Raw genomic sequence first — 129,231 nt, 5'->3', positions numbered from 1 at the left:
ACTATTAATAATTTCCTTTGGTATAGTGGTAACATCGACAGTGAAGGTGAGGATCCAGATAATGCAAAAATGCCAGTCTATTCTGGGTCATGTCACTTTTCTATAAAGAAAGGCATCAAATAAGGATGATCGTGAACTCTATGAAAGACCCAATTAATGTTGCAGAGGGAAATTCTGCATCAAAGAAAGGTAGGCCATTTGCAATCCAGTTTCTTCTGACGCTGGGAGTTTATGATTCCATGACAGAATGAAATGGTTTCTTCGCTTGGATTTTCATTGCCACAGGAATCCCCCTTTGGGGCTCTGAGGGCAGCAGAAAGCAGCTACATGACTATGGGAAGGAATTTCAGCACAAAGACCGATTTCATCCTGTTGGGATTTTCAGAGCATGCAGAACTGCAGGTTTTTCTCTTTGTGTTGTTCCTGGGGATATATTTTATGACTCTGGCTTGGAACCTGGGCCTCATTGTCCTGATCAGGATGGAGTCGCACCTCCACTCCCCTATGTATTTCTTCCTTTGTAACCTGTCCTTTGTTGATATATTATACACTTCTTCTGTAGCCCCTAAGATGCTCTGTGACTTCTTCAAGGAGCAGAAAACCATCTCCTTTGTGGGTTGTGCTTCCCAGTTTTTTGTCTTTGTTGGGATGGGAGGCACTGAATGCTGCCTCCTGGCAGCCATGGCATATGACCGGTATGCTGCCATCTCCAACCCTCTGCTCTACACAGCCCTCATGTCACCTAACACTTGTGTGGGGATGGCCATTACAGCATACACTGGAGGATTCCTCACTGGGTTGGTCCAAACTAGTTCCATATTTCAGCTTAATTTCTGTGGGTCACGAATCATGAACCACTTTTTCTGTGACCTTCCACCTCTGCTGGTCTTGTCTTGTTCCAGTACCTTCCTTAGCCAGGTAGTAAACTTTCTGGTTGTGTGTGCAGTTGGTGGGACATCAGCCCTTGTTGTCCTGGTTTCCTATGGCTATATCATTGCTGCTGTTATGAACATCCATTCAATCCAAGGGCGGACGAAGGCTTTCAACACCTGCGCCTCTCATATAACCACAGTGATTCTCTTCTATGGCTCTGGTCTCTTCTCATATCTCCATTCCAGTACTGGATACTCACGGGACCAAGATAAGGTGGTGTCTGTCTTCTACGGAGTTGTGATTCCCATGCTGAATCCTATCATATATAGTTTGCGAAACAAAGAGATCAAAGTTGCATTGAAAGAACTTAAGAGAGGAAGAAGCAAATGTCTTTTATGGGTCTTATAGTTCCTTGAGTTAAAAAAAATCTTAAAATTTTTCTACATGTATATGTATATTGAAATAATAATGGCTCACAGAATTTGAACTATAAATTAAAGAAGCTATTTCAAATAAGACCCCTAACCTACATTCCTACTGTATAATTAGGCTCAACAAAAGTTTGTTTTCTTGCCTATACTTTTCTTGCCATGGGCCTATAGGGTTTAATCTTGGTCATCTGCAACAGAAAATAAATATGCTTTTTTTTTTAATGACATTCTTTAGCTTTATGGCATCAGATTGTGGGTTCAGGATATCATGCCTTAGAGCCAAGGAGGACATGGCCCAAGGGCCACAAACATTCCATAGAGACTGCTTTATAATATAACAATACTCATATCAATCCATTCACCACTTGGGACAAATTTTAAGTTTCCCTTGCTATGATTCCTACTAATTCAAGGGTTGATGCTGATGAGAAAGGCTGAATCTGGATTAAAAACCTGAGAACCCTAAGTGAGTTGGGTTCAGCAATGATTACTCAGAGCCAGGAGAGCCATAGAGTACCTGTAAGCATGTGGGAGAAGAGCCAAGGATCACACCTCTGGAATCATCAAGTCTCCTGGGGCCAGAAATAGAAACCAAACCCAGAAGATTCAAAGTTGTAAAGTCACAGTGAGAAAAGAGCAAAAATAAGAGCAAGTGAGAAGACCTAGAGGATAGAGTGCCATGAGGTTAATTTCCATGGCTGAGCCTCCTGGTGACTGGATGTGACCACCTGGTTGAAGGCATAGGGTCAAAAATGGGGCATTTCCCTTAGAAGCTTTGATTCCATATCTGTTTTCTCCACCAGTTCTCACTCTTAGCCTTGTAATGTATTTGACTCATTTAATCTCCTCCTGACCTCCAATTGACTTTCACTTTATATGCTAGACTTGGATTCTGTCTGCTGTATCCCTGGAATTTGAGCTCAGCCTGTCCCATGATTCTGACATCCTTGCATCCATCTTCATGCACTATCTTAGAAGGGCCCACGATCTGAGAAAGGTCATGAACTGAGGTAGGATAACCAAGCTGCAAGAGTTTGCAGCAGAACTGAATGTGAATTTTAAATAGTCTGATTCTATTTTATAGGGTGGTTCTTGAACATTTCTGAACTTCTGCTTCTTTAATGTGTATATAAATCCTGGTGAGTTATGACAGCCATTCCTAAGTCACATCAACTTTAGCTATAAACTAACTATTCTGCCTCAATTTTTTTTTTCCAATTCATACTGTTATTTGATTTGTGCTCTGAACACTTGGATAAGAATTACTCCAATATGTTCCTGTGCCATCCTCTATTTAACCTATCAACACCTATGAAATTTTATTATTTTTTCTTGTGTAGTTTTCTGTCTTCTCAGTAAGTTGTTAACATCCTTCTCTAAACTGCTTTCTATTCCTTCCCCAAAACATAGGACATGACTGAAGCAAACTATATGCTTAATAAATATTTGTTTAATCAATGAATCAAAAAATCCAAATTCATTTGACAAATGATTTAGAGATTTTTATACAGCCACTGTGCCCAGTGATTTAAAAAAAAAAAGTACTTTAATTCTTTAACACCTGCACACCTTCATTATTAAAAAATTAAAACATTATAGATAAGAAAATTTCTCTTTTGACCATAACCCTCAATTTCAATCTGGATTCCCAAGAGGTAACAACTATTTATATTGCTATGTATTTTTTAAAATATATTTTATTGATTTTTTTTCAGAGAGGAGAAGAGAGGGATAGAGAGCTAGAAACGTCGATGAGAGAGAAACATCGACCAGCTGCCTCTTGCACACCTCCTACCGGGGATGTGCCCGCAACCAGTATACATGCCCTTGACCAGAATCGAACCTGAGACCTTTCAGTCCGCAGACCGACGCTCTACCACTGAGCCAAACCAGTTTCAGCTATATTGCTATGTAATTTGACATACTTTTTGCATATAAATATTTACTTATGTTTCAATTGAAAATATTTAATACTACTTTATGTGGCCCTATGTGTATTTACATAATGGTATTGTAATGAATGTTCATTCTAAACCTTATTTTAAAACAATTAATACTATTTCTTGGAGCTCTTTTTTAAAATTTTACCTGAGGATATTTTTTCATTGTTTTTAGAGAGAGTGAAAGGGAGAAGGAGAAACATACAGAGAGAGAAACATCAATGTGAGAGAGATACAATGATTGGTTGCCTCCGGGAGCCAGCAACTAAAGTACGTGCCCTTCATCGGAATCAAACCTGGGACCCTTCAGTCTGTAGGCCTATGCTCTATCCACTGAGACAAACTCTTGGAGCTCTTTTTATGCTATGCATAGAAATATACCTCAGTCTTTTAAATTGTTTCATAGAGAGGTCTCCTGCTGGCTAACTGGGCTCAAATAAAAAAAGTAAAAATGAGCTTAGCTGCCATATTTGCACAAGGGCTTCTTACTCAAACTGAGGCTTGCACTGAAACTGCCTCCCACTGCATTAAACTGCCAGCCTGCATTGTACTTCTGCCAGCTGTGCCAATCCTTAAAGAGGTTCCTGGAATCCTATTTCAACCAATAGGATTCAGGCTTTTCCCATCCAATCAGAGCTGTGCAGCTCTGACCAATAAGAGCGACTCTATTCTGATCAATCAGGACAGTGCTTTTGGACCAATCAAATTGAGATTTAGAGCCCTCATTTGCATGAGGATGGACCAATCAGGGACCAGGGGCAGGGACTTCTGCCCAAATAAGCCAGCCCCACTCTGGCTTAGGGAGCATACTTTCTATGGAAGACTTAAGGCTGCATTTCCGCGGCAAGAGTTGAAACACCAAAGCGGTCTTGCTGGAACAGAGCAACCTGCAGTCCATCCTCCAATGGACGATGGAGGAGTGGAGCAGAGTAGAGTGGAGCTGAGCAGAGCTGCCTAGCCTGAAAGGGGCCTGGCCTCAGGGCTGCCTGGCTCCAGAGCTCTTCAACAGCCATGCTGTTTTCACAACCATGATGCAGTACTGTTGAGCGGTTTGCACTGAATAAAGTTTACTTCTTCATCACACCCCAAATTGGGGATTCCTTTTGATGTTGAATTGGCACCAATGACCATTGGTTGTCAGAGCTTTATTTAAAACGCATTATTCAAAAATTTATTTCTCAGTGGAACACTTTTATAAATGGGTTTATTCTCAAATGACTAACAAGGAAGAAAAAAAAATGTTAAAAGAAGAACTGAATAATACTCTTGAAAGGTGACAAAAGTAAGTAGGATCCATCTCAGTTTACAGCAGATACATCTACATTTAGATGAAATAAATCATCAGCTGTGCTGTAGGCGCTGATGAAGAAACACAGAGTGAATGGCAGCGTGTGAAGATATTGGGGACAAGGAGGGAGATGGTGTATTAAAGTCTACTCCTAGACCAAGCCAGATAAGAAGAGGGTTTAGCACAGAACATTGTATCAGCTTCCACCATGAACTGTTTATTACTGGAGGATTTTGCTCTCAACTGCTTTCTTATTAACAATTCTTCTTCCATTGACCTTGTGAATTGTATCATTGAACACGGAAACATGAAATCTTTCTACAATGGCTGCTGAGAAGTTTTGAATAAAATTTGTGTCCCATCTGTAAAAGTCATACCAGCATGTGCTTTTATTCTCATTCCTGGCTAGAGTCTGCATCACTACTTTTTTCTTTACACTGTTCTTTGAATCTGTTATCTTGTTTTGTTTTGTTTTAATGTATCTTTGCAAGCTGCTTGCTCTAACATTTTGGAGTAAAGTAGATTGTACAAATGACCAAGAGTTTGCTTTAGCCACCATATTGGTGTATTAGGAAGGGAATTTGTCATGGATTTTAGTCACCAGTGTCTCTAATCTCTGCCCAGATCACACCCATCTCCCTAACCTGGAGTCATCCTAGACTTCTTTCCAGCTGTTCTCCCAATTCCCTCTCACCTCCCCCTCCCCTCAGAAAACGTTCTGATTAATGGTCCATCGACCCTAGTCTATGTTCTCTTAGTGCCTTGGACTTCACTTTTCATGTAATGCATCATTGTTCAATGTCTCCTTCCCATTAGACTGTGGTCTCCTTGACAAACCAAGTGGTGCCTGACATGTGGTATTTGCATGGTAAATTTATATGAGAACATTAACCATATGACTATACCTCAGAAAGTTTTTAGAGCCGTCAGTGACCTCCTAGTGACTAGTCTATTCCACTCCCTCCTCTTTCCAAAAGAATAGAAACTCTGAGTGGTGAAATAATTTGTTAGTGACTCACAGCTGGTTAATCTTTTCAGCAATCTTTTCATTTGTTACACAACAGCTGGCTGTTGGTTGCCTGTCAACACATTATCCAAAAGGAGGTGAAAAGTCCCATAAGGCAGAAGTCCGCATGGTCTGAAAACCCTAGCTTGCAGCTCTGACTTCCTGTTCGCAGGGGATTCATGCTGCTTTAGGTCTGTCTCATGACATATGACTAGGGAAGATTTCCTTCTTCACATCATAATTACAAGGCCTCGGCTGGAAGAAACTGTAGAAAACACACATGAATTGGTGATTCTTGAGCTGTGTTCCAGGCGACCCAGGAATCTATGTAGGCCTCCTGCAGGAGGTAAGCTGAGACAGCTACTCTGCTATGTGTTTTATATCTTGGTTTCTAATGCAAGCTTGCATTTGTAAATAAACCCCCCACTGCTAAAATTTGGCTTATGACCTCCAAATTTAATAAAATCCTTTTATTTTTGTGAACGAGGAAATGAAAGTCTAGAGAAAAGAAGCAGTTTGTCAGAAAATGACGAGGCCAGGACTCAAAGCCAGGCCTCCTGACTCAGAGGAGGGAAGTGTCCAAAGTCACCTGCAGGCTAGTTAGTGGCAGAATGAGGAATAGAACCCAAGTTTTCAGAATTCTAGTCCTGTGCTACTTTTACTGTCCTGTGCAGCCCTCATTTCCCAAGGCAGAAACGAAAATCTAGTTTCAAGAGAGGAACCAGGAGGAGAGGGACAGCAAAGACTACTCATGACCTGGGAAACCCCAGAACCAAGGTACCTGGTTCTTATTAGCGAAGCTCAGATTGAGCTCTCTGAAAACGAGCATTTTTTTTTTTTAAGGGAGGCCTAAAGATCAATAAAATATATTTTATTTAAGTTCAGATTTAGCTCTCTGAAAACGAGCATTTTTTTAAGGGAGGCCTAAAAATCAATAAAATATATTTTATTTAAGTTCAGATTGAGCTCTCTGAAAACTAGCATTTTTTTTTAAGGGAGGCCTAAAAATCAATAAAATATATTTTATTTAAGTTCAGATTTAGCTCTCTGATAACTAGCATTTTTTTAAGGGAGGCCTAAAAATCAATAAAATATATTTTAAAAAATGAAAAAAAATAAAAAAATAATTTTTATTTTTTTCATTTTAAAAAATATATTTTATTCATTTTTTACAGAGAGGAAGAGAGACAAATAGAGAGTTAGAAATATCAATGAGAGAGAATCATCGGTCAGCTGCCTCCTGCACGCCCCCCCACCGGGAATGTGCCCACAACCAAGGTACATGCCCCTGACCAGAATCGAACCCAGGACCCTCCAGTCCGCAGGCCGACGCTCTATCCACTGAGCCAAACCAGTTTTGGCTGATAACAGTATTTTTTAAGTAAACCCCTCCTTTCTTCTTTTTGTATTATGCTAGTTGTCTTGTCTATTCTTTTCTTACTTTTCTTAGTCCTACCCCTGGCTGTCAGCATGATGAATCGAATTCTGATTGGATTGGGAAGCACTTTGCAGACAGACAGTGACAAGGCAGTTTAGCTCCGTGAGAGCTCCTCCTTCCTTGTGACCTCTGTCCTACCCTCCAGTCAGGCCCTGCCTGCACCCTGTGTGGGAGGATTAGCTGCAGATACTTGGCAGGGATGGAGACCAAGGTGTGTCTGGAATGGGTATGGGTTCGGTCCCGCAGGGCCAGAGTCATAAATACCAAATCAGAAAGAAAGCAAAAGCTCTTGGCACATAGAAGCTCTCCCTCAGGGCTCTTATAAGTAAGTCATTTATTATTTATTATGTAAGACACTGGGCTGACACTGTCTCAGATTTACCCAGGATACAATTATAGAAAATAGAATTATTTTACAATATGAAGTACAAAGAGCACAAGCTAGACCCACAGTATTTGTTCAAAAATATCGAAGTAAATTCCTATAATGTTGTTTTGGCTTCACAATTCATTCCCAAGCAGTCATGGCCTGATTTTTCAGGGATGTGTTTGAGAAAGACTGTCAGCTTTGTCTGCTCTATTTAATAGTAACAAGTATTGATTGGGCATCTGCTATGTACCAGATACTGCACTAGACTCTGGTAATGCAAAGATGAACCAAAAAACACAAACTCTTCCCATAAAGAGGTTACAGTTTACTAGAGGGGAAAATCAAACAAAAGGTCCATTAAAATAAATAGTTAAAAATGCAAGGGATGCTAAGAAGTGTATAAAAGGGACATTCATATTAATTAATGCTCTCCATCAATTAATGTTTCATGGGGAGGTACACTCACAGAGCAAGAAATGTAAGGAAGAAAAGGAGATAATGCAGGGAGGGAGACCAAACACATCTAAAGGGGTAGATTACTGAGATGACAACAGCTTAAGGAAAGATACAGATAGTTGTCTAGTCATACAAATGCCTTCAGACAGACCACAAGAAATCTTTGGTTCTCAAAGCAGTCCATTGTAGGGAGAAAGGAAAAGCAAATACTTTCCAGACCCCTCATGTCTCTCATCTTTAAGGCATCAGCATTCATTGGCATGTGGAATTAAGTCCTCTGTACTTTTGGAGGAAGTTATCTAGCTCCTCTGACAAACTGCTGGCCCAGGCCCAGGGCTTCATCTGAGCTCAGAAGTGAGGAAGCAGCCAGTCTCCCTGTGTTCAGAACTACTTAGGGTCTCTAGATACAATATGAGATGCCCAGTTGAATTTAAAATTTTGATAACCACTGACTATTTTTCTTAGTATAAGTGTGTCCCAAATATTGCATGGGACATACTTATACTAAAAATTATTTGTTGTAACAAAGCTCATAGATACAGACAGCAATTGGGTGGTTATCCGAGGGAAGGAGATTGGGGGAGGGAGGAGAGATAGTAAATGGTAAAGGGAGTCAACTATATAGTGACAGAAGATGATTTGACCTTGGGTGGTGGGCACACAATGCAATATACAGAGAAAAGCCAAGCTCCTGAGATGTTCCAACATGCCGTTGCCATATTCCCATCCTGTAAGGACTGAACCACAGAGTCAGTCTAGAGATGGCAGCAACAAGCCCAGCAAAGCTGAAAGCTGATACACATTGATTTCCTACCTAGGTCATATAGAGTTTACTTGCATGATTTCATGATTTCAGTCAATCCTCTTAACACCTTCATCTATAACATAGAGGTAGATGCTGTTGTTTGTGTTTCACAGTTGAGAACCTGAACGCTTAGGTAAGAGACTCCAGAACTTGCCCAGAGTCATATATGGAGCCAGGATGTTGCCTGTATTTCAATTCTGAAACTTCTGTTTCACATCCATGTTTATCAGTCTCATAGCTGAGATATTTTGAGTGAATATACAAAGCAGAGAAAAACCAAATAGACCCATAACCCAGCTCATGCTCTTAATTTCATACTTAGATCACAAAAAATAGTAGATACAATAGGAATATTTCAGTGGAGGGTTCAAGGCTCCCAATTACACATAATTCTGGAAGAATCACCTCACCTATCTCATTTGTTTTTGTTTTAATCCTCACCTGAGGACATTTTCCCATTGATTTTTAGAGAGAATGGAAGAGAGAGGGAAAGACAGAGAGAATATTGATGTAAAAGAACCACATCGATTGGTTGCCTCCTGCATGAGCCCAACCAGGGGCTTGCACCAGGGAGAAGCCTGCAATCAAGGTATGTATCCTTGACTGAAATCGAACCCAGGACCCTTTAGTCCATAGGCCGACACTCTATCCACTGAGCCAAACGGCTAGGGTTAACTTGCTGGTTTTTTACTTTAACCTACTTATGATTATTTTAGGTAGAAAGGAAAATGGTGGTAATTTTTACTTTGTAATGTGGAATTAAGACCTTTGTACTTTTGGAGGAAGTTATCTAGATAAGTAAATCCTTGCTCAAAGTCCATCTGAAGATCTTGTTGTAAAAGAGTGAAAAACTGAATGTTAGATTGGGTTTATGTTACCCAATAATGAAACAAATATAGATATACACAATCTGTCAGGAGTTAGCCCACAAAGGTCAGATGCCTCTCAGTTACTTCTGCTCAAGTCATTCCCAAAAAGGAAGTTTCATGAAAGGAAAGACATGGGGAAATCCCACTTCGTTTCTAGTCCTGTTATGTATGAGGCCCCCTTGTCAAGCTGTTTTCAGCTGAAGCAGAATACAAGAGGCATTCTTCATACTGGGCTGATGTCATTAGGAAACCTGGCGCAGAGGGGAGGATCTTGGCCCTAACTGCTCAGTCTCTGGGACTCAGCTTGGAGAGTAGATGAAAAGGGAGGGATGGCTGTGAAGGCTTTTTCAGTCAACCAGACTTTTAAAAGAGCATTACGTTTGACACTGGGTGATGGGCACTCAATGCAATATACAGATGATATATCATAGAATTGTATGCTCAAAACATATATACTCTTATAACCAATGTCATCCAAAAAAATTTAATTTAAAGATAAAAAAAGAGAAAATAAAAAAATAAAACTTGAACCCTGTGGGGTTGGGGAGAGAGACTAAGTCTTTGCCAAATCAGATTTCCTTCTTTAGTACCGTGGAAGTACTATCACCTCAAATAACAAACTTGTATCCTCTGAGCCTAAATACGGAAATGGTGAAGAGAAAAGCAAAAAGGGAAGAGTTGAAGAAAAGAGAAAGAATTAGGACAATTGGGACGGAAAAGTGTTAGTAGAGAAAAAAAATCAAATGGCTGAAGGCTGCCAAATTATGAACTAGCTTTTAAGAGAATATGCCGAATTTCACATGGGCCTTCTGTTTTTGTCCACAAGATTAATTGGAGTCAAGAAACCACTATGTTCTTTTTCATGTGGTCAGGACACAAACAATCTGGTTGGCAGAACAGTTTTTGAAGGGAAGAAGTAACAAAACAACTCTATCAGGTTAGGAATAAACAGTTCAGGAAAAAAAAATATATTGTCACTTAGTTGACTGATATCTCCTAGGTTTTTCTAGAACCAAGTTAATTCCAGAGTCTATAAAAGTCATGGTTCTGTGATTCATTTAACAATTGTTTTAATGTAAGTTTTCATGCTGGTTTTCCAGATTTATGCTAAAAATAAGAAAGGAAACGGTCCCTGAAAACACAACCAGACTTCCCCGCACCCCCCCACCCCACCCCATTTCAAACCACAGTGAAAATGCGGAAGTAGGAAACACCTGGACCAGCTCCAAGCCCACACAGAAGTGAACCTCAGGCCTGAATTATGGCTTGGCTCTGCAAAAGATGATGCCAGACAGTTGCACATGCTCAAACTGAGAAAGAAAGCAGACACGAGACTTCCCTCTTGCCTCTTTTTTGGGGAAGTGAAATTATTTTTCTGTAACACAGTTGGATAGCTTATGAAAAAAAGTTAGCTATTTATTTTAGAGATCAAAATTCAGTTTTCAGACAGGGGCCCTTGAGGGTAGCCATCTGGAGAGTTTATGCGATTGCATAAGCACTTCAGTATAAGAAAAAAGTAGAGGAAATTTCTGGTGAGCAGAGTAAAGCAAGAAAGAAGTGGGGGTAACACTCAGGTCAAACTCTTTGTGCTGTTTCCTCACCCTTGACCACTGTGAGCAGCAATGCCTGCTGCTGGCCTGCAAATTTAAGTTGAACTGAAATTCCCATCATTTGCACTTCTCATTTTATTGTTTCCCAGGGAACATAAAAGAGAACTTCCTTAAGCACAGCAATCACAGAGTCATAGGCTTTGGGTCATTTTAGATATATGGAAATTTCAGAAATAATTTCTTCTTCTTTTCTAAATGTATACTTGTCAGACATTTTCTTGAGTACAAAAGTAATGATTACTCAGTACCCATCCCTGTGTTTGGTACTTAGTAGATTTCTAAGAAAAGTTTGTCAAATTATTAAAGACATGCTCATTGTTGAAAAATCAAAAATCACAAAGAGGAAAAAGTTTAAATAATTCATACAATTATAAACCAAAATTAACTTTAGGCTTATAAAGAATAAAAAGCATTTATTTGAGGCAAAAGGAGCTGCAGCCTGGGAGCCACAGATTCAAGTAAAAATCTAAATTGTGTTCCACTGAGACAAAGGAGAGGCTACACTTTCTACAGTGAAAATTTCCACTCATTTGTCAATTAGATTATTTTATGTAAATGAGGTAGCTAAATCTTAAAGTTCTGATTGGTCTAAATCAGTGGTCAACAAACTCATTAGTCAACAGAGCCAAATATCAACAGAACAATGATTGAAATTTCTTTTGAGAGCCAATTTATTTATTTATTTATTAAAAAAAAAAAAATATATATATATATATATATATATATATATATATATATATTATTGATTTTTCCACAGAGAGGAAGGAAGAGGGATAGAAAGCTAGAAACGTCGTCGATGAGAGAGAAACATCAACCAGCTGACTCCTGCACACCCATTACTGGGGATGTGCCCGCAACCAAGGTACATGCCCTTGACTGGAATCGAACCTGGGACCCTTCAGTCTGCAGACCGATGCTCTATCCAATGAGCCAAACCAGTTTCTGCTGAGAGCCAATTTTTTTAAATTTAAATTTCTTCTAATGCCACTTCTTCAAAATAGACTCACCCAGGCCATGGTATTTTGTGAAAGAGCCACACTCGAGGGGCCAAAGAGCTGCATGTGGCTCGAGAGCCGCTGTTTGCCGACGATGGATTTAGATCATGCAGTTTTGATTGGCTGGTATAGGTGCAAGTAACTTGAACAGTTCTGATTGGACCCAGCATGTTTCAGTGATAGATGAAATCAGGGCTTCCTTGCAGTGGTTGACTCAGATGGTATAAAGGGGGCGTGGAGGGCCTAGTGTGGGAAGCCAAAGGTCCAGTCTTAGGTTCTTCCTGCTATACAGAGTACATGAGGAACCCCTGCCAGTAAGCAGCCACTAGATTCTAGTATTCATAAGATTGAGGTCCTCAGTTGAACATGGGGATTCCTCAGCAGATAAACTTCTTGGTAGGTCACATCAAATGATTCTTTTATCTCAAGGTCCACAAAACTTTACCAACCAGATACAACTACTGTCAACAGGTATATATTTATACACAGCTGAGGTCATGTTGAATGTATACCATTTTTTAAAATCAACATTATGGCATAAGAATTTCTCATGTTATTAAAATTGTTTGAATATTTAACTATGATGGCTATAATATATTATGTCATATGGATGCAATATAATTTCACTCCTATTGGCTCTTTTAGCTATTTTCAATTTTTGCTATGATAAAAATGAAGAAGAAAGCTCTCCAAAAAAATGACAATGACTGGGTGTGCTAGAATGTGGGAACACCTGAATATAGAATTATTGATATTCACCTTTCTTATATTCTCATTGCAGAAGATTTATTAACAGGATTTATTAAAGGGATAATAAAGAGTACAACATTGTTAGCATGTCTTCAAAACTGTATGAGAGAGTTTTCTGATTATGATGAATTAACCCTGAAACAGTTTGAAGAAAAGTGTGTGGATATTTTAAACAGACTTATTGGAAGTACCAAAGGGCATTTAATTCTACTTTTTCTAATTCTTGGATTATTCTACTGAACTATACATTTATAACTGATTTGGAAATTGACCAGGACGTCCTGTGCATAGCTTCTCTAGCCAAGTACATACTGAGCACTAGTTGATAAATTAATCCTTCTTGGGTGTAGATGAATTCCCTGAAGTGTGATAACTGAGGTATGAATAGGCCCAGAATGGCTATTTCTAGATTTACAGAACACAATATAATTATTATCTTAATAACAACTAGTGAAGGTCACCCCATGAAACTAGGCAATTGCCCTCAAGATTTCTGAAAACCCATGACACTCTGAGAGAATTCAGTTCCTTGAAACTGCCTTTCCAGGATGCACACAGGTGATAGTATAATGATACTTAACAAATCGAAGCATAACTTTTTCAACCTCAGCACTGCATCTCCTTCATGGTTTGATTTGGGGAGACATTAGAGTGCATTGGGGATCCCATTAACTCCAATGGATTCTCTGACTACCATTAAACATCCTAAAATGCACCCTAATTGTCCCAAAGAATTGACAGATCTGGGCTTTAAATAATCCTTGCATGAGATCAATGAGCCTAAACACACTATTATAAATTATGGGTTCTAATGCCCTAACATTAGTATATTAAAGAAAATTTGTGAAATTGTGAATTGTTGCTTTAAAAATTGAGTAATGGAGACTTATATTCTTTTATGGGCACCTGTACTGATTATATGGACTTAACAATGGAATGAGCTGAAACCAGTTTGGCTCAATGGATAGAGAGTCAGCATGGGGACTGAAAGTTCCCAGGTTCGATTCCGGTCAAGGGCATGTACCTTGGTTGCGGGCATATCCCCAGTAGGGGATGTGCAGGAGGCAGCAGATTGATGACTCTCTCTCATTGATGTTTCTAACTCTCTATCTCTCTTCCTTCCTCTCTGTACAAAATCAATAAAAATATATTTAAAAAAAGAATAGAATGAGAGGTATAACAGCAGCTACCAAATTATTACTAGCTAAACACACACACACACACACACGGTGTATAAGTGTGTATATACATACTGTATATTCTTTGGCCACTGTCTGCTATTTCTAAATCAAAATCTAGATTATAGTGTGGATTTTCTCCTTGTTTAAACATTTCTATCTGAAAAGAAACAACAGTACAGAGTAGGCCTTCTCACCTTCAATCTGAATGCTGAGGACAATGCAGACTGAGGTTTCCAGTGTGAAGCAAGTGGAATTTCCTTCAGATCCCTTCAACTCTGCCTTAGATAATGCCACTTCCAAAGCCGGGACTATTAGGGCTTATCACAATGAAATTCCACAGGATTTGTGTCCAATATTTTCACTCCTTTTTTCTGTGGGAACAACCTTCAACCTCAGGTAAATTGGATACCCAGGCTTTGGCCATGACCTACCTCTAGGCTAGGTATGGAGAAGTTGATGTCTTAGCAAGAATGATATTGTCATTTACCTCTGCATTTGCAGTTTGAAGAAACTAATATTGGAGTTCCAGCAAAGAGCAGACAGAAAAAATTTGAAACACTAAGAGAATGAATCGAAAGCAAAAATCTTTTACAGAAGGAAAACTCATGTAGAGGAAACAGGTGTGTGGTTGCACTTCTGAGTACCCCCTACTACTATAGTGTAACCACCTGGGGAGTCCTGGGGGACAGTTAAGGTAGTTAATTGTTAAGGTTATATGGTACACCATAACGTTTTAAAAGTCCTGATGGACCACAGTATTCCAATCGACTCATTTCCCCATTTTGCAATTACAGTAGCCTAAAGCGGAACTGCTGGCTTTAGGAGAACTACTGATTTTTTTTTTTTTTTTTTGGTAGTTTCAACATTTGCTCTTTCACATTGGTTCTACTTGCACCACACTTGCTGGATGCTGCTTAGAGCTGGCTTGCTGCTGAGGCTGTCTGAACCATGACCAGCTTCAGGGGTGCCATCCTCCTCTGGACAGTGGCAGCATGGGCTAAGATGGACAAGCCTCAAGGAGAGGCAGATGAGGCTGGATTTCAAAAATGCAAGAAGGCCTTAAATCTACCTATTCTGGAAGTCTTACCTGGAGGCGGCTGGGATAATTTACGGAATGTGGACTTGGGACGGGTGTTGGACTTGACTTACACCGACTGCAGGACCACGGAGGACGGCGAGTACATCATCCCTGATGAAATCTTCACCATTCCCCAGAAACAGAGCAACCTGGAGATGAACTCAGAAATCTTGGAGTCCTGGGTGAATTACCAGAGCAGCACCTCCTTCTCCATCAACACGGAGCTCTCCCTTTTTTCCAAAGTCAACGGCAAGTTCTCCGCAGAGTTCCAGAGGATGAAGACTCTTCAGGTGAAGGACCAAGCTGTAACCACCCACGTCCAGGTAAGAAACCTGATCTACACAGTCAAAATCAACCCAGTTTCAGAACTAAACTTGGCGTTTAAGAAATTGCTCCTGGACATCTCTGACCGTCTGGAGAACAACCAGACACGAATGGCCACCTACTTGGCAGAGCTCCTGGTCCTCAACTTTGGCACCCATGTCATCACCAGTGTGGATGCTGGGGCTGCTCTCATTCAGGAAGACCACATCAGATCCTCCTTCCTCCAGGACAGCCAGAGCAGCCGTAGTGCTGTGACTGCCTCTGCCGGAGCTGTCTTCCGAAACATTGTGAACTTCAAATTTGAGGAGAACTATACCTCACAGAATGCCTTCATCAAAGGCTACCTCTCAAACCGCACCCACTCCAGGGTGCAGAGCATTGGAGGGGTTCCATTTTATCCAGGCATCACCCTCCAGACCTGGCAGCAGGGCATCACCAACCACCTGGTGGCCATAGACCGTGCTGGCCTGCCTCTGAATTTCTTCATCAACCCTGACATGCTGCCTGACTTGCCAGGGCCGTTGGTGAAGAAGTTGTCTAAGACGGTGGAATCTGCTGTGAAGCGCTACTACACGTTCAACACCTATCCTGGATGCACAGATATCAACTCACCCAACTTCAATTTTCACGCCAACACTGATGATGGCTCTTGTGAAGGGAAAATGACCAACTTCTCCTTTGGTGGGGTTTATCAGGAATGCACTCAGCTGTCAGGACATAGGGCTGTCCAAGTCTGCCAACACTTGGAGCAGAAGAATCCACTCACTGGTAACTTTTCCTGCCCCTCTGGCTACTCCCCAATCCACCTGCTGACCCAGATCTATGAGGAGGGCTACAATGACATGGAGTGTGTCCGGAAGTGCACCCTCTGGGTCTTCTGCAAGACGGTGTGTGAAGATGTGTTCCGAGTGGCAAAGGCTGAATTTAGGGCTTTTTGGTGTGTGGCCAGTGGTGAAGTGCCAGAAAACTCAGGACTACTTTTTGGGGGCCTCTTCAGTGCTAAGAGCATTAACCCTCTGACAAATGCACAGTCATGCCCAGCTGGCTATTTTCCACTAAGACTCTTTGAAAGCCTCAAGGTATGTGCCTCTCAGGACTATGAGTTGGGATATAGGTTTTCGGTCCCCTTTGGTGGGTTCTTCAGCTGTGCAGTTGGGAACCCCTTGGTGGATTCTGCCATATCCAGAGACTTAGGGGCACCTGCTCTGAAAAAATGTCCTGGGGGCTTTAGCCAACATCTAGCCCTCATCAGCGATGGGTGCCAAGTATCCTACTGTGTCAAGTCTGGGATCTTTACGGGAGGGTCTCTGCCCCCTGCCAGGCTCCCACCTTATACCCGGCCACCCCTTATGAGTCAGGCTGCCACGAACACTGTCGTAGTGACTAATATTGAGACTTCAAGCTCCTGGATTAAAGACCCCCAGACCAACCAGTGGAGGTTGGGAGAGCCATTAGAGCTTCGCAGGGCCATGAAGGTCATCCATGGGAATGGTAGTGGTCTGTCGGGGGGAGCAGCTGCTGGGGTTACAGTGGGGGTCACCACCGTCTTGGCAGTTATTGCCTTGGTGATCTATCGCATTCGGAAATATAAGAAGAAGGGATACCAGGCAATTGAGGACGAGAGGCAGAGTTTGGCTCCTGGTACTGCAGGGACGGAAGACATTCCAGACCAAGAGCAGGAGCAGTGTCCAGCCTAAATCTCCCCTGAGAAAATGCTTCATTTGAAGGCAGAGCTTCAAGCATGTGTCTCTCATTCCTTCTCTCTACATTTCTGCCTTTCTAACTACTGAAGTGGCAAGTGCAACCAAAAGCAGGTATACCTTTGGTCTCTGGGCAAGGAAATTAATAGAGTTACTTGGGCGAGTTTGGGGTGAGGACTGGGGAGGAATTGTGACTTTCTAAGCACAAGTCATTCTGGGGATTAAAACATGAAATGGGTATCTTTTCTCTATGTTCACCATTAATTATTTTCATCTGAATGCATACATGTAAAAAGTCGGGTATAAGGTGGGAGAATGTTGACATTTGAGTTTGGAAATGATGTATTTAATCTGAGGTTGACTGTGGTTTCCAATTCAAGAGCTATAAGAATTTTTATCTTGAGAAAGAAAGAAAAAAAAATAATTTCTGCCTTTAAGTGTTACCCTCCAGCCATTTTGTTTTAAAGATATGTCTGGATCTCATGTTCCCAGAGGCTGACAGAGCCTCTAGAGGACATAGGAGTCCTGTTTGGCCACGGCTTTTTAGCTTTGAGGGCTCTGCATTTGAGGGCTGTGTCATCTCCTCTGGGCCATCTCATCATCATCTGAACAGACACATGTTGCTTATACCAAACCTATGTTTTCCAACTTCCACAAAATTTAATGCTTACTTAGACTAGACCACCTTTGGACTTTGGACTAGTTCATAAAGTCCTCAGAAAATATTTTAATTTTTAACTTCTATTAGGATGTCAAAGGAGAAGGAATAATACGTAGAAAAGGAGTAAAAGAAGAAAGGATAAAAACTGGAAAAGGATCTGGTACTCAGGGGAAATTGAAACTCTTACCCACAACCCACTACCTCGCTTCTTTCTCTCAGCTTCTCATAAACAGGGCAAAGAAAAGAGCATAGATTTTGGGTGGTTTAAGTATTGCAGTTTCCTGGTCTATATTACCAAAGTACAACCCCTTCCTCTTTCATGAATGGCTCTTGTCTTTCCTGACTCCTATCACATGCACTCCCTGCCTCACACACCACATTCCAACATGAAGTTTGCATTTTTCTGGGGATGGGAGACAAGGAATACAGCCAAAAGGCAAAGTAAGTCCACAGCTAAGTTTTTCATTTTCCTGAAAACCAACACAGACTAGACACTGCATATGTGCCCTGCCTTTATCTTACCAGAAGCAAGGAGGCCAGCATGATCAAATCCATGCTATTAAATGAAGTGAAAAGGGCATTCAACAACATTAGTGACGTATTTCCTTCAGTTCCAGGCTGACCTCCTGGAGGCACCCAACAGGATGCATGCCTGTTACCTGGCACTTGAGGCTTCACCCAGTTTTAGTACCAATCTCACCTAACTACAATGATCAGGGAGACTCTATCAGTGTTCCTCCACAACATTTTAAAAAAGTTATACACTTCTCACCAAATCAAATGTCATTAGTGAGTGATCTTCTGTGGAGGATAGTTTGTCCGCCCCGGTTCACATTCACAATTAGGAGCTTGGGTTTACCACTGGTTCTTCTTCGGAGCGGCTTGGAGCATCCCAGCCTGTGAGGCCACAAGAGGGAGGATCATCCCTCAACCGCTGCTGTGATGAAGAGAAGTGACAGAAGTGGAGCCAAGCCAGGGGCACCAATGTCTACAACCCCTTCACTTGACCTCGTTTCTTAAGCATTAAAATGTTCCTCTAAACTTCTGAGTGTTTTGTGGGTTCGTTTCAGCCAAACTAACCACTTTTTCTGCACATACTGCTGTTCCCAGGAATTCTTTGAACATGACTGAGTCAGAGAGACAAAGCAGAACTGTGGCTTCCAGACTTTCAGTGCACTAACTGCCCATGCGAGTGAAAACCTTGGCTAACTTATTTAACTTTACTTTCCCTCCATCACCATTTATACCCTCTATACCCTTTCCCACCTCCTCCGTGCAATCATCGTACTGTTGTCATGTCCATGAGTTCTCTCTTTACAAATTTATATTTCAACTAACAAAATTGCACATAAATAAGCATTGAAATATGCACTTAAGAAGCACTCTGATTGTTCACCCAGAGGAAATCGGAACTCGGTAATTCTCAGTGCTTTTACCAAGTCAGCGCCCAGAGGGAAGGGTTCCCAGGCCTGCTTTCCTGCTGGTGAGCCTAGGCTGGAATCTGTGGGAAGGCCAATCCAGATTTCAAGAAAACCACACTTTGTGAACTCTCATAAATGAAGACAAAGGTGGTTTGGGGGAACAAAGGTGGCTTTACTATTGCATTTTATTTCTGTGTACTTGTTAATATCGGGATGATTAATGCTAAACATTTATTTGAAAAACAACAGCTTATGAACTATTGAAACATACACTCTGGTGTGGTCAGGTAAGGGGAACTGTAAGAAGTGAACATTTATAGTTGTTAAAAAAGTCTTTCCCTCAGGTTCATTTACTTATTTCCCGTCACGTGGTCTGTTTTCTTTAAAGGAACAAGAAGTCAAACCAGGTCCCTTGGGCAAATGTGTGGTTGGAAAAGATGTGAAACAAATAGAGAAAAGGGACTCCCCCCCCCCCCCCACTCCACCCAGTGGGAGGGCTTGTGTTTATTTACAGGCTCAGGGAATTACCCCAAATGCCTCACGGATAGGCACCTGCTCTATAGAAAGGAGAAGGTTGACAATCTGTGGTTGGTTGTTCCTTTGCCATTTATTGTTCTGCATGTACAGCTCATGAGCACCAGGTGGCGATGTCCTCTCACAGAGCAACACCAACAACTTCAAAACACAGCAGTTACAAACATTTACATTAGGACAGTCACCTGCCCTCTCCCAGAAACCCACCCCCACTCAATGCCAGTGTCCACAGACAAAGAAAGGGGACAGGACCCTTTCTTGTACCACAATGGGGCCTTCCCCCAGTCTTCTCATGCACACAACAGTGCAATACCAGGATGAGTACTTTTGACCAAGTCTAAAAACCACAGAGGAAAGGAATGAAAACATAAAGGCACACACAACAACATATGCACAATTAATCTTTATGGGATGAGCATCTGACAGGGTTTGTCATCCCTGGAGACCCAGGGAGGGAGGAACTGAGCTGCTGGTGCTAAGACGATGAAAGGAAAGGCATGGAAGTCCCTGCCTTGTCCAGGGAGTTTAGCAGGCCTTCTGGTGGGGACACACCTGTTCAAAGTGCTGGATGCCCAGGGCCTCTGCTGGCAGGGTCCTCACTGAACCCCAAACTGTACCTTTTCAAGCCAGCTCCAGAGAAAGGGCAATGGAATGCTTCCCACCTTGGCACAGTGTTAGAAAGGAAATGCAAGATTCCCTCTGCCCAGAATGTCCCACAAGAAGATGAGAATGAGGTAGCCCCAACTGAGCATCCTCAGAGAGGAAGAGAAATGGGGCACAGATAATCAACGCCCCAGGGGAAAGGCTTGAAGGTCTGAAGACTTACTCTCAAAGTGGCATTTCCCCTGGTATACATCCTGCCTTGTATGCTCTCTGGGGCCCCTTCCCCACCCACACTTTCTTCTGCCTGGTGCAGGAAATCAGTTTCTCCCCATTGCCCATTGCCAGTTGTCAAAGCATGTCTTCTTTCTTCCCCTTCTCCTACTGCACAACTGTGCTTCTATCCACTGACCCTCCGTCTGATTCCTCATCACTGTGGGTGATGAGCCAAGAAGACACTTGACAAGGGTGACGGCAGAGATGGCAGTGGCCCATGGTAAAGCTCTCTATGCCCTCTCCTCTATGGGAGTCTGGTGAGGGCGTGTGTGTGGGGGGTGACATTCAACACTGCAGGGATGTCTTTTCCATTGAGTTTGGGTGTTTCCTTTCCAACAGCGGCAGGAAATGACTCTGTGGTGCAGTGAACTCAGGACCAACCACCCAGTTTGCTGGTGAGATAAATGACGGCTGACTTATGGGAGATACCAGAACCAAAATGGCAGACACAATTCTCCCATCAGAACCCCTCCTGTTACAGCCTATGACTGTCCAGAAGCCAGTGGGAAAATGAGGAAAGGCTCAGCACCAGCGTTTCCCTGGGAACTGGGTGATACTTAGGTAAATCCACTGGTCACAGCTACAGGCCTAACAGCAGCAGCTCTGAAGAGGACTCTTGGGAAAGCTTTGTTTCTGGTTCTAATTTCAGTACCATTTTTTAAAGGTTCTTTTGTTTCAAATTTTCTAGCATCAAAAACCTCCCAAATATTATGAAATATATATGCATATATATACATCAAACCCCCAAAACATGAGGTATATTAATTCAAATTAGTATCCAGAGGAACTTCCCCCAAACACATAGTTCAAAGAACCCACTTTCAAAGGGGAAATTGGGTTTCCCTATTTGATTCCATCTTCTCTACTCCCTGACCCCCAATTCATTTCATAATGGGAGCGAGCCAAAGGCAAGAAGAATGTTGGGGAGGAGATAGATAGGGTCTTGAGACACAACCCATACACAGGTTGGACTAGACCATAAGATGGTGCTAACCCTGTTACGAATGAGCTGAAGAGGCTCTCTCCATGTTCTAAGTCAATCTGCAATAGGTGAGAGAAATGGGATGGCCCAGCACCACAACTGGGCTCTAATTAACAAATTTGCATGGACAGAGATTGAAGCCCTCAGAGAAACCAGGCTGGATGGAGATTGGCTCAGATCCAGTCTTGAAAGAGACTGAAAAGGGGGTCAGTCCAGCCCTCATCTTACACATCTTTTCAAACACAGTTCTACTTAATCAGAATACAAGTTTACTATGTGATGGATTGGCAAAGGGTGAGAGAAGTGGAGGGGCCATGGCTGGGCTTTCTGATCCCCATCAGAATTGGGGTTTGACATCTTGCAAAACAGACTGTGAGAACATGATGTGTGTGTGCGTGCGCGCGCTCGCGCACACACACACACACACACACACACACACACATACATGCATATAGACACACATATGCACATACACAGATGGCACAGAGCCCAGCACAGGCTCTACTCACAGTGACTTGATGAAACTCATGGAATATTTGAGCTGAGTTTGGAAGAAGACTATGGACTCCTCTCCCTGAGGACAGTTCAGATGCTAAATGGGATGCAGGCTCTGTTCTGATCAGTGAGTGGCTGGAAACACCTTGGGATGCCATCCAGAGAGGAATCCCAGAGCCCATCCATCTGCATGAGAGAGAAGCAGATGCCTCTTTGGACTGGTCAATGGTGTGAGGAGGAAGGAGGGCCCAGAGAAGCCAAAGACTCTTATGAGAACTGAGGCCTTTGTCTCTTTGACCCTCTTGGCAAGAAACACTTCCTCACTCTACACTGAGGCATTGATTTCTGATGTCACAGCATTTTAGCGGTTCACCTCTTTGCCCCCCAAACTTGCACAGTGAGATCTCCTCGCCTCCAGCAGAGGAGAGAAAAGCAGAAACTCCACTTTTGGAAGTGGAAGCAGCAAGAAGCCAGCTGAGGCAATGACCCTCAGGCTTCACGAGGCCAGGATATGGAGTGCCATGCACTGTCCACACCCTAAGTGTGCTGACCAGGGGGTGAGGGGCGGTGTTCTTAACTACCCAGCACCAAAAACTCCATGGGAATAGACTGGGGATGGCCCTCATCTCATGTCCCTTTTGTAATTGATGAGGTTTATGAATGACATCCTCTTATTCAATCTGGCTCCCCCCTGTGGCTGGGAGGAATGGGGAATGGAGAGAGGACAAGAGGGGAGATGAGGGAATCAGAAGGGCACTGCTTCAACTTCTACCTTGACTCTCCTTACTTCCTACCCTGTGGTCCCCACAGCCCTTCTCCCCCAAAGCCCTTCCAGTTCAGTCCTTCTCCTGGGCAGTGCTGTCCTCAGAAATGCCCTGGGCAGCCAGTTCAGCCAACACATTATCCAGGTAATTGGCATCTGGGTAGCCATGGCCAGTGAGATTAGAGCCAAACTCTGTCTTGTGGTGGACCTCATTCCAGATGACGGTGTCTGACTCGCCCGTTGTACTGGAGGTACCAATGGCAAAAATGAGGCGGCGATCCCAGGCCACCAGCAGCAACTTCAGAACCTACAAGAGAAAAGGCAGGAAATCAAAGTCAGACAATTAGTATCAATCAAAGGCTATCATTTGAATGGTAGAGAGACCTGTGAAGGTCCCCACCCCTTCCTGCATCGTGACGCCCTAAGTCACATGTGTCAAACACAAGGCCTGCGGGCCAAATCCGTCCCGCCAGGCCTTGCAATGTGGCCCGCACCGCACTGTCATCACTGCACTCCGCTGCGTTTCCATCACAATGACAATTTATGACTGTTCAGTAAACCATTTGGCCCGCGATTTAGGCTGGATTTTAGATTTTGGCCCCTTCTCTGATTGAGTTCGACACCCCTACCCTAAGTGAAGGGAAGATTTGGATGTGGACTCAGGAACATGCAGGTAAGTCTTGGCTCTGTCACTGCCTAACTGTGTGATCTTGGACAAGTTAGATCACCTCTCTGAAATTTAATTTCCTTATTTATAGAACGGCAATGGTATGAGCTGCCTCTAAAGGCTGTAATTTAGCAGGTGCTGCATGAAAAGTAGCTTAATAACTGCCTGAAACACACTATTCAACAAATATTAGCTACCAATATTACAGCTGCATTTTAAAAGTTAGGACCTAGGGGTTCAAGGCACTTCTTTTATATATATAATTTATATTATTAATTTAATTAATTATTAATTTAATATATTATTAATTTCAGAGAGGAAGGGAGAGGGAGAGAGAAATAGAAACATCAATGATGAGAGAGTATCATTGATTGGCTGTGTCCTGCAGGCCCCTTACTGGGTATCGAACCTGCAAACTGAGCATGTGCCCTTGACTGGAATCTAACCTGGGACTTTCCAGCTTGCAGTCCAATTCTCTATTCACTGAGACAAACCAGCTAGGGCTCAAGACACTTCTGATCTGAGACCTTCTGAAACTGTGCCTACCATCCCTACTCCACCCCCACCTCCAACTTTTGCTTGGGTCCCTAACATTGATGTAAATAACCTGACACCCCCACATGGATGTGGTATTCTGATGTTCTGGGATATTTCTGCAATGACAAGGTTGAAGTGCTTTGACCTCTTCAAGGCTAATTCATATTTATTTGCTCATCTGGTCCTCACACCCACACTTTGAGTGAGGTTTGGCTGCTGCTTAATTATCTCTATTTTACAGGTAAGGCCCAGAGAGGTGTTAGGGCTTGCAGAATGTTCTAATTCAGCTAATTATATATATATATATATATATATATATATATATATATATATATATATATATATATATATATATCTTTGTTAAGCAAGACAAATAAATGCCTAACACTGTGCCCAGCATGAAGAAGGCACCTGATAAAAATCCATTGGGTTAAAAACTGAACGACCATAGACATGGTGTGGGCTGAAGGTGGGGAATCGTAGTAATAATAGTAGTAGACATGAACACTATGAGCCACTGTTCCCTGCCTCAGAGCACTGCTTCTCGAGCTTTAATGTGCTCTCAGATCACCTGGGATCTTGTTAAAATGAAGCAGGTTCTATGGTTCTGAATTTCAATCAAGCTTTTCAGATGTTGACACTGGTGTTGGACCTAGGACCAGCTGTTAAGCAGCAAAGTCCTAAGGGAAGGATTCTAAAATAGGTTAATTATTGCCACCCCCACCATCCTACAAAAAAATTTCTAATCATATCCATCCTTACCTATGGTTGACTCAACTATGATCTTGTGACCATGTGCATCTGGAGCTAAGAGAGACACACTTGGGTCCCTAACATAGAAATAAATAACCTGATACTCAGGCTCTTACTTTTCTCCCTTTCTCGCTGTCTGGAAGGTAACAGTGTCTCGGAAAACCACGGGCACTGTAGCTCTTTCCAGGATTTGGATGTTCTGGTCCCTGAAAGTAAAGAAAGAAAACAAAGAGCATTTAAAAAAATCAGTTTTTATATACACATATACATTTACATATATAAATATATATTCATACATACACACACACACACACACACACACACACACACATGCACATGAGGACATGAGGCCTGGTGCATGAAATTCATGCACAGGGGTGTGTGTGTCCCTCAGCCCAGCCTGCACCCTCTCCAATCTGGGACATCCCTCTCACAATCCAAGACTGTTGGCTTCCAACCGCTTGCTTGCCTGCTTGCCTGCCTGATAGCCCCTAACTGCTTCTGTCTGCCAGCCTGATTATCCCCTAACCACTCTGCTAGCCCGATTGACGCCTAAGTGCTCCCATGCTGGCTCAATTGCCCCTAAGTGCCCTCCCCTGCTGGTCTGGTCATTACTAACTGCCCTCCCCTGCCAGCCTGGTCACCCCTAACTGTCCTCCCCTGCAGGCCTGGCTGCCCTAAACTTCCCTCCCCTACAGGCCTGTGTCCCCCCAAACTGTACTCCCTTGAAGGCCCGGTCACTACTAACTGTCCTCCCATGCTAGCCTGATGGCCACCAATTGTCCTCCCTTGCAGGCCTGGTCCCTTCCCTGCTGGCCTGATTGCCCACAAATGCCCTTCCCTGCGGCCATCTTGTGTCCACATGGGGCAGCCATCTTGGACCATGTGGGAGCGGCCATCTTGTGTGTTGGAGAGACTGTCAATTTGCATATTACTCTTTTATTAGATAGGATAATTTCAGAGAGAGGTAGGGAAAGGGAGAGATAGAAACATCAATGAAGAGAGAGAAAAACTGATCAGCTGCCTCCTGCATGCCCCCTACTGGAAATTGAGTCTGAAAGCTGGGCAAGTGCCCCAATCAAGAACCAAACCATTACTTCCTGGTCAAGGCTCACCACTGATGCATACCAGCCAGGTAACAAAGGGCATTTTTCAACGTATTTCTGATAAGGAGATGTAGGATGGGACTAATGGAAATAATGAAGACAATAATAGTCTTAGGGTCTGGACAGAGAATAGACCCCAAAGGCAGCAGGAGTGAAGCCCTGGGCTTGGACTCAAGCTGCAGCCTCCCAGCTATGTCAGCTGGAGCCTTCACTTGGGGCGTTGGTTTCCCAGCCATTAAACAATACAGATGTAGAATCTCATCTTGTGTGATTGTTATGAATGTTAAGTGAGTGTGGCATCTGCTTGCATATGAAGAGCTCAGTGCATGTTTAGCATCATATCTATTCTGACTGGTTTTACAAAAGAGAAATACAGCCCTCACAGGAGAAATGACTTCCATAGTGTTAGTGGCTTTGCCAAAACTCAAGCCCAGGATCTCTAAGGCACACTCTGGACTTTTTACCTCCAAACCGCTCAGAACAATACAGGTGCCTCTCATTTTGAGCTGCACAGTCAACATGATCTGAATGATTTTTGTGCATTTTCTCTTTTGTCCTCATGGTTGTTTTGTTGTTGTTGTTGTTGTTGTTGTTGTTGTTGTGTGTGTGTGTGTGTGTGTTTTGGTTTGTTTTCTTGTTTAATACTATGGATTGGGAAATTCATGACTAAACATCTAACAGTATTTCAACTGTTATCACCCTGTCCCATGAAGCAGTCTCAGGCCACTGGTTGGAAAAGAAATTAAAGCAGAATGTAGTTAGAAACCAGGATGTCCAGTCAGGGTCCATAGGCCGCTTTGAGAAATTCATCAAAAGTGAGAGATTTTTGCCAAGTAACATACTTTTTCCATTATATACAAATGTTTGTGTATTGTTTCTGATTATCTCAGACCCCTTCAGAACCTGTTAAATCTGTTTTAACATCTCGTCCAGATATAATATAATATAAAACCAATATAATCCTATATAATAAAAAGCTAATATGCAAATTATCCCCTCAACTGGGAGTTTGACCAGGGGGTGGGGCTGGCCAGCTCACCGCCCATGGCCTCAACTCCTGTGGCCCTGTTCCCCATCCTTACTTCCACCCCCACCATTGGGGAAGGCCAACTGCACATGGGCCCTCCCCCTGGCTGGCCCCACCCCTGATTGCACCTCCCCAGCCCAATCGGGGATGGGGCCGGGCAACTTCCTGCAGCCCCTCCCCCTGGCCACCCGGATTGAAGCAGGCCGAACCCTTCCAATATAATATTAATAATTCCATGCTTGTTCTGGTACTGGCTCCCCACACAGATGATCGGTGAATGTGTCCTGGTGAATGAATGAGTGTGTAATGTCATTTTCTTTTTTGATGCACAAGGATGATTCCAAAATGATTTTTTAAAATTCTGGATTTTAAAATGTTTTTAATGGCTTGGTTCAACCTATGACTTTGCAAATCAAATGGCATTGTAAGTGTGTGGGGTCTCAGAAAGAGCTATCGTGTCTTCTTGGAGATGCAGGACTGCACAGTCCTGAATTTCATATTCACATGAAATCACTCCACATTTGCCACATCCCCAAGGCCACGCCTCTTTCTGAGCCAGTTTGCCTTACTAAAGATCCAGTTCCCTGCAGGGCTCTGCCCACTGCTCTCCTGCCTGGGACAGGCCCGAACTGCAAAGGCACAGACGCTTGCTGGCGCTGACCCAGCAAGGCGAGTGCTCCGGGTGCATTGCTAAGCAAAGCAGTCACGACTGGGCTTGAGTTTCTCCCCCAGGGAACTGTTCTCTGCAGTGAAGGCCGATCTGAAGGTCTCTACTCTTCACGAAAGCGCAAGCCTCCCAGGGCTGAGAAAGGGCAATGAAATCATGACCTTAACCAGGGATGCCCCAAATGAAACACTTCCTCATGACCCTTCAACACCCCCACCTTTTCTCCTCTGGGACTCTATGGTTGCTTCCTACTAAAATTTCTGTTCTCCATTTCGTCATGTCTTTCAGAGCCTACTAGCAGTTGCCCTACTCCAGAAAGTCTCCTCCGACCCTCCCAGTGAGCCAGACATAGGCCCTCCTCCTTACCCAGACAAGTGGGATACTCCAATAATAAGGATACTCCCATAACGGTGGTGACCAGAGATTGGGCACCACAGTGCTGTGCCCAGCACCACAATATGCACATATAATGATAGCTACCATCCTCAGAAAACCCCTGCATAATACGTTCTTGGCTGCACAGATAAAGAAACTGAGCCAGGAAGGTCATGTGGCTGTCTGAGGTCCCCAGCTGGTGAAGATCAGAAGGAATTGGAAGCCACCCACAGCTTTTACCGATGGAGCATTTCCTCTTTGCTCTGGAGCTTGGTGATGTACAGTTAATTTCCCCCCAACTGGTTGGTAGGTCCCTTGAAGAAGTACTATGTTTTTCATTCAATTCTTTTACAGGCTATCACATCCCCTTGTTTTGTTTCTCCCACATCAAGTCTCACTATTTGAAAGAACCTTGTTTATTTATCTGTTTACTTTATTATCCTTCTCCCACTAGGATGGGGACTTCAGGGGAGCAAGAATGGTGTCCCTTTTGCTCACCATTGTTTCTCTTCCATCTAGTTCTAGAACATGCCTGTCTCATAACCCACACTCAAATGTTTGTTAAATGAAAGAAAAAACGGAAAAGGCAAGGAAGAGAGGGAAGGGGAGGGTGGACTAATAAATATTTACTAACAAAATGAATCCAGTAAGCACCCTGGAGCATTTAGAAAAAGCTTCGATGTGTGACAAAGGAATGCGTCTGTATTGACTGCCAGGAAAATTGTTCAATTTGTTCCTTGGGACCGTCTTTCAAAGAATCAAAAGAGGAAATAAATGCCCACAAAAATCAGAGCCAAGGAATAGCTATCAAATTACAAATGCTAATACCATTTGACAAGGAAATTCCACTTCTAGAAAATTATTCTACAGACATACTCACATGCGTACAAGGTTATTCATTACAGCGTTATTTGTTGTAGCAAAAGATTGGACACAATCCATATGCCCATCAAATGGAGACTGTTGAATATGAATTACGGTAGCTTTATACAATGGATTATCACGCAGAGCTGAGAAAGAATGAGGAAGCTCTCTCTATGCGGACAAGGGAAGATATACAGTCTACATTGTTCATTGAAAAATGCAGGGTGCAGAACAATATGTCTAATATGTCACGCTTTGTGTAAAAATGGGAGGAGTGGATGCAGTCTGCTGCATTTGAACAAAGAATACGGGAAGGAGAGAAAAGGAAGTAAGCACAATGGTGGAGAGTGGGGGAGGGGAGATGGGGGATGAGAGTGGAAAGAAGACTATTCAGGGTATAATAATATTAGTCAGTTTGGGCTGCTCTAACAAAATACCACACACTGGGTGGCTTTAAAACAACAGAAATTCATTTCTCATAGTCCTGGAGGCTGGAAAGTCCAAGATCAAGGTGCCTGCAGACTCGGTGTCTGGTGAGGCTTGACCACATAACTTGTTTGGTTCACAAATTCATGGCTGGAGAAGAACTTGTTGAACTGTACCTTGAATCTCATCTCTATCTGATTTAGGTGCTATTTAGATGAGACTTTGGATTTAGACTTTAAAGTTGATGCTTGAGTGAGTTAAGACTTTTGAGTTTGTCGGGATAGAATAAATGCATTCAAGAAGGACACGCGTTTGGGAAGGGCAGGGGTGGAATGCTTGTAGACTGAAAGTTTGTGTCCCCCCAAAACTGATATGTTAAAACCTATTCCCCAACAAGATGTTATTAGGAGGTGGGGGTTTTTGGTAGCTGATTAGGTTAGGAAGGTGGAACCTTCGTGAATGGGATTAGTGCTTTATAAGAGAGACCCCAGGAAGCTCCCTCTCCCCTTCCACTGTATGAGGTCACAGCAAGAAGACGGCTGTTTATGAACCAGGAAGCAGGCCCTCAGCAGACATTGAATCTGCTTGCGTGCTGACCTTGGACTTCCTAGCCTCAGAAATAAATTTATGCTGTTTAAAAGCCATCTAGCCTGTGGTATTTTGTTACTGCAGCCTGAATGGACTAAGACAAACATTTACTTACAAACATTTAAAATGATAACAGCTGATGGCTGAGGATGGGCTCACCTGAATGCCAGGGGGGATGCTGTAGATGATCCGGATGGTTTTACAGTCTGGGTGGCCAGGCAACGAGTGGGGGATGAGGTGGTACTCCATCTTCCCTGGAGGCTGGGTGCCTGTTTTCACCCCATAAATGGTCTTACAGGTTGGACACTGCAAACTGCCATCCTGAAGAGACAAGGCCAGTTCAACCAGACTGGAAAACAGTTTTGGTAATGACCTCCCCACCCAACCCCAAAAGGTACCATAGAAAAAGGGCCTGGGGAACAAAATACACCCAAATGAGTAACAGACCTTAGTTGTCCTACCCCCACTTGGCTACCAAGGCTATTTTTGCTTTCTCTAAAGTAGCAGGAGACAAATTCCACCATTAGCCCCATTCCCCATTCTATGGACATGTAAGGGAGACCCTATCCTTAAGAGAGAGACCAGGCTTTGCACTGCACCTTAGGGCTCTGTTGGGGGTTTTGTGTGTGTGTGTGTGTGTGTGTGTGTGTGTGTGAAAGGAGTCTGGCTGCTGTGATATAAGGGGTCACTGTTTCACAGCAGGGACTGGTAAGGTGTCATCTGAGGGAAAGAGAACCCGGACAGTAAATTCTATTTCCAAATTCCCAAGAAGAAATGGAATGAGAAGAAGGAAGGAGCGAGTGCACAGGGAGTGTGTGTAAAAAATGCTGCTGCACAGCTGGGACTGAAGCTCTCCAGGACACCTGCATCTCGTTGGGAAGGCAGGAATCCTCTGTGGAACTATTTAGGGATATTTCCATTCAAGCCCTACTCATTTAAAGGCACAGCTTGTATTCATGGCAATTACTCCATGTGATCAAGGAACAGGAACCCAAGGCTTGGGGTTAGGAAGGGTCTCACTCTCTGCCCTGGCCTTAATCTGCTTCATGACCTTGTGTAAAAACAACAACAACAACAACAACAACAACAACACACCCAATACTCAAAGAGAATAAAGAATAGTGTCTAAAGAAACATTTTTAAATTAATGCAAAGAGGTACTAGATTAAATCTTGAATATAGTCATCAAAAGGAAAGTATATTAAGAAATCCCTTTAAGCCTGAAACAACCTCTAAAAATGCAAAATCCCAAAGAAACCTTTTACTTTAGGATCAGAAAAGTGTGCAAGGGTTCCAGATATGCATCACCCATCAGTGACTGAACACATACTTCCTAAGACATTGAGAAAGGTCCCTAGCACTTTGAAAAATCAATCATACGGTCACATAAAGATGAAGAGAAAAATTATAGCCATAGTTAACACAAAGGAGGAATCAATTTGAATCATACTAGTAATAACACCCCATAAACTAGGCATTGTTTTATCTCCATCTTCCAGTTGGAAAATGAAATTTCAGAGTTGAAAATCTTGCCCCAGGTCATTCAGCTACTAAGCCAGGGTTCAATCTTGGGTCAGCTGTCTCTCTTGGCTCTACTCTTTCCCATAGCAAGAGAAGCACACAGCTGTCCCCTGAAAGCCAGACATTTTTTTGGATGAGTTAAGAGGTTAGAGGAGATCTGGAAATTCTCAGATCTGAAGCAATCCAAGCTGGGTCTGGAGAAACAAATAGAGTTTGAATTCATGGAGATGGGGGTTCAAGGTTATTCCAGGTATAGGAAAGAACACTAGAAAAGGCAAGGACTTAGAAAAAGCTGGGACATTGTAAAGAGAGAGTTATCATCCAAGGATATTCCCAGATTCTCAGAAACTAGCTCTAATGGGGGGACTACCACACCACCTTCATTAATGGATAAGACGGTCATCGAAGCCTCCCTGCCTCCAGCATCCAGGCTGACCTTGGCAGCAGTCCATAATGCCTTTGAAGGGGCAATCAAGGGTGTTTGAAAATGTCCAAAGAAAGTGAATTATAAATGGAAATCACTAGTCTTAGAGAAGGAAGGATGATTGGGAAACCCATTAATGCCAGTATGAATGAGCACTTATCATGGGCCCAGTGCTGTGATGAGAACTCCCTTCTCCTTCATTGATAGGGCTTATTTCACCTAGCAATGGACCATGACAATGGACTATTCCCCACAAAAACCTCAGGGACAGAAGTCTATACCTCTCAGACTACCACACCTAGCGTAGATATTGGGGGGTTGAGTAGCATAGCCCACAGGGAAGGAAAATACAGGTGTTTTGTTTTTTAAAAAATTTACTTTAATTGATTTCAGAGGGGAAGCAGGGGGAGAGAGAGAGAGAGAGAGAGAGAGAGAGAGAGAGAGAGAGAGAGAGAAACATCAAAGATGAGAGAGAATCATTGAATGGCTGCCTCCTTCATGCCTCAGAATGGAGATTAAGCCCGAAACCTGGGCATATGTCTTGATCAGGAATCAAACTGTGACCTCCTGGTTCATAGGTCGACTCATAACCACTAAGCCACGCAAGCCAGGCTAAAGACAGGTTTTGCAACACTATAATTTTGTGGAGGACAGATCCTACTGAGAACAGACAAGATGACCATTCCTGATGCCCTGGGATGCCTTAAGACTCCTTACATCACCTGGAGCACAACTCCAAGAGAGCCTTCATGTTCTTGCTCCTCCAGGGCCCAGTGTGGAGATGGCAGTAGCCCCACAGGCTGGCACTCACCTTGTTGCCATTGTTGTACATGGCAACCAGGCAGTAGATGTGGTAGATGTGGCCGCATCTGGACAGCTTTCCCACCAGGTCAGGCTTGACTGTTGGCTGCGGGCCCTTGTAGCCTGAGGGAGCTGTGAGGCGCTCCATACAGATGGTGCAGTCCTGGGGGTGGGGGTAGGGGTGGGACAGAGCAGACAGGCCGTCAAGCCTCTCCCAGCCTTGGAAGTTGGAGCATCCCCTTGTTGGTTCCTGAATGATCAGGTGAGCTGTTACTGGTCCTCTTCTAGAAAGCCCACAAACTAGGGTATAGGGGCCTTTGGGAATCTAAATATAGTTTTGTCTTGCTTTACACAACAGAAGAATTCCCGAAATAATTCCTGATGTCAGAACATGTTAACTTGGAGCTGGCCAAAAAAAATTACAACCTCCTTGTGAGCTGGGACGATACACTGTCCTTCCATAGCTTGTGAAGGAAATGAATGTCTGCTGACAGGCCCATTGATAAGCTTTCTTTAAGCTGAAATTGGGTAAAGGAATTATAATTCTAGTGTACTAGAGGGAATGCTATTTAAAGAAATCTATAACAGGGTTTTTCATCCTTGGCACTATTGACATAGGGGCTGGGTAATCCTTTGCTGCAGGACTGTCCTGGGTATTGGAGGGTGTTTAACAGCATCCCTGGCCTCTAGCATCCCCTCTGCCCACCCCCAAAGTTATGCAAAACCACCTCTGGCTGAGAACCACTGACCTTCATCCAGCCCATTTTAAAGTCAATTCTAACTACTCATCATTCTGCTTTTCTCAAATTCAGACTGTTGTGTTATTATAGTTTAGAATCAATCAGATCTTTGCTGGATGGGGAGATGAGAGCGATTGCACTGCAGCTCGGAGCCCAGGTGGGAGTGCATCTGACCTGTTCTGGACCTGTCAGGACTCAGAAAGCAGCTTTTGCCGTGTGGTGCAAAAACTCTGGAGGAAGAATTGCTGGTGGGTGATGGAGAAGGTGAGCCCTGCCCTGCCTCCCCTGCACTCACCTCATCTGGCGGGTGCCGGACCTTCTGCAGATACTTCTTCAGCACTTCTTCTGGGGTTTTACCTGTGGGGACAGGATGGTCAGTGTGCCACTGAGACTGAGACGAGGAATCAAATAGCCTCACCAAGCTGGACATACCAGAGGAGAACCTTATCAGCCAGGCTTACAGCAGGAGAGGAAAAAAAATTCATTCTGCAACAGGATTTAAGAATTTGAAAGGGAATCAGGGGGCAGATGAGGCAGAGAGGTGGCCTGAGGAGGTAGGAAGTGGTCCCACTTGCCTTTACCTTCTGTATCACTTCCCTGGCATCCCCCCGCCTGTTGGCAACAAACCCACTTTTTAGTGAGAAAGACTGAGTGCGTTTCTCTTCCATATAATTAAGGAGCCTGGACCTGCCCAAACAATGTGAAGAGAGCAGAAATAAAAGATCTCTGTGTACTGTTACAGGCTTTAAAAATTTAGGTAGAATGTACCAAACACTGTCTCATTCTTCATTGTGGCATCAAAGTGATATTATTTTCATGGGAAACCAGGAGCTTGTGACCACAGCTTCAGAACGGTCTTCCCTGGCTGTTGACAGTGCCGTCGCTGCCAGCAGATGTAGCCCCGCAGCAGGGAAAGGCTGATGCTCTGAGAAGGACCCTGCCAGGTGCAATGATTGTGGAATTTCTTTGGGGACTTCAACCCTGGGAGACAGCCTAGCCTGAAGGCAGGGAATGACATGATCTGACTTCACAAGCAGGCAGAGAAGGAAAAAGGGTCAGTGCCTTCTTAGGCGACTCTCTTAACTCTCTAAGTTTCCGTTTCTCACTTATAAAACGGGGAGGAGCAATAGCATCTACTCGAAGAGCGGTTTTGACAATTAAATGAGCTAATGGACGTACAGCCCTTTTAGCACATTGCCAGCTAAGGATCCAATATGTGCTATTAATAATAACAGGAAGAGTGGGAAAGTGCAAATTCCTGTCATTTCCTATCATATTATGAGCAAGGCAATCAAGTTTATTTAAGCAGAGAAAGTCTGATAGACTAGAAAAGTAGGACAAGGGTTTGAGGAAGTGGACCGGGCAACAGCCCAAAGCTCAATGCCGGCCCTTCCTTCCCACTGTCCTGCTTAGTAATATGTTTGTAAGGTGGAGCCTTAAGGGTGACAGTCAACACATAGAGCCACCAATACCAGTCACCAGAAAGACCAGTCACAGGGCTGAGGCAGGGTCCTTTGGTACCTCGGCAGGCACAGGTATTGATCCCTTAGTTGTGGGATTGTGGGCAGATGGGAAGGAGCTCCTGAATGGGGGTTCAAGTGGCCAGAACATCTGGGGGCTTGAGAGGGACACAAAACCGTGGCCACTTGCCAACTGTCATGGATGCATTCCAGGACATCCTTGTTGGATACTAGTGGTGACTGGTTTCACTCCAAGTAAAGGGGAAAGAAAACAGAGGTTCTTTGAGGTCATGACTTGCAAATGACAGAGTTGGGACTTGAATTTAGTCTATTTTAGTTCTAATTCCAAGGTGGTCTTTCTCTCTAGTATATTTCTTTTGTGTCACACTTCATATTTTTATGTTTCTATAATTTTGCACTGTATTGCTATATTTCTTAAGAAGTCTCCATCTGACCCATACACACTCCACTGTAGTAAAATCACCAGAATAGGTATGAGTTAGGCCTGCTTAGCCTATGCAGAAATTAAGACACAGAGTGGGTAAGCCATGGGGATGGAGGCAGAACTAGGGCCAGAAGCCATAAGTTAAGGAGGCTGATACCTTTCTTGGCTTGTTTTTTGGTGGTCTTGCGGCTTGTATTGGAAACCCCTGGGATGGATTTTATTTCGCTCTTGCTGACGGGGGGTGGGTGGAGGACCAGCTTTGGTGGCCTGGTGAGACACACAGGCAGCCCCGCTGCACTCATGAGGATCCCAGTGATGCCTGGAAGGGCAGAGCAGGAGTCAGGAAGGACTGGAGAGTTAGCTTCCCAACACCCCCTCAACTCCTCCCCCCCCCCCCCCCCCCATAAATCTCCTCTCCTCCTCTCTGCAGAATTCTCATAATTCAGGGATTCTCTACTTACCCTCCACCTTTCCCAGAAACAGATTCACTCACTCCACTTCAACAACATGCTTTCCTTTTAGCAACCAATCTCCCCAAGTTCTTCCTACTCATCCAACCCAACTCCTAAAATTCCCATTTGTTTAAATCAACATCCAAATGATCTCTCTCTCTCTTTTAATTTTATTATTATTATTATTATTATTATTATTATTATTATTATTACAAATGCTCACTACCTATTTCATCACTCATTTTTCTACCTTCAACAAGACTAGCCCAAGGTTTCTCTTACCTGCCAAGGCAGGATTGACAGGACTGGACCCATTTAGGTTCTTCACTGGGACGGTGGGGACCCTGTGGAAGGAAAGAGCAGATGCGTTATGATTTTAACAAGTGGGACAAAATGAGTCAGTGGTGAGACCTCAAAATTTCCCCCAGTGAAGTGCTTCCCTTTCTCACAGAAACTAATTGTCCCTACTAAAGATGCAGCAAGTTCTTAGCGTGACCAGTGGGGAGAGGTCCTTGTCCCAGCTTATTGCTAGTGGGGGTGGATTTCTTGCAATATTCTGAGAAAGAATTTTCTGAGACTCGCACATGAGGATGAGCTATTGTAGAAAGTTTTATTTCCCTGGAGTTTCCAAGGTCCCGTTTCCTTCAGTCCAGCAATAGAAGAAATGTAGCTGGGGCTTCAGCAGAGCTAAAATTAAAGCCAGTGTTCAGGGTTTCCTTACCTTGTGGGAGCCAAGTTCAAACTAGCTTGGTTTAGGTTTCCCTCTTAGTCCATTGTGTGTGGGACCTGCATGGCCAGGGGCCATACAGGTAAATGCAAGGAAGCCAAGACCCAAGCGTTAAGAGCAACAAGCGAGAGAATCCCTTTCTTTTAGACGCAGTGGTTCTCAACCTTTCTAATGCTGCGACCCTTTAATACAGTTCCTCATGTTGTGGTGACCCCCCCAACCATAAAATTATTTTCGTTGCTACTTCATATCTGTAATTTTGCTACTGTTATGAATTGTAATGTAAATATCTGTGTTTTCCGAGAGATTAAGCCAACTTGATAAAGATCACACAGCAGGTGACCCTGCTAGCAGTTCTCAACCTGTGGGTCAACCTTAAGCTATAGAGCTTAAGACCATGGGAAAACACAGTTATTTACATTATGATTCATAACAGTAGCAAAATTGCAGTTATAAAGTAGCAACAAAAATAATTTTATGGTTGAGGGTCACCACAACATGAGGAATGTATTAAAGCACATGTGTCAAACACAAGGCCCGCGGGCCAAATCCGTCCCGCCAGGCCTTGCAATGTGGCCCGCACCGCGCTGTCATCACTGCACTCCGCTGCGTTTCCATCACAATGACAGTTTATGACTGTTCAGTAAACCATTCGGCCCTCGATTTAGGCTGGATTTTAGATTTTGGCCCCTTCTCTGATTGAGTTCGACACCCCTATATTAAAGGGTCGAGGCATTAGAAAGGTTGAGAACCACTGGTTTAGGGCATTATGTATTCCAAAATTTTCTGGAGCTTGCATTGGCTCCACCCATTCTGGCCAATCCATGGTTCCCCAGTTTTGACTTCTCTAGTCACCCCAACTTTACTGTGTGTACGTCTATCTCCTCTTTGTTGGAACCCTTCCCCCAGATATCTTCAGGGAATGGACCAGTGATTCTCTGGGGAGTGCAAAGTTGCAGCTTCCTAGTGAAGCTGCCCATATGACCATGCCTATAATATCTGGCCTTCCCTTTGCTCTTTTTTTTTAATCATTAATAACTAGCTAATTACAAGGGCATCATAGCCAGAGGCATGATATCTTAAAACTAAGTCAGACCATGTCACTCTCCACTCAGAACCTTAAAACTCAGAATGGCTCTCCTCTGTTAATTCAAAGTCTTAGCAAGGCCTAATAGCCCTGAATGTTCTGTCCATGCTCTTCACCCCAATCCTCCTCTCTCTCTGCTCTTCCTCCTATAACTTGCCTCTTTGCCTGTTCCTCTTACATGACTGGCACTTCTGGCCTCAGAGCTTTTGCATGAGCTGTTCCCTCTGCCTAAAATGTTTTTCCACCAGGTACATTCCTGGTCCCTCCTAGAACTCCTTCACTCTTAGCTCATATCTTGCCTTCTCAATGAGGTCCTTGAGACCATCTTATTTGGTACTGCTATCAGCTCATCTATCTTACCCTGGGACCCCCAAACCCTCGTATACTGCTACGTTTTTAATTCCCCCCCCGCATGGAACTCATGATCTTTTAAAATAAGTTGCTTCTTATTATCTTCCCTTCTAGAATCTAAGCTCTCCAAGGGCAAATTTCTTTGTCCATTTTGTTCAAAAGCCTGACACTTGTAAGCATTCCATGAACATTTACTGAAGGAATAAAAGTATAAAGAAACAAGTCCAAACCTTGGTGGACATCAGAACCACCTAAGAAGCTTTGAAAGAGCCAGAGCCTCAAGCCTGCACTGGGGCAAAAGAACTTGCATTTTGACACGCTTCTGCGGAGAGGATGCAGATGCCGCCAATCCTCAGTCTGACGTTTGGAAACCATTGCTCAACAGCTGTTACTTCTCCCACTCCCTGAGAAATATAAATATCAGGCAAAACCTCCTCCTCTCTCTGTTCCTCTCCCAGCAACTCAAGCCAAGCTGGAGAGGAGACGGCACAGCTGCATGGGAAAGACGAGGTCTCCCGGCGCCAACTAGAAAAATAGGGGACATGTGGGGCTCAGTCTTGCACCATCTTTCCCCACCCCTCCTTCACCACCCAGGCTTCCACAGCTGGGCTTGGAGGAAGATGTGGGCTGGGAGAGGCCAATGCACTGGGTCACAGATGACTCCAGGAGCCAGGCAGCCTGAGAAGCTGGCAGTTCTGCTATGGGGGTAGGGTGCTGGGAAAACAGGAGGAGGGAAAGAGAGCATGTTGATTCGTTTACTTACATTGTTTATTATTTGTTTATTTGATCATTCATATTGAGCCAGGGACACGGCAGTGAACAAGACAGCCCGTGGTGAGCCTTTATCCTTGTGTTATAATTGCTAACACGCACAGAGCCTGCCTTGTACCCGACGCGTCTCATTGCTCACAATATGTAAGTCACCCAATCCCTCCAGCAACCTACGCAAGAGGTGTTATTGTCATCAACCCTACTTTCATAGGCAGGGAAGCTGAGGCACAGAGCGGTGAAACCAACTTGATAAAGATCGCACAGCTAAGGATCTGAATGCAGGAAATCTGGCTCGAAAGCCCACTGTTTCAGCCGCCTATGTCTAAATCATCTGGTCACCTGATACTGCAGACAGAGTACGTGAAGCTCAGAGAGTGAAGGAATACACACACATCTAAGAGGCGGCAGAGCTCAGAGGGACCTCAAGGTTGGGCATTGGATCTGTCTGAGCCCCACATGCCCAGGGGGGCTTCCCCGGTGATGCTGAGTCTTCCAGGGCCCTTGTTCCTGCCCAGGGACCATGACATGTGCACAGCGTTGTGAGAAGGATGTGCAAACAACAGATGTGGGAGTATTTGTGTCTCAGCAGGCCACTAAGGGATACTTTTCCCCAGAAACTGACCCTACGATAAATCAAACCAGATGAGGGGGAGGGGAATTAAAAACAAGGGAATGTAGGCCAGGAAAAGAGCATGGTCTTCTAGATTCTGGACCCTGTGACCTGCTCTTCGGGGACAGGCATGATACGGTGGACTGGGAGCCAGGAAAACTGGGTTCAAATCTCAATCCTGCAAGTAACACCTCATACAGTCCAGTAAGTTTTCTGAGCCTCAGCATCCTTATCTATAGACCTGTAAAGATCTGGGGTTAGAAGACGCTGAGGAGATTTTTCTGACAATTTCCCACCTCAGTACTCAAGAACTCAGTCCTCCACCCACAGCTGAGTCGCTTCCTCACAGGGGCTGCGGAGGCTGGGAGTGGAGGTCTGGCCTCCTGTGCCTGTCCTGCTCCCCACCAGGGGGCAGCACCCCACCCAGCCCCGCACCTGCCTGACTCCTTCACCACTCCAAGGCCCCCACTCCCACTGATAAGTAGTTGTGATCTGGGTGACAAAAGCTACCTTTGTTCCCACAAACTGGACTGGCAGGTTTCCACACCCAATCTGCTTAACCAGGAAATATTCCAACCTGCACAGCAACCCCCAAGGCAGCCCAAGAACTCTGGGTAGAGGCAAGGTTTGGAGAGAGGAAGGGTCTGCACCTGAGGCCTGGGACTCCTGTGAACACTGTGGGAGAGGTGGGTATCCCTGCTATGCCAGGAAAGGGGCAGCATGGCAGAAGGGTTTGTCACTGGATTCTGGTGGCACTGGGACTTGGGGAAGAAGGGGGTATTTGTTTATGAAATACAGAAGGGTATATAGGAAGGAGCCCCTCTCCCAGCCAAGGGGCCTGGAAGTCGCCTTCCAACCCAGCTGAGCAGTGACATGTGTTTTTGGGAAGGCCACCACAGCCTTTCTGCTCTTGCTGGCTGGGGCCCCTGTGAAGATGGAGGATCTGGAGCAAATTCTTTGTAAATAGCCAAGCCCTATGTGAATTTGGGTGATTATTACATTTTTGTTTCCCAACTGTAAGAGGAAGTTGGGCTTGATACAGTCTTCTTTTGTTGTAATAGTCCAATTTTCTCAGGTTCTTGAGGGCATCAAGTGTAAAATGTCAAGTTGAGTGTTGGGCGGTACTTAGGATTGCCCAGTTAGCAAAAACTCACCATCCCTTCCCCACTGTTATTGGTTAAAATGAGAACCACGGAGACTGGCTCATAGAGTCCACACTGGTCACACCCTGTTGGAGCTCCAGCTCCATATGCTTGAATCTTCCTTCTGGAAATGAGCAGCCCCATGGCAGGCATGCTTTCGCGTCTTCCGGGCAACTCAGCTCAGCCAAAGCTGTCTGCCTATCCACTTGTGGACCAATCTGAAGCCAATTCCTCTGCCCCCTATTCAGTTTGGTTGATCCCAGTTATGGAGGGTGCAAGTTTTAATTTATGTCCCTAAAATATAAAACTAGGAAAAGAGAAGAGCTGGTAAGGTGGCAGGGGAGGGGAATTGAAGACAGAAGAACAGCTCTGCAGATGCCCTGGTGAGAGCCAGTGTTTCTCTTGGAGTCATGAGCCAACCCAGGAATCCTCAGGCAGAACAATGGTCTTGTCTCTCCAGCAACCATGGCCTCACTGGAGATAGAGAAGCCTTAATTCTGGAGCAGAGGGCCAGAGGGGCGACTCTCGCCTTCCCCATGCACAGCCCTCCCCTCTTCCCTTTAGAAGCCCCCTGCTTGTGTCTCTGAATAATTCACAGGGTCTTTTGTTCCCCCCAAACCCTTCTCTCCATCCCACCTCTCCCACCCTCCCTGGTCTTCTTTTTTTCCGTGGGAAAGTTTCTTGAAGAGGTCATGGGCAGCGAAGGGTGCAGGGAGGGGCCACTGGACGACAGAAGGTCGATGGCAATGCCAGACAAAGGGAATAAACACGCTAATTAAATGGCCAAGAAAGGCTGGAGCAGAAGATGGTAGTGGGGGTGAGGGAGGTGGTAGGAGGTGAAAAGAAAAGGGCTGGAAGCTAGGGAGGGGCCTCCCTTGTCAGGAAAACAGAGCAGAGAAAAAAACAACTTGTTTCTATAGCTCTTTTGAAACTGCACTGGCCGGCCCTCCAGCCTATTCTCTCACTCCAATTCTACTGGCTGGCAGAGGGAATAAAGCAGAGAGATAAAGAGCTGCCGACTCCCTCATTGGGATTTAAAGCGATCTAGGGTTCCTTTCCCTCAATTATGGCACGGGGTCACTTGGCATTTGCCAAGGGAGCCAGAGATGAGGTAAGGCTGCTCAACTTTGACTTCAATTCAACAGCTACATGGTGCATATTCAATAGGTACCTGAGAATAATTGTAATAACAACAATAGCAGCAATTTTGACCCAACTCTTACTATGTATCAAGCATTGTGCTAAATCTATGCACCAAATATTTCATTTAATCCTCATGATAACCCTACAAGGAAGGTGTTATTATTACCCTCATTTTACAGATGTGCAAAATGAAGACAGAGGATGCAAAACTCAACCCCAAGTTATAGAGCAAGACACTTGGGTTCAAGTCTAGGCAGTCGAGTTCTGGAGGCTGGGTTTTCACGAGGGCCAGTAATCATCCTGAATTCTGTGAGAGGCCCTGAGGATGCTACTGTGTGAAGGTGAATAGAAACTGAGTGGAGGAACTGTTTAGGTACCCAGTGCCCTCTCCCACATACTTCTGCCCTCTCAGAGGAAGTCATATGAAAATCTCATGCATCTGACCAGTATTTGACTATTTGGTCATTGCTTTCGCATAACCGAGGAGCCAGACTTAAGCAAAAAATAAAAATAAAAATAAAAATAAAAATAAATAAAATAAAAAATAACAACACACCAAAACAACAACAGTGGATTAGGAGACTAAAACCTAGGTTCCCAGCCCACTCTGTGTGTAACACACAGGAGTAACTGAGACAATGAAGGGAATGTGTCCAGCACATGGTAAGAACTCAGTAATATGGGCTGTTATTCCAATCCAAAGGTACCCCTCCAGCTGCCAACCAGACCAGAGGAATGGGACAAGCCCTTGTTTGGCACTTTCTGTATGCCAGGTGCTGTGGTGTAGAAGGGGCCCCTCAGAGTCAGAAAGAGTCTGGCTCTGCTGTCAGACTTTCTAAAGTGTGAATCCTGGTCTCTGACCATGACCATTAGCTACCTGCCCTTGAGCAAGTTAACTGGTAGTGCCTTCATGTGTAAAAAGGGATCAAGCTACCTTCTTCACAGAGTAGGATTAAATGAGGTAATAATCTCTCCCCTCCCCAAACTGGAACACCGAGGGTGCATAATTGATGTGGCCTACTATTACAGTCACACCTGATCTCTTTAGTCCTCACAGCAACCCAGATGTGGGTATGGCTGCCAGAACTCACAGAGCAGGAAGGGAGGGCTGTGATTTGAGGGACTGCCCCATCTTGGGGGCTAGTAAGAGGCAACGTGTCCATTAGAATCGCCTCCTCATCCACCTGCAGCCAGAGTGATAGGACAAAATGACAGGGAGCAGGAAGCCCTGGCGGTTCCTCCTCCATCTCTGACGGGGCATCAGAGTCCTTAGCTCTCTCTGCCTGGGGCGTAGAGACTCAGAGGCAGTCACACAAGCACCTACCCAGAGGCGATCAGCACCCGGGACTGCGCCATGGCGAGCCGCTGCAGGTTGGTCCGATTCAAGGTTGCCAGGGCCACCCTTCCAGTCTTGCCGTTGGCTCCCGGGGGGCTGGCAGGAGAGCCCCCGGCCGCCCCTGCCGGAGTGCTGGCGGCCTGTCGCTGGATTGCCTGGGATGGGGCGGTCTTCACGGGGCCTCGGATGGTTCCCGTGCTGTCCAGGAGCTTGGGCCCCGGTCCTGGTGGTGGTTGGGATAGCCTGACCGCTCCGGATGGGGGCATGCTCTTGCGAGGTGCTGGAGGCTGCGGGGGCCCGGCTGCCTTGACGCTCATCACCAGGACGCACTGCGGGCAAGAGCAGGGCGGGCCTGGGGGTGAGGCCACTGATCCTGCGGACCCGGCTGATCCTGGGCTGGCCGGCCAGGACTGGGCCTTGGGCAAGGTACCCGTGACCATGGGGTAGATGAGGTCCAGACGCCGGCGGACGCGGCGCTGGCGGTGGGTCTGCCGGTTGATCTGGCCCATGGTGCTGAAGTCAATGACGTAGCTGAAGCCAATGGGAGTGAGGTCGATCCAGGGGTGCTGCCTCTCATAGGCGTGCTGGATAATGATGCCCACTTCCATGTCGTAGGGCGTCCAGGAACCGTTGTCGTTCTCCCACTCCCATACCACGCCCTTCCCGGGGGCTGAAGACGGGTCGTAGTAGTTGCGGCGAACTGGGCGGAGGGTCCCTGCCAGAGGCGGATAGAGGAGAGAGTCAAGGTCAGCAAGGAGAGAAAACGGAATTCTGTTCCATTCATAGGCAAATATTAAATGAGTCCTACTGTGTGCCAGGCACTGAGCTGCCTGTTGAAATATCAGCTTTGAATGAGACTCATTCCTGTCTCTTAGGAGTCCATAGTCACACCAGGGTGAAAACAGATGAGTTATAAGGCAAAGGAGATGGAAGGCAGTGGACTGCCAGAAAGAGCAACTCCTGGCTTGGAGTGGGGACATCTTGATCTGCAGCCAAGTTTACTCCTTTACTAGCTAATATAGACACCACCATCCCCCCTCCCCCATCTCGCCCCTGCCCCCGGCCCTCCCCCTCCCCAGCCTCCTTTTCTCCCCTGAGAAACAGGATGATTTCTTTGCTGAGTTTTTGTGAAAAGTTTAAGTGTGACTCCTCATTAACTCAACAAATACGCACCTGTACATGCCAAGTTCTGCATTTCTCTTGGCCCTAAGGGACATATGCCTTTGACACCCAATAGGTGCTCATAAATATCATATCCTTTCTCCCCTATCCCTCTAAGTGTTCCTGCCCCTAGGGTTATGGACGAAAAGAACACAGGGCCATGGAAACCTAGAGGGCAGAGGAAGACTCTGCCTCTGTCGGGGAAAGTTGCCCAGAAACAGTGATCACTGAGCTGGCCTGTTATTGTGAGAAGAGAAAGAAAAATCAGGTTGCAGGCACGCTCCCAAATTTCCCAGCATTCACTCATATCAACAACAACGATGGTCATAAGAATAATTTCCTATGTATCAAATGTCTTTCTTTCAAGAAAGTCAAGCCCTCTTAAAGAGATCATCTTCATTGTTACAATCTTCCTGTGGGTAGGGGTTAGGGATATGGATGAGGCAGGGGAACAGTTCAGCAGAAAGGAGCCTGTAGGACAAGAAGGGTATACTAAGCCTCTAACTGTTGCCTCTTTCTCCCCTACCTGCCTCCAACCTGAGTTCAGACTTCATTTCATGGGTATCATCAAGGCTGCAGATACCCAACTCAAGGCAGGGTGGGGAAGCTGGTGAGACCTCCGGGGGAGGGGGGGGCCCTGGAATCGCCAAATCTGTCATCTTGATTCCTAGCCATCAAAGTGGTGGGAAAAGGCTCTCCTTCTCCAGCCTCTGACTCACCCCTCCTCCAACCCAGAGGAAGACACCAGGACTTGGGGACAGAATCCCATTCAAGGGGGGAAGAAAAGGAACAATGGCTATTCAGGCCTTTGCCAGGGTCATAACCCACCCCCCTCCAATCTCCAACCCCCTTAATGACCCAAACATCAACATTCAGAGGCAGGAGGGAGAGACAGAACAATTCCCTATTCAGCAGCAGGACCTCTGTTGGGGGACACGGGGTAGCTAGCAGGACAGGAGGAAGCGGGGAGGCAATAGTCCTCTGGTTTGCTTCTATTTCCTTCCTAAGTAGCCAGCTCGAACAAAGAACACAGGCTTTGTGTCCAACAGCAGAAAACCCACCCCTTCCAGCTGTGTGATTATGCCTCAGTTTCCTTATCTGTTTGGATCCAGGGAAGCTACTTCAAAGGGTGAATTTGAACAAGAAATGTAGAAATGAATATAAAGCACTGAAATAACACCTATCACATGGCAAAAGCTCAAGAAAAGTTGGTGATTATCATTATTTTTCTACTATTTGTCTGAACAGGATGGAGAAGGAGAAGAAGAAAGAGATATTTTATATATAATTCACATTTGTACAATCAGTGTGATCTTCATGGCAATCCTATAAAATTCCTTTTTAGAGGTGAGCAAATTAAGTGTAGAGAGCTTAAAGACATTCTTTTGTATTCCCTCCAGGTATTCCAGGTAGCAGAGACAATGTACTTGACCAATTTTCATAGATATTCTTAGAGGGCTTTTTTTTTTTTTTTTTTTTTTTTTTTTTTACACCAGTGTTACCAATTCCCAGAAATGCCTGGGAATTGCCCCAGAGCTTCTGGAGATCCTGGCTCCCCACAGCGCCAGGTTTATCTTCTGTGCTTGTATTGCTTCCACTCCTGATAAACAGATACCCCTTTTACCCTCACTGGTTCCCTCAGAGTTCCTGGACCTCCTCCCCTATTATTCCTTTCTATTGAAATGCCCCCCTTTGCTTTTTTTTTGCTTTTTTTTTTTTTTTTTTTCCTATTGAAATTCTCTTATGCCATTTACCATCCCTTGAAAAGTTCGCCTAGTTAGGAAGTCTGGGGTGCACCAGGGCCTCCTTTCACGCTGGCGCCTTACATGGAAGCACAGACACAGTGTAAGTCTTTGCTTTCTAGTGCCCACTGCACTGCCTGGCAATAATGAGGGCTCTGCAATGTGCTGTGATTGATTGATGACTTCTGGCTACTTTGGCATTTCATTATTTGCCTCATCCGCTGGGTACCCACTAGTGCTGTAAGGAATGCCAAGACCTAGACACTCCTAGACACTCCTCAAATAGCTTACAGTCTAAAACGAGACAGGTATGCTAATGACTATTTATGAGGCAGAATAGCCACAGGAAGGGTGCCAACAAAATAGCATGCTGGCAGAAAATCTGACCACATCCTCAATGCTTAAATCCTTTTCATGACTTCCCCGGAGTTCAGCACTGAGATCCCCTCCCCCTACTCTGCTCACATTTCTGCTACCCCAGTCTCTTTCACTCTCTGTCCACTGCCATGCTTCTCTGGACCTTTTCATAATGCTGGTCCCTCCCCCAAACACTCAGGCAATCCTCCCCACTGCTCATCCTTCAGATTTCCTCTGTGCTGCTGTGTCCAGGTTGAATTCTCACTCCTATTTTTCTTATAGCGTTTATCTTAATGTGCAATTACACATTCATTTGTGTGATTAATTTGATGAAAGCCTGTTTTCCTCCACTGGACTTCTAACCCCACAATAGTGGGCATCCAGGTGTTTGCTCAGGGCTGAATCCCCCAATGCTTGGAATATCTTAGTGGCTCAATAAATATCAATCAAATATTAAGTAAAGGAATGATGGTTTGGAGAACATTCTAAGAAATGGATGATAAATAGCATAAGACCTGCATATAAAAAGAATTTCAATAGTCAGACATGACAAAGGACTGCTAAGCTGTCATGGATTTTATTTGTTCACAATAAGGAGCCAGTGAAGTTTGTGACACAGAGAAGTGACAAGTGCAGAGCAGGTCTGTTAATTGTGTCTAAGTGAGAAGTAATGAGGGTGTTGGCAGTGAAAATGAAAAGATGGGGACAAGTCGGAGGGACCCTACAGAGAGAAAATGGGTAAGACGTGACCATGAAGAGCTGAATACTTTCCAAGAGCAGTTCCAGGATCATCTGCTTCAGAATCTTTAGAGGTACAATGCCTTCCAGCCCAGGGGGGGGGGGGCACCCTGAGTTCCCATGCACACTAACATTCCAACTGCTGGGCCTCATGGTCTATGTGTCTGCACATGCCTAGCACCCGAGTATGAGTCTGAATGACAGAATGTATCAAACAGTCAAGTGGTAAAATGGAAGCACCAGTAACAGGCAGAGGGGTGTCAAGATGGAGAGTTGGCTGAAACTGGTTTGGCTTAGTGGATAAAGCATCAGCCTGCTGAAGGGTCCCAGGTTTGATTCCAGTCAAGGGCATGTACCTTGGTTGTGGGCACATCCCCAGTGGGGGATGTGCAGGAGGCAGCTGATCGATGTTTCTCTCTCATCGATGTATCTAACTATAATATCTATCCCTCTCCCTTCCTCTCTGTAAAATAATCAATAATATATATATATATATATATATATATATATATATATATATATATATATATATTAAAAAAAAAGATGGAGAGCTGGGTTTGGAAGGAGAAAATGTTGAGTTCAGTTCAGTCCTAGCAGGTTAATTACAGACAGAAGGAAGACCTCAGAACCAAAGTTACGGGACAAAAGAGATGGTGGGATTTAATTCTCTGATTTTTTTCTGAGGCCGTTCCATCTGGAATGGACCTTTTATAATCAGAACCGTGAACTAGATGATCTGAGGAAATCCACTGGGTCTTAAGGTGCAGTGACCCAAGGAAAAGGCCTCTAATGGGATAGTGATAAAGGAAAAAAGAGAATGAAAGTCAGTTTTTCTTGGCAACTCAGATGCCTGCTGCTCAAAGCACCTAAGAGATTCCAGCTTCTGAAAAGTGGGAGACAACACGTTCTAAGAAGGACCTGAGTTCTCTAGGGCATTTCACCCACAACTATGCAACACTGTGTTAGAGCAGCTACTCTGTCCAAGAAATCCCAGCACCCCTCACCCTTACTAGAATAATCCATGAGGGCAAAAACTTAGGTACTTAGGTATTTCTTACTGCTACACCCCACATGCCTAGAACAGCACCTGCATGAAGCAGGTGCTCTATATGTGTTAACCACATAAAGGAGCAGAGCATAGAATACTTGATTTGGAATCTTAGCTTCCTCATTGACTGGCTATAAACCTTTGAATAACTTAATCTCTTTCAACATGCTTTCTTTCCTATAAAATGGAAACAATAGGTCTTTCATAAGGCTCTTGGAGAATTAAACAAGATAATGTGTGCCATGTGCTTGGGGCATCTCTATATTGTAACTGTCATGTGGTCATCATGCCCTTTGCCTCCTCCATTCCTGTGCTCACAGAGGATGCAGAGTACTGTGGGACCCTAAAAATCAGCTTCATCAGATTCTGTCAACCCCTTAATCTCTCTCCATATGACCCTCTCACCACATGAAAGCCATAAAAGAGGCCACAGCTGGCACAGAAATCTCTGCGCTGGAAAGATCCCTCCCTCACACCACACAGCTTCTAAGCAGCAGCATCACTGGAGGAGGGGCCAAAGCCACTCACATGTTGGTCTGCATGATGGGAAGAAAGGAGCCACAAGGAATCTTAAGCCTGTTTTTCATTCTGCAGAGGAAAATGAGGCCTGAGCAGTGAAGGGACTTGCTGCAGGTCACACTGTAAGCCAGTGAGTCTGGGATGAGAGCCTAGTCATGTCTTCCCCTCCCAGTCTGGGTGTTCCCCTTCCATCCTGCTGCCTGGGCCTTAGAGATGGCAGTGAACAGGTGCATTGGGAGATGTAGAGGAAAGTGGTGCTGAAGTACAGAGCTCCAGTCACTGTGTCCTACAATAGGTTAGCTCAGGCAAGGCAAATGACTGTAGGCGAAGAGGACCTAACCAAGGCCTTTGGAAGCAGCCAAAACCCAGAGGCCCCATCTCTTCCCTCCTTCCAGATTCTCTAGCCCCAATTGCTTAGAGGAGACCAGCATGGAATGCAAATAAGCTCCAACTGGGAGGCTGTCTGGGGGAAGAAGTGTCCAGGGCAAACAGAGGCGGCAGAGAGGGTGTCTGCAACCTCCCAGGAATCTCCTTGGAAACAGGCTGGATGAAGTCGGAGCCCAGGAAAGCTGAGAGTCTGAGGACTTCCTTGGCATCAGGGCAGGCTACTTCTAAAAAAAAAAAAAAAAAAAAAGCTCCCATCTCAGGAAATGCTCCCACATAGAGGCGGGGGGGAAAAAAAAAGCGAGGAATCGCCTCTACACAGGGGACTTCCAGCTCTCCTTTGTTTATGGGGATGTTTCTGGTTCCCAGCTTCAAACTATGGCTTAGGGGACAGTGGGTAATTTAATTAAACATTGCTAGGGCTTGGCCGAGGTTGCCTGGGAGCTGGTGGCTTAAAGTTCCTACCCTGGCATGGCCTCATCAATGAGCTATACTGAGAGGAACTGTGTGTCTGTTGGTGGAGAATGGAGAGGAGGGGACTCAAGTCCAGTAACCCAGAGGGTCCTATTCTGCTTTGACAAGCTCCCTGACAGACCTAGCATTCCTGGGAATCCAGCCCAGTGCCTCTAGCACCCAGTGCAGGGCCTGGCACTGAGGAGACAGACAAGAATGCGAAACACACTCTGAGGCAGTCTTTAAAACGATCCAGGGCCAGCGCTCTGCCTCTGGTCTGAAGTCTGCAGAGCACCAGCAAACTCTTCTCCGAGGACAGGTGCCTAGCCTTGGACTAAATTGGCACCAGGTAGTGGTCAGCCGGTCCTTGGGGAAGAGTGATCAGACCTGGGGGAGGTGGCTTCTGTCCTTCAACCCAGTTTTCACCAGAACGTCCCTTCTGTAGAAAGGGGCCTTCAGGCCACAACGACCCTTTCTAGGTACCATGTCCGTAATCACCCATTAATTGTTCTCCTTTCCCAAATGTGAGACAAGGGCTGGGACCTTTAGGTCTCTAGGGTGCCTCGTCATGTGCTGCACAGACTTAGTTTCAAAAAGCTCACACCTGCCTGTTTATTTTGAGCAGGACTGGAATTCTCTGTCAGGTGTCTTGGTTGCTGGTTGGTCTTCCTGGTCTCATCTCCATGGCTCAGCTGTCCCCTTCTCCAGACACATACCCTCCCCCCCCCCAATCTGAGGCCTCTGCTCTCACCTCCACAACCTCTGTCCACATTACACAATTACATTTCCTCTCTCCACCTCAGCCACACTTAATCTTCTTTCTCAATCTCCCATGTCCTCCTTACTCCCTCTCAGCCATCTGAGCGCTAGCTCCCTCCAGTTCCCACCAGGGTTTAAGCCTCCTCTCCCCTCCCCCCTCCCCCCTTGGTAACACTTCTGGAAGCCTTTTCCCTGAAAACTTTACTCACTGGGCTGGTGTCTGCAAAGTCTTTGGCAAAGAGGTTGTTGGGAGTCATGACTAAAGATGTGGCAGGAGCGTGGAAAGCTACCTCTTTCCCATGAAAATCCTAATTAGCACACAGGATATGGGGCTTTCCAAGGGGAATGAGATGCCCAGCTCCAACAGCTGTTCTCCGGCCTTCTGGGACTCTCCCAGTCTTCCTCTCCAGTCCCTCCTCCCCACACCTGCCTCTCCAGGCTCCTCTGCACATTCTCGGGAAAGCCCAGCCAGGATTCCAGAAACAATCTCCCTTCCCCTCCACCCCCGTCCCCCATGAGGAGACAGACTTGTCCCAAGTCATCAACTAAGTGTCGACACACTGGGCCAAGCAAAGAGGCAGCTCTGCCCTGGCCCTCCGCCAAGAACCTTCCACCCTGCCCTCCTCCCTGCCGCCTCTTTTCCTTGCTTTGATGGGAAGGCAGGTCAGCTGGGAAGTGAGATTGTGGTGGCCACAGTAGCAACTTGCATCTCATGAGAAGACTGTGGTCTGGGAGGCCGGAGTGTCCCTCACAGTGAACGGTTTAAGGAGGAAGCTTGGGGACAGTTTCTCCTTAGGAATCTTCCCTCCTCCTCCTCCTCCTCCTCCTCCTCCTCCTCCTCCTCCTCTTCCTCCTCCTCCTCCTCCGCGGACAAAGAGAGCTGAGCGGCTTCCCTGCCAGGCATTCCGAACCCGGTGCCCACCCCCCTCCCTCTCTCCATCTGTTCGGCCTGTTGCTTCAGCCCTGGGACTGCAAGAGCAGCCGCACCGGCGGATGCCACAGCATCCAGGGCGCTTCCAGCCATGGAATCCCTCAACTCCAGTCTCCCTTCCCAGGGAGCCCAGCCCTTCCTTCCCAATGGAGACTAACCGCTAGAGCCTCCGGGGAATCTCGGCCGCCTTCCCCAGTCCCCACACCCAGCACCCCGCTGTGGGAAGGCAGCCCACACGGGAGGGGCAGAGGCAGTAACGTGGGTGAGAAGGGGGATGTGCGGCAGGCCCAAGGGTGCCCGGGGCGAAGCAGGGTCAGCCGAGGTGTGGGCGATGGGAGCCGGGAGCCTTCACCAGGGGCTGGGATTGCTTGTGGCCGAGGTGGCGCCACAGCTTCCACGAGCGCTTAAAAGGGGGCGTACAAGAGGAGTTGTCAGGGGCCAGGGTGCAGCTGGGTTTGCATAACCAGAACGCTGACACTAATTGCTCGGGGGTTTATTGCAGGGGGCATCTTAGGACCCCGGGCAAGAAGCACCCTCCTCCGCGACCCCCTCTGGGAGACACCACCTCTGGGTGGGCTCCTGTGGGCTCGCGCCGCGGGGAACCTCAGGGCGGGGAGGGGAGTGGGGTGGCGCGGGCGGGGCTGGGGCGGCCGGCTCACCCGTGTCCTGGCGGAACTGGTTCATTGACTGCAGGTCGATGATGTAGGGCGCGAGCCGGCTGTCCACCTGCCCCAGCACCACGCTGCCCCCAGCGCGGGGGCCGGCGCGGACCACCGCCTCGATGTGGTGGCTCACGGCGGGGCTGTAGGGCCGCCAGCGGCCGTGCTCGTTCAGCCATTCCCAGACCACCACTGCCGAGGCCAGGAGCATGGCGAGCCCGGGGCTGCGGCGGCGGCGCGGCGCAGTCCCTCTCCCGGGCTCGGGGCGCCCGCCCTCCTCCTCTTCCTCCTTCGCCGCCGCCTCTGGGCCTCGACCGCGCACCCCGCCCCGCGCCCAGACGTCCCGGCGGGCAGTCTCCGCTCCGGCCCGCGGGCCGCTCCCCGGCCTCGCATCCACCGGGGCCCGGGGCCCCGGGCCGCCTGGCTCGGACCGCGCGCCGCCTCCGGGGTCCTCCGCTGCTGCCGCCGCAGCTGCCACTGCTCCGTGGGGTCGGGTGGCTTCATGCAAATGTCCGGCTTTCTGCAGACAGGCCCCCGCCTTGCCCAGCCACCCGCCGGGCGCGGGCTGGAGACGGCTGCCAGGCGGGGACCGAGCCCTCGCACCAGTTGCGCCTCGGGCTCTGCAGGCGCCCGGGTGGGACCTCGCCGCGCGCTCGCGCCGGGAATGGCACGCCGGGTTCCCCTCCCTTCCCTACTCCTCGCCGCACGAACTGCCGTCTCCGCCTGGGCGAGGGCTCCCCCTCCCTGTGGCTCTGCTCAGTTGCTTCCAGAATGAATCGCTCCTCCCAAGAGAGACACCAAGGCAAATCCGAGCCCATTGGGATTACGCCAGCCCCGAGACGCCGAGAAGCCGCCCTCCATGGCACGGCCCGAGGTAGGACCGCAGGAGTCGCCCGGCCTCAACTTTGCCACCTCCCTCCCAGGACTGAATTGTCTTCTTTTCCTTCTTTAAAAAAAAAAAAATGCAGCCGTGATCCGTGTCTGCAGTGTCAGCTTTGAAACACGATGTGTCTCCCGCTCGCGCACGCACCCGCACCCGCACCCGCACCCGCACACTCACACACACTCGCACACACAGGTGCCCATACCCCAACGCCCTTCTAGTTCGGGGTGGTATTACCTCATCTTCGCCAGCATCCTTAGCTGTCTGTCAAGGATGCATTGCCACGCCCCCTGACTACTCGGGCCTGTGCCTAGGAGCTCCCACGCCCCCTACTGGCCTAAAGTGACGCCTGCCGGCCAATGGCCACACACTAGTTGCCATTCAACTCCAACCACTGCTCAGGAGACTCAAGTCCAAAGGGATGCAGCAATTTGATGAATGAAGGATTTATATCGTCTATGATCAGAGTAGAAGTGGTTTTTCTAGACTTCTTTGACGTTGTTGGAGTTAAGAAGACACATGCTAAGTTGATTTATTCTTCAGGATTTTTCTGTGACCAAAATAATGAGACACTAAGACAGACACAAGCCAGACTTGGTTATTATGGTCTTAAAAAATTAATGTGGAAAATAATCTGAAAGGTCAGATTGACATCAGGATTACATGTTAATTTTGTCTTATAATACGAACTTTGTTTTGCTGAGGTTGCAATCGCATGAAACACTAAATTTAAATGATCAGGATCCAGGATAAATAAAATTTCATAATACCTTATAGTCATTTTTGTTTGTGTCCCTCTCTCTTTCTTGTGCCCTCTTGAATTACAAAAATATTATTAATATTATTATTATTTGTATTTCCTTAATATTATTATTTGTATTTCCCACATCTCTTTCATCCTTTCCCTTGCTCTTCACAGAGTTCCAAATGCAAAGAAAAAATGTCATACACACTCCTCTTTGAGTCTCCAAAAGAGCCAGGTTCCAGGCTACCTCTGAGTGTTTCCTTGCTGGTGGTGCCCTTGCCCAGAAATCTCCCTACCATGGCCTCCAAAACCCCAGTATCCTAATTAAACTCAATCAACACCATTCATTAAAACATCAATTTTTAGGTTTGAAGGATGAAAGGGATAGGAGTAAAGGATACCTTAATTAAATCTACCAAGAGCCATTTATTATTTCGATTTCACAAATGACAGGACTTATGGAATTTATGCAATTTACTTCAGAATATTATTTAGCCAGAGGGGAAATTAGTATCCAAAACTCAGTTGGAATCCCCTCACAAAACAAAACAAAACAAAACAAAAAGGACCCCACACATGTTATATGGCCAGGCATGTGGCAATGTAGAAGTGTCTCAATGTAAAATAAGGGAATGGATAGTGTCACAAGTACCTTACCCCCAAAATATATGTATATTAAAAGAAATAAAGAAAAAAGAAAGGAGGGAAGGAAGAAAGGAAAGAAGGAAGAAGGAAAGAGAGGAAAGAAAGAAGGGGAAAGAAAAAAAGAAGGGAAGGGAGAAATTAGGTTAAAGTGTTCTGGAAGAACAAGAGTACACTTGAAGAAAAAGGAATTTTACAGTTTTGTGTTTTACACTTAGATCTATAATCCATTTTGAGTTTTATTTTTGTGAAAAGTGTAGAGTCTGGGTGTAGAATCTATTTTTTCCTGTGTGTGTATGTGTGCATGGAGATGTCTAGTTTGAGTAACATTTGTGGAAAAGACCATTTTTTGCTCCATTTATTGCTTTGTCCCTTTGTCAAAGACCAGTTGACTATATTTATGTGGGTCTACTGCTGGGCTCTGTTTTCTGTTCCGTTGATCTAGTTGGCTATTCTTTCATCAACACTACCCTCTCTTGGTTATAGCAGCTCTATAGTAAGTCTTAAAATTCAGTAGTAACAGTTTTCTTACTTTGTTTTCTCATTCAATATTATCTTGGTCTTTCTGGGTGTTTTGCCTTACCTTATAAAGTTTAGTATCAATATCCACAAGATAACTTGGTGGAATTTTGATTGGCATTACATTGATTATGGACCCAGCTGGGAGGAGCTTACAGCTTGGCAGTATTGAATCTTCCTACACTTGTATAATACATGGAATATATCTTCATTTATTTAGATTTTTTTTATTTCTTTCATCAGAGTCTTCCTCATACAGAGCTTGTGCTTATTTTATTATATTTATACCAAAGTATTTCTCTTTTAGGGGAGGAGTATAAAAATGGCATTATATTTTAAATTATACTCACCATTTGTTCATTGATGGTATACAAAAAAGCAACTGACTTTTGTATATTAACTGTGTATCTTGTAACTTTGCTATAATTACTTATTAGTTCCAGGAGTGTTGTTTTTGTTTGTTGTTGTTGTTCATTCTTTTGGATTTTTCTACACAGTACATAGACAATCGTGCCATCTGTGAACAAAGATAGTTTTTTTTCTTTCTTCCCAGTTAGTATATTTTTTATTTCCTTTTCTTATCTTACTGTATTCTCCAAGATTTCAGTATGATATGAAACAGGAGTGATAAATGCAGACATCCTTGACTTGTTTCTGATCTTAGCAGGAAAGCACCTGGTTTCTCACAGTGAAGTATGACATCAGCTGTAGCTTTTTTGTAGATGTTTTTCGTCTACTTGAGGAAGTTCCCTTCCTAGTTTGCTGGGAGTTTTTATAAACAGGTGTTGGATTTTTTTTCCCCCAAATGATTTTTCTACACCTATTGACATGATTATGTGGCTTTTCTTCTTTAGCCCATTGATACGACAAATTGCATCAATACATTTTTAAGTGCTGAATCAGTCTTGCGTGCCTGGAATAAATCCCACTTTTTTGCCCCTATTAATATGCATCTTTTCACTATAATAAACCATAACCATGAATATAGTAGTTTTCTGAATTCTATGAATTCATTTATTAAATTACTGGAGGAGATCTTTGGGACCTTCTTGAACTTGTATGCTGAAACAGTATTGACCAACAGGGAGCTCTGGAGTTAAAGTGGCCAATCAGAGATGCCCCACATTTTCCCTTTGCCAAGTAACCTATCATATAGCCTCAGGTTCCAGCAGTTAGGATGTGGATGCTTTGCAGGGATGCTCCTCACATTGTTCATGGAAATCACTTGTGATCTTTTTCTTGCTCAGACTCAATCCTGGGTGCACCACCTCCATATTACAAGAGATAATTTTTGGCCTCGCCTGACGTATGGCATGGTAAATCTAATAGAACCCACCACTTCATATCAGTTCTGGATGCACAGTCACTTGGTGTCTCAAGGTCAGGTGCTCCATCTTTACTGAGCCAACAGCACACCAGGAATCGTCACTCAACAGGCATATATTTCCAATGCAGATGGGATGGCCTTGCTCCAGAGCCCCAAGAGGAGTCTGTACTGTGCTTCTTCCATATGGGCTTGCTATGAACTCCATCTCATATCTTTTCCTACATCTGATACTTTAACGCCATAAGGTCACCTAGGCTATACTGCACAAGTAGCTGCACTGTTTCTACCATAGCCAGGATCTTCCTCAGACTCTTTCCTAATCTAGGCCTCATTTAAAGCTGGCAGCCTATTGTGTCACCTTGTACATGGACTGAAGCAGTATGTTCAGGTGTGGAATATGCTACTTTCAAAAACCAAGAGCAGTGCACTTTCTTCTTCATAGTGGGGTATGCAAGATTCAATAATTTATCTTTCACTTTGGATAAGATGTCCTGGGCATGTACCTGATCTGGTGAGCCTCTGATTCTTCATAAGGTTCATCTCTGGTCCTCCCTTAGAGGACCATGACCTCTAGGTGTTGGCTACTTCTTGATCATATGACCTGATTACCATGAAATCATTGAGAAGTGGTTCGCAGGAAGTACAAATAGTCTAGATTTTCTCTCTCTACTCCATCCATGCGATTATAGTTTTCCATTGATTTTTAGAGAGAGTGGAAGGGAGGGAGGGGGGAAGAAAGAAACACTGATGTGAGACAGACACATCAATAGGTTATCACTGTGGGAGCCTTGAGCTGGGGATCAAAACTGTAACCCAGGTACTGGTATGTGCCCTTGACCAGTAATTGAACCCATGACCTTTTGGTTGGTGAACAAATGCTCTAATCACTTGGAAACATCGTCATGGCTAATCTCCTTTTCTCATCCCAATAGAAAAAAGCAATTCATCCAATTAATGTCCACACACCATGCACCTGAGGCAGTTGTAATTTGCTACCACATCTGGCACAGTGGGCGCAGTTGTACCTACACTTGGTTTGACCTTGTGGTAATTGATAGATCCTCCCTTCCCTCAGTTGATGGACAGACATAAACCCCACATGCGGCTGGACATTCCTGAGCTCTGAACCACCAATCATCACCTGCCAAATACCCTAAGCCCCCATTCCTAAGTCCCTAGGTCCCTAATCAATCAGCGTGTGCTAAGTGCCCTAAGCCCCGCCCTCTACCTTAAAGGTGCTTGTAAGCCCTTCGCTCGCTCTCTTCCGCACCTCTCCGTGGAAGCAGCCGGCAGGGGTACCCTTCCCTCCAATAAAGCCTGTGTCCTGCCATCCCGGTCTCAGGTCTACCTTCTCTATTTAATCTATCAGTAATCAACTGTTATTCTTGGGTACTTACTTGGTTTCTTCAGGAGCTAAATTGATAAGTGAAATGCACATATGACAGAGATCATTATTTTTATGTCCTTTAGACCCTTCAGGACTGCTCTACCTTTCATGCCCTGCTACCCATTTCTACCCTGCTGAGTCAATGAAAAGTGGGGCAGAGTTCCCTAAAGACATAGTACTGACAAGATAAAAATTGGAGTTCAGGTTGGATAAGAGAAGGGGCTTGTAAACATCCCAAGCTCTTGGAGGGCTAAACTTGAGAAGTGAGAGACCAGAACCTTGACATTCTGTAATTCTGTCTCAAGTCACTTTCATCTATGATTGAATTAGGATGATCTTATTTCAGTCTGTGTATCAAAAGACAGGGTGACCCCTTCCTGGAGGAAAACAACAAAATACAGATGATAAAGTAGGGGATAAAGTTTCCCCCAGGAAGTCAACTGCCACTTTTTCATGTGAAATCTAAGATGATGCTAAAGCCAGGCTGACTGAGCTACCGAGTATACATAACATTTGTATTTTACTACCAAGGCGTTTTTTTGGATCCTTCTTTTGTTAGTCAACAAGTTTAGCACCAGGTTAATAATGGCTGCATTTGTTTAGAAGGGACGCACTGGTGGCTGCATCCAGCAGGTGGCGATGTTGTGCTGGAAAATGGCCTCTGAGTGCCTGGAGGTTTTTCAGTCTTTAACGGAAGCTGGGATTTCCCTTTCTACCTGTACTTTTGGGATTTTATGTTATATTAGAGGCCTGGTGCATGAAATTCGTGCACTAGGGGGTCAGGGTTGGGGGTTCCTCAGCCTGGCCTGCATCCTCTCGCAGTGCAGGAGCTGTCAGTCGGACATCCTTAGCACTGCTGCAGAGGAAGGAGAGGCTCCAGCTACTACCAGCGCTGTGCTCGCCAGCCATAAGTCTGGCTTCTGGCTGAGCGGTGATCCCTCTGTGGGAGTGCACTGACTGCCAGGGGGCAACTCCTGCATTGAGTATCTGCCCCCTGGTGGTCATTGTGCATCATAGTGATGGGTTGTACCACTGTCAGGCCGAAACCAGCCTTCAGACATTTCCTGAGGGGTTCCGGATTGTTAGAGGGCATAGGAAATGAATGTGCTGGAAAAGAAACAAAGTATCAATGAGGGAAAAAAAAAGACCACATTTAATGCTTTTGTGAGCTCATCTGGAATTCCCACGTAGAAAATAAGCGGACATAAAAGAGGTGGGCAGTATGAAAGATCAAAAGGAAATAGAAGAAAACTTGTTTTTTCCTAACTGTGTGGAATTTTAGCCTGATCTTTTACTTGATACTTCTCTCTGTCAAAAAATACTTGGTGGTAGCATTTGTTTATAGCATAATTTATTTTCAGACATAGGGAGTGTGCAGATGACTTGCAGTTAGTAATCTGCTAAAGTTGGGACATACACTTTATGAAAAAAACTGTATTACAACCTCACTGAAAATAATTTATGATTGTATACATGTTCATGTATTTTGTGTGTGTACGTCTGTGTGTGCTGGTTATCTAGCAACACCACTTCCTTAAAAAGCTAGGAACTATTTTTCCCCCCAGAATCCTTGTGCTCTATGGGTTAGCATTTGTCCATGAGATAAACTCATGAGAAACTTAGGTGGTAGGCATTGTTTCTTGAAAAATCATGGAGGTCAGATAGTACTATGCAATATCTATATAAGCTCCCACTTAGAAGTTACATCCAATGTAGCAATTTTGCAACCTTCTGGAAGTTGTGACTCTACCACTTCTCTCCCCTTCCCAATGCTTTGGCTGTCACCCCCTTCCTGCAGCCTTACAGATCTCTTCCCCTGCTCCTCCCACACATTCATCTAACCCCTCATTCCTAATTAAATACCTTATTCTTGTAATATTTATAGTGGCTTTATTTTCCTGACAGAATATGAACTGATACCATAACTATATACTATACATATACTAGAGAATCTAAGATAGTTCCAATTTCATGATAAATCTCATAAGATCCTGAAGAATATCATGCATTTCAATATGATGAATATGTCTAAAATCCAAAAAAAGTGGCAATACCAAGTGCTGGTGAAGATGTGAATCAATATGAACTCTCCTTCATTGCTGGTGGGAACACAGAATGGTACAGTCACATTGAAAGACAGTTCAGCAGATGCTTACAAAGTGAAACAGATTTTACCATACAGCCTAGTGATCACCCTCTTTGGTATTTACCCATTTGAATTGAAAACATATATTCACACAAAAATTTGTATGCAAATACTTATAGCTTTATTTATAATCACTCCAAACCATAAGCATCTGAGAGATTTTTCAAAAGGTAAATGAATAAACAAATTGCAGTATACACACACAATTACATATTGCTAAGTGATAGAAATCAATCTGAAAAAGCTATCTATCCTATCTGATAAAAGAGTAATTTGCAAATTGCCTGCACTTCTGCTACACCCACAAGCCATACCCACCAGCTAATCAGGAGCGAGTATGAAAATTAACCCAACCAAGATGACTGCAGCCACCTAGAGAGCAGGAGGCTTGGCTTTCTCCAGCAATGGAGGAAGCCAAGCTTCTTACAAACCCTGGCCAGCCCTGGACTCCACTCAAGGATACAAAGTTTCAATTATACAAGATACAATAAATAAATCCCAACAAAAATGGCAGCAGCCATGGAGCTGGAGAGAGCTGGAGGCTTGAGTTTCCCCAGGAGGTGGAGGAAGCCAAGCTTTCGCAGCCCTGGCCTGCCTTGGCCTCCACTCAAGGCTACAAAGTTTCAATTATAGAAGATAAATAAATACCAGGTACCAGGGTCTCCACTTGGGTTGCCGGGTACATGGCTGGCTTGCAAACCACCACAGACCCCACACCCTGATCAGAGACACCCTTCAGGGCAAACCAGTTGGCCTCCACTCATGCACTAGACCTCTATCCTATCTAATAAAAGAGTAATATGCAAATTGACAATCACTCCAACACACAAATGGCTGCCCCCATGTAGACACAAGATGGCTGCCCCTATGTGGACACAAGATGGCCAGCAGGGGAGGGCAGTTGGGAGGGACCAGGCCTGAAAGGGAGGGCAATTAGGGGTGACCAGACCGACAGAGGAAGTTGGGGGTGAACAGGCCTGCAGGGAAAGGCAGTTAGGGGTGACTAGGCCTGCAAGGGAGGGCAGCTTGGGGTAAACAGGCTGCCAGGGGAGTGGTTAGGGAGTGATCAGGCTGGCAGGCAGAAGTGGTTAGGGGCAATCAGGAAGGCAGGAATGCAAGCAGTTGGGAGCCAGCAGTCCTGGATTGTGAGAGGGATGTTCAACTGTCTGTTTAGGACCAATCTTACTGGGATCGGGCCTAAATGGCCTGTGAGACATCCCTCAAGGATTCCCAGATTGGAGAGGATGCAGGCTGGGCTGAGGGACATCCCCTCATGCATGAATTTTATGCACCCAGGCCTCTAGTCTATATATAAAAGCCTAAGTTAATGTTACAACTGGATGACAAGATGACTGGCTGGTAGCAATGATGTGCACTGAACACAAGGGGGCAGAAGCTCAATGCAGGAGCTGCCCTGGTGGTCAGTGCACTCCCACAGCCAACCTCCCACCGCCTGAGAAGTGGGTGAGGAGAGAGTAACCAAAGAACTTAAATGCATATATGGACACAGACAATAGTGTGATAAAGTCCTGGGGTGGGGTGGGAGCTGGGTGGAGAGGGCAAATGGAGGGGAAATGGGAGACATCTGTAATACTCTCAAGAATAAAAATTAATTAGGAAAAAAAATTAACTGAAGCCCTAAGTTTTGCTACCAAATGACCCATATATTTTCTAAGCACTTACTTTCTATGTGTCAGATTTTGGGTATAATGAGATGAATAAGTCTTGGATCCTGCCTGCAAGCAACTGAAGTTAGTGAAAACATACAGAGGTGGGGAAAAAACACAACCATTACACTAGTTCTAGTCTCAAAATTCTCACTGTTCTCCCTCTTCACCAGTTACCATTTCTATATCCTGCTGAGTTATGCATAATTCTTTATAAAATGTTCCATAATTTTGTTTAATATCATGGAGGATGGATTCCATAATAGAGCCAAACTCAATGATACTGGAAAATTCACTTTGGTAGTGATTACGGAAGCCAGCAGTATGCATGGCTACCAAAGAACCTTTCGAATCAAACACTGGTGAGCCAGAAGACCCAAAGTAAAAAGAAGTGTCATAGGTAATCACATCAGGTCTGGGAACAATGTCCTGGAAACTTTTTTGAGTGTACATATGGATATACTGCATGTCATCATTATAACCCTTAGCCTGAAGATTTTCCCGATATTTCTGTACTCGCTGATACTGAGGAATTACAACACAAGCATCTGTAGACTTTACTTCACCTCCTGGATAGCCAATAATATATATCAACCCACAAAGTGGAGCAGGACCAATTCCATTATATAGTCCAACAGGTACTTGTTGTCCATCTTCCTTCAATTTCAGAACAGCATAATCAAGAGTTACATCAGATACCAGAAACCAAGGTTCAATGGAAAAATAGTTATTTTTTTCTTGTCTGTCTTCGTAACCAAATGTCACCCTTACACATTGACCAATTATGTCTGCCCACTTACTTGGCTCTATTTCATTTCCCACAATGTCACTTATTACATGCCGACAAGTAAAAATGAACAACTTTGTAAAAACAAAGCAAGTGGCATAACCCGTGTTCCCATTGTTGTCCCATTCAATGTGCCCAACTGAGTCACTATGACGAGAAAGAAGTTTGAGTATTTTAACCGGGATAGAGTTTTTTGTCTGTTTCCCAAAGTTTGTTTTATCTGTACGAAATACTGTTTCCCCCTTTCTTGTTTTAAATTTCCTTTCAAATTTTTTTCTAATTTTTTCAGTTTCCCTTTTTAAACTAGGATACTGGGCCACAATTTCTTCTTTTAACACACATGTGTTTCTTTCCTCCAACTCCGAATTCTGAGAATCTGCCGAATCAAAATTCTGAGTGGCTGCCGAATCAAAATTCTGGGTGGCTGCTACCTTAGAGCCCTCCTTTTTCTCAACTTCCACCTGAAAGAGCTTGCCCTCCAAGTCATCAACTCGCTGTGTGCTTTCTACAATGGAGTCCAGGTTTTCAATGAGTTTCCAATCAGCGTTCTCCAGAAAGGAAAGAAATCTGCCGTCTTTGCACACAGCATCCTTGACGGTTTCTCCTTTGAAAGCATAGACGCAGAGTTTGCACCCTTCTTTGTGAAGTTCCCCACATTTGACAATCTTTTTTATCTTCTTCCCAATTGCGTGGATAAAAAATTTGACACAGTCAGTAGATGCCTTGTCATGCCGACCAAATATCTGGTTCCCTTTTTTCTGCTCACTTTTACTCAGGGCAAATGTAATTTCCAGGTGGCACTTTTCAGGAAAACAACTGAGGGGCATTCCAAGGTTTATATAACCTTCAATTCCTTCTATGCCCTGCACCAGCATTTCTTTGCCTTGCTGTCGTTCTCTCTCTTCTTTGACAGCCTGAAGAGTGTCAAGTGCCACGGATAAGCTAGCCCTCTCATTATGTGTGAGTCTGTGTTTTCTTTTTTTGTTTTTCCTGTGGTGTACACGCAAGGTAATGTAAAGTACTTTATCTTGAGGTATAGCCTGGTCTTTGGGTCTTTGAGCCTGGGTATTAGTTATATCATTTGGGCCTTTTCTGGAGCCAGTCTTCATTTGAGGAATACTGGGATTATCCTCTTGTTCTTTATTGACCTAAAAGGAAGTGTTAAAGACTTTAAAATGATGGAAGCAACTCTAACATTTTGTTTTTCTTTTTAGTATGCAATTCATAAAATTTCTCTAGGAAACTCAGAACCAGTCTCCAAAGGCCAGTAAATAGAATTAAACCAAAGTTTGAGTTGGGAGCCAAGATATAAGCTGCGTTTCCCATCCCATTAGTTAGACAAGCTTTTAATTGTGCCAGATTGGTGCATTTCTCCCCTGAGAAATAGGAAAGAAACAACTGTCTCAAGGCCCATCAAAAACAGAAGAGATGCTTAAAAGTCTGCCAGCTCTCTTAGAGAATTCTATAAGGTCTCTGAATAATTTTTACTTTTTCTAATCACAGTGATGGATTGCACCAAAAACTTGTTCTTATAGCACCAAACTCAGCAAGAATAAGGTACCATGGTTTATTATTGGTCATTTAATGTTAAACAAAATCATCATCATCATCAGTTAAGTAATTATTTGGTCATAATAACATAGTTATTTCTAATAGTAAAACCCTGATTCAACTAGCACTTTCATGTAAAGAACTTAAATTATTTCCTCTATTACATGAGTTTATTCCAAAATCCTATGAAAAGAGGAGCAACAAATATGGCATCTCTCTCCTTTTGATGGAGAAAATGAGGCACAGAAAATTTTTCCTGTAAGTTAAGAGCATCTGATCCCTATGTCTGAAAGATACATTTGGCCAAGAAATATCTATCATGGCATGAGTGCCAACAGATGCCATGATAGATAAAAATTAAGTGTAACATCCTGTGTGACAATCCTTAGCACAGTGACTGACAAATTAGTGAATTAACTTTTGTTTTCCTTCTTTTTAATGGTACTAATATTCTGGATTAAAACAAAAGAAACATGGTGATATAAATTTATTCTGGGCATAAATATGAACTCTGAAAGAGTGTCTCTCCAGCCTAATATTGTTGGAAGCATCTTTGTCGCACAGTCCATTGGAACACTAGGATGGATTTCCAGCTATTCAGAGAATTCTTGGGCAGATATAGACAGCTTCAAAGAAGAATCTTGGGGCTTACATGACAAGCTTGCACTGTCATGGAGTGGGACAGAGAAAAATAGAACTAGGTTTGGCTTTTCTACATTCTTGGATGTTCTAGTTAGAATCAGAATGAAAGAAAGGCTTTTAAATTGCATTCTCAAATGCTCACCATCTCTCAGCCTTTCACAATAAATTCAAGGAGCATTTTAGACTTAAGAAGGAATATGATGGCTTGCTAAGATAATAGAGTTCAATTAGTACAAAGGGCCCCCACTTAATGTCAGTAAATTTGAGTCCAAGTATTCATTTCACTACTGCCTTAAGAAGCAACACACTTCTTTTCCTCTCTTCATAAACAAATCAAAGATAAGAAAGTTCTCCTTGCTTGCTTATAGTAAAACTAAATATTTAAAATATTATTTTATAAATTATAAAGCCCTAAGCAGATGTATTATTATTATTATAAAAAAGATCAGCCATATTTGCATGTTATATATTTTCATGCTATAAAATAACATTACTTTTGTTTTTATTCCATATGTTACTGTAAACATTATATTTGATTTTTGTTGTTGTTGTTCAGGAAATGTTACAATAGCTTTTTGTTAAAGACTGCTTTGATAGAGCACCAAACTCAGCAAGAATGAGATTTTTGTTAAAATTCCTCACTGCCACCCCTCCAAACAGAAGAAATACAATGAATGAGAAAGATTTTAATTTATTTAACATTTCCTACATTCAATGAGGCAATTTCTTTGCAGGAAAACTATAAATCCCAGTGTCAAGATGGCTAAGTATAATATTGATATGTTCTGTAAACAGTATTGACAAACATACCTGAGGAAAATAATGCTCAATTTTCATATTATTCCTTGCATTGAATGGGACTTTCAGTGACCTGCGTTTTTTAGAGCTCATGATGGCTTGAAGATGAATAGGCAGTTCAGCTGAAACACTACAAAGATTCAAGTTAGAACAATATCATCATAGCAACCATTATTTGTACAGAGGATAAGATTAACAGGGACCTCTCTCTGTAGCTCCAGCTTTCCCCTTCTCAGAGATGTTAACTTACCAAGTAGACAGTTTATCCAATCATAAAAACTCCAATCATAAAAACTCCCCTTGATAGAGAACAATCCTCTGTACTTTACAAAAGTTACCTCTAATTGTCAATGCCCACAGATACCATGTCAAATAGGTACAGCTGTTTTTGCAAATGAGTAAAGTACAACCCAGACAAGAAAGGTGACCTCCTGAAAGCTAGAGCTACATGGCAGAGGTAAAATTCAAAAGCAGATGCACTAGAAAAGAAATTGCAGTTGGAGAAATAAAAAGTGTGTTTTAGCTACATGGATGTTAACTCTGGCCTCCACTTAAATTGCATATGGCACAGGGGGATGGTGTAATTTTAGGAAAATGATGGGAAAAGAACCATAAAGACAAAATAGATGTACAGTGAAGAGTTTTCCCGGAAAGTTAGGAATATTAGTTGCTGCTTTACTTAGTTTGTTTAAAGTGGTATTTCTCCCTCTCTATTTCCTCTGATGTCTCCCCAGATGAGAATGAACAATGTCAATAAAAGAGTGAAATCTTTAATCATGATAAATATCACTAGAATGGAAGCCATGGAAGTCCAGCAGCTGCCTGTCTTCATCTAACATAATGCCTGCCAGATGGCAATCCCTCAGTATAGATACATTAATAAAGATACAATTAATCAATGAATGGAGTATGCATATGATGCACTATGCCCTGTTCTATGTGCTTTCCATAAACTACCCAATATAATTATTTTTTGTTGTTTTGTTTTGTTAATCCTCATCTGAGGATTCCATTGACTTTTAGAAAGAGTGGAAGGGAGAGGAAGAGATATATATAGAGAAACATCCATGTGAGAGAGACACATGGATTGGTTGCCTCCTGCATGCACCTGACAAGGACCCGGAATGGAGCCTGCAACCAACTGGAATCAATGACTGGTGGATGCTCTATCCCACATGTGTCACCACAAGGCCCACGGGCCAAATCCGTCCCGCCAGGCCTTGCAATGTGGCCCCCACCGCGCTGTCATCACTGCACTCTGCTGCGTTTCCATCACAGTGACACTTCATGACTGTTCAGTAAACCATTCGACCCGTGATTTAGGCTGGATTTTAGATTTTGGCCCCTTCTCTGATTGAGTTCGACACCCCTACTCTATCCAATGAGCCAAACCAGCTAGGGCCCCAATATAATTCTTACAATCCTGTGAGATAAGTATGATTAATCCATTTTATTGGTAAAGAACTTGAACACCCATAGAGATTAAACTATTTACTCAAGGTCACAAAGCCTCAGAGAATATACTTTTGATGACTTTTTATAACCATTTTCAAATAAAAAAAAAAGAATCATATGAACCTCCACATACTTTCATTCATTCATTAGTTAAGCACATTTTTTTTTGAGACCCTATTACTGTATGTGCCAGGAACTTCTTTTAATTTTTATTGAATTTATTGGGGTTACATTGGCTAATAAAATTATATAGGTTTTAGGTGTACAATTCGCTTCAGCCTCTCTCAGCCTTAGCTTTCTGTTTGTAAACTCGGGTGGGCTGGCCCATTTCCAGCCACCTCAAAGGTTCCCCCTTGGAATTCATCTCCCCTCTCATCTCTCTTCTTTGTCTCTCCCTCCTCCATCTCATTCCCCTCCCTTCCTTTCCCTCTACACTTGGTTCTTCTGGTCTTTCTGGTTCCTCCTCTCTTCCCTCCCCCTCCTGCCTCTCCCTCTCCTCTTCTGTTCTCACTCATCTCTCTGGCGCTGGGCTGGCCCACTAGAGCTGAGATAGGCTGGTAGAGAGCAGGGATCTGGTCTCTGCTAACCCTAGGCCTCCATCAAGCCCACTGCCACTGTGCCCCAGCACACAGCACGTGACAAGAATCATCCGCTGAAATAAAACCTGTGCCCGCTGTCGGCACACCTGGGGTAGAGGGCGGGCAGCTTCTTCCACACTCCAGGCTCGAAGACTCCCCAACACCCTCCGGAACACCCGCACGCAGACCCAGCGGAGCACCCCTGCGTCCCCGCACCCCGCCTTCACCCATTCCACGGATCATCTGGGCGCTACCAATACGGGAGGCCGGCTCTTGTTGGAGCTGCGGAGATAGCCAGCTGGCCCAGCAGAGCGCGCTGTTAGCTTGGGCCCGCTGGACAGGCAGCGGGTGGGGAAGAGATTTGAAAAGACGCGGGACTGCCCTGCCGCTCTGCTGGCCTCAGGGTTATTTTCGCTTTCACATCTGCCTAAGCTCCCCCCAACTCCCCTCCCCTCCCTCCCCCACTTAGCCCCATTCCATCTTCTATGCTTTCCTTGGACACGGGGGAAACGGGAGCCAGGTGAAGTATTTGATGTTGGTTTCAGAAAGTCCTACCAGCCTGAAACAACCTTCGGGACAGATTGACCAGAGCTTATGTTGGCAAGGAACTGGACACCACGCAGGTAGGGGCAGTCACGAATGAAGTGCACCCTATGGTTACAGGGGTGACTGCCCGGAAACATTCAGGCCAGGCTGCAAGGAGGGGCGGCATGGCAGAGCAGGTAGGAATTCCTGCTTTGAGGAGATAGAGCTGACAGGCCAAAGTGGTCCCTGTTTACAGAGAAAGAACTCTGGGCTATATGCAGAGCTATCCTCTTCCCCCCCCCCCCCCTCCGCCCCCCTTCAGTTGAGAAAGCACATGGCAGCAATGGTGGAGACTACCCAACAGCAGGAAAGAACCCCCTCCCCCCACCAACAAAAATACAATTAGATGGTATTTTCCCCACACCCCACCTGGGCCTTTCCCTTTCCTCATTTGTACAAGAAGGAGTTAAGGAGCTGGGCTCAGATTAAACTTTGTGCCTGTGAATCGCCCCTTCCCGCCTCCCCCCTCCCCCACTTGTGACCAAGGAAAGTAGGGGACTCCGCCCTCCAGAATCACCATGCAGTATGTCTGGAGCTGCTCACAGCTTGTCAGTTGGAACAGCTGCCTAGACTGTCTCCAGGTGGCTTTCCAGGTGTCAAACTAATCAGCTTTGAAGGTGGGGAGCAAGAAGGGGGTCCCACAATGGAAAGCTGGCTATCCACCCCTCCACAACGCCATGCCAATCACCCCCTAAGACCTCCAGGCCCCACCCAAATGCAGAAGAACCACTCACAGAAGCGGAGAATGTGCCCCAACCGTGCCAGGGACCGCAGCAGTGGGACTGGAGCTTGGCAAATGGCGCCCAGCTGGCTCTTTCGTGAACCGCCACCCTACAGGAAGTGAAAAAGCCCGCGCTTCTCAGCTGGTGGCCAATAGAAGGCCAAGGGGCGAGCCAGGAAGGGCGGGCGGAAGGGCGAGTTTCCAGGAGGGAGTTTCCAGGGAAGTGCCTGCGCAGCAGCCCTGGCTATTGTTGGATCCTGCTGCGTCCCACTGCGCCTTTCGCAACTTGGTCCACTGCCAGCTCCCACCTTCAGTGACAGACTTTTCTCAATCCTGTCCCTCCACCCTTCCCCGCCCTCCCGGGTCCAGTGTAGTCGCCTGAGAAGCTGAGCCAGGGAGAAGAGGGTGCAGGAGGAGCCAGGGGATCCGCGATTTCCAGGGCGCTGATTGCACTGAGCGGGAACAGTGCTCCAGACCAGGTTTGCTTTGTGTCACCGATCCCCACATCGTCGTCGTTCCCCCCCCCCCCCCCCCCCCCCGTGCTTTGTGCCTCGTGGTCAATGCCTCCAGATGCTGCGAGGTGGGCGGCTGTAGTGGGTGGAATGAGCATCCCCGCCAGACCTGGGACCGCTGCGGAAAAGCACGAACACTAGGTCCAGATCCCAGAGGCATCCATTAGCGCCCTGTGCTTCACCAGCTCCCATGGGACAAAGTGGCCCCAAAGCAGACAGCTGAGGTCTAGTGAGACTTGGGGGACCCCCACTCTACCTCCCACTTTCCCGCAGGCAAATGAGCCAACTTGTCGGAGGGGCTGATGCCCAGCAGACCATGCCCAGCAGGAGGAAGAAGGAGGCCAGCACCGCACTCCTGGACGGCACTCCTGGCGTCCAGGAGGTGCCTTACTAGAGAGTCCTGATGGAGGGCTCCAGAGTCTGGCATCTCCCAACGGATGATCAGAGTGCTTTGCAAGGGGCTGGAGGAAGCATCTTACTGTTTAAGAACCGGAAGAAGGGCAGATGCCTTCAGTACTGGGTGCTATGTTAAAACAACTGGTCAAAGAGGGAGAGAATGTAATTGGTAAGTGATGATGGTGATAACTTTTATGTAACTTACAGAAAAATAGATGTTTATGTGAAAGTCGTAGTGTTGGTGGGATAATGGGGAAAGCTCGACCTAAGGTAAAAACAAAAAACAAAACAAAACAAAACAAAAAACACCGAGAACTGCCATCACTGCTTTGATTCTGGGTGCTGGGTGGGGTTTGCAGAGAGCACGCTTTAAGAGCCTAATTGTAAAAATCGTCTGAAAAAGGTTAGGGGGAAAACTGATGGTAGCAACATGTATGTAAAGCAAATTATTGTCTGAGGGAACTTGCAGATTGTCTGTGGAATCTGTAGATGGGAAAATGTTAAGAGGGCCAGAGGCAGTAGAGAATGGCTGTGGAAATTGTCAGGCATTTCTGGGGAGGGAATGTGCCCTGGGAATGAACATAACCTAAGGAGCATCATTGGCACTAAGCTCCTTTAGGTATGTTCCCTCATTAACCTGTTAGACACAGAATAAGAACCACATCACCAGGGTGGTGTTTAGGGTGGCAAATACCAGATTCTTTGTACATGTATAAGGAAGATGCTTTTTTTTTTTTTTTTTTATATTTTATTTTTTTTTTTTTTTTTTTTTTTTTTTTTTTTTTTTTTACAGAGAGGAAGGGAGAGGGATAGAGAGCTAGAAACCAAAAAGAGAGAAACATCGACCAGCTGCATCTTGCACACACCCTACTGGGGATGTACCTGCAACCAATGTACATGCTCTTGACCAGAATCGAACCTGGGACCCTTCAGTCCGCAGACTGACACTCTATCCACTGAGCCAAACCAGTTTTGGCAGGAAGATACATATTTTAACTGAGAATTTAGATTGTTTCAATTTTTTTTAAAGCCAAGGAGAAAGTCAGTATTTATTTCAGCTCTACTATGTATTTTGCACATCCACACCATTTGCTAAATGTTTTTTAATCCAGAAAGCCCACTTATTATACTGTAAGAAAGCAGCCCCATGTACTCTAAATTCTTGGCATATTTTCTTCTAATGTTCCATGAGTTCCACCTGCTGATTTTGGAGTGACGACTCTTGTTTATTATTTTTCTCTTGATTGAGGTTCTCAATTTTCTCTTCGGTTAACAGTTTATAAAAGGCCTCATTTTTTTGTTTAATATCATGAAGAATTGATTCCATAGAATAGCCAAATTCAATTAAGGCATGCTTCTTACCATCACGTTCATAAAACTGTCCGAAGGAGTGTATAGCAACGACTTGGTGAGCTGCATTAAACACTGGGGAGCCAGAGGACCCTTCCATAAAACAGGTATCATAACTAAGTGCATCACTGCGCCAAGCCACAGGTGGGAAACTTCTTGGGGTAAACATAGAGAAAACAATGTCTGAGTACCTCCCTGCACGATCCACTATAGTAATCACAGCACACTCATCTATTTGCTTGACCTGGCCTTCTGGGTGACCAATTAAATAAATCAAACCACTAGGTGGCAAAGATGAAATTTGATCAAATAGGCCTGGAGGAAATCCATTTCCATTTGCTCTTAGTTTTAAAACGGCATAATCCAGACCTTTATCATACACTTCAAACCATGGCTCAATGGAAAAACATTCTTCAAAAATAAAGTGTAATTTTTTATAAGTGAAAGTTACTTTTGCACATTTGCTTATTCTATCTGGCCACAAATGTGGATCTGTGCCTTCTCCCACAATTAAGTCTACAACATGCTGACAGGTGAAAATGTAACCAGCACTGAAGACAAAGCAAGTAGCATTGCCTATGTTTCCATTATTATCCCAATAGATGAACCCAACTGACTTACTACGTTGGGTACGAAACTCATAGTTTGCAATGGTAGTAGAATTTTTAGTCGCTTTTGCAAAGTGCTTTTCATATATGCTGAATTGTTCAGATGGTGACAGTTCGTTTTTCTTCTGTTCTTCCAAAAAAAACTTTTTCATACAAAGTGCATATTTATTAAAATTTGGATATTGCTGAAATATAACTTTATTCAATATTTTGCAATTCTTTAGCCAGGGGTCAGTTGTCTTCTCCTGGATATCCCAATTAATAGCAGATTGCATATCCAGATGTGGTCTTTGCTGAATGAGAGAGATTTGTTTACTGTTTTTTTGTGTGTGATTTTCCTGATAATAATTTTTAATTTTGGAAATTGTCCTGCGTTTTTTATCTTCAATATCATGTCCTCGACTTCGAGGTGGGAGAACTTTTTTTTGGCTGTATTCTACATCTTCAGTCTCTCCACCTGCCTCTGGTTCGAGGACCTGGACCTGAGATGGCATCAGATCCTGGGGACTGATTTCACCAGTGGCACTTTCATTCTTCTGCTCAATTTTCTCATGGGTATGTTTCTTGACAGGTGACTCTTTAAGAATTTCCATTTCTAAGGTTTTCCCAGATACATCCTTCACTCTGGACTGTTTTTCATAAACCATCTTATGATTTTCTATGAGTCTCCACTTTAATTGGTCCAGGTCAGACCGAAATCGACCATCTTTACACAGGGCTTCTTGGATAGTTTCACCCTCCAAGGCATAGACACAAAGAGTACTCCCCTTTCCATGAAATCCTCTTATCTTCACAATAGTCTTAGTTGTCTTCCCAAAAGCCACAACATGAAACAAAATGCATTCAACATTGTTAGGATTTTTATATAGGCGTAATAGCTGATCATTTTCCCCGGTGGAGGAAATATTATTTTCTTTCTCGTTTTTGTTTCTTTTGTAAAATGATATTTTTAAATGAGATTCTGGAAGGAGGCACTTGAGAGGCATTCCTAAATTTACATATCCTCTTATATTTTTCTCTTCATAAGCAATAATGTCCTTATCAAAATGCTTCTCCATCCTTTCACAGAAATCTTCAATAGCTGTCAGAGCTGAGTAGATAGTCTCATTGAGTTCACCAGATGCTGTATACTCCCTATGTTCTGATTTTCCAGATATTTTATTCCAGTTAAAAGTGAATTTATGTTTTTTACAATCTCTACCATTTGGGTTCTGAGTTTTAAGAGATATTTCATGCTCATTGACTTTGCATTTAACTGCAAAGGAGCTGCAGTATCCTCTGTTGTCAGGTGGAGAATGATCATCAGGTGTGCCAGCACAAGTCGGCTCCATGCCCATATCCTTAAGAAAGGAAAGATGAAACTTTCTATCAGAATCACCCTAAATAATAGTATTTCATGTTCTTATAATTGGAAAAGTAATCGATAATATGATAGTGAAGAATGGAGAAAAATGTCCATCATTAGCCCATTGCCAGAGATAAACATTGTGTATTTTGTTTTCTCCCCTAAGATTTAATATGCAGATATAAATCTTATGTTACTTAAATTATATTATTCTATCTAAGAGTTAATTTTTTACTAAGCCATCCACCAGTGCTTTCACTTCTGTAGAAAACCTTTGAAAACACAATAGGATATTTTTGTGTACAATAATTTTTAATCCATTCCTCTTTGCTGGATATTTAGAATGTTTCCAATGTTGTACTACTCTGATATGATAAACAGTTCTACACTTAAAATATTTCTGTCTGCCCATCTGATTATTTCCCTAGGCCAGATTCCTGGCAGTGGAAACACTGAGATTAAGCTTATAAATGTATTTCACAACAAATCCACTGCCAAACTGCTTTCCAGAAAAGTTGCATCAACTCACCCCCATTGTCCAAAAAGATTAGTGTGTGGTTTAATAATAATAGTTTCAGTATTCTCATTTTATTATTTTTATTTTTTAAAATATATTTTATTGATTTTTTACAGAGAGGAAAGGAGAGAGATAGAGAGAAACATTGATGAGAGAGAGTCATCAATCAGCTGCCTCCTGCACGCCCCCCTACTGGGGATATGCCCGCAACCAAGGTACATGCCCTTGACCGGAATTGAACCCAGGACCCTTCAGTCTGCAGGCTGACACTCTATTCACTGAGCCAACCAGGTTTCATCAGTATTCTCATTTTAAATGTTTGCCAATTTGTAGATGAAATGTCATCTAATTTGACTGTTTTTAAAATCTACATTTGTTTAGTGACTAGTAAAGCTGGACATACTTAATATATCTTTTGGACATTTGGTACATCATCTTTCAAAAATTCCCATTAAATATCTGTTGAGTTTCTATTGGGTATACGATATCAACAGCACTAAAGACATATAATAAAATGCTCAATAAATCACAATATTGGCTGGATATATAGATAGGTATACATAGTCAAATACAAATAAATATATATATTCATATACAAATATTCTCTGCACACTAAAATCACTTATGTCTGTTTCAGTTTAATATTAGCATTTTGCCCATTTTTTTTTTTTAAATAAAAAGGTGCACTGATAAAAAACTGTGCTCTGATTGTTTGCCTGGGTTCAATATCCTCGCTCTGAAGTTCATTGCTTTTGTGACTTTCCAAAAGTTGGGTTTCATTGTTGTTGTTTTTTTTTGTGTGTGTGTTTTGTTTTTATTTTTCACTTGTAAAGAAGGGATGGTGATAACATCTACCACAGAGAGTTGCATTTAATGTTAAATGAGATAATCCTAGAAAGTGATAAGCATAATTCCAAGTACATAATAATTTCTCAGTAGATATGAGCTCCATTACTATTAGACCTGCCTATATTTCCAGTATTAAGTGTCTATATTGTTGATTAGCCAAACCAGAAAACTGTTTAACAAGACATTTTTTGCATTGTTAATTCATACACTATCATTTCATGCTATAGAAACACATATGTGGATGATGTCCCCAAACATATTTCAAATAACACAAGCAGGCACCATCACTGCCATTCTTTATGAACAGTCCTCTCCCAGGATCCTAATGCAGCACTATGGTTATAGAATGCCGTTCCAGCCAAGAGGTGTAAAGTGCAGACATACCTGTGAAACTTCAGGTCTGGTACTCTGGTCATATTCAGTAGCATTGAGTGACTTGTTCTCTTCAAGTTTGACAGGATTCATGATGAGTCCCAAGAGAATCTAACACACCTCCACTACTGGCAAGATGAAGAAAAAGGGAAGGGCTTATCCTCACACTTGAAGTCACTAAAATAACACAAGATATACAAAATGACAGCTTTCAATTACTGGGCAGCAGGCAGCTCAGAACCATGACCTCTGACCCCTGAGAGTGGGAGTGAACCGAGGTAGCCCCACGGATGTCTAGCTCATTGTCTGGGACAGTTTCCAGGCCATAACTCAGGGTAAGGAGCCTGGCTGTTTCCCTAATTGAGAAGATAAGCTGAGGGTCACGGGCGGCCTAGGTGGTTCAAGTTTGTGAGTCAGAGTGCTAGAGAGAAGACAGCAGCAGCTAGCAGACAGAGAGAGGGAGAGTTGGAGACCTGCAGTGTGTTCCCTTAGAATTTTCAGCTAAGTCTGTCAGTGCATGGCAGTGATGACACTTTTGGAAGTCAGGGGAAGAACTCCACAAAGGGAAAAGATAGACCAAGTCTGAGACATATACAGGGCTGAGAATAGTTTCTGTGCCCCAAGGTCAAACTAGAAAACTTTATACTCCATGAGCTACTGAGGCAGAGTACTCAGAAAGCTGTTGCCTCGCCAGCTGGACAAAACCAGCCCTTCTGCAAAAGGCTGGTATGGTGCCACCTGAAAACTGGAAAAGCAAGACTTGCAAGGATACAACCATTTCCAAGGACAGTAACTGTGCGTGTGAACAAAGCTGAAAAACATTGACAGGAATACAAGCATCTCCAGTGCCCCCAACATATAAAAGTAACCAAGCTTGCTTACCAATCAAAAATGATCAGGGATAAAAGAAGCAGGAAAATATTGCCAATAGTATGGAGAACGATCAATGAACAAAAAGAGACCAAGAAGAGACACCAGTGACAGACTGGTAGACAAGAACATTAAAGCAGGTATTACCTTGGATTTCTGGCCAAATGCAGTGACAGGGACAGAATTCACCCTCCTCTCTGAAATCAAAAGAAGACAAAAATGGGCAAAATATATGAAAGCCTGATTGGCAAGGAACTGGACACCATGCAGTTAGGGGCAGTCACAAATGAAGTACACCTTATGGTTTCTAGGGGTGACTGCCTGGAGTCATTCCGGGCCAGGCTGCAAGGAAGGATAGCAAGGCAGAGCAGGTTGGAATTCCTGCTTTGAGGAGACAGAGCTGACAGACCAAGGTGGTCTCTGTTCACAGGACACACAGAGAGAACTCTGAGCTATATGCAGAGGGCTCCCCTCAGGTATTCAGCTGAGAAGGCACAGATGGCAATGGTGAAGACTGCCTAAGGTTAAGAAAGAGCCCCTCTCCCCTAATAACAACAACAAATACAACTAGAAGGCATTTCCCACAAAACCTCTCTCTGCACTTCACCTGGGTATCTCCGTTTCCTCATTTGTAGATTAAGGAGCTGGGCTGATTAAACTTTGTGCCTCTGAACTTCCTTGCTGTGGACTTGTGACAAAGAAATCCCTACCCCCCCCCCCCCCCCCCCCCCCAGATCACCATGCAGTACTTCTGAAGTGCAGTTCTGCAATTTGCACTTCAACATATACCTCACCCGACCCCACCTGCAACCGCCCCTTAAGAACTCCAGGCCCCACTCAACTGCAAAATAGCCACTCACGGAAGCAGAGAATCTGTCCCAAAGGTGCTGGTGACCGCTGTCCTGGGAGTCACAGAAGCTACGGAGTGGCGCTCAGCTGGCCGTCAAAAGAACCTCTGCTGTGAAGCCTGCAAGTGGAAAAGCCCGCGTGATAGGCGTGGGCACCGCTTCTGGCCAACAGAAGGCTAGTAGCAGCCTGTGGGTTGGTGGAAAGGACGCGCCTGCGCAGCCGCCCTAGCAATCAGGAAGGTCCCACTGAACTAAGTCCCGCCCATCCACCGCTTCCACTGTAGGTCCTCAGCCAGATTCCGTTTTCTGGAACAAACTTTGAGAAATTGTGCCCCTCCATCCTCCTCCCCGCTCCCCCGCCCCCCTCAGTCCGCTGTGGCCACTTGAGGGCGGAGCCAGCGCGGGGAGGGTGTGCGAGGCGCGGGGCCCTGAGCTTTCCCTGGGCTGTGATTGCTTGGCAGTCAGAGAAGCGAGTAGCGGAACCTCGCGCCCAGGACCTGAGCTGGGAGCTTGGGGCAAACAGCCCACCACCGCTGCCCCAGGAGCCTCAGTCACTGCGAGGTGGGCGGCTGAGGTGGGACTAGCATTCCGGACCACACCTGGTGGCCTCTGCGGAAAATCGGGAAAATCGCCAGGACTCCACAGAGGCAGCATCTGTCCATGCCCTGCGCTCCACCAGCTTCCAGGGGACCCAAAGGCCCCAAGGCTGGTGGCGTCTGTGGGACTTGGCCACTGCCACTCCACCCTAAAGGCAGGGAAGAATCCCCCACTCCTCCTCCTCCCTCCACCACCATCACCACCACCCCACCAACAACACAATTAGAGGGCGTCTTTTCTCAAACTCTCTCCCTGTATCCCGCCTGGGCATCTCAGTTTGTTCGTTTGTAAATTAAGGAGTTTGGCTCAGGTTAAACTTTGTGCCTGTGAACTATCCCCTGTGGACTTGTGACAAAGAAAGGTAGGAGATTACTACCTCCCCCCCACACACACACTATATCACCATGCAGTACTTCTGGAGTGCAGTTATTCAATTTGCGCTTTAACATACACCCCACCCCACCCCAGCTGTCACAGCTGGTCTGTTGAAACAGCTGCCTGGACAATCTCAAATGACTTTCCAGGTGTAAAACTCTTGACCTTGAAGGCCAGAGCTGGAAGGGGGTTGCTACAATGAGAGGCTGCCCATCCATTCCTCCCCCACCTCCCACCTGGAAAATGCCTCCATGTCAACCACCCCTTAAGAACTCCAGGTCCCACTCAACTGCAAAATAGCCACTCACAGAAGCAGAGAATCTGTCCCAAAGGTGCTGGTGACCGCTGTCCTGGGAGTCACAGAAGCTACGGAGTGGCGCTCAGCTGGCCGTCAAAAGAACCTCTGCTGTGAAGCCTGCAAGTGGAAAAGCCCGCGTGATAGGCGTGGGCACCACTTCTGGCCAATAGTTGGAGAGGTAGTGGCGCCCTGTGCTTGGTGGGAAAGACAAGTCATCACAGCCGCTCTAACAATCAGGAATGTCCCACTGGGCTAAGTCCCGCCCATCCACTCGCTTCCACTGTAGGTCCACCTGCCAGCTTCCGTTTTCTGGGACAAACTTTGAGAAATTGTGCCCCTCCATCCTTCTCCCCGCTCCCCCGCCCCCCTCAGTCCGCTGTGGCTACTTGAGGGCGGAGCCAGCGCGGGGAGGGTGTGGGAGGCGCGGGGCCCTGAGCTTTCCCTGGGCTCTGATTGCTTGGCAGTCAGAGAAGCGAGTAGCGGAACCTCGCGCCCAGGACCTGAGCTGGGAGCTTGGGGCAAACAGCCCACCACCGCTGCCCCAGGCGCCTCAGGCCCTGCTAGGTGGGCACCTGTGGAGGGACTAGCATTCCGGGCCACACCTGGTGGCCACTGTGGAAAATCGGGAAAATCGCCAGGACTCCACAGAGGCAGCGGTCCGGATCCGAGGGCGTCTGTCCATGCCCTGCGCTCCACCAGCTTCCAGGGCCCCCAAAGGCTCCTGCGGTGGCGTCTGTGGGACTTGGCCACTGCCACTCCACCCTAAAGGCAGGGAAGAATCCCCCCACCCCCCACCCTCCACTACCCCCTCCCCCCACCACCACCACCTCACCAACAACACAATTAGAGGGCGTCTTTCTGCAAACTCTTCTTGGGCATCTCAGTTTCCTCATTTGTAAATGAAGGAGCTTGGCTCAGGTTAAACTTTGTGCCTGTGAACTTGTGGACTTGTGACAAAGGAAGGAAGGGGCTGCTGCACTCAAGATCTTCCTGCAGTCCTGGAGTGCAGTTCTGCAATTTGCACTTTCAACACCCCCACCCTCACCCCCAGCTGCTTGAGGCTCCCCGTTTTACAGCTGCCTAGACTGTCTCCTAATGACTTTCCAGGTGTAAAACTCTTGACCTTTGAAGGTGGAGAATGGGAAGCGGGTTCCCACCACCATGGGGAGCTGCCTATCCCTCCCTCCTCTTACCCCCAAACCTCCATGCCAATCACTCCTAAGAACTCCAAATCCCACTCAAATGCAGAAGAAGCACTCACAGCGGAGAATCCACTCCACCCCTGCTGGTGATGGCGGCACCAGGAGTGCTGATGACGCTCAGCGGGCTGAGCGGGAATGTCTGCTGGATCCCGAGGGAGGGCGTCTGTCCATGCCCTGCGTTCCACTAGCCTGAAGTGAGAAAGCCGGGGCTCCAGACCCGGCAGGGCTGCTGGCCAACAGACCGCCAGATTGTGGTCGCCAAGTGGCCTTCAAAAGGGCGGGCGGGCTGGCGAGTGGCAAGGCAGGGTCCCCGGACATGCCCGCGCCACCGCCCTAGGGATCGAAGATCACGCTGTGTCCCACTCATCCACTTACTGGGGACAAACTTTAAGCAATTGTGTCCTCCATCCCTTCCCCGCTGCTCTGGGTCCACTGCCGTCACCATCGCGGGGCGGGTGAGGGAGGAGCCTGATTGCGCAGAGGCGGCTTCCAGGAGCAGGACCAGGGCTAGGGGACCAGAGTTGCTGGGCGAACCGCCTGTCAAAGCCGCCCCAGGTGCGTTCTGCGCAGTGGTCGGTGCCCTTCAGATGCTGCAAGTTGGGCGGCGGACTTGGGAGGAGCATCCCTAGCCAGATCCGGGGCTGAGGAAAATCTCCCACACCCAACAGAGGCAAAAGTCCAGATCCCACCGGGCCGAATGTGTGTTCATTTGTGCATTGCGCTTCACCAGCTCCTAGGGGACCAATGGGCCCTAAGATCTAAGTAGGCACCAAGCAGCCCGCTTCTGTGGGGGTCTGGTGGGACTAAGGTACTCCCACTCCACTTTCCCACTTCCCTGCAGGCAAAGAACCAGTTTGTCAGAGGGGCTGATGCACAGCAGACCATGCCCAGTAGGAGGAATAAAGAGGCCAGCACCGCACTCCTGAGGTCCAGGAGGCGCCTTACTAGAGGGTCCTGATGGAGGGCTCCAGGGTCAGGCATCTCCCAACAGATGACCGAAGAGTGCTTTGCAAGGGGTTGGAGGAAACACCTTACCCGTTAGGAACCTGAAGAAGAGCAGATGCCTTTCATATTGGGTGCTATGTTAAAACAGCTGGTCACCGAAGGACTTGTATACATGCATATAAGTACAACCAATAAAATTCTGGGGAGGGAGGGAATGTATGGGAGGGAGGGAGGAGGGCAAAAAAAAAAAATCAATAAAATATATTAAAAAATAATAAAACATCTGGTCAAAGAGGAGAATATTTTGGGTAGGCCATGATGGTGACAATTCTTTTGCAACTTACAGAGAAATAGATGTTTATGTGAAAGCTAATAGTGTTAGTGGAATAAGTGGGAAAGCTTCCCCTAATTTGACCTAAAGTAATGTAGATACTGAGAACTGCCATCACAGCTTTGATTCTGAGTGCTGGGTGGGGTTTGTAGAGAGCATACTTGAAGAGCATAATTATAAAAGTGGTATGAAAAAGTTAGAAAAAATTAAAAAATGGAGTTTTACAAATTCCACTTCTTTTAAGTCACCCTAAAGTGGTATAGGTGACTGGTCCCAACACAGATACAGAGGTAGAGAACAAATTATTGTATGAGGGGACTTCTGATTCTTTCGCTCGCTCTCTCTCTCTCTCTCTCTCTCTCTCTCTCTCTCTCTTTAAATCTGTAGATGTTAAAATGTTAGGAGGAGTTAGAGGTAGTAGAGAATGGTGCAGTGAAAATTGTCTGACATCTCTGGGGACAGAATGTGCCCAGGAATGGTTTGTTTATGGATGTAGTATTCCAGAAATGAGAGAAAAAGAGGGATCCTCAATGAGTCCTGTGCTTTTGACTTGAGCAACAAAAAAGATAAAGTCTCTTAGCTAATATGGGGAAATCTGAGGGAGGGGCTGCTGTGTGTGCTAGGAATGGTGTGTGTGTGCCAGCATACACCCTTGAGTGCGTATATCAATAATTCTGCTTTTGAAGTGTTGACATCCATGGGTTCATGAAGCAGTCAATATCCAAAAGCACTGGCTTGTTCCCTGACTTGGCCAGCCCTGGCTTTAGTATTTAATGTATTCTCACCTCTTCCAACAATGTGAGGTTTTTTTGTTTTGTTTTGTTTTTTTACCAGTCTATGGGGCTGGTAAATAACACACTCAACGGTAAACTTACTTTTACACAACAGTAAATTTGCCCCACTACCTGCCACTGGGCCGAAAGTATTCTTGTCACATTTATAATAAAATACAAACTACTTGCCATATAAATCCTACAAGGTGCCTAATTGTAAGGGAATGTGCAATCCTAGCCTTTTCAGGGTGAACATCGTGTCTCCAGGGGTGTTGAACAATTTCAGCAGCACCACATCAACAGCAGCTGAAGGTGAGGTTTCCTTAGTGGCTCTTCAGACTCCTCAAGCCCTGCCTGTTCTGTCACTACTGCCAAGTTGCTGTGGGTTTGCCTCAAAGTTCTCAGAGCACAGCCACAACACCTGTTCTACTCTGTACCTACAGGGGCAGACCCAGCCAGCTCCAAGCAGTTGGTTTCTTTATGAGGGTTAGCTTTACACTAACGCAGAAATGGAAGATGGCCACTTCAAATGGCATCTCGCTAATTATTCCATGCAACAGTGACTGGTAATGAAGAGCTGTTAGGTAGGCTCAAGGAGCCAGGAAACTCTGGGATTAGCTGAAAGGGTGTGCTGGCTGGGATGCCATTGCAGATGGACAAAAGTGGAGCTAAATATACACACGTAGCCCAAGAAACAGAGGATCTTGGAGGCAAGGCAGTTTTTCCTCTTTGTGTTCTGAGATATCTCTCTGTGAACTTTTTTTTTTTTCCTTTAAAATTTTTTCACTTTACCTCAAGTGTAATTATCAGTTAATGGCCAACATCATTATCATCATGAGCCCAAGCTTCTCTTTTTCTCAGTCCCTTTTGTTTTTTCTTCACTTCCATGTTTGGTCCCTGTCTCTTCTTAACCCTCCTTGGGCTTTCACTGTTAAGTGTTAATTTCGCATCCCTCTGTTTCTGTTTTCTTCCTCATCTTCCAGGTGGAGTGGATTAGCATCTATTGTTCTACATGTCAAAAGTAGAATTATTGGTAACACATACATTATGTAACAGCCTTGGAACATGATCTGTTCTTCTTCCATGAGTTCAGAAGGGTCACCTCACTTGGGCTTAGAAGCTGCGCCCTCTTTGAGAGAGAACTGGTGTGGGGTCTCTAAACTTCCAGCAACCAACTTAGAGGCAGCCAAACCAAGAGGCCCCAAGATCAGACCCTCTCTTGGAATCTCCTCTTCTGCTGACTCCTTTTCCCAAAGTGCCTAATTTTATCAAGCACTTCCTAGAGGGAAATAGGATAGTTAGCCTATGGCCATAGGACTATTTGGGGTAGCAGGCAGGGGTGTCTGGGAGGAGTTTGATCTCAGAGTCTCTCAGCTTATTAGTCCCTGCAGGGAGATCTTGGGCAAATTCTCTTCCTTCTTGGGGTTTCCCTTCCCTATTTGTAAATTAAGGAAGTCTGTCACTTTGCTCTTTTCTGTTCAATTTTGTTCAAACTTATTACTGGGGTAGTTTTTTTTTTTTAAAGATAGATTCTGGGAATTAATCCCTATATATTTTAGTTCAATAGATCTGGGGTGAGGCCCAGTAATCTGCATCCTTTATTTTTATTTATTTATTTATTTTTTTGTTAATCCTCATCCAAGTATATTTTTTCCATTGATCTTTTAGAGAGAGTGGAAGAGAGAGGGAAAGTCAGAGAGAAAAATCGATGTGAGAGAAACACATTGATTGATTGTCTCCTGCAGGGTGTAAGCCAGGGAGAAACTTGCAACCAAGGTATGCACCCTTGACCAGAATTGAACCTGGGACCCTTTGGTCCACAGGCTGTCAATCTATCCCCTGAACCATACCGGCTAGGGCTAATCTGTATCTCTTAATAAGCAGAGGCATCAACAGACCTGCCTAAGAAACAGACCAGTGCTTTGCAGAGCTTGAGAGGCACCATCATCCTCTAGCCAGATATTAGAATGCAGTCTTAAGGCTCCTTTTGCAGACACTCTGAACCAGAGAGGCTGGACTCTGTCCCAGTAACTTGCATTTCTCAAGAGGCAATGGTAATGATGCTGGTGACCATCCTTAATGCCAGTTGTTAATTTCATTGATAAAAAATTACTCTAAGTACATTACAAATATTAACTCATTTTATCTTCATAACAGTCATAGGAGGCAGCCATGGTTATCCTTATTTTAAAGGAAATTGTGATCATAAAGACGTCAAGAGACGTCAAGCAATTGGCTTCAAGACACACAGCTATTAGCAGAGCCAGGATGAAACCCAAGTAGCCAGGCATGGTGACACTGCTTTCTCCTTTATTATTCCAATAGGCCTTCAACACCCCAGCCTACTTCTTGGCCCTGCTCCTTTGTAACCCCACTCCCCGCTGCCTCCATCCATTCCTCTGTGACACTCCTGTCCTCCACACGCCCCCCAGCGCTTTGGCTCTCTAAATTGCATCTTCAAGGACAACCATGGAGCTTGCAAATAGAGCCCCTAAGAACCATGTCCAGTTTTTGGCCAGCAGCATTCCCTGCTGCCAGAAGCTTCTTCAGGAAGGATGAAGTTCTGCCTCTGGCCTGCAGATGGCGACAGAGGATAAGCCTGATGGAATCAATACAATACAAAGAGGCGGGGAAAAGCGACATAAGGATTGACACTAATGATGGCCAATGGCAGCCCGATGTCGGTTTGCCTCCTCTGATTCTTTGGTGCCCAAAAGCTTCCCACCGCTTTAGGGTAATGCATTTGTGGCGTGGACTGGAAAGGTGGGAATGGGAGATGCTGCGTCATGTGCTCCATGTTATTCCAAAATTGTTTTAGCTTATGTTAGCTCAACCTCCTTCTTTTCCCCCCTCTATTTTACCCTCCTCTCAGTTAAGGCCCAACTCAACTCTCACTGGGCAACTTGTATGTTTGTAAATCTGTGTCCTTGGAGTTTTTGTAAAGGCTAGTCTGGTATTTGTAATTTCCGGTGCCTCGTGGGAGTGGGTGTGAAGAGATTGAGAGATTGAAGGGAGATTACTTGTGAGAAATGTTCACCAAATGCCAATTCGTTAAGATTGTCTCATTTCATCCACTTTCTATTTCATTAATTTCCTGTTTCACAGATTAGGAAACAAGGTAAACAAATTGCCCAAGAGCAGTGTTTGAGTGATTTTGACTCATGTCAGCAGCCAAAGTCCTAAGTCTTTTATTGTGTCTATCCATTCATTATGAGAGACCAACCAGTAAGGCATGGTCTAGCTGTTATAAAAAATACAAAAGAATAGGTTTCTGCTGTAAAGTAGAAGAGATAAAAAAGATATGCACACAGGATATTGGTACCTATTTTACCCTAGATAATATGAAGATACAGATAGATAAAAATCTACCCTTCCCTTTCTAAAAACCATGCCTTAGGCAGCAGCAATCTCTGGACTTTTTTTTTTTCCCACCCCTTAAAATTTTTGAAAAATTGCGCATTCACCCTGTATATCCTTATTTTAAAATATATATATTTTTTCATTCAGAATTAATACATTAATTGTCAGGCACACTCCATTTCTTATTTTTCAGAATAAAATGTAAACGGAGTTTCAAGTATTTTCTTTGTTCGCCCCAGTGATCATCTAGGGCACTTCCAGGAGGGCTTCCTCAGTCTGGGACCCTTCGCCACAGGAATGAGGCTGACTCTCCCTTCTTTACTCAGATCTCCGTCAAATAACAGGTTTATAGCGAGGCCTTCCCTTTCTTTCTTTTTTTTAAATTCTCACCTGAGAATATCTTTCCATTAATTGTTAGAGAGAGCGAAAGAGAGAGAGAAAGACAGAGAGGAATATTGATGTGAGAGAAACACATTGATTAGCTACTTCCTGCACTTACCCTGACCAAGACCCAAGCCCGGGAGAGCCTGCAATCAGCTACCTGCCCTTGGTTAGAATCAAACCTTTCACTCTACAGGCTGACTCTACCCACCGAGCAAAACCAGTTAGGGCCCTAACAACTTTCTATAACCTATTATTCACTCATCCCCTCTGTAATCATTTGTCCCCTTATCCTTATTTATTTACTTAATATATTTTATTGATTTTTTTATAGAGAGGAAGAGAGAGGGATAGAGAGTTAGAAACATCAATGAGAGAGAAACATCGATCAGCTGCCTTTTGCACACCCCCCTTCCCCTGGGGATGTGCCTGCACCAGGGCACATGCCCCTGACTGGAATCGGACCTGGGACCCTTCAATCCACAGGCTGACACTCTATCCACTGAGCCAAACTGGTTTCGGCCTAATTTATTTTTTATACTCTGTATTTCAATGTATAGTAAATGTGATTATTGGTTTAGTTTTTGCTTTCTAGTATCAAGATGTGAACTTCAAGAGGGGCAGGAGGAGTCCTCAAGACTGGTGTATGTGAAAGGAAAGCAAGAAAGCCAAAAGGTTTGGGGATGGATGGGGAAAGCTTTGTCTGGCATCTCCCAACATCCCCTGGGGCTGGGCTAGGAACAGAGGTAAGAAAGGTCATGCTTCTTCTGGTTCCTATAGTCTTACAATCCTCAGAGCCTTCCCCCTACTCCACTTACCTGTATCCTCTTGTTCTTCTCTCTGATGTTTAGTAAGAAATAGCACATTTCCAGTCCCCACCACCTCAGATGACAAAGAGAAAGTTCTGATATGCAAAGACCTTCAGTGAGACTCAGCTATAGTTCAGAGAAAGAAGCTGTTTCTCTCAGCATCTTCTCACTTTAGGCATTTGTAGAATTGTAGACAGTACTCTGAGCCAGAAGTCAGAAGACCTAATTTTCATACCTGGGTTTGCCTTCAAAGAAAGGAATGAATGGAATGATTAAACACCCTGTCTCCACACCACCCAATTCCCTTCCTATACACAGGAGCTATGGAAACCATGCACTGACCCTGAATTGAACTTCTTATCTAAACTATATCCTGAATGAGTGATAAATGAGGAATCTTGTCTACTTGGAAGTTTGTGTGGACTGTAAGGAGAACATCCCGATAAACCTAAAAAGAGAAATTATTTGTGATATGATTTATAATCCATGGGCCCCAGCTGCACTGAGCTTAGTAACCAGTTACACACCCCTAAAGAGCTAGCTTGACCAGCAAGGTATAAAGTTGAGTGTGCAGACATGTACTCACTTTTCTGAATGGAGTTGGTGCACATTCACTTTTCTGAATGGAGTTGATGCATACCCATGCCAGTCTCACACCCAGCAGCTAAGTGTACTCCTTGCTGTGGCTGGGCCTGAAGCTCACCTAGGTCATTGCAGCCCTCCTGATGAGAAAGCATATGCTCCACCAGCTCTTTGTAGTCCTACATCTGACAATCAGTGACATGAAGCCTTTTTTCATATGTCAATTGGTTAAGGAAGGACTCTTTAAATAGAAGTGACTCTCTACAAGGGAAATTCTATGATATTGAAAGAAAACACCCAGGGTTTGGGCTCTGAGGGACCAGAGTAGAGGAGCAGAGGCATTTCATTTCATCCACCACACTCACTCTTCTGGCTGTGAAGAGGGAGAAGAATGAATCTTTTGAAAAGATGTCATCTTATTAAGATGCAGGAGGAAGCAGAGGGAGAATAGTTGGTACTTCATTTCATGTAATAGTAGAGAAATTTGAGTTCTTCTCTGAGCACTGGAAAATTTCTATTGATTTAATAAAAGTAAATAGAATATTATAGATAAGTAAATTTATAAGATTTTTAGTGGAGGCAATATCCCTTTTTGAAACATTCACCTTTGAATGGACAAAGTATACTTTTCAAAAGAAACTAAAAGCATATGCAAGGAAAACAAATCAATTTCACTAGATTCTGTAGACACCTGATGTTTCTAGAGATAATCTATGACTCTACAATCATGTATAGTCATCTAGTACACTCAGAGTGAGTGGGCATCACTCATTCATTGGGTCTTGGAATTGGAGCTGACTTGATAATGGCATGTACTAATGACATGCAAGCATGAACTCCTTTTCAGTATATTTTCACAGCAACTAAGTGTTTGTACATGAGAATGGCTGATCTCGTCCCAAATGAAAAGTTTTACCTCAGATATCTTTTTCATACATAATTTTCAGGAGTCATTGAGGAGAACTAAAGCCCTACAACACCTGAATTCTGGGGCAGAGGGAGGTAAAGATTTAGATTAAGTTTAGGTGACACCAGGGGCCACAATCTCCAGGTCCTGGAGTAGGCCCTTGGGAAGACAAACTGTTGTTCTAAAAGGTTGGTGCCTTTGCTGGAGATAAGCACTTTTATTATCATTCCTGGGCATCAATGTTAAATTTTAGAAAATCTTGGGCACATAGACTCCTCTTCTCATGGTGACAAAGCAAGGCATGGCTGCCAAGAATTTCCCTTGGAAAATTTCCCCTAATTTTCCCTATGGAAACAAGAGCGCCTTCAGGGTAAGGAAGGAAGAAGTGGGTCTTTTGCCTACTGTCTCTTCCTTATGTCTTACAAAGGCACAACAAGCTCATCTTTGAAGACATTCCATTGGAATCCATTTTGGTGCTGCCCATAGTTCTGAATTGAGGTCCTCAGTGAAGCTAAAATAAGAGAGTCCTGTGTTAAGGGAGTATTCACATGTAAAACCCAAGACTCATGTGTTACTTTAGGGGAGTTGGAGTCATGATAAATTAGGACTGGCCCAGGCTCCTCTGACTGCAGTGGCAAGTGTATGAGGCAAATATGAGGGAACCGAACACATGCCCCAAACACATGTCTGCCTTCTTCACACCAATAATGATATGAAGTAATGGGGGGGGGGGGGAGGAATAAGAAGAAATGAAAACAAAAGGAATCTGCAATAGCAAAGTGGGAAACAAGCAGTACTGTCTTTTGACCAGAAATTATGAGCAGAGGATAAACCTGGAGGAAGCACGTGAGGGCTCAGACTGCTGTGGAGTTGGGAACCCTATAAACCCTTCAAGTTCGGGGAAGAGAGATGTAAGAAGTAGGTGGGAGGTGGTCTAGGTATGCTTTTATTGTGGCCATTTAGTCATCACTATCTTTATTCCATTCTCACATTGTAAGCTGCTTGACAGCTGTGGCATTTATTCACAGGCTAGAGGTATGACTGTGGGCACTGGGGCTGGACATGCAGAGCCTGCCCAATAGATAGCAGATGATCACAAGGTGGGACCAGGCGCTTCTAGACTTAAAACCTAGTCACCTTACTCACCTGTGATGGGGCAGGCTCTACACAGCCCTCCCCCATGGTTTCTGTAGGTCAGCCATGATGGACAGACAAACAGATGAACAGTTCTTAAGCACAAAATAAGTAGAAAAAATAAGTAGATAAACAAAAATCATCAAAACATCAAGTTATAATGGCATTGTGTAAATCCAAATTATTTTTTTAAAATCTACTTGAACTGTTTCTTTGTGAGGAAAGTGTCCTAAATTCTCCCACTAGGATTGTGGATTTATTAATCTCTCTTTGTACGTCTATGTATTTTGTAGTTACATCGTGTTAGGAAGATTAACGATCTACTTTGTAGAAGGCTTTTGTATCCATCAGATTACAATTTATTTTGTTACATATTGATGTTATTACCTTGTTTTCAGTGTAACATTGTGCAACAATTTTCAACCAGTGTGCCACAGCACACTGATGTGCTGAAAAAAAAATTTTTTTTTAAACATAGAATACCTGACCATTTAGTCAGGAGCATCGACCTCTTTCCCTTAGATTGTCAAATGAAAATATGACAACAGCCAACATGACAATCCAGGAATCAAAATAATGCCTATTTTTGTCAGATCTGCAAAAAACCCTATTTTTTGGTGTGCTGCAGAATCTTAGTAATCAGTATATGCATGCCACGAGACGAAAAAGGTTGAAAATCGCTGGTGTAATATATTTTTAATCCTCTTGTGTTGTTTGTTGCAGATGAGCCTTATCATGGATTCAATATTTGTGTGCCTCCAAAATTCATGTTGAAATTCTAATTTCCATTTTGAGGGGGGGGGGCTTTTGGGAGGCGATGAGGTTTAGATAAGGTCATGAAGATGGGCTTCCACAATGGGATTGGTGTCCCTCTACGCAAAGGAAGAGAGACCAGAGCTTCTCTCCATGTCCACATGTGAGGGCAGAGCTAGATGGCAGCCTTCTGTAAGCCAAGAGAAGAAGCCTCAGAATGACACCTACCCTGCTGGCATCTTGACCTTGTACTATTGTTTAAACCACCTGATCTAGGGCATTTTGTTATGGGAACGTGAGCAGAATAATACATGCTTCCTGGACTTTGTTTTTAAGTCAATGTATGAGAGAGCAGCATTTTAATAGGAAAGTAAGTTCATTTACTCTTATTGCGATTGTTGAGATTTGGGTACTTATTTTAGTCACATTTAAAAGATCTTCCTACTTCCTGTGCTCTCCCGTTGTTTTTTCAATCCAGGTGCATGATGAAGTTTGGGAATCACTGTGTTGATGCAGGGTCAGGTATGGGAAGCTGGCAGGTAGACTGTGCTAAGGTGGCCTGAGCCCCAAGCCCTGGATGCAGATCCTCTTCTAGATATGGGACCTGACCGAGGCACCATTTTCTAATAGGCACATTTTAGTTGCTTTCTCTTTTTTTCCACCTCTGTATTTGTGCCTGCATTCTGAGTGCCAGAATATAGTTGTTTTTATATAACCGTTAGCTCCAGATTTTATTTTTTAGCTAAGACTTCTCTACCCTTAAAAATCCAAAATATCTTTCCTTTATTTCTCAGACCACATTTTCATTGAGTCAATATAACATCAGTTATATCTTTTTTAAAAAAAATATGTTTTATTGATTTTGTACAGAAAGGAAGGGAGAGAGATAGAGAGCTAGAAACATCATGAGAGAGTCATCCATCAGCTGCTTCTTGCACACCCCCTACTGGGGATATGCCCGCAACTAAGGTACATGCCCTTGACCGGAATCGAACCCGGGACTTTTCAGTCCCCAAGCCGACGCTCTATCCATTGAGCCAAACCGGTTTCGGCCATCAGTTATATCTTAAGAGTTTAATAATCTGATTGGACTGATTTATATTAAGGTGTGGATGACAAAGCTACCACAGTCTTCTAAGAAGAATTGGAAGTCTGTAGCAGCTTTGGAATTGGATTGTGTTTTTTTTTTTAATCTCACTAACATATAATTCTTTAATTGCTGGAATTGAATTCTCTACAATCATTAAACAATATATTCTGTGGATATTTAATTTAAAGAATATATATATTTTATTGATTTTTTACAGAGAGGAAGGGAGAGGGATAGAAAGCAAGAAACATCCATGAGAGAGAAATATCCATCAGCTGCCTCCTGCACACTCGTTACTGGGATGTGCCCGCAGCCAATATACATGCCCTTGACTGGAATCAAATCTGGGACCTTTTAGTCTGCAGATCGATGCTCTATCCACTGAGCCAAACCGGTTTCAGCTGGATATTTAATTTAAAAAAATTTATTGTTGACAGTATTATAGATGTTCCCTATTTCCCCCTTTTTTGCCCCACTCCACCAATCTCCTGCCCCACCCCAGGCATTCCCCACACTATTGTCTGTGCCCATGAGCTATGCCTATATGCATACATGTCCTTTGGTCAATCTCTTCCCATTCCCTCCACCCTGACCCCTCTGGGGTCTGTCATTCTGTTCCATGGACCCATTACTCAGATTATTTTGTTCATTAGATTCCATTGTAAGTGAGATCATATGATATTTGTCTTTCTCTAACTGCTCATTTTGCTTAGCATAATAATCTCCAGGTCCAGACATGCTGTTACAAAGGGTAGAACTTCTTCCTCCTCCTCCTCCTCTTCCTCTTCTTCTTCTTCTTCTTCTTCTTCTTCTTCTTCTTCTTCTTCTTCTTCTTCTTCTTCTTCTTTACAGTCACATAGTATTACATTGTGTAAATGTACCACAGCTTTTTGATCCACTCATCTACTGAAGGGCACTTGGGCTGCTTTCAGATCTTAGCTATTGTAAATAACACTGTTATGAACATAAGGATGCATACATTCTTTCACATTGGTGTTTCAGGATTCTTAGGGTATATTCCAAGAAGTAGGATTGCTTGTGAAACAACAGTTCCAGTTTTTTAACATTTGAGGAAATTCTATATTTTTCCCCTGGTGGCTGTACAGTCTGCATTCCCAAGGAGATGCAGGCTCCTCTGTGTCAAAAAGATTGGCGACACCTGTTTAAATATTTAAAATCTTAGAGTTAGTTTTCTTTATATAGTGTGAGGTAAGGTTTCATCTTCATTCTTTTGAATAAGACTATCCAGTTGTTCCAGCAACTTTTGTTGAAAACACGATTCTTTCCCCCATTATATGTTTGGTACCTTTGTTGCAAATTAAGTAAAATTAACATATTGTAAATAGTAATAAGAAAATTACTTTGTATAACCTTCAAGTGGGTAAAACTTTCCTAATTAGAGAAAGCAAACATAGAATACCCAGTGTAAAAAATAACACAATGGATTACATGAAAATTAAAAAATTTTGCATTTCAAAATTTTTATCTGGGGGTCCTAGACTTATCAGGTTGACCACTTCATATGTTATATAAATGTTCAAATACTATGTTGTATACCCGAGACCAATATAATATTGTATTTCAACTGTAATTAAAAATAAAGTAAAATTTTAAAAAGCTACATCTAAAAAATAAAAATTATTATAAATTGGTAAATAAAATTTTAGAACCCACCTTAAGTGTTCATATTACTCCCAATAGTTAAAATGCTCTTAAAGAATTTTAACAGTGACACACAAGCCCAGTATAAAGTGGTCAAAGGATATGAACAAGTGATTAGGAGCAAACCCCAAAATGACTGATAAACCTATGAAAATATGTTCAATTTCATTAGTCAGGGAAATGAGAATTGAGTCTGTAATAAGATGCCATTGTTTCATTCATGATTTTGGCATCAATTAAGAAGAGAGGTAACATCCATGATTAATGAGAATATGAGGAAACAGTTTGTCTATTTATTGCTAACAGAAATAAAATTGGGGAAATTTTTTTGGGACCGTAATCTGGCAGTGACTACTACACTTGCCTTTTGACTTGGTAATACACTTTTACAAATCAGTCCTATTGAGTTATGTTCCAGGATGTAAATAAATGTGCACAGGATGTTTACTGAACCACTGTTTGTAGTGGCCAAGAATCATGAGCAATTTGAATCTAATAGGAGAATGGCTGACTAAATTACAGTGCATTCAGTCTATGGAGTATGATACTTATTAAAAAGAATGAATTAGTGCTATATTGATTGACGTAAAGAAATGTCCATGCTGTGCTAAAGGCAAATAAAAAAATTATAAAGAAAAAGAACTTCCTTTTAGTTACTAGATGGGATGCTGCCCAGTTCATAAATTGCTTAATAAAGCCACTTAGGTCTTTAAAAAAAATTATGAAAGAACAGATAACAAATAGCTTTATATTTGTTAGAATGAGCAAGATGTGAGAAAGGGGAAGTGAGAGATTATTAACTTCTTAAAATATAATAACATTGGGTTTTTTCACTTGTGTAGCAGCATATATTACTTAGGTGATCAAAAGTTAACAAAGAAAAACATTAAACTTTGTTGAGATCTCTGCTCCCAAAGATTCTTATTCAATATTTCTGGGTAAGACTTTAGATCTGTAGCTTAAATGATCATCCCACTGACTTGATTGCAGAGTGAGTCTCCTATTTTTCGAACAAGAGAACTGAAGTGCAGTAGAAAGATTGTGCCTTTCCAAGGTCAACTAGTAAGTGGCTAAATTAGATACAGGACTAGCCCAATGTTTGTTCTATTCTTTGCTGCATACCATTCCCAAGTTTCAAGGAAGTTAATAAAACGTTTAGTTGTTTTTTAAAAATTTTGTTTTGAACCTTTTATACCATTATGTGATAGTACCTTTCACATAAAATATCTTATTTAATATGTTCAGTAGCTCAGCTTATTATTCAAATAAGGAAACCAAGGCTCAAAAGGTGATTTGTATAATGCCATTCAGCTAAGACAGTGGCAGACACAGGATATGCACCACCTTGTCAAATTCCAGTTCTAGTGTTAGTTCCAATCTGCTTCAAGGCTGCCTAGATTTCTTTCTTTCTTTTTTAAAATTTCTTTATTGATTAAGGTATTACATATGTGTTCTCATCTCTCCATTAATCCCCCTCCCCCACTCATGCCTTCACCCCCCTGGTGTCCATGTTCATTGGTTAGGCTTATATGCATGCATACAAGTCTTTTGGTTGATCTCTCGCCTAACTCCCACCCTCCCCTTGCCTACACTCTCAGGATCATGGCTGCTGAGCTTGCTGTTCTTTGCCTATACTAGTCTCCTTTGCAACGTCCTTTATGGTCACCTCTGGAGTCTCTCTGGATCTTAGTCCCTATACTTCCTCCCTCATGATATAACACATGACATTTTTTTTTGTTATAGACATACCTTTATAAAATATACACATTTTAAAACTATATAATAAGGCTACTATGATTTTTAATCACATTTTGGTCTGCCTTTCATATATATAATTTATTTATTAACTGTGTACGTATTTTAACATTGCCCCCCCTCCCAAACATACCCTCCCTCCTCAGAGTTTTGTGTCCATTGGTTGTACTTATATGCACGTATACAAGTCCTTCGGTTGATCTCTTATCTCCCCCAGATATCCCTTCCCTCCCCGCTATAATTTGACAGTCTGCTTATTGCTTTACTGTCTTTATATCTGTCTTTTGGTTCATCCATTTATAATGTTCTTTAATATCCATAAATGAGTGAGGTCATGTGGTATTTCTCTTTCTGCCTTTGTTTTTTAATATACCAGTATCACAAAGAATGCCTATGAACCACCCACTTCTGAACCTCCATGGGGCTCTTACAGCTTTGGGATCCCAGGGTTGGGAGTCTGGGAAGCTAGTGCAGCCTCACCCTCTGCATTCCTTCACAACATGTCAGTGGTCTCTGGGATGCTCTTTTCATATTAATGTTCTTCATTAATCCTTAGCTGTGAAAACTGGGACACAATAGCTGCCTTAGGGAGAGGAGTGCCCAACTGACGGCAGTTAGCACTCACCTATTAAATCTTTAGGGATTCTGAGACAACCTGATCTTGCAAGACTTTTTGGAGGACTTTGAATGGGTCTAAAAGTTGAAGGGTCATTCTATCCTTGACATAGTTAAAACTGATTTCTTAATTTTTACTTTGAGACATTGGACACTTTCACACCTCTACTGGGTGGCAATGAACTCCTGGTTTTAGTTCAAATGGAATTTGCCAAGTGATCCTTTTACTGTCAAACTTGGGGGCGTTTTTCATGGAGTTTTTCTGGGTCCAGGATCTTCTTTGCTGGCTGCTGATAAATCTGTTCTGTCTTAGAATTCCTAATGAGGTTCCTCTTGACAGGGCAGTGGAGCAACCTGACTCTCAATTCAAGAACCTGGGTGTGGGGTTTGGCCTGTGGACTGAAAGGTCCCAGGTTTGATTCTGGTCAAGGGCATGTACCTTGGTTGTGGGCACATCCCCAGTAGGAGGTGTGCAGGAGGCAGCTGATCCATGTTTCTCTCTCATTGATGTTTCTAACTCTCTATCCTTCTTCCTTCCTCTCTGTAAAAAAAAAAAAAAAATCAATAGAATATATTACAAAAATAAAAAAGAACCTGGGTGTGTGAGTAGATTATGTACCTCTGAACACTCAGGGAGGGATTGTTGCTTAATAAAACCACTTAGGTCTTTAAAAAAAAGTTACGAAAGAACAGATAACAAATAGCTTTATATTTGTTAGAATGAGCAAGGTGTGAGAAAGGGGAAGTGAGAGATTATTAACTTCTTAAAATAACATTGGTTTTTTTCACTTGTGTAGCAGCATATATTACTTAGGTGATCAAAAATTAACAAAGAAAAACATTAAACTTGGTTGAGATCCCTGCTCCCAAAGATTCTTAGCCAGACAGAGGACCTTGACTTCTGGTGGCTTCAAATGTGGTTGTAATGCTTAGTGCCCAAAGAACGCTGTTCTAGCTGACCAGTGGATGGGTGGCAAGGCATGCAGGTTTCTCAGGCTCAAAAAGATTGGTGACACCAGTTTGAATATTTAAAATCTTTGAGATAGTTTTCTTTATATAGTATGAGGTAAGAGTTCAGCTTCATTCTTTTGAATATGACTATTCAGTTTCCCAGCTACTTTTGTTGAAAACACAATTCTTTCCCCCCATTAAATGACTTTTGCACCCTTGTTGAAAACTAGCAGACCATAGATATATGGATCCATTTCTTAACTCTCAATTCTATTCCTTTTACTTAAATGTCTACCTTTATGACAAAAGCATATCATATTGATTATAGTAAAGTTTGCTTTATAGTAAACTTTGAAATAAAAGTGTAAGTCCTCCTACTTGATTCTTTTTCAATATTGTGTTGGCTATTTGGAGACTCTTGCAATTCCACAGGGATTTTAAGATCAGCTTTTCCATTTATAATAAAAACTGTCATTGAGCTTTTGATATGGATTACATTGAATATATAATTCATTTTGAGTAGAATCAACATCTTCCAATCCAGGAAAAAGGGTTATCTTTTCATTTTTTAAAATATATTTTATTGATTTTTTACAAAGAGAAAGGGAGAGGGAGAGAGAGTTAGAAACATCGATCAGTTGCCTCCTGCACACCCCCTACTGAGGATGTGTCCGCAACCAAGGTACATGCCCTTGACTGGAATCAAACCTGGGACCCTTTCAGTCTGCAGGCCGACGCTTTATCCATTGAGCCAAACCAATTAGGACTATCTTTCCATTTATACTATATGTCTTATAAATTTTCTTTCAGTAATGTTTTATAGTTTTCACTGTATAAATCTTGCATCTACTTGGTTAAATTTATTTCTAAATACTTTATTTCTTTTGATGCTATTGTAAATGAAAGTTTTTTTTTAAATTTCCTTTCTGGATAATTTATTGCTAGTGTATAGAAATATAATTGTGTGTATGCATTGCTCTTACATCCTGCAACTTTGCTGGACTTACTTTATAGCTTTGGTATATTTTTATGTGGATTCTTTGGGATTTTCTGTATGTAGAATTATGTTACCTGCAAATAGAGATAGTTTTATTTATTTCTTTCCAATTTGAATGCCTTTTATTTTTATCTTCCCTAATGCTCTGACTGGGATTCTAATACAGTGTGAAAGGAGGCATTTTTATCTTGTTACTGATCTTAGGGGAAAACTTTCATTTTTCCCCCACCATTGAGTATGATATAAACTGTAGGTTTTTTAAAAAAAATGCCTCTTATTATTTTGAAGAAGTTCCCTTCTATTTCTAATTGTTGAATGCTTTTTTTTAAAAAAATAATGAAACAGTGTTAGATTTCTCAAATACATTTTTTGCATCATTTGGATGATAATGTTTTTTTCTTCATTCTGTTAAGGTTGAGTATTACATTGATTGATTTTTGTACATTAAAACACGCTTGTGTTCCTGGGATAACTTACATTTGGTTATGATATATAACTTATTTAATATATTGCTGGAACAGCTTGCTAATGTTTTGTTGAGAATTTCTGCGTCTATATTCATAGGATATTGGCTTATAGTTTTACTAACATTTTTAAGTTTTGTGATGCCTTTACATGTAATAAAACTATGTTGAAATGTCATCAAAGTATTAGAAAATATGATACGAAAACAAGGCGATGGCATGTGCAGAAAAGGTAGACAGAGTGGCTTTTTTTTAAAAAAATTAATCTGCTGATCTCTTAACCAGCCAATTCTGCCGATTCTATTTCCTTTGCTCTACCACCCCTGGCTGGTTACAACCCTGTGCTCACACCTTCAGACATTCAATCTTGGCTGTGCCTATGAACTCAACCACTGGCATGTGACATGGCCATGGACAATGAGTCCAGTGACATACTGGCAGGGCCCTTTGTATTGTGTAAGGTGCCTTCTCACCATTTCTCCTCAACTTGCTCAGATGTAAAACAGTAAGATTGGATTAGAACATTGAAGGATTCCAACACTCAAGGATATGAAGAAATAGAGCAGGGAAGTGATTGCATAACAAATATAATCCTCCTTACTAAAACATTCACACTCCTCATCGATTGTTTTTCTTGAGGCAAAGCCCAGACTGATTTCCACAGAGGCCCCTGAACTTTGTCCCAGGCATATTTCTCTAAAGTTATCTTCCTTAGATAGGAAGGACTGGTCACTCATTATCTTCTTTTCCCTCACATCTAGTTCTATTCTTTCCAAGAATTAAAAGTGCCTTTATGTTAACTCCTTTGGAAAATAGCACTTTTACTTTTTAAACTTCATTTAAAAATATCTTTGTTGTTTAAAGTATTACATAAATTCCCATTTCCCCCATTGACCCTTTCTTGCAAGCCCCTGCCACCCACTCCCAACCCCAGGCCTTCACCACACTATTGTCTGTGTCCATGAGAGGTCTTTGGTTGATTGCTTCCCATTTATCCACCCATCCTCACCTTTTCTCTGAGATTCAACAGTCTGTTCCATGTTTCTATGTCTCTGGATCTATTTTGTTCTTCAGTTTATTTTGTTCATTAGATTCCACAGATGAGTGAGATCATGTGATATCTGTCTCTGATAAACTTTATTTAATTTAATATAGAAGACTGCAGTTGTTTATAAAAAATAATTTTCTTTATAATTAGGCTATGTTCTATACTTTAGGCAGTCTTGAATTTAGTTTTATAAATGCTTTATGCTTCATGTTTGATGCAGTCTATGGTGATGAGAGACAAAGTAATATGTTAAGCTATTAATTTAATCAACCTACTTACCCATTAGAAGTAATCCATAAAAATGACAGCTAATGTTTATCATGCACTGACAGTATGGGAGACACTGTTGTAAATTGCTTTTCATAGTTTTACATCTTTGTTCCTAAATCTACCCTATGGGTAGGAACTTTTATCACCTACGAATAAGGAAATGGCTACTAATGCTGCTGGCTCTGTACTTAGTGTGAATGAGATCATCATGACATTAGGGGATTTATGTTCCTTGCCCCACATTACAGTCCAATCAGTAAACAAACTAGGAGTCAAACCTGAAAATCTGGCTCTAATTCACAACCTATACAGAAGAGCATAGAAACAGAAAGCAGGAGAAAGGATGCATTATAGAATAGGGTATAACTTTTGGAGGATGGGGTATTTATGGGCTTTCCATGCTCCCCTCCTGCAATGACCACTTTCAGCCACAACTGTGCTCAGCCTGGTAGCCATGGTGCATTGTATCACATTTTCCTGCCACTCTGGCTGCTATTAGCTGGACAGAGGATAAGCACTTAGTCTGAGCTAGGTCAAATAGATGCTACACCTGAGAGATTTAAAAAAGTAGGCATCTGGGCATATCTGTGTTAGGGTGGGAGAAGGAAGTTTCTGGACTAGTACAGAAAGAGAGTCTAGAAAGGGGAAATAAAGTCATGGAGGATGAGGTTGAGAGGAGACCCAGGAAAAGCATATCCTGGGTTATCCTGGCAGATTTTACAGGCTGGAATTGCACAATTAATTGGGTTGGCTGTCCCTATGTTCTGAATTTCCTTTCAAACTCAGAGATTCCTTCTAAAATATTTCCCCTGTCTTTACACTGGGGGAAAAAAAAAAAGCTTCGGCTGCCTAAAACCCAAGAAATCTTAATGCATGTGCAGAATTTCTAAGCCCTAAGTTACTGCTGAAAATTTTTGTGCTTCCTCCAGACTTTTTTGAGTTATTTTTTTTGTCATAACTGAGAACATAGTTGACATGCAGGTTGAAATAACTTCTCTTTGAATATATCATGGTAATAAAAGGCTTTCTTCAGGCGGTACAGCCTTTGCAAGTGTTTTTTTCTGATTCCTACATAATATTTTGTGACTTCCTTATTTTCTAAATATTTTTTCTTTTCTTCTTGACTACCTGTGAGATGCCGTATCCCACGTGGCTTAGGGTTCCAGATCTGGAGAAGGGCCACAGGCAAATGATGAGATGGGACAAAAAATAATAATTTGGCTCTAACCGGTTTGGTTCAGTGGATAGAGTGTAGGCCTGTGGACTGAAAGGTCCCAGGTTCAATTCTGGTCAAGGATATATACCTTGGTTGTGGGCACATCCCCAGTGGGGTGTGTGCAGGAGGCAGCTGATCGATGTTTCTCTTTCATTGATGTTTCTAACTCTCTATCCCTCTCCCTTCCTCTCTGTAAAAAAATCAATAAAATATGTTAAAAAGATAAGAAATAATAATTTGAAAATTGAGGTCCAGGTGGAGAGTCCAATGCTAAGGGGAAGATTTCACTAGTGCCTGGGACCTGCCAACCTTTTATTCAATTTTGGATACACATATTGCCCTTAGTCAGGCAGACAATTCCAGTGAAGACAGACTATCTTAAAAGTTGTTAAAAATTAGTAAAGATTTACTTTGAGACTATTTGGTCAGGAATTGCTTGAGCCACCATTGTCTCGACTAAACCAGTGGTCAGTAAACTCATTAATCAACCGCACCAAATATCAACAGTACAACGATTGAAATTTCTTTTGAGAGCCAAATTTTTAAAACTTAAACTTTTTCTAATGCCACATCTTCAAAATAGACTCACCCAGGCTGTGGTATTTTGTGTAAGAGCCACACTCAAGGGGCCAAAGAGCTGCATGTGGCTTGTGAGCCGTGGTTTGCCGACCACTGGACTAAACAATCAGTGCATAGCTTTGGCCCTTGCCAGAGCTCAAGGTTCACCAGCATTCTAAGGCTTCTTATTTACACTTTTCTGATAGTGAAGACAATAGGTAGCTTCCAACAATTACCCTCTATTCGAGTTAAAAATGCTCTATTTTTCTTTACTCTATTTAAATAGATCCTGTAGGTGATAGTCACCTTCCCAGATTTTTTCCCCCTCCTCTTCCTCAAATGTTACATAACATTCTCTGAGTGTAAAAGAGGAAGAGAGTAGCTTATTCAAGTTTTTGGCAGGAGATGAGACTCAGAGTTTATTTTGGCTGGAAGTCTTATGGCTTTTTGAGACCCTGTGTACCTGTTAGCTTCCTGCCCTCCTGGCATTAATAGATGGAGTACTGGAGCGTTATCATTTGAATCACCCAATACTCCTTGGGAATATTGGCTACCTTCCTCTTAAGGACATGATGTATCCCAAACCAGTCCCCTAGTGGCAGATCCTATAGTTTCTGTCATTTCCTTCCTTGGCCCTTCTTACCTAGGAGACTATACTACTCCTGTTCTAGTCAACTCAGTATCCTCACCACATGAAAACTGAAAACTGTTGAGGAGGTCCGTCTCTGCGCTGGCACAGATGGAGACTTAAATATTTATAGGCTAAAATTAGTTATGAAACTATAAGTAATTTTTATGCTCTTATCTTGACAAATATATTTGTATAACCACACAATTAAGGAAACCCTAGTTTTTTTTTGTGTTTTTTTTTTTAAATTTCTTTATTGATTAAGGCATCACATATTTGTCCTCAACCCCCCATTCCAATTCCCCCCACCCCCCTATTGTCCTCGACCACTGGTTAGACTCATATGTGCACACATAAATCCTTTGGTTGATCTCTCCCTTTTATCCCCACCCTCCCTATGAGGTCCAACAGTCTGATCCATGGCTCCTTATCTCTGGGTTTGTTCTTGTTCATCAGTCTATGTTGTTCACCATTTCCCCTAGATGAGTGAGATCATGTCCTACTGGAAATATAAGAATCAAAAATGAGACAAGCAATAATCGATATGCTGAAAGGCATATGAATCAGTCTGTAGAGAGTTTCTTTCTGGGCCACCAGTTCTTTTGAGACCCAATTTCAATGTCAAACAGTTCCTTATGTGTATATGTCAGCAATGATATTTCAGTTCTGGATGGTGGGCAAATGGTGGTAATGCAGGTCCAACCCTCTCTGGTTTGGTCCTGGGCAACCTGCAGTGATACACAGCTGCTGACTGCTATTATGGCAAGGCGTCATCAGCATCTTCCATCTCTGGACTGTTTCTCTTCTGTCTTCATGGTTGGAGTAGTCCTGTCAATTCCTCTCTGTTGCCAGAATCCATATGGTCTTGGAGTTGTTTTCTGAAAATATATAAACATATTCTCAACCAAAAGTAAATAAAGGAATATTTTCTATAAATTTGACTTGGGATCCTTTTTCATTTTTTTTGCCCAAATGATTTTTTTCTGGCTTGTTTTGACACCATGTGTGTTTTTCATGGGTGTCTTGCTGATAGTATTACAATTAGTTTTCTAAAGTACAAATTTTCTAGATGTAATTTACTTTCAGAATATTTTTCCTTACATGATATTCTTCTACTTTCCCCTTTTTTTGATTTAAATACTAGGAGGCTTTTGAAAATTTTATAGTAAGTTTTGATAGCTTTAAATTTTTTTTTTCACTATAATATGACTGCTTTAGGTTCATTTCCTGTTGTGAGATTTTATTCTGAGATGAACTACCAATAAAAATTTTAGTTAACACTTTAGGAACAGCTTTTTGTCCAGTGCAATTAGTTTTTCTAGGATATTCGCTTATTTCAATTAGCCAATTTAAATTAGCCTGATAACTTGTCTACTATTTTACTGTCAAATTTATTACTCTAGCCGAAACCAGTTTGGCTCAGTGGCCATGTATCAAAGGTGCCTAGATTGAGTTATATTGAATATATTTGGGTGTTCTGTGTGATGGACTAGTTATATTTTAAAAAATGATAAAATAAGGGTCTATATAATTTATGAATTGTTAATGTATTTACTTAATAAAATTCATTTTCCTTGCTTTTACTTAATAATAATTACAAAATATGCTTTTATAAACAATTTTCACATAATTTGCATCCTTTTGACATTATTGATAAATAAAATAGACTTTCTCGAATCATTTTAGTTCTTAGATTGAGTTTGATTAATTTAAATTTGGAGAAACCTCGCTCTGCTGAGATAGTAACAACTGATATTAAATTTCTTAAAGTAACATATAAATTTAGAAACAAACCATATATATCAGACATTGTAATAAGGTGGGTTATGTAAGATAAAATTAGCATTGTAGAGATATTCCAAAGTACTTTAATCATAATCACATATCTTGCTATTTTACCATCTTTTAAAATAACAACTCCTATAGATCCTTAAAAAGATATAAATAATTGATGTCACATTTCAAGCATGTTTTTTTTTCTACACCTGCATGACATGGATATAATTACAGAGCAATATTAATTACTAAACATCACCAAATGTTCCTTATTTTTTGTATGTGACTGTTGCAATATTAATTATGTAATATTGTAAAATCTTTCTTATTTACTTTATTATTGGAACCTCCAGATCTCTGATTTGGGACACAAAGAAAATAGACACAGGAAGCTTATGCAATAATGCATTGCATTCAGGCTACCTGAGTGGATTTGGCAAGTTAGGTAATTTCTCTTTTTTCTTACAATGTATCAGTGAATGCACCAACAACTTTGTGTGGTTGGTATAATTGCCCACATTTTACAGCTAAAGAGGCTGAGACCTACGTTACTTTTCCTAAAGTCACATAGCTAATTAAAAGGCAGAAAAACTGGGTTTGAATAAATGATTTAGTGAATGGAATCCTTGGATACGTGAATAACTCAAAGGAATAACAAATGAATGACTATCAAACCTACTGCTATCATATAAAGACACTGTATCAGGATTATTGGTTGTAAGCAACTCCCTGGCTGATTAAAGTTAAAAGGAATGCATTGTGTGCATTGCGGTGGAAGAGACAAAACCAGCTTTGGAAACAGAGAGAGACTATGTAAAGTTCTGGAGGCCCAAGTAGCAAGAAGTGGAGCAGCAGTGTCCTAGAAGCAACCCTTTGATCATCAGCACCCTATTGGCCTTGCATAACCCACTCAGGATTCAACATCCCCAGTGAAAGTGTATAATTGGCTGATCTTCCCTTGTTACCAGGGATTCAGAGGAATAAATCATTTTCTTGAATGAGAATGTGACATTATTAGGAAAAGGGGATGGATGCTGTGACTCCATATAAAACAATAAATACCAGCACACTGACATCATGGCAGAGAAATAATACTTCTTTTTTTTCTTTTTCTTTTCTTTTGGTAGAAACTATAAGCTTATTTTATGTTTCCCATCACCATTTATCCCCTCTATGCCCTCTTAACTCTTACTGCCCCCTGAAATCACCAACTGTTGTCCATGTCCATGAGTCCTCTTTCTCTTTTTTTTTTTCTCTACCATCATACACCCCCCACTAGAGCTGTTTTCCTGCTCTCTATCAAAGTAAAATAAGCCAATCAGAGAAAGGCAAGTACCATATGATTTCACTTAAACGTGGAATTTAGTAAACAAATTGAACTACCAAGCAAAATAGAGACAGAATCATCTATGCTAAAAAAAGCCTATGTGGCCCTCGTGCCCTTGCACAATGCCCTCATGTCATCACAAGATGGCTATCCCCATGTTGTCACAAGATGGCCACCCCCACATTGCTACAAGATGACCACCAAAAGATGGCCATCAGGAGAGGGCAATTGTGGGTAATCAGGCTGGCAGGGGAGGGTAGTTGTGGGTAATCGGGTCTGCAGGGGAGGGCAGTTGTGGATGATCAGGTCAGTAGGGGAGGGCATTTTGGGGGGATCTGGCTGGCAGGGGAGCAGTTAGGCTGGCAGGGGAGTGGTTAAGGGATGATCAGGCTGACAGGTAGGCAAGTGGTTAGGAGCCAACAGTCCCAGATTGTGAGAGGGATGTTTGACTGCTGTTAAACTGGCAGTCGGATATCCTCTGAGGGGTCCCCGATTGGAGAGGGTGCAGACCGGGCTGAGGGACAACCCCACTCTGTGCACAAATTTCTTGCACCAGGCCTCTAGTAAAAAAGAATACTTTCAAAATATGCAATAGGTTCCAGAGAGTGTGCTTGGTGTATCTCATGTGTTATCTTGTTTCATCCTTGCAACAACTCTATAAATAGACAGTATTATTGTTTAAATGTGGTAGCTCTGTCAATTGAGGCTATGGGAGGTTAAATTGTTCATTCAGTAGTACATAGATTCTAAGTTGCAGAACCTAGACTGGAACCCAGGTCCAATCCCTCAATGCTTCTGGTTTTAACAATTATTTTATTGTTTTTCTACCAATGGCAAGCAGAGGAAACTTGCAGGATAAGGGTGGATGTAGCAGCCTGTAATCCAAGTTCCTTTCAGTTTGTTTGCTGATCTCCCAGAGAAACTGAACCCAGAGCATTGTGGACTACATTTATTCTAAACTAGCTTGATTTAAAACAATTTAAAAAAATTTCTCACCTTTTGAATCCAATAGTGTCTTATACCTTTCAGAATTAATTTTCTGTAGGAACAAGTTGAACAAATCCATCTCTAAGTCTTTATATTTACCAGACTCTACCTTTTGTGGTTTTTCTGGAAATTCAAGCTGACCCATAAATGAGGAAATTGGCAGATAATATGGTTTCAAATAGCTGATAGCCATCTGAAGCCAAATGGTGTTTGTCTTCTTATATTGCTTGGAGGCTCTGGGAAAAGATTTTGGAGCCATAAGTCCTGGAACTAGACTATATAGGTTTTGAGTCCTGGCTTGGCTATTTCCATCCTAAGTGATCTTGAGCAAGCTTCCTAATCTCTCTGAATCTCAATTTCCTCATCTATAACATGTAAATATAGTTATGTTTACCTTATAGTGTGGTTGTGAGGATCAAATAAAACAGTGTGCTAATAAGTTAGATTGTGCCTGGTATATTGCTACTTAATAAACGCTAGTGGTTATTATTCAAAACCTATAGTCAGGCAACATAAGGACATCTTTGTATTTCTGTTAGTTACATTCTCACTGTCCTCTAATTGAATGTCCATAAACAGATTTAAAAGACTTCCCTGGAAAATAGCAAATCCTTCTTCAGGTAGTATGAGGGGAGAGTGGAGATAGGACTGGGCATAAAATAAAAGCTATTGCAGAATTTGTTATTAAAAAACCTATCGGCCCTCGCTGATTTGACTGAGTGGATAGAGCATTAGCCAGAAGGTTCCCGGGTTAGATTTCAGTCAAAGGCAGAACAGGCTACTCCCTCACCAGGCACTGATCAGGGTGCGAACATCGCAGTCATAGAGACTCACCCCTCATGGCCCACCCTGCTGGCCTGGTTGCCCCACACAGCCTACTGTTCAGTCATCTGGTCATCCCTCACTAACCCCGCTGCTGGCCTGGTCATAGGCGGCCATCTTGTGAGAGCGTAAGTGTTAATTTGCATATTCCCTCTTTATTATATAGGATTCATTAAGAACAAGTGGACCATCATAAAAGTCTTCATCCTCATCATTTTCATATTGAATAAGCCGAGGAAGAAGAAGAGAAGAGGAGAAGCTGTTTTTTGCCACTGCAGAGGTGGAGGAGGTGAAATGGGAGGCAGGAGAGGCAGGCACACTCAGTGAAAGAAATCCCAATTTCTGTCTGACCCTTTTGCCTTTTCATTCCTCTGAAAATATTTCCTTATGGTAGCAATTCTTCTCCCATTTGCTTTAGTTTCAGTATCCATATCATAGGAAGGTACATGTCATCAAAGAAGTCAAAAGCAGCCTTAAATAACTGGAACCCTTCTGCCAGACTGTCTAATGTCAATTTATTTTTTGTCACTGTTTCTTCTACATCTTCCCCTGGCACTGGTTTGGAAGCATTCATCTCTATCTTATGCTAATTCCTCTGGTGTGGTGTATATTAGCTCTTGAATTTTTCTATGATCCATAACTTACATTCTTCATCCCACTTTTTGATATATCTAAAATCTCTCTCATGATGCCCTTCATTGTTTCTGTCACAATCCTGGAAATCATGCATCCAGACGCATTTTCTCCAGCAGGAATCTATGGCTCTCTTCACGGCTTTTGCTGTAACAACAGTGGCATCTTTAATGGTATAACAGACTTTCATGATGCTCTCTCAGTCTTGAGTCTCTTCCATAGCACTGACAATCATTTCTGTAGAATTCTATATTACCTTGTTTAGCGAGGATCCTTAAAGGTCCTTATGACCTCCTTATCTAGAGGTTGAGTCAGAGACATCATGTCTAGGGGCAAGTAGACCACTTCAATGCCTATGGTGTTGAACTCCTGGGGTTCTGAGTGGTCGGGGGATTGTCCAATATAAAAATAACTTTAAAAGGCAGTCACTTGCTGGCTACGTACTTCCTGGCTGAAGGAAAAAGCATCGATAGAACTAAGCCAGGAAAAGAGTTCTTATTGTCCATGCCCTCGTGTCTTACAACCAAAAGACTGACAGCTGGTGTTTATCTTTGCCCATCAAGGCTTGGGGTGAACAGATTTATAGATAATGGCTGTCCTAATCATAAACCTGACTGTATTTGCATATAACAGTAGAGTTAGCCTATCTCTTCCTGCCTTAAATCCCAGTGCTTGCTTCTCTTCCTTACTAATAATGTCCTCGAGAGCTTCCTCTCCCCGCACAGTAGGGGACTTTTGTCACCATTAAATATCTTTTCAGGCAGGTATTTTTTCTCTATGATTTTCTCAATGGCTTATGGGAATTCACTTTCCTCTAGGTCTGCCAAAGCAGCTGTTCCTGTTTGTTGACTTTTGTTTGTTTTTAGAGCAAAACCTCTTTCTAAAATTATCAAACCCTTCTTTGGCATTAAATTATACAGTTTTAGATAATTTGCCTTCCTTTCACTTTCAGTTGTCATATGATGGCTTTGCTTTTTCTTGAATCACATTAGAGTTTACAGGTATGAATTTTTTAGATTAAATCTTGTACCCACATAGAAAGTGCATTTTCAATAAGAGATAAAAAATATTTCACAAAAAGTGCAAGGTTTTCATGCCTGCTGGCATAGCTGCAATGGCAGTTTTATGAATTTCCTTTTCTTTTCTTATAATGGTCCTTACACTGGAGTTGTTTTTTTTTTTAAAAATATTTTTTTTATTGATTTTCCAGGAGGAAGGGAGGAAGATAGAAAGAAACATTAATGATGAGAGAGAATCATTGATTGGCTACCTCCTGCACACCCCCTGCTGGGGGGCATTGAATCCGCAACCTGGGCATTTGCCCTTGGTCTGGACGGAACCTGAGACCCTTTAGTCCACAGGCCAATGCTCTATCTACTGAACCAAACCAGCTAGGGCACACTGGAGTTGTTTATCTTGAAATGGTGGGCAGCCATGGCTGCAGACTGCAATTGCTTGGTTGATATCAAGCAATTCAACTTTGTTTGGAATGTCGTGGTTTTGTTTGCTTCTTGAGAGCATTTCCAGCATCACCAGTGACACTTTGTATGGGTCTTGGCTTCATACCAAATACAATTAAAAAACAGTATTCAATTAATTTTATGCTTTTATACTACATGTTAATGTTTGTTTACATTTTTTGTGACTGCAAATGACACCGTTCTGTGACTGTGTGTGCATATGTTTTGATAAATGTTAATTTTTAATAATAGACTAGAGGCCTGGTGCAAGAAATTCATGCATGGGGAGGGAGGTGTCCCTCAGCCCAGCCTGTACCCTCTCCAATCTGGGACCCCTTGAGGGATGTCCGACTGCCTGTTTAGTCAGTCGGACATCCCTCTCACAATCCAGGACTGCTGGCTCCCAACTGCTCTACTGCCTGCCTTACTGATTGCCCCTAATCACTTCTGCCTGTCAGTCTGATCACCCCCTAACTACTCTGCTGCCAGCCTGATTGCCCCTAACTGCCCTTCCCTGCAGGCCTGGTCACCCCCAACTACCTTCCTCTGCTGGCTTGGTCACCCCTAACTGCCCTACCTGCAGGTTTGATTGCCTCCAACTGTCCTCCCTTGCAGGCCTGGTCCCTCCCAACTGCCCTACCCTGCTGGCCATATTGTGTCCACATGGGGCAGGATCTTTGACCACATGGGGACAGCCATCTTATGTGTTAAAGTGACGTTCAATCTGCATATTACTCTTGTATTAGGTAGGATTTGTGTATATTTTATGGTAGTGAATGATAAAATATGCTAGTGTCTAATACATTTTATGCTCTCATGATGTACCTTTTTTCTTAAAAATTTTTAATATTTGTAGGCTACACAGTTTCTCTATGCATTTTTTCAAATTGTTATAAATCTTCCCCACTAATTTTCCAATAGGTTTATTTTTATTAAATTTATGGAGTGACATTGGTTAACAAGATTGTATAGCTTTCATGTGTACATTTCCATGAATACATGATCTTTGTATTATATCATGAGCCCACCACTTAAAGTCAAACCATCTTCTGCCACCATATAGTGGAAAATTTTTTCATATAAGTGGACTGGTCCAGTTCAAACATGTGTTGTTCAAGAGTTAATTTTTTCTTTATAGTTTTCTAAGATAGGTTAATTGAAGAGAGTTGTAGAGAACACATTGTGTGTGTGTGCGTGAGTGTGTGTGTGTGTGTGTGTGTGTGTGTGTGTGTGTGTGTGTTTTTCCTCATTTATATACCAATTCACTTCTGATTTCAGGATTTGGAAGATGTTGGTTGTCACCTCCATCAGGCTTTCTTCTTCACTTTCAGGCTTCCTCCTTTCCCTTTCATTACAGAAGGTTCTGTTTGTGGTCACCAATATATGCATTCTCTCTCTTTTTTTCTTTAGACCACAGTTCAATCCTATTGCCCTATCTCATTTGCAGTTAAGTATGGCCCCTGAATTGTGGCTAGTGGATTTTTAGTGAAATGGCAGCACTGTTTCAGTGATTGGCCCTCACTCTCTTTTACCACAAGCTGAATTGGAGAGAAAGCTGAGGTCTCAGAGGAGGATTGAACTACAATATAGGAAAAACTTGCATTCTGATAGGACTGTGAAGGGTGATATAGGCAAGAGTAAAGTTTTATTGTGCTAAGTCACTGAAGTGTTGGGATATCTACTCTGACTAATAAAATCGTCCTTGCAAAGTCTCAAAGACAAGATCTTTTAGGATACTACTTTACTATCTGGCTTTCCTCCCTTATCTATTTTCAACCAGTTTTTCTACAAAAGACTGACAATTTGCATATGAAAATACCATAATGTCTAAGTTACATAAAGGCATAAGTTATAAAAGTGATTTCACTTGGGGTAGGAATATTTGGTGCAATAAATGATTAGGAAAAAAATGTGACCATTCATACAGTTCTATAGAAGTAAAAGGGTGTGTTAAGGAAACTTGCCTTAGTAACCATATCTCCTAGGTATCTGGAGTTTCTAGGGAAGTCCAAATGTTACAAAATGAAATTCTTTCTGAGATGTGCAATTCAATTGTACAACCATTATGAACTGCTTTATAAAATTTTTTGATGGCTTGAGAAATTAATTATGTAATACTTGTTGTGGGACATAAAATTGTGTCATTTCAACTATGCACAGTATAATCTCAACTGTGTAAAAATTATGTATTGACTGGTAGGAATAGACCAACATTTTTTAAAAAAGGAGGATGAAATAACACATTATATATCTACATATAATTTTGTGAACAAATTAACCATATAAAATTACCAATCTGTAAAAATTTCTTTGATAGATTGCCTAATGCTGGGACTGACAGGCAGACCCTGAGCAATGGATGAATGGATCACTCTGACACACATTTCTATGAGAGAGAGGTGAAAGGACTGCTTGGCTATAGGAGCAAACAGCCCTCTTTTCCTGCCTCCTTAAGCGTTTATCGTAACAACAGCTTGAACTAAAATTAACTATTAGATACTATCATCAAGGTAGGCATCCTTGAGAAGACACATGCATCTGTAGTGCCTTTTAAGTAAGGAACCATCTAAGTAAACACCCGGGGGCTCAGACTTGTTTGGAAAAGTCAAGGCAGGGACTGCCACCTTTGGCAAGGTCTCCCTAGAGGCCCCTGACCTTTTGGAGAATCCTCCTTATAAACTTTCCAACCAAGTCCTCTGTTTCCCCACAGTGTGAACTATTTTTGGTTCAAAAGATGGAATTACTAAGATTGTAAGACCCAATGCCTTACCTAACAAGCACATACATAGTACTAAATCATCGTAGGTGTATTTGAATATGTCATCTGAAGTGAATGAAACAGGTTTGTAAGAAGATATAATGGCCATGGATAGGAGACCACTCACTGAAGAATCATGGTGTCATTAAAAAGGACCTGATCTTTGGCGTTTGATTGAGGAACTGCTGCTGGCTAGTTTTGTGACCCCAGGAAAGACATTAATTCTCTCTTAACATTGTTTTCCTTATTTGTGTGAAAATAACTCTTGCTTTATTATTTCATGAATGATAAAATTTTGTGATGTTGCGCTACATTATTTTAGAAAGTGAGTAAAATGTTGATAGCTTCTTTTCCCCTTTCTCTGTCAAAACATCTCCAAAATGTTAATGTAGATTCAACACTTTTAGGTAGCTTTTTGTAAAACTCAGATTCCCAAGCATTCTGGAAGATCCTGATTCAGGTGATTTGGAGAAGTGCCTGTATTTCTAACAAGTCAGCCCAGAAGGTCTTGATAGAGATGGTGTGAGGAACACACTTTTAAAAGTCAAAATTTACCTCTGCTCATCTCCAAAAACGAATTCCAATTTCTAATGAACTTTTGTGCAGGAACTGTTATTTTTTTTTCTTATGTTTATAAGGCTCTTTCCTTATTTGCCTCCATTCATTTTAATTTTTTTTTAAATTTTATTGATTTTTTACAGAGAGGAAAGGAGAGAGATAAAGAGCTAGAAAGGTTGATGAGAGAGAAACATCGACCAGCTGCCTCTTGCACACCCCCTACCAGGGATGTGCCCGCAACCAAGGTACATGCCCCTGACCGGAATCCAACCTGGGACCCTTCAGTCCGCAGACCAATGCTCTACCACTGAGCCAAACAGGTTTCGGCCTGCTTCCATTAATTTTAAAGCACAAAAAGGGTAACTTGTTCAAAGCCCAGTTATTAGGCTAACACCCACTTCTCTGAAGAGTTCTTGGCTTCCCCCAGGTCACATGGTTGAAAACATTGGGCCAGGCATTTTGAAATGAAGTCAAATTTTTTAGGTCTTCTGTTTGCCCTAATGATACTATTTAAATAACTCGGCAGCTGGACAATTTCTGCCAACTCCACAACATTGCCTTATTATTTATGCTTTGGAATATCCAATTATATATAAGTGATGGTACATAAATAAAAATGTTCAGTGGGAAACATTTCATAATTGGAGAAGTTTTCCTCTGACCCACAAAGTCTCTGGCTTATGTCAACAAAAAGTTCCTTCAGTTGACTCATTAGGAATCTAGTTCTTCTTGGAGTTCTATGCTGCATAGTGACGCTTGAGTCAGTTCAAGTTTCATGTGGTGGAGTCTATAAGGTGGTAGCCACAGAAGCTTCTCCATTGCCATTCTGAGTGACTGCAAAAGCTTGTGTGAACACAGGTCTACAACAAACCATCAGGTAAGCAGATTGTTTTGGACAGCAGTGTCTTGTCTTTTTCAGCCTTCCAATTAATTAGAACCCTGGTTCTAAAGAATTTGTATTTATGATGGTTACTAGACTTATTGTGGTGATCATCTTATAATGTATATAAATATTGAAAGAATATGTTGTACACTTGAAACTAGTATACTGTATATCACTTATAATTAAAAATAAGAATTTGTATTTATATTCTGAGCCTATTCTGTAACTACCAATTTGTACTTCACCTTTTCCACCTAACCTGCCCAACCCTCCTCCCATGAGACAATGGTCATAATTCTCTCTCTGTGAGTCTGTTTAATGTTCTGATTTTTTGTATGCTTGTTTGCTTGATTATTTATTTTACATTCAGTTGTTGATAGATATGTATTTATTGTCATTTTATTATTAATATTTTAAAATCTTTTTTTCCCATCTTCTTAGAGAAGACCCTTCACATTGCAAATGTAATTCTGATTTGGTGGTGACAAACTCCCTAGCTTTTCTTGTCTGGAAAGCTCTTCATATGTTCTTCAATTCTAAATAGTCAATAATATTGTAATAACTATGTATGGTGATAGATGAGCCCAAGATTTATTGGGATGATCACTTACTAAGCTATGTAATGTCTAATCATTGGGTTGTATACCTAAAAGTAATATATTTTGTATTTCACTGAAATTGAAAAATAAAACATAATTTAAAGTCAACTCAAATACTCATCATCAGGTGAATGGATAAGTGAATTGTGGGATGCTCCTACATTGGAACACTATATAGCAGTTAAAAAGAAAAAAGATGGAGTATGGATGCACATGATAACATGGACAAATAGAAGAAAATAAGTTGTGTCAAAGAAGCCATACACAAAAGAATATATAATGTATAATTTCATTTATGTGAACAGGAAAAAATAATTGATTATTATAGAAGTCAGAATAATAATGGTTATCTCTGAGGCGTATAAAAATAACTTAAAGTAAAAAAAGAAGAAAATAACCATTTGTAGAAGTCCACTCCCCCTATGGGAAAATTTTTTTTATTTGTTAATTTATTTTTTCCCCCTTGCAAACTCTTGGACCTGAGCCCAATATTGGGAACTAATTCCTAAAAAATATTGTAGGTCCCTGGAGCCAGAAAGTACTTTAAAAATCTATAAAGTTAGCATGTGTTATTTTGAACTGGTAACCTGTCCAAATCCTTTCCTTAACCATAAAGTATTGATATGTGTGTGCTTTTCCTTGCCACCCTACAGACACCTATAACAACATTGTGAGTAAAGACAAGAATCAACATTCTCCTTGCCTTCAATCCATGGATCTAAAGTGTTACTTGTCCATTTGCATAGAAAAACTCTTCCTTCTTTGAATGAAGCACTATGTGGCTAAGATGAAGTTTTGCCCTTTCCTATTTCTCCTGACAAATTTCTTTCTAATCATTAATGCATTTTGCACTGGGTTCACAGATATTTCTTTCCATTAAACTCCTGTTGCATCCTGCTGATGTCTGTGGTACCTACAACATCTATTTCCTTATTGGCATCTCTATTTTTTAAAAAATATGTTTTTATTGATTTCAAAGAGAGGAAGGGAGAAAAAGAGAGATAGACACATCAATGCTTTGTACATGCCCCCTACTGGGGATTGAGCCTGAAACCCAGGCAAGTGCCCTGACTGTCTATCAAACCTTGAGCTTCTGGTTCATGGGTCAATGCTCAAACAATGAGCAATGCTGGATGGGCATGACTTGAACTGATTTACTTCTAGTATATGTGCTGCTGAAGTGAGCACTGAACTGAATTACTTCTGAAATCCTACCCTCTAATAGCCTAATTTTTTATTTCAATCTCCTATTTTTTGAATACATTCCCCCTACCTATCACCATTGCTATTCTTTGACCTCATAAAGTGCTTTATCCCCTGCTCTCTTCATCTTTTATCACTTGATTAGTCCCCATCCTAATTTACTTTCTCATTTCTTCTAGATTCCACAATTTTAATTTACTTTCAAGCGTCTCTTTCCTTTATTCTCAAAAACTTTGCCGGTTGCCAGTTATCTACTGCGCTAAGTCTGGAAAAAATTTAAACCTGCTTCATTTCAGTTTGTTTTCTCTTCTTCTGCTCTCTGGAGTACTGAGATCATACATGTGGGTGAATACAACTCCCAAATGATGTTTTTCCACCTGCACCTGCCCTAAGTAATGTCTTGCAATTGCTCTATGTATTCCTACTCTGCATTTTCTCCAACAAGCATAAGAGCCCATGCAAACTTTAATTTTTAGCATTAACACCATATTGTATTTCTCTATGTTTTTCTGGTACATTACCTCCCAAAAGACCTTACTCCCAAAGGTGATTTTCCATTCTTTTACTTCCAGAAAATAGGTATTCAGAGATAACATGTCAACTTCCTGCTCTTTTTTCTAATCTCAAGTACTCACAAACATATACCTACATTCACACCTAAGCTAAAATACTTCTTTTCCATTGTGTGGAAGAGGTATTCTTTCTGTACAAAACTAGTCCCAATATTTACACATAGAAGTGTGACTGAAGATAAAATAAATGAATAAACATAAAGGATTTGAAACAGTGCCTGGATTGATGTAACTATTTTTCTTTCCCCTTCCCATCTCTTATTAAATCCCACCAATTTCTGTTCATATAACCTGCTTTCTATAGTTAACATCAATAAGATTATCTCTCTCATCTAATAAGAAATGCCTTCCTTTAAGCTCCTGCAGTCTCCAGTCCCTCCTCCCCAATTACTATCATATTTTTCTCCTTCCTTTCTGATGCAGCTCTTTGAAAGAGTTATCTTCATTTCCTTACATTTATTTTTTCTCCAATCACCTTAACTTGGATTTCTTCCTCCATCATTCCATGGCACATCTCATCAAATCAGAAAATTAATTCCTTACTCCAAAATGCATTGGCATTTTTGTGCTAATCTCTCTTAGTTTCTCAGCAGTATTTGTCTTCTCTAATCACTTTAAAAAATTCTTTATGGATTATGGTGTTATATATATATGTGTCTTTATTCCCTCATTACCTCCCCTAACCGCCCCCCTCATGTCCTCACCCCCCTGTTGTCTGTGTCCATTGGTTAGGCTTATATGCATGCATACAAGTCCTTTGTTTGATCTCTCTCCCTTACCCCCACCCTCCCCTACCTTCCCTCTGAGGTTTAATGGTCTGATCGATGTTTCTGTCTCTGAATCTTTTTTGTTCATCAGTTTATGTTGTTCATTATTTTCCATAAATGAGTAAGATCATGTGATATTTATCTTTCTCTGCCTGGTTTATTTCACTTAGCATAATGCTCTCCAGTTCCATCCATGCTGTTGCAAATGGTAAGAACTCTCTCTCCCTCTCCCTCCCTCTCTCTCTCTCTCTCTCTCTCTCTCTCTCTCTCTCTCTCTCTCTCTTGCCACAACGTAGTATTCCATTGTGTAGATGTACAACAGTTTTTTACTCCCATCCAAGTACTAACCAGGCCCGACGTTCTCAATGATTCAGCTACAATGGCGCCCAACAGTTTTTTAATCCACTCATCTGCTATGGGCACTTAGGCACTTAGTTAACAAATCTTAGCTATTGTAAATTGTGCTGCTATGCACTCTCTTCTTTAAATGAAGTTTCTCTTATTTTGATTTCAGAGATACTATTCTTATTTTTCATTTTTTATTTATAATTCTTCCTTAGTCTTCTCTGTTGGCCTCTCTTTCTCTCTTATCTTGTTAAACATTCATATTCTTCAACTTATTTTTATGGATGATCGTAACAGAGTTTCTATTGGATCAGGTTAATCCAGAAAATTCTACTGCAAGAAGGCATTATGGTTGGAAATAAATGTATGGTATCCTAGATGGCTTCACTTTTCTCCTCTCCCTGGACACCTGTCTCATCTCTCCAGGTGTTTTTGTTTGTGTGTTTATTTCTTTAGATCATCTTCCTGAGGGAAGAGGACTGAGGTGTTACACAAGATGTTTGTGATTAATGATCCCCAGAACCTGCAGATTTTGTATGAATCCTTGGAAAAGAGCATTCCTGAGTCCTATAAGGTGAGAGAGTAGTGGGTGATGTGAGGAGACAGGGATGAGGTGTACAGGGGATAGATTCAGGGCTCAGAACCTTTCCCAGGTGGATGAAAGTTCAAGTTTAAAGTCAGATTTCTTCTTCAGGGATGATTTTAATAGCCATATTCATTCACCTACCTTACTCTTTTTCAGCTTCTTAAACATCGTTTGAACCAACTATATTGCTATCTTTAGTGGATTACTTTTTTTTTTTTTTGCTCTAGGCTATTGCAATAGCTCCCTGTTTTCAATATTACTATCTCACCTGCAACTTGGTGAGCAGAGCCATCTCTCTGAACAAATATAATCATATTATTGCTTGTTTTAAAATTTCAGTAGAGGCCCATGTCTACAGAATAAAGTCCACAATTCTTAATTGTGTATACAAAGGTTTATAAAAAAAATGCCCCAACCTCTTCTATTTCATTTCCCAACATTCCCTCATCATATACCACATGTTTCAATTATTGAGCCCCTCACAGTTCTGCAGGTAGAATACAATCTGCTACTCCTTCAAGCATTCATTCATGCTTTTTCTCCCACCAGGAATTACTTGCCATCCTTCTCTCTCTATCTTGCCAGGGGAAAATTTTACTTATACCTCAAAGCCTAATTCAAGTATTACTTTTTCTATCAGTCTCCCACAACTTCGTCCCTGGGATGCCACACACCACACGCATACATGTATCAGAACACATGTCCTGTTATGATAAGACTAGGTATTTCTCTATCCTTCCAGATATAACTTGAATGCAGTGGCCATGTTATTTCATCTTTGAATTCTCTATACTTGACAAACATCTGATATATATAATAGATGCCCCATAAGTGATATAGTATGGTATGAATTAAAAAAATTGGAACAATGCTATGAATGTTTAAAAAATGAATGAGTGAATTTCAAGATAGAGATAGGATGGCAAGTTCTTTTTAAAAACATGTTTTTATTGATTTTTGGAGAGAGGGAGAGAGAGATAGAAACATTGATGTGAGAGAGAAACATTAATTGGTTGCCTCATGCATGTACTCCCCTTCAGGGATTGAACCTGCAACCCAGGCATGTGCCCTGACCAGCATTGAACCATCAACCTTTGATATCTGGGAATATGCTCAACCTATTGAGCCACACCAGCCAGGGAAAACGTTCTCAATGATTCAGCTATTAATTTGGAGTTTTGTGGATCTTTGCTGGGCCATTTTGAAGCAAATAGTCCAATGAACCATACTGGAAGTTTTGGTTCTATCCTGTTCAGTCTCCCTAACTCCTGGTCTTATTTCCTGTACCAGATACAAGGCTCTATTTCAAAGAAGAACTTTCTCTCCTGTTTTGTTCTGTTGCTCTTGTAGGTATATGGTGCCATTTTTCACATTAAAAATAAAAACCCATTCAACTTGGAGGTGCTGGTGGATGCCTGGCCAGATTATCAGATAGTCATTACTCGGCCTAAGAAAGAGGTGAGAGCTCAAGCTACTGAATACCAGGCTGGTTATGCTCTGGATGGTCTTTCTGTGGGAATGAAAGAACTGAAGCTGTTGGCTGGGAAGAACAACCTTGACATTTGTGATTCATATAAGTTTAGAAAGGCCACTTGAGGGAGAAGGTAGGACAGTGAAATTAGCATGGAATTGACCAAATAGCTAATAAGTACCAGTCTTGTAAATAACATTAGGATCCCATCTAGTGCATTCTTTTCTATTAAGAGTCTGACCACAGCCATGCACCTCAACATAGACGCCTATGGCTGCAAGTGGTTAGGAAATGTTGTCTTTCTCTATGTCTAAGTGAACATAATCCAATAGTACCTGAGTCAGTATTGGGATTGAGATCTAAACCTGCTAAGTGACTAAATGTGTGACCTTGGGAAGATAGCTGTTCTCTTAACCTGTTAACTGAGCGGGATGTATAAATACGTCAAACGTAAACAATATCGGGTAAGGGTAGGACATATGAATATGTCCTTGAAATATATGTTGCGCCCTGAAACAGGTGGGACATATATTTCGAACAACAAAGGTATTAGTCATCCATACATGTCTCGACATGAATTTAAGACACGAAGGGAATCAGTATAATTTCGCTATTGAGAGTGGTGGACGTGTTCTGGGTGAGCAGTGAAGGGTACGTACTTACACTTACCTACCTATTTTCATATTATACATTATTTACTTATATTTTTTATATCTCCAACCTTTATATAATAAAAAACATATAAAATTGATCCAATCATCAATAATTTGTCAGAAAAGCTTAAAAGTTTTTATGTATGTGAACGAGAAATATGTGTAGATGAATCTCTTTTATTATGGAAAGGGAATTTATCTTGGAAACAATATATATCTACAAAAAGAGCTAGATTTGGAATGAAGTTATTTATTTTGAGTTAAAGCCAATCTGGATACGTACAAAATATAATTTTATACACAGGCAAGTACACAAATTATGGTTCGAACTACCCACAAGAAAAACAATCAACAAGAATTGTTTTTGAGTTAACACATGACTTACTGAATAAAGGGTATAGGATTTACTTAGATAATTTCTATACGTCAATTCATTTGGCTGAATTGTGTCAAAACAATACAGACATTGTTGGAACAATGAGGATAAATAGAGTCGGAATCCCCAGTGAAATAAAAACAAAAAAATTACAGAAAAATGAACATATGTAAGAATCAAAGACAAACTTATGGTTTTAAAATGGAAGGATAAAAAAAAGACATATTGATGCTCAGTTCTATTCATAATGACGAAAAGACAATGATTGAAAAGAGAGGAAGAAGGCAAGAAAAAACGAATGTTGTCCTGGATTATAACAAGAATATGGGTGGCATAGATTTGGGAGATGGAGTTATGGTGGCCTATACAGCTGCCCATAATAGGGTAAAGAAATTTTATAAAAAAAAATTTCTACGATTAATTGATATGTGCTGCTTCAATGCATATATTATATACAAAAAAGATAAAGGTCTTTTGGATCGATTACACTTTTTGATAGAGTGTAATTGGTAGATAACAACATAGTGAAAACCCACCCAAAGACAACAAGCAGCTCTACATCTAAACCATCACGCTTAGTTGAAAGACATTTTCCAGAACAAATGAAAAGCGATATAGGAAAAATTAAATCCAGGAAATGCCGAGTTTGCTACAAAAAAGGTGTTAGCCAATTAGAAAGGATATATGCACCCCTATGTTCATAGCAGCACAATCTATAATAGCTAGAATCTGGAAACAGCCTAGATGCCCGTCAGCAGATGATTGGATCCAAAAACTATGGTACATCTACACAATGGAATACTATGCTGCCATAAAAAGAAGGAATTCTCATCATTTGCAGCAATCTGGATAGAACTAGAGAACATCATGCTGAGTGAAATAAGCCAGTCAATTAAAGAGAAATACCACATGGCCTCACTCATTTATGGATATTAAAGAACATTATAAACTGACAAACCAAAAGTCAGATATAAAGACAGTAAAGCAATAAAGCAGACTGTAAAATTACAGCGGGGAGAGTAGGGAGATCTGGGGAGATAAGAGATCAACCGAAGGACTTGTATACATGCATATAAGTACAACCAATGGACAGAAAACTCTGGGGAGGGGGGGTATGTGTGGGAGGGGGGGCAATGTTAAAATATGTACACAGATAATAATTTAATAATAAAAAAAAAGGTGTTAGGAAAGAATCTACATACTGGTGTCCGGATTGTAAGGTATCAACAATTGTTTTAAAATATATCACATGGAAGTTGAGTTTTGAATTTTTACATCTATATTTCAATTTTTTAACTCAATATTTCTATTTTATTTGTGTGCTTTTGTTTATTGTTCTGTAATTGTTAACTTTTTTATATTTTTTATTGTGTATAAAAATAAAAAATATATTTTTTGTAATCTTTATAATTGTAAAATTTATAATTTTTTAATTCGATGTTTCCATTTTTTTTGTTGGTATTTTTTTTCTATTTGTTTGTAATTTTGTATTTTCCTTTGTGCTTTATATATAAATAAATGAAAAAATATATACATATTTCATTTATTTTAATTAAGTATAAATAAAAACAATAATAATATAAAATTACATCCACTGGGCGTGACGTACTGACACGTCCTAGTGAAAGAGTATGCGCCCGTTGTACGTTGCATAATTAAAAAGGGAACTCCCCGGTTAACAGTTTAATTATAAAAAGTAACGTTGATAAAATTATTATGTGAGAGAATTGTTAAACAACAGATAAATCATGGATATTTGATCAGAATGTCTTCCTCATCATCCAGGTTTGGGGTGTATAAGTAGTGAATTCCTTCCATTTCAGAATAGGGATATTTTACCCTCCCTCTATTTACATAGTAATCAGGTGAGTTAGAACACATCATCTGCAGTGTCCCCCCTGATGGTGTCTGAAGCAGAAAGTAAGCAGGTAGGCAGGGGCAGACCTGGCCCTCTACTACAGATGCTGCTCTGAGCTCTGGATGATGGGTCTTTCTCAAAGTCCTCTTTATTCACATGTGCACCAAGAGTCAATTACCATGCCCCAGAATGCTGGGTCAGAATTAGCTTAGGCATTGTCTCCTCACAGACTCAGAATCTTGACCCCCAACTCTGTTCCTTATACTTCTCTCTATACCAGAGGTGCTCTCTCTTTTACACATTTATCTAATCCTGATGCTTCCTCCATCCCAGACAATGGACCTACCTACTTACCCTCCCAAGGGCAGCTGACTTCAGTGCACCATCAGAAATGAAACACCTTTCATGAGACATAAACACATCGAACAGACTGTCCAACCTATGAGACAAAGTTGGGGGGGCGGGGGTAAGAGGACTTGTATGCATTCATATGAGCATAACCAATGGACACAGAGGGGTTGGTGGTGGTGGTGGTGACGGCATGTGTTGGGGGTGGGGGCAGCCGGGGAGAGGTCAATGGGGGAAAAAGGAGACTTATGTAATACTTTAAACAATAAAGAACTTAAATTTAAAAAAAAAAGAAAGGAAACACCTTCAATGTGTTAATAGTGACTTATTCTTCAAGGGATTCCAAGGCCATTTTATGCACATCTCTCAGAAAAACAGAGGGCATCATATCTCTAGCACTCCAGACATTGGCAAGAACATTTGGTAAATTTTAGTGTCATGTAAATTTGATTTATATTTGTTTTATCAGGAGATGAAAGATGATCTGGATCACTATACCAACAGTTACCACATCTTCACTGAAGCTCCTGACAACCTGGAGGAAGCCCTGGCATCCCCCCAGGTTATCAACTGGGAACAAGCCTTCCAGATCCAAGGTAACTGGTCTGAGTTAACAGGCAAAGGCGCCCTGGTTTGTTCACAGTAGATATGAACAGAGTGATGCTGAACCTGTCTTTCTCCTCTCTCCAGGTTGTCAAGAGAACTTGGGTGAGGCAATAAGAAAGGTTTCCGCTTCAAAATCAGTGCAGGTGGATTACAGGAAGACCATGCTTTTTACATTAGATATACCAGAGAAATTCAAGACATCAAGTGATGGCAATGAGAATTTGATGGAACTACTTAAAAGGTTCAACACGGATGAAGCTAGCAAGTGAGATTTTACTTTTTTGCTTCCCAAACTCCTGATAGAATCATTCAGTTGCCATAATATTTGAAACTAAATTTTGAAATGTAATATTTGAGACTAAATTATGATGAGGCACATAGTTGGATGGGTAAAGGAAGGGAACTTGGTTTGCTGAGCATAGGCAGTGCCTTCATTAGACAAGTTCTTTACCTGGCAGGTATTGGATCTCATGGTAGCACTGAAAAATCTTTTCTAAAACGATTACTTTTTGTAAAAATGCTACATGGTGTACAAAATACACAAGTATTCAAAATAAAAAGCAAAAGTTTGCCTACATGAATTCTTCACAATCTTCCTATCCAGGTGTAAATACTATTAGTATTGGTGTTTATGCTTTTAGAACTATGTGTGTTTTTGTTGTTATTCCCCCGCCCCCCCCTTTTTTTAAGTAATATACACACATACTGTATTGCAGCTTACTTTTTTTACTTAGCCAATATGTTATTTATGTTTTTCATGTAAACTCACACAGATATATTTATTTGGACAGCTGTATAGATTTCTATAATAGGGAAATACATAATTATGTATTCCCATATTGACACATGTTTAATTTATCACCAGTTCTTCCTAATAACAAAAATTCTGTAATAAATATCTGCATAAATATATTGTGGCACAAGTTGAATTAATAGTTCTGAAAGATGGACTCCTAGCATTGAAATAGTTGGATCAAAATATGTATATTAAGTAAAGATATTACCAAATTGGATGCTAAAACTTTGATGAATTTAATATGTGATAGCATAAAATCTGAAACAACCTAAGTTTTTATCAGTAGAGGCATGGATAAATTAATTAAAGTTTAACCCAAACACTGGAATAATATGTAGCTATTAATAAGAATGAAGCGTTTCTATATGGATTGATAAGAAAAGAATTCCAAAATATATTGCTAAGTAAAGGAAGAAACAACAATTCAGATGGACAAAACATTATATATTGCATGCTATCACAGCATGTACACATGGAAAATTTTATAGAATACCTCTAGAAAATTACATAAATATATTGTACTAGAGGCCCGGTGCATGAAATTCATGCACAGGGGGAGTTGTGTGTCCCTCAGCCCAGCCTGCACCCTCTTCAATCTGGTACCCCTTGAGGAATGTCTGACTACCCGTTTAGGATGAGGCCTAAATGGGCAGTCGGACATCCCTCTCACAATCCAGGACTGCTGGCTCCCAACTGCTCTACTGCCTGCCTTCCTGATTGCTCCTAATCACTTCTGCCTGCCAGCCTGATCACCCCTAACCACTCCTCTGCCAGCCTGATTGATGTCTAACTGCTCCCCTGCCAGCCTGATTGCCCCTAACTGCCCTCCTATAGGAATCTCTTTCTTGGCTCGCATGGAAAGAGTTCTAAGTCAGGGTTCGGGTTCTGGAGAAGGGCCGCACTCAAATGAAGAGACTTGAGACTTGAAGAAATTCAACTTGGCGATATGGGGAGCCAGGCGGTATTCCAACTCTAGTGGGAGAACTACTACTGCTCTGGGCCTGCCATCCCCTTTTATTAAGGCTTTGGGGAAAACATCTTAGGCAACATAAACAGAAATTTACATGTAGCCCTTAGGCAGGAAATAATAGAAACTTACACAGGACAAACAAGGTGGAGGCTGCTTCAGCTAACAATGTCTCAATTAAAGGATAAGTGGTTAGAGCAATTAAAGTTGTTGACCAGCCTTCCTCTCAACATCTCTTTTTAGTGAAACTGATTTGTTTTCCAGCATCCTCCCCTGCAGGCTTGGTCACCCTTAATTGCCCTCCCCTGCAGGCCTGGTCCCCTCCAACTGCCTTTCCCTGCAGACCCAGTCACCCCAACTTCCCTCCTCTGTCAGCCTGGTCACCCCCAACTGCTCTCCCGTGCAGGTTTGATTGCCCCCAACTGCCCTCCCTTGCAGGCCTGGTCCTCCCAACTGCTCTCCCCTGCTGGTCATCTTGTGGTGGCCATATTGTGTCCACATGGGGGCAAGATCTTTGACCATGTAGGGGCAGCTAGCTTGTGTTGGAGTGATGGTCAATTTGCATATTACCCTTTTACTAGATAGGATAACTAGGTGCATCTAGAGAAGATAACTGGGTAATAGGGGATCAGAGAAAGAGAGAGAGAGAAAGTAATTATTTTGAGTTAATTTCCATTTATGCTTTATAACTGTATTAATAATTCAAAAGAACAATTAAAATCTAAATTCCCACTCACAAATGCCATTGATTGAACTGGGAGACCCAACAATATTCAAATTTTTCTTTGGTCCATCTGTGTTTCCAAATGCATATTTATTACACAGGAGGAGACAGGTGACAAGGCTCCAGACCTTTGAGGACGCAGAGCTAGGATAAGGTCAGGCATGGAAAAGAGTAAAAAGAAAGCCTTACTCCTGTGCAGACAATTTCATGCCTAGTGACCTCACCCTTGAGAGAACATAGATCTACTTTGAAACTGAAAAGTTCCTGAAAACTCTTCCTCTCTGGGGAGGGCTAAAAGTTCTTTGGAATCTTCCACCTGCCCCAACCTCCCCTACCACAGAGGATATTTTTCTGATTTTGCAGATGAGAACATTTAGTCTTAGATAATTTATCCATTGAGAGAACAGGATTAAAATCCTAATTGCTACCACCCCAAAATCCAATTTCCCCTCTAGTGATGCTTCTCCAATGGCATTTTTTTGTATTTCCCTAAAGGTATGTGTTGATGGGCTTTGGGACACATGAAGCTGTAAGATTAACATTACTCTTATCTTCCTGCAGCATACATTTTATTGAATTATCTGTTAAAATAAATATTATTTTGTCTATTTAGATATTTTGTATAGTAGAATTCAGAACCCATGTGTTTCCAATGTGAACCTTCAAAGAAAATTCAGCCACATAGGAAGATGCTCTGGGGTACATCTTTGCTATTTTAGGAACATCAGCTGATTTTATTCTTCCCTGAGTATTTGCTTGGGCTTTCTCTGAGATATGCTTTCTTAAGATTTTCTCCCTCTCAATTATTTGGGAAGATTTTGATGCAAACATAAAAACAGTACTTTTTTTTTTTTTTTTTATCTGTTTCCTCCTCTAAGCTGTGGGATCCTAAAGAAAAGAAATGGTATCTTATTAATACTCTGCAATCCTGGTATTTGGTAAAAATTGGCTGAGTAAATGTTCTTTTTTTTTTCTTGGCAGGCAAAGAAATTTTCTGAGCATCTTGTTGGATGCCTCACATGCAGGGGTTGTGAATGAGCATTGGGACTATGGAAAAAATGAGAGGAGCTTGAAATATGTTGAACACTGCCTTCAGCATTTTCCAGGATTTGGCGTGCTGGGTCCAGAGGGGGATCTTATCTCTTGGGTTGTGATGGAACAGTCCTGTGAGATAAGAATGGGACATACTGTCCCTAAATACCGACGCCAAGGCGTCATGATGCAAATTGGTTATCATGTGAAAGAGTATCTTATTCAGAAAAAAATACCATTCTATTTTCATGTAGCAGATGATAAGGAAATTTACAAACAGACGGTGATAAACAATGGGTTTAAGTGTCTTTCTTGTGGCTGGCATCAGTGGAAGTGTACTCCCAAGAAATATTGCTGATTAGTGCCATTGTCCATTTTGAGCCTTTCTTATCAGTGAAAATACATCAGTACAAACATGGTCATCTATATTAGTGCAAAAAAAATCATCCAATTTTTAGGGTCCATGAATTCCCTAAGCTAATCTTTATATAATATTTTAATTTTCCTCCTCATTCAATTTATAGAAAATTAGAAGCTTGACCCATGGATGCCATACTTTTCCTTGATAGTGACAGACATTTCAGAATTAAACTCACCCAATGTCAATCATTAGAATAATTTAAAAGCAATATTTTATTCTTTGAAGATGTTTTTTTGTAAAAGAATCCTGTCTTATTTCATGCTTCTATCTTTGAAAATAAAAAAATCTTCTTTGAAAAATGTCTCCTCTGAATAGATCAACCAAAGGACTTGTATACATGCATATAAGTACAACCAATGGACACAAAACTCTGGGGAGGGAGGGGATGTGTGGGAGGGAGGGAGGGGGGCAAAAAAAATTAATAAAATATGTAAAAATAAATAAAATTAAATTAAAAAATAAAAGAAAAATGTCTCCTCTGGTACCCTCCCCTACCTCTTACAAAGTTTTCCAACATACTTTTCAGAAGCACTCAGCATAATTTTGTTTGTATCTATAATTTTGTTTGTATCTATGAGTTTCAGTTTTATATCCTACATTTAAGTCAAATCATTCAGTTCTTAGTCGTTTCTAACTGGCTTTTTATTAGAGGGTTTGGTAGGTTGAGTTGTGTGACTTCATATTCAAGATGATTTTTATATCTATGCTGTATTAGTTTTGTAACAAATCACCACAAACTTAGTGGCTTAAATCAACAAAATATAAGATAATATTATCTTACATTTCTATAGTCAGAAATCCAAAGTAGATCTTATGGGATAAAAATCAAAGTGCCAGCAAGGCCTGTTCCTCTGGAGGTTCTTAATCCATTTCTTACTCTTCTCCAATTTGTCCTCATTCCCTGGCGAGCAACCCTCTACTTTTACCCTCTTTACTTATCCTTTGTTTCTGTATTCGAGTCTCCCTTCCTCCTTCTTACTAGGACACCTGTGATTACACTTAGGGCCCACTTGGGTTGTAACCCAGGGTAATTTTCTCATCTCAAAATGCTTAATTTAATCACCTCTTTAATATCATATAGTTTAATATTCAAAGTTTCAAAGGATTAGCACCTGTATATCATTGAGAGTCACTGTTTGGCCTATGAAAACTGATTTTATGTTTCTCCATGACAAAAGCCACAAATGCTTCCAATCTGAGACTGATTAGCATTTCTCTCTTTTTTAATTACACTTATTGGGATAACATTGGTTAATAGGGTCATATAAGTTTTAAGTGTACATTCCTATAATACATGATCTGTATGTTGCATTGTGTGCCCACCAACCTCAGTCAAATCATCTTTCATCATCATATACTTGGCTTCTTTTACACTTAACAATTCCCCCACTCCCAACCCTCTGGTCACCACCATAATTTTGTTTGTATCTATGAGTTTCAGTTTTATATCCTACATTTAAGTCAAATCATTCAGTTCTTAGCCTTTTCTGACTGCCTTATTTCACTTAGCATAATATTCTCAGGGTCTATCCATTTTCTTGCAAAGGATAAGATTTTCTTCCTCTTCCTTGTTCCATAAGAATAGTATTCCATTGTGCCTATGTACTACATCTTCTTTATCCAATAATCCTCTACTGAAAGACACTTGGGCTGCTCCCAAATCTTGGCTATTATGAATAATGCTGTAATAAACATATGGGGTACATATATTCTTTCATGTTTTAGGTTTCTTCAGATAAATTTCCAGAAGTGGAATCACTAGGTCATATGGCCATTCCATTTTTCATTTTTTGAGATAACTCCATATTGTTTTTAACAGTTGGTTGCACCAATCTGCATTCCCACCAACTGTGTACAAAGGTTCCCTTTTCTACATCTTCACCAACACTTGTTTGTTGATTTTTTTTTATGATAACCATTCTGGGAGTTGATATATTTTTTTAAATTTGATAGCTATCGGTCTTTATTAAAAGCATTTCTAAGGAATTATATCAGGAGAAAAGAAAGTTTTTGCATATGGAAGTTCAGAGATTTAAGAAGAAACTAAAAGTAGAGAAAGTTCTATGCATGTGAATTATCCAAACATACATTTAATGTTTGTTTTTTTTTATTGATTATGGTATCACATAATTGTCCTCATCCCCCCATTCCCACCTCAAACCTCTCTCCACATATGCCCCCATCCCCTTTTGGGTGTGACCACTGGTTAGACTTATATGCATGCAAACAAGTGCTTTGTTTCCCCCCCACACCTTCTCCTACCTTCCCTCTGAGGTTTGACAGTCTGATTGATGATGCTTCTCTGTCTCCGGGTCTGTTTTTGTTAATCAGTTTATGTTGTTCGTTATTTCCTCTAGATGTGTGAGATTATGTGATACAAGAAATACACTTATAAGAACCAAAAATAAGACCAGCCATAATGGTTATGCTGAGAGGCAAATGAATCAGTCTGTAATGAGTTGCTTTCTGGGCCAACAGTTCTTTTGAGTCCCAATTTCAATGTCAAACAGTTCCTTATGTGTACATGTCAGCAATAATATTTCAGTTCTGGATGGTGGACAAATGGTGGTGATGCAGGTCCAACCATGTCTGGTTTGGTCCCGGGCATCCTTCAGCGACGCACAGCTGCTGTCTGCTAGTATGGCAAGGTGTTGTTAGCGTCTTCCATCTCTGGACTATTTCTCTTCTGTCTTCATGCCTGGATCAGTCCTGTCAATTCCTCTCTGTTGCAGGAATCCACATAGTCTTGAGTTGTTTTCTGAAAATATAAAAATATACAAACATATTCTTGACCAAAAGTTAATAAAGGAATATTTTCTATAAATTTGGATATCTTTTTTAAAAATACATTTTATTGATTATTTTTTTTTACAGAGAGGAAGGGGGAGGGATAGAGAGTTAAAAACATTTGGAAAGAATAAAATAGGGACTTTTTAAAAATGCCGCTGGACGCGGGACAAATTGTTAAAAATCGGGACTGTCCCGCCAAAAGCGGGGCGTCTTGTCACCTTATTTTAAGGTGATCTCTCACACCGCTATTCCTCTGATATTGCTCCTGACTAGAATTTCTATATCCTATGTCCAGATTCATGAAAGAGAGAACTTACTCTAGTTTGGGCTCTGTGTCTATCTAAAATCTGATTTAGGAGTCAAGGTCATATGTAATACTGGTGTTCAGATCTCACTTATGTAAGGGATTTTTGGATGAAGTGGTGATGTTTACTTAAATTTAGTGAAACAGAATCAACATTGTAATCTTTAAAATGCCCTTGGTGCTTGAAAGAAGGGGCCCCCTGGGCTGGTAAAGGATGACATAGCCAACATATGACAATAGCCCCGCGATGCCATGATCATTCTCTGAGCAGCCATGGGCTTTTGGCTATCCTGCCTATACAATGAAGTAGCAACTTAGGAACTCAGTTAAACTCTGTACTTACATTCCCAACCCTAATTTACATTCCTGGTCCTTCTGGCAGCAATTACACATCTTGGCTCTATAATAATAGTAAAAACCCCTGATTTAAGACAATGCCAAAGAAAGCACAGAGACACAAGGATACATGGCCACATAATAATAATAACTTATATCTAGATAGCACTTAATAGGTTACAGGCAATATTATAAGTACTTCATACATTTTAATTCATTTAGTGCTCAGAACTGCCTTGAGAGATAGGAATGGTTGTTACAGAAGAGAAAACCATATCAGAGAGTATATTATTTTTAAAAATATATTTTATTGATTTTTTACAGAGAGGAAGGGAGAGGGATAGAGAGATAGAAATGTCGATGAGAGAGAAACATCGACCAGCTGCCTCCTGCACACCCTTTACTGGGGATGTGCCCACAACCAATGTACATGCCCCTGTCCGGAATCGAACCTGAGACCTTTCAGTCTGCAGACCAACACTCTATCCGCTGAGCCAAACTGGTTTCGGCTACATTTCTTGTCTAAGGCCATCCAGCTAGTAAGTGCCAATTTTGGAACTAAATTCATTTGTATGGTTTCCAACCTAGTACTCTTTACCTCTGGGATATAACCTTTGAGAAATTGGAAAGGTTCAATAAATACTGACAAATGAGCTGAAGTATGGGTTCCTGACTATTGTCTTAGTTTCCTTAGATGGAATTGGAAAGAATGATAGTTTTATTTTATTTTGTGGAATTCATTTTTAAAGGAAATAACCTAAATGAAGTGCATAACACTGTATAGCTCAGAAGATTAAAACTGTTTATTAAACCTTCTTCTTGTTTGTGTCTGGATTAATTACCTTAGAGCAATATTAGATTCTGGAAAACAGCATTCTCTTGTTGACTATGAACCATCATGTAATTCTTTCCCTGTATCCTCTCCATTTTAGAAAAGTCTCCCCCAGTAGTCAGCAGGCTTAGTTTATAATCCTTTAGCCAATCAACTTTGACTTGCCCTACAAATGGAATTGAACAAGGCTCAGGTACTTACTCCAATGCCTGCTAGATTTGGGTTGGCTTAATAGCTCCTCTTAGGGGAGTTCCAACACCAGATATTGAACTAAAATATATGAAGTCTTTATAGACTTCCTTGGAATTCCTTCTAGTGTCCCTAATCCCAGATAATACAAAACCTAGAAGATGATCCAAGCCTTATTCCTTCAGGAAACACATGGTAAATGATACATGGAAATTGCTTTCCTTGCCTTTAACCTCTTGACCCTAGCTAATAATTTTTAAAAGAAGAGGACCAGACTCCAAAACACTAGCTGTGGCTAAAAATGTACCACATTGTTAGGTTAATACTATTTAGATTCAAGGAAAAATGATCAACTTGAATATTCTGAGCAAAACAAAAAATATTTCATTTATATGCATGAAAGATAAACAACATGTCCCAAAAGGAGTCTCTTCACCTTTAATGCCTAGACTGCAATTCCTGTATCTCTCCGGAGTGGAACTTTGAACCAATCAGTCTAGAATTTCTTAAGTCAGCACTAGTGACTGCTCCATAATATCCTCTACCTTCCATTAAGGGAAGACAGCAGAGGGTAAAAGTAGGTTTACGGTTGTTACACAAATAAATCATATGATAATTAATAAATAATAATACAAGAATAGACTCTGCTCTGCATATGCACAGCTGTAAACTACTTTCCCCAGCTCTTATATAAAGAGATATATGCCACAACTTCTGTAGCCATTCACCAATTGATAAACGCTTAGATTGCTTCTAGTATTGGTTATGGTAAATAATACTGCTATGCATGTTGGGTACAAATGTCTCTTTGATGAAGTATTTTCACTCCTCTGG

The 129,231-nt window shown here is 42.4% G+C and overlaps 6 protein-coding genes across 10 annotated transcripts; 3 read left to right on the top strand and 3 right to left on the bottom strand.

Moving 5' to 3' along the window:
- The first annotated feature begins 252 nt into the window (after positions 1 to 252).
- Positions 253 to 1,281, top strand: LOC118713142 (olfactory receptor 5A1-like). Its single transcript, XM_036427525.1, has one exon. The coding sequence runs from the start codon at positions 253 to 255 to the stop codon at positions 1,279 to 1,281; it is 1,029 nt and encodes a 342-aa protein (XP_036283418.1).
- A 13,589-nt stretch (positions 1,282 to 14,870) lies between these two features.
- Positions 14,871 to 18,816, top strand: MPEG1 (macrophage expressed 1). The gene has a single exon (XM_036427213.2). It carries the CDS (start codon positions 14,961 to 14,963, stop codon positions 17,109 to 17,111), a length of 2,151 nt encoding a protein of 716 aa, XP_036283106.1. The 5' UTR covers positions 14,871 to 14,960; the 3' UTR covers positions 17,112 to 18,816.
- A 968-nt stretch (positions 18,817 to 19,784) lies between these two features.
- Positions 19,785 to 52,535, bottom strand: DTX4 (deltex E3 ubiquitin ligase 4). Of its 2 annotated transcripts, XM_036426493.2 has the most exons (9): positions 51,618 to 52,533; positions 42,855 to 43,581; positions 35,982 to 36,043; positions 35,405 to 35,566; positions 33,638 to 33,699; positions 32,613 to 32,765; positions 30,016 to 30,177; positions 24,920 to 25,009; positions 19,785 to 23,153 (listed from the first exon to the last, which is right to left on the bottom strand). In XM_036426493.2, the coding sequence occupies exons 1-9, from the start codon at positions 51,826 to 51,828 to the stop codon at positions 22,920 to 22,922; spliced, it is 1,863 nt and encodes a 620-aa protein (XP_036282386.1). In that variant the 5' UTR covers positions 51,829 to 52,533; the 3' UTR covers positions 19,785 to 22,919. The 2 variants fall into 2 exon arrangements, with proteins under 2 accessions (XP_036282386.1, XP_036282387.1); XM_036426494.2 differs by lacking the exon at positions 35,405 to 35,566 and having other exon boundaries at positions 51,618 to 52,535.
- Positions 52,536 to 60,486: 7,951 nt separating this feature from the next.
- On the bottom strand, positions 60,487 to 77,079 carry FAM111A (FAM111 trypsin like peptidase A). Of its 3 annotated transcripts, none has more exons than XM_036426489.2 (3): positions 76,998 to 77,079; positions 64,724 to 64,841; positions 60,487 to 62,868 (listed from the first exon to the last, which is right to left on the bottom strand). In XM_036426489.2, exons 2-3 carry the CDS (start codon positions 64,802 to 64,804, stop codon positions 61,084 to 61,086), a joined length of 1,866 nt encoding a protein of 621 aa, XP_036282382.1. In that variant the 5' UTR covers positions 64,805 to 64,841; positions 76,998 to 77,079; the 3' UTR covers positions 60,487 to 61,083. The 3 variants fall into 3 exon arrangements, with proteins under 3 accessions (XP_036282382.1, XP_036282380.1, XP_036282381.1); XM_036426487.2 differs by lacking the exon at positions 76,998 to 77,079 and adding an exon at positions 74,012 to 74,127; XM_036426488.2 differs by lacking the exon at positions 76,998 to 77,079 and adding an exon at positions 68,064 to 68,210.
- On the bottom strand, positions 69,949 to 74,124 carry FAM111B (FAM111 trypsin like peptidase B). The gene is made up of 2 exons (XM_036426486.2): positions 74,012 to 74,124; positions 69,949 to 72,256 (listed from the first exon to the last, which is right to left on the bottom strand). Exons 1-2 carry the CDS (start codon positions 74,090 to 74,092, stop codon positions 70,136 to 70,138), a joined length of 2,202 nt encoding a protein of 733 aa, XP_036282379.1. The 5' UTR covers positions 74,093 to 74,124; the 3' UTR covers positions 69,949 to 70,135.
- Positions 77,080 to 77,395: 316 nt separating the features above from the next.
- On the top strand, positions 77,396 to 124,291 carry GLYATL2 (glycine-N-acyltransferase like 2). Of its 2 annotated transcripts, none has more exons than XM_045577530.1 (6): positions 77,396 to 77,755; positions 114,565 to 114,682; positions 116,045 to 116,152; positions 119,870 to 119,996; positions 120,091 to 120,271; positions 123,475 to 124,291. In XM_045577530.1, the coding sequence occupies exons 2-6, from the start codon at positions 114,605 to 114,607 to the stop codon at positions 123,881 to 123,883; spliced, it is 903 nt and encodes a 300-aa protein (XP_045433486.1). In that variant the 5' UTR covers positions 77,396 to 77,755; positions 114,565 to 114,604; the 3' UTR covers positions 123,884 to 124,291. The 2 variants fall into 2 exon arrangements, with proteins under 2 accessions (XP_045433486.1, XP_036282869.1); XM_036426976.2 differs by lacking the exon at positions 77,396 to 77,755 and adding an exon at positions 110,373 to 110,616 and having other exon boundaries at positions 123,475 to 124,290.
- Positions 124,292 to 129,231: the final 4,940 nt, after the last annotated feature.

This window comes from Pipistrellus kuhlii, unplaced genomic scaffold, assembly GCF_014108245.1.
Source record: "Pipistrellus kuhlii isolate mPipKuh1 unplaced genomic scaffold, mPipKuh1.p scaffold_m20_p_9, whole genome shotgun sequence".
Lineage (NCBI taxonomy): Eukaryota > Metazoa > Chordata > Mammalia > Chiroptera > Vespertilionidae > Pipistrellus > Pipistrellus kuhlii.
The sequence above is the reverse complement of the archived record's forward strand: the minus strand, read 5'-3'. Positions and strand labels throughout refer to the sequence as shown.

Excerpts from the sequence above, each read along its gene's own strand:
- DTX4 (XM_036426493.2), bottom strand. The coding sequence starts at position 51,828 with ATGCTCCTGGCCTCGGCAGTGGTGGTCTGGGAATGGCTGAACGAGCAC. Across the intron at positions 33,700-35,404 it reads CAAAAAACAAGCCAAGAAAG|GTAAAACCCCAGAAGAAGTG; the intron begins GTATCAGCCTCC and ends CTGTCCCCACAG. Across the intron at positions 23,154-24,919 it reads ACAGCGAGAAAGGGAGAAAA|GTTCTGAAGTTGCTGCTGGT; the intron begins GTAAGAGCCTGA and ends TTTCTCTTGTAG.
- LOC118713142 (XM_036427525.1), top strand. The coding sequence starts at position 253 with ATGGTTTCTTCGCTTGGATTTTCATTGCCACAGGAATCCCCCTTTGGG.
- MPEG1 (XM_036427213.2), top strand. The coding sequence starts at position 14,961 with ATGACCAGCTTCAGGGGTGCCATCCTCCTCTGGACAGTGGCAGCATGG.
- FAM111B (XM_036426486.2), bottom strand. The coding sequence starts at position 74,092 with ATGAATCCTGTCAAACTTGAAGAGAACAAGTCACTCAATGCTACTGAA. Across the intron at positions 72,257-74,011 it reads CCAGACCTGAAGTTTCACAG|GATATGGGCATGGAGCCGAC; the intron begins GTATGTCTGCAC and ends TCCTTTCTTAAG.
- GLYATL2 (XM_045577530.1), top strand. The coding sequence starts at position 114,605 with ATGTTTGTGATTAATGATCCCCAGAACCTGCAGATTTTGTATGAATCC. Across the intron at positions 116,153-119,869 it reads TTACTCGGCCTAAGAAAGAG|GAGATGAAAGATGATCTGGA; the intron begins GTGAGAGCTCAA and ends TTGTTTTATCAG. Across the intron at positions 120,272-123,474 it reads AACACGGATGAAGCTAGCAA|GCAAAGAAATTTTCTGAGCA; the intron begins GTGAGATTTTAC and ends TTTTCTTGGCAG.
- FAM111A (XM_036426487.2), bottom strand. The coding sequence starts at position 74,055 with ATGCTACTGAATATGACCAGAGTACCAGACCTGAAGTTTCACAG. Across the intron at positions 64,842-74,011 it reads CCAGACCTGAAGTTTCACAG|TGTTTCAGCTGAACTGCCTA; the intron begins GTATGTCTGCAC and ends GAATCTTTGTAG. Across the intron at positions 62,869-64,723 it reads TTGAGCATTATTTTCCTCAG|GTCAATAAAGAACAAGAGGA; the intron begins GTATGTTTGTCA and ends ACTTCCTTTTAG.